At 41.4% G+C, this 144,179-nt stretch overlaps 1 protein-coding gene and 3 long non-coding RNA genes across 11 annotated transcripts; 3 read left to right on the plus strand and 1 right to left on the minus strand.

The window, feature by feature from the left end:
- Positions 1-6,014: 6,014 nt before the first annotated feature.
- Positions 6,015-70,086, plus strand: CYLD (CYLD lysine 63 deubiquitinase). 8 transcript variants are annotated; one of them, XM_032486290.1, is made up of 18 exons: positions 6,020-6,120; positions 6,775-6,855; positions 12,883-13,534; positions 14,732-15,034; positions 17,198-17,303; positions 43,241-43,339; positions 44,908-45,024; positions 49,776-50,155; positions 51,055-51,220; positions 52,191-52,332; positions 53,589-53,711; positions 55,799-55,890; positions 56,703-56,769; positions 60,642-60,774; positions 61,703-61,811; positions 62,644-62,762; positions 63,048-63,264; positions 64,899-70,086. In XM_032486290.1, the coding sequence occupies exons 3-18, from the start codon at positions 13,031-13,033 to the stop codon at positions 65,081-65,083; spliced, it is 2,862 nt and encodes a 953-aa protein (XP_032342181.1). In that variant the 5' UTR covers positions 6,020-6,120; positions 6,775-6,855; positions 12,883-13,030; the 3' UTR covers positions 65,084-70,086. The 8 variants fall into 8 exon arrangements, with proteins under 8 accessions (XP_032342185.1, XP_032342181.1, XP_032342184.1 ...); XM_032486293.1 differs by having other exon boundaries at positions 6,075-6,120; positions 6,775-6,835; XM_032486291.1 differs by having other exon boundaries at positions 6,080-6,212.
- Positions 22,176-35,138, plus strand: LOC116665745. The gene is made up of 3 exons (XR_004322400.1): positions 22,176-22,186; positions 29,450-29,452; positions 34,979-35,138. It is a non-coding gene; the product is annotated as an uncharacterized LOC116665745 (long non-coding RNA).
- LOC116665744 lies at positions 37,461-58,113 on the minus strand. Its single transcript, XR_004322399.1, has 3 exons — positions 58,102-58,113; positions 51,955-51,960; positions 37,461-37,576 (listed from the first exon to the last, which is right to left on the minus strand). It is a non-coding gene; the product is annotated as an uncharacterized LOC116665744 (long non-coding RNA).
- Positions 37,497-40,419, plus strand: LOC116665743. The gene is made up of 3 exons (XR_004322398.1): positions 37,497-37,579; positions 40,227-40,231; positions 40,409-40,419. It is a non-coding gene; the product is annotated as an uncharacterized LOC116665743 (long non-coding RNA).
- Positions 70,087-144,179: the final 74,093 nt, after the last annotated feature.

Below are 144,179 nucleotides of genomic sequence, written 5' to 3' on the forward strand. Positions count from 1 at the left end.
CTTCAGGTAACTTGCGAACTTAAAAATTCTCCACCAGGGAGGTTACCTGAAAGGTGTGCGCTGGTGGCTGGTGGCCTATCCAGGAGCAGACAGAGTCCAGATTTGTAGCTCAGAATATTGAATTCTTACATGCAGGGGGAAAAAAAGTATCAGAGCAGGAGAATTTATTTTAAAGAGCCTCAGACTTTAATTATATTCATCATCATCCTAGAAGAAAAAAAGTGTCAATCTGAGTGTTATTCCCCCCTATATTGCCAAAACCAGATGCTGAAATGAATACACCCCACAGAAATGTGGGAGGTGGAGTCCCATTCCAAGCGGCTGAGTTGAGACTACATGCAGCATCATTTCATTATTGCACCAACACATCTTCACGCCTCCTTCTCCACCCAGGAGATTGGTGCAGCCCAGTGGGTGAAGCACACAGCAGTCGGGATACATACCCTGGTGACACCTGCACAGGAGGCAACGCATATCCAGCCTCTGGCCGCAGGTGCCAGGTTACCAGTGAACAGCAAGGTCATGGACAACATCAGGGACCAGCCTGGACAGTTTTCCTGGAAGGGTTACATGGTGAGAGACAGCAGCTGTGCAGACTGGCAATCCAAGCTCTTTGGATTCCCCGAGATTTCTTTTTTTCCCTCTAAATTTCATCCCACTTAGCATCACTTCCAGAACAATCCCCAAATCCAATCCCCTAAGCATTCCCCTTCTCCCTGCCAATCCCTCTGAAAACCCTTCCTCTCAGGAGGGCTGCATCTCTTCTTTATTTGGAACTTCTTTCTTGACATCTTCAGCTCCACATTCCCCTCCCCTCCCCTGCTCTTCCCCACCCCCAGGAAACCAGAGGCTCCTTTGAGACCCACCCTTGCCTGATTATTCTGCTTCAGTCTCCTGACTGCTCTCTCTGCTTTTGCCCTTGTGCCTTGGAATGAGCCCATTAAAACATAAGTCAGATGAGCCACATCTCTGATCTCAACTTCCCAAGACTTCCATCTGGTGCTGGGTGAATGTCAAGGTCTCCTGCTGGCCTGGACCACCCCTGTGTTTCTCTGGCCTCACTGTTGTCACTTACACCCCCATCCTCTGCAATCCAGCCACACCAGCTTCTTGGCTGTTCCTTGACAACACCAAGCACATTGCTGCTTCCAGATGTTTGCACTTGCCTGTATCCTCTTATGGGAGCAGTCTTCTGCAGATAGCAGCATGGCTGGCTTCCTCATTTCCTTCAGGTCTTTGCACGATGCCTTATCAAAGGAGCTTTTTCCTGAACAATCTACCTAAAATAGCAGACCCCAACCACCTCTTCTCCCCTGCCCTGCTTGGTACTGTCTTCTCAGCATGCACCTCCTGATGCACGCTTGTTTCTTCCTTCCCCTGGAATGCCAGCTCCATGGGAACATGGGCTCTGCTCACTGCAATGTCCTCAGAATTTAGAACGGTGTCTGGCACATAGTAGATGCCCAAATATTTTTTGAATGAATGGAGAATCCACCTGCTTAAAGGGGGCAGAAATAGAAGTTGGTGCAGAGGATGATAATGAGTCACTTTTTTCCCAGACACATCTAGTGTCTCCTTCCTAAGGGAGGAAGGCTTCTGGGGACATGGGATCATTCCTAATGTATCTACTGCTCAAAATGGCTTCTAGAGGTAGCACAAAGATCCCAATGAAGAGTGAATCTTCAACCTTTTTTCTCTCTGTGTGTGTTTTCTAAATCATTTGTCATTGATAACAGCAAATAGCTCAAACCGGAGAGCATGGATTTATTGTTCGGCTGGATTAAAGATGATTGAAGTAATCTTTTTTATCTTATCATAAAGAGCTTTTAGGTGACCGGAGTAAAAGCCCTCAGAGACAGAATGTTCAGTTGTACCTCGAGTTTGTCCCTCACTAAGAGAGAAGCATATCCTTGAGATGGAAGGCCATTGATTGAAACCCTGTGCTGGTCTGTTACGGAGAAAGCACTGTCAGTATCCTTGCCTGTGGGGATGCCTGATCCACTTATCCTTGCGGTTTGGAGAATGCACGTGTTCACAGAAGTGATGGGGAAATGGCTGGACTCAAGGGAGGTTGGATGAAAAACTAGCAGTTGCCGTTTCCTGAGATGGGGAAGGCAGCAGGGTTGCAGTGAGGGGTGCAGAGTATCAGGAGCCTTTTGGTTGAGCGGAGGCAATAGAATAAAAAAAAAAAAAAAAAAAAAACACTGAATCTGATGGGGCTGGGAGTAAGGGGTAGCCTGTGGCAGCCATTTGGGAGGCATGAGGGAGGATGTCCTGAATAACCGTGACGTGTGCTATTGAGAAGGCTTTGCTGAGTCCAGACTAGGTGTTATTCTAAGTCAGAGGCCCCTACCAGGCTGCCAGGAGAGTCCCAGCTCCTGGTGTTAGAGCAGGCAGATGGAGTGATATGAGCAGAGAAAGGGGGATGCAGGCCAAATGGCAGAAATCAGGCAAAAAAAGGAGGGGCATGGGCCAAATGCAGGAAACCACACATCATGTAAGCAATAGGGGTTCTTGGGTAGACAGAGAAAAGCAGGAACCCCTGGCTGATAAGAAATCACACATTTTTGGGCAACAAGTATCATGGAAGCCAACAAAGAAAGATGGGACAAAGGAATCTCCAGTGTCTGAATGTAACCTTTTGCTCATTGTGCTCCTATTACAGTAAAATTACCTTGCAGATTAGAAGTACCCATCATGTACCGACGCCATGACACTTCCAATCCAGGCTAATAAGGACAAAAATCCCTGCTCTCCTCGGAAAGGAGGAATTAGGATGAAAATCAGGGAATACGATCCCAAACCCTTCCCTCCCCAGTGACTATTCCGCCCATTCATTTTTACACCCTGTGTAACCAACTTACCAAAGAAATTCAGAGCAGCTGCTCACCTGAGCCCGCCCGCTCTATCTATCTATCCCTTAATAAATCCTCACTTTACTTTCTTAACCTCCCTGTCTCTGAATTCTTTCTGCAACGAACAAGAACCTAATCACCAGCAACACCTGGGGGAGAGAGCTCCATGTGGTTCAGTGGCTCTGTGTTAGGGTCCTGCTGTGTGTAATAAGAGAAATGTGCGAGAGAATTTAGAATTACAGTCACTACCCAGCTTACCACCCTTCAGAGGGCTCCCACTGCTCCTGGGATAAAGAGCACCCCTTGGTCTCGGTTCGCCGTGCCCCGCCTGACTGGCCCTTCTGCGCCCACAGTTCTGCATTCTGCCTCTCTCAGTTCCTCGGATATGTCATGCAATATGTTCCCTTTGCCTGGAGTGCTCCCCTCACCCCGGCTGCCAGGCATCTTTTGTACCGCATCTAAAGGTGAGTTCCTTAAACAGGCTTTCCCCGAACTCCAAGCCACCCTTGATGTGTGCTCGGAGCAGTTCTCCTGAGGCTTCCTCTCACCTCCCTAATTAAGTGATTGTGTAATTAGTTGTTTAAGGTCTGCCTTCCTTGTCAAAGGGTGAGGTGCCATCTCTCTTGTATGCTGCTGTGTTTCCTGCTGCCTGCTGGGTGCCTGAACCGCTGGTTGCGTAAAGCCAGGGCCAGGCTGAGTGGAACCAGCTCTTGGGTGGTGGGTAGACAGAGGTGATCAGTGGGACCTGGAGCCACCTGCAAAGACCTTGGGAAGTGAGTGGGCTTTGGCTGAGCCTTAAATGAAAGGAAGATTTGGAAGGCAGAGAGGATGGGAATTTTAATTGGAGAACCCATTTAAACAGAGGTAGAACGAGCCCTGGCTTGAGAGGAGAGTAGAGCTCTGTGGTAGTGTCTGTGCTTAGCATGCGCGAGGTCCTGGGTTCAATCCCCAGTACCTCTACTTGTAAAAAAGAATTAAAAAAATAAATGAGTAAACTTAGATCCTCTACCCCACAAAAAAAAAAAAAAAAAAAAAAAAGAGAGAAAAGAGCCCTGGCTTGAAATTAGGAGGGTCCCAGCTCATCTCCTGGGTGACTGGGGACAAGTTGTTTTCCCTCTCTGGACCTTAATCTCCCATCTGTAAAATGAGAGGCTGGCTTACCAAGGACTGCAAATAATAGCACCATGACTCTATTCCCCCACCTTATCCGCTGGCAGGCATCTTTCTTTCCTGGGAGCCTGAATACATCTTTAGGATTGTTTTCAATACAATGTTCTAGGCTATCGTTACCAATAATTGGAGATTGTCGTTGAGATAAGCCCTGTTGATTAGGTTGATCAGGCCTGGCTTGGAAGAATATCTCTTGGGTGAAGTCAAGCCCCAACACAGTCTGATTCAGGGAATCTGTGACAGGAGGGCTGTGCAAAGGATCTGACCACTGCTGGTAGAGATGAAATCCCTCCTGAAGCATACACCATCATCAGAAAGGACAGAAAGATGTTCTAAGCCAGGAGTGGCAGACACAAATGCCTTCAGGAGCCAGCAGATAATGTAACAGAGAGAAGTGTGTCAGCAGGATAAAATAGGGAATGGTGAGGGCTGTGGCAAACTGGAGAAAGGGAGAGTGCTTGCCCTGTCTAAAAGGATTCAAAATTCTTCTCTCGCACCCTGCTTCCTCTTCTCCTTCCTCCTTCTCACTCTATGAGTCTGCAAAAACAGTCTACAGGCTGAATTTTTATTTGCCAGACAGCCAGGCTGTGACTTCTGAGTCCTATTGACTTTTTTTGGAGAATCTAGTTGTAGAAGGGAACAGTGTTGTCTAAGGCCACCTTCGAGCTAGGCCTGTTGATTCTTATTTTATTGCTTTCTCCTGCAGCGTGATTATGAAGCTGGTTAAAGGTGGACTAAGGAGGGACAAGGATAGATTGAGGCTCAGGTTTTCAAAAGATGTCTGTTTCATTTTGGGTGCTTATGGCAAGGAAGATGGGTGGTTTACTAGTACTGTTAATAATCACTCATGTGACTTCTTTTATGTAGTTACTGGTTTAAATTCCCCAAATCTTCAGAAATGTCACTTTCCACTGGGGAAATTTTTCCTCTCATGATTAAACACACACACACACACACACACACACACACACACACACACACACACACCCCTCTTCCTTTCTCAGTATTAATCACCTTTTCCCATAATTGGTACTTAAAATGTCAAAGGAGAAGGAAATAATTAACAGGAGTATCCAGTGCAGCAAGGTATGCTGCAAGGCTCTGGGACTGATTATAAAAAGCACTTCCTTAAATATTTTGAGCACTTTTGGGAATCAGAGACCTCCCTTCTAATTGAAAGATCCTTAACTACACCCCAAGTCCTGGCTGGTAGCCACGGGTACAGAAGAGCTAAGGGAGGCGGCGTGTGGAAATCCCTTCTCCACTCAAGGGAGACCTCCTTCCAAATTGGGATAGCTGGCAACAGAGTGTTCAGAAACAGCACGGGTCCCAGGCAGAACCTGAGAGGCAAAAGCTTAACATTATTGAGATCCTGCTGTGTGTTAGGAACCTTACATACGATATTTCACAACAATCCTGTAAGACAAGGTGATAACGATTATCTCCTTTTTTGCAGATGGGGAAATTGAGGCTGAGTGGTTGTGCGTTCCCCGTGTCACGCGGCTGCTAATCGAAAGTGCAAAGGGTCTAAGCAAACATAGGTCTTTTTCTAAAGCTTTGCCTTTTCATGGAATCCTAGAATCCTATTAGGATTGGGATATATGGGGAAATTGAGGCTGACCCCACTCCAGCCCCAAACTCTCACCTTTACAAGAGTTTTGACAGTTAAGCTAAAAGCCAAGACCTTGGCCTGGGAGGTGGAGCCGGGAGAAGCACAGAGCCCCGCCCCGGATCCGGTGTCAGCCAATGGTGCCTCGGCACCCATAGTCTTTCGTCCAATCAGCCAGAGATTCCCTCCCCCATCCCCCCTCTTCTCCTCCCCTCCCCTCCGCTTTCCCTTTGGCTCCACCGAGCTTGACAGAGCGGAAAGTCCCTTCAGTCGGCTCCGGGCCGGCAGCCATTGGAGGAAGGTCTCTCACTGGGCGGCCCAATCAGAGCGTGCGCAGGAACGCAGCTCGGGCTGCAATTGGTTAGCGTGGCGGTTGCCCCTTCCGCCCCCGCTCCCTCCCTCTTTCCCTGGGCGGTTCAGGAGGCGGGGCAGGTGGGGGCGGGCCCAGGTAGCAGGTTCGGCTGCGCTGGGGCCCGCGCGTCGGAGGTAAATACTAGGGCGGTGGGTGTAGGGTGCCGGGGCCGGCCTGGGACGCGGGCTGGCGAGGCTGGGGAAGGGGCAACGCCCCGCCGCCCGAGGTGAGTGAGCAAGCGGGAGGCCGAGCGGGCGAGCGGCGGGCGGCCCGGCCCCTCGGGCGCCCCGGCCCCTCGGGCGCCCCTCCCCGGCCTTAGGGCGCCTCGAGCTGCCGCTGCGGCTGTCCGGCCCTGGGCGCCGGCCCGTTACTTGCCCTGGCCGGTAGCCGGCCAGGTCCGCGGGGTGCGGAGCCCGCTGACGTCAGCCCGGGCTTCCCCACCCCCGGGGCTTCCCCACCCCCCCGGCCTTCCTGGGAGGGCTCTCCAGTCGAGGGAGCGTGATGGTCGCCGCCGCCGGGACCTCCGGAGAAGAGAGGACTTAGGGTGGGAGCAGCGCAGGAAACCGCCTCTCCTTCGGCCTCCATTTACAGATGGGGAAACTGAGGCACGGGCCGCTGGCTAGCTCCCGACGGACCCAGGTTGGCATCGAGAGCCCAGGGCTGTAGTGTCTCACACTGGTGCCTTGGGGCGTATCAGTCGATCGGTTTTGGGGTGTTTGTGGCTCCCGTCCAGGAAGAGCAGTCGGGGTTCTGGCCTCCTTAATGGCGTGTTGTGCTTTTTCTTTCAGTTTCCCCCTTTCCAGGGTGAAGATGGTTTTACACAACAACCCGGAGTTCTTTAGTTGAAAGGTGCGCTCTATTGAAGCAAGGTATTCATTCTTTTACTTCTTTTTGTTTTTCTTTTTTGTCATATTAAGGATCTGTGGGGAAAACGGAAGATAGTATTCCTGAGTTGGGTTCTCAGCCGGGTCAGCTGCCCAGTTATTAATGTACTTGGCTTCTTTTCTATTCCGCCCTGTGGCATTTGCATGTTTTAGGATGGTTGTCAGCTTCCAGCCACCAAGCCTTTCAGTCTCTCAGCCCCCATCACCCCTACCCCCTTCCTCTCCCCAGGCTCCCTGGAAAGTTGTATCCTTAGCTCAGTTAAGGAGCATTCCCTGCCTTGCCTTTGATTTCTGGCTAATGGGGATCTTAATAAGATTGTTCCTTTTGCAGTCACTGGCTCCGGGAGAAAAATCTAGGCCTTGAGAAAGAGTGTTCATTCAAGTGTTGGGTTTCTGCACACACCACCTCACGCCCCAAGTAAATTGAATGGCCTAAGAATTTAGCTTGCCAGTTCCCTACTGGGTAGTGTGGGTGGATTTGAGCTAGCTGCAGTATTACGAGGAAATGATTTGCTGGAAATTCTTGTTGAAGTTCATGTACTGTGAATGTTGATAACACCCAGAACATTCTCTGATGTTCGGCTACAAAATTTTACAGTACTCTTTCGAAGAAGCCTTCCTTTGGAGGGTAACTTTTGTGGAGAGCTGATAAGACCAGGACACTTGTTATATAAATCAACAGACATGCAGCAGGAATGATTTCTTGTGGTCTGACATGCCTAAACTGTGATTTTGTTTAAGGAAGCCTCTAACACAAGAAGGGAGATAGGAGTAATTATCCTATTCATCAAACTGTTGGTATTTTGTTCCTGATTTTCACACTTTGATCTTAAATTTGTCAAAGTACTTTTCTTGATTATACAGAATTTATAAGCATCAGACATGGCGTGGGGATCTAGGAACCCAGTTTCAAATGAACCTCAAAGCAAGTTGTTTTCACAATTGTGAAAGTTTCCTGGTTTCCTCTTAAGCGTGTAATGATGAAGCGGTGTAAAAATTGACCATTTCTTCATTGAGCCAGAAAATTAGAATGAGTGTTTATCTAAGGGATTAGGTAAAATCATTAAATACTGCCAACTCCTGGGTCTTCTTTTCTTCTTTTAACCTTAAAGAAGCTTTTAACCACTTAAACAATTAGGATGAGGAACTGGAATTTTGACTTTCACTGTTATCGCTTGAGTTAAGCAAGTCATTCATATGTCCTGTACTGAATGTCTAACATATTGTCAGGCTCTTGTTTGGGCCTTGGAAATATAAAGATAAAGGGCTTGGGGAGTTCACAGTTTGGAAAGTGTCGTGGTCAGGTTTAACTCTAGTGAGACACAAGTGTTCCTAGTTCTTCTGACATGAATATGTGGATGTGGGAGGCAGGCTTTCTTTTAAACCTCATATCCTACGCTGGTTCTAGGGACTGAATACTTGTGTACTTGGGCCACAGATTAATTTATGAGAAAAATTAAAACTGACTGTCTCTTTTCTGGTCATGGAATCTCTGCTGTTCAGAAATATGAAAACTTGTTTTCTTACCGAGAGATACTCTTTCTTAAAGTGTTAATTATTCTAGCTGTAGAAGTACTTGGAGAAAGTCCTGTGTATCTTCTTTTCTTTAGTATTTCGCTGACCTTCTTCTTTGCCATATATAATTATGGGCAGTTCTTTAGTATTGTAATTTTTATTCTGATTTACATAGCTCCCTGTGGTTTTTAGAACAAGTCAGGATATCTCAGGAGATGCAAAGTATTACTAAATTGCATCTGTTTTTATTTTCTTTCTTGAAGGTCTTTGAACAATAACCTGACTTGAGAATCAAAATGACATTGTATCTTCTCGATAAGTTAACTATTGTCAATTTTATGTAGCTAAGGCTGTTCGTTTGTGCTAAATATTATCTTTTAGAACTAATTTGGACCTTTAATACTTTCATCTAAAACTTATTTCTTGATCATCTCCTTTTCATTGCATTGACACGAAATTGATACTTGTGCCTTCCCACCTTTATCTTAGTTTAATGACTTTATTTTAATACAATTAAATTCTCCTTTACTCAGAATCCAGACCATCAAGAAGCTTAGGTAACAGGATGTATTTTCAAATCTATGTGACCCTAAACTGTTCCCTCCTCTCAGATGTTGTCAAAAGAAAATCCTGTTCAGTATGATTTTAGGGTTAAAAATATTATTGTATTCCAACTCTTTGACAATCTTCATTCAGTACTTAGAGTATTTTTATCAGGATACTCATAATTATTCAGTTTTCCAGCCTGAAATAAGTATGATGGTATTCAGATGAATTGTTTGTGATATGCTTACACTCAAAAGTGAAGTACAGCATAGTCAGAGGCAATTTTTAAACAATTAGACCTAAAAAGTAGTAAGAGAACACAAATGAGGGCAGCCACCATGTCTTAAACCTCTGTTTTTCAGTGTCTAACACTGTGTTGAGAGCAGAAAAATGATTGATAACTCACTGATAGTGTGATTTAAATCTTTCCCATAAGGTCTCGGGTCAGTTTTTATTGCTTGGGTTTCTTAAGACTTAATCTAAGTGAAAGAAGAATGTTGGCATTATATTCATTTCTACAGTGGGAGGAAAGCCTCTATTAGCATATTCTGCTGTAGTGCCAATATATTGAGATATTAATCATTAAATTTATTGTCTTGATACCTCTAGTAGAGCCATAAAGTTCCCCGTTCAGTTGCAGTAAGAAGAATCAGTTTTTAATATGATAGTTCCAAACCTATTCTTTCTTAATGTATTCTTTCTAAAAGAGGAAAAACCACATCCTTTTTATTTTTGGATAATGCTTTTAAAATATTTCATAACTTTTGCTTTGGCTGTTCCAGTTGTCTAACATGACCCATCCTGTTAATGAGTTTAAATTCACTCATATTTGTGCTAATACAAGTTAGAAAAAAATTAATTGCTCTTTGTGTAGGTCACTTTAAAATACGGTTCTTACTAACTATTATTAAATTGCCCTCAATCTGTTTATAAACCATAGTAGTTGTATCATATTTTACTGTGGACTGTTTCTTAAATGATTTGCAAAAAACCCACTTTTGTAATCAAATTCATTTAAAACAGAGTGTCCTAACGCTTTACATATAGAAATTTAGTTTTGCCTTGGTAGTATCCCCATTAGCACTGGTGGTTTTTATTTTAAATTGTGACATGAATTGTTAAGCTAGAGAACCAATAGAGCAGGATGTGTTGGTGTATAATAATTATTAAGATACAAGGAATTTCTCAATTTTAACATTTGAAGATGTAAGTTTTAAGAATTAAAAAAATTTGTTTTCAAAATATAGTTGCTATACTTTAAAAACAATTTTTGGCCAAAAATATTTAAATACATTTTAAAGAGAACAAAACAGCTTCATTTTTTAAAAAGTTACTTTTTGACCGTCTCATCCTTCTAGGAGCAACCGAAATGATGTCCACACAATAAAGCCTGTGAGCTTTACTCCTAAAAGACCTGTTCAGAGGTTATGTTTCCCTCTTTTTGTTATTTTTTTGTTTGTTTTTTAAACACACAAATAGGTTTCATCACCTGGCTTCTTAGAACTGGTTAGAAGTAGTAAGTTGGAAAGCAGCAGGGCCATAAAAGAAGTCAAATACATGCTGCAGGAAACCACTGAAAATGGCTGATGGCAAGGGAAAACTGTAGACCGTAAATCTACAGAAGGCAGACGCAAGGACTCAGAAAGCATGATGTAAAGCCTCTTAACACAGTAGTAGACACCTTGCCTATTGAGAGTCACACAAAATAATTTGTATTCCTATTGATAATTCCATGATCGAGATACAAATGAGGCTATTTCCTTGTTGAAAAATACTGGCCTCTAAAAGAATTTTGGTCAGCAGTAACAGATACTTCGTTTTGGGACTTTCAAGGAATAGAGCGAAATGAAGGTTTGGGTCGCTGTTTGCGTAGCCCTCATAAGGGGTTTTGTTTACAAGGTGCCAAGACGGGTTTCCACTGGTGTCTTACGTAAGTGGCAAATATAAATTGATCCCATTCCTGCTATAGTAGTGCCCTCAGGTGAAATTAAGACAAACACATTGTAAAAAAGAAAGAAAGAAAATAAAAAAAGACCTGCTTTATGCTGCCTGCCCTCACTAAATGTATGCACATATTTCAACAATGTTGGTGTAAGGAGGTGCCAGACCCTTTATCCTGTCTTGGGTAATCTTCATGTCTCATTCTGGCTTGTAGAGGGACAGACTTATAAAAACCTTACCATTATAGAGTACCTCATTATCTACAATGCGTTCTAAAAGAAATGTTACTCTGTGTGTGAATTTGTCGGATTACATATTTGATCATTGAGTTAAACGGTTAAACTTAAAATTTGGCTCTTTAGTTTTAGGAGTTTTACTCCTCAAATAAATAAATAAGATTCTTTATTCCAAGAATAAAATAGATAAATATGATAGTGCTGTCGTCTGCTGCTGTTACCCAGGGTAATGGAAAATGGATACCTCCGCCTCAAAGAGGGATGGAGTAAGTACCATAGTTAGAAACCAAATAGCCACATTCACATAACAGAGGATACATAAGAACTGCTGTTTTCAGTAAGATAATTGATTGCATAATGAATTAAAGTCTTGAATTGATGAAATTGTATAGTTTAAAAAAAATTTTTCTACTGAAGTGTAGTTAATTTACAGTGTTAGTGTCAGGTGTACAGCAAAGTGGTTCAGTTATACATATACATACATATATATATATATTTTTTTTTCAGATTGTTTTCCATTATAACTTATTACAAGAAATTGAATATAGTTCCCTGTGCTATACTATAGGTCCTTGTTGCTTATCTATTTTATATATAGTAGTGTGTATCTGTTAATCCCAAACTCCTCATTTATCCCTCTCCTACCTTTCCCTTTGGTAACCATAGTTGGTTTTCTATGTCTGTGAGTCTGTTTCTGGATTGTGAATAAAATTTGTATCTTTTTTGAGATTCCACATACAAGTGATATCATATGATATTTGCCTTTCTGGGTCTGACTTACTTCACTTAATATGATAATCTCTAGGTTCATCCATGTTACTGCAAATGGCATGATTTCATTCTTTTTTATGGCTGAGAAATTGTATAGTTTTAAACCAGTGATTCAAGTAGGGTTGAGAAGGCTATTTTAATTGTGAGATTAGTATTCCTGTAAACATTTTGACTGAAAAATTGAAACTGAAAAAAATCATCTTTTGTATGAGTCCTTTCTCGTATACATAATTAAAATTGTGGTGTAAAAACATTTTATATTTGATACTGTACTGCAGTTATATTTCCTTGTTACATCGTCCAAGTTTTGATGGCTACAAAATTGATTTTTAAAGATATCTTTAATATAATCAGATTTACAATATCTGGTATTTATGATTGAGAGAAATTAAATGAGGGCTATGATTAACATTTGCCTATCTGAGGACAAAATGTGCAAGATTAAGGAAATGAAACTGAGTTAGATAAAATGTTCTATTATCAAAATATGGCATACAGATAAATGAATTGTGGTTGAAGTTTCAGAATGTGATTTTATGATATTTTTATTGATAAAAATGTTCAATATAATAATTATGATGGATAACTTTTTACTTAAACTACCTGTACAGAAAATAGCCTTTTTGATTTATGTGTGTTTTCTCCAAATACAGCAGCTTATTCATTTAAGTTAGGCTGGATATATTAAAAAGTCTACTTTTCAAAGTTTAAAAATGTCAGAATGTATGTATAAGATTATCTTTTACTAGAATTTGAGTTCATAAATTTCAATGCCTTGGGAACAAACATTATTGTATTGTCTTTGGAGATATTACATTGAATCTCCTTGCTAAATAAGCAAGATGACGGAGTAATATGGTATGTCTTTTAACCTTTTAAGATATTTTTGAAAGTATGTCATTTGTGTGTTTTTACTAGTCGAGTGAAGAATTTAAAAAGTCTTCAGTCTTAATTTTGACTCATGTAGAGTGAAGTGTTAAGTTTCTTTTTGCTTGTCCTCCAGGCATTTTGATCTGCTGTCTTTTTACAGCATGGACACCAAATTGCTAAAAACATGCTTTGGGACTGCCAGTGAATTTATCTTTTGTGGTTTTATTACACACTTAGTAGTTCCCTTTTTTTTGAGTTAATATTTTGGAGTTAATATCACAATGAGTTCGGGCTTATGGAGCCAAGAAAAAGTTACTTCACCCTACTGGGAAGAGCGGAGTTTTTATTTGCTTCTTCAAGAATGCAGTGTTACAGACAAACAAACACAAAAGCTCCTTAAAGTACCAAAAGGGAGTATAGGACAGTGTATCCAAGACCGTGCTGTGGGGCATTCGAGAATTCCTTCCTCAAAAGGCAAGAAAAATCAGATTGGATTAAAAATTCTAGAGCAACCACATGCAGTTCTGTTTGTTGATGAAAAGGATGTTGTAGAAATAAACGAAAAATTCACAGAGTTACTTTTGGCAATTACCAATTGTGAAGAGAGGTTCAGCCTGTTTAAAAACAGAAACAGACTAAGTAAAGGCCTCCAAATAGATGTGGGCTGCCATGTGAAAGTCCAGCTGAGATCTGGGGAAGAAAAATTTCCTGGAGTTGTACGCTTCAGAGGACCCTTATTAGCAGAGAGGACAGTATCGGGAATATTCTTTGGAGTAGAATTACTGGTAAGTTTAATAAACCATTTTAGTGGCCTGTGTGTGTGTGTGTGTCTATGTCTGTCTGGATGTACATGTGTTTTTTCCCCTTTTAAATACAAAATAAGTGTTCCCAGAAATTTTCTGTAATTTTTAATATTCATAATACTTAGGATTTACTTTCTAGTGGTAAACTGAGATGAAACAAAGATGATGCATTGAAAACTTTAAAACTACCTACTACAGTAGGAAATGCAAATAGATCATGTAATTATTGAAGACTTTGGTATCTTAGAAATTTTAACATTGAGTATTAAAAATGAACTCTACCAAATATAAATGAATGAATCACTTTAACAGAATTGTTAATTACCCTGACATTATCATCTGTAGATTTGTCAGTTTTTCTTAATGTGTACTGTTAAGTAATGAAATTTGGAGATAGGTATATTTTTAATATTTGAGCAATTTCAACTTGCTTATTGTTATCCCTGATAATATATGTGAAAATCATCTTGGAATTTGTTTCTACTGAAAAGAGATTCAAGAGCTCTGTGATACATTTCCAGAATTGATGTTAATTCTCAAGAACTCAAATGTCAGTTACATTTTGACATTCTTACAAATAGGATTTCATGCCTTGTTTGCATTTTGATTTAATTATTTAAAAGAGCAATTGTAAAACAATTGGAAATTTGAATCCCCACTGTGCCATTTACTAGCTGGGTTACCAGGTTGTTTAACCAAGCGGCTTCTCTAAATCTGCTTCCTCATCTGTAAGATAGAGATATTAGTATACAGCTTGCAGTGTTTTGGGGATACATTGATTCAGGATTTAGCGCAATGGCTGGCATACAGTAATCGCTCAATAAATGGAGCTAATATTACTGTTATATTAAAGTAGATAGCTCTTTTTATGACAAAATTTTTATTAAAATCCTAATGTAGACTCCAGCCCAGCTCTCTCACAGTAGAATTATGATTTGAAATGATCAAGTAGCTTTATTGCAGCATCAGATAGTTTCTTCCTAATTTTTTTAAACACCCTAAATCCAACAGCAACTGCTAATAATTATATTTCTTATAGGTGTCATTTAGAATTTTTCCAGTGATTTCTCTGAAGTCCCCAGAGTGGATGTTTTCTCTTAGAGATCATCTTTCTCTATCGATCTAGCTAGCTAGCTATCTGTCCACCTTTATTTTTTTTTTCTCTCATGTGAAAACTAGGAAGAAGGTCGTGGCCAAGGTTTCACTGATGGGATATATCAAGGGAAGCAACTTTTTCAGTGTGATGAAGATTGTGGAGTATTTGTTGCGTTGGACAAAATAGAAATCATAGAAGATGATGAAACTGGATTGGAAAGTGATTATGCAGGTCCAGTGGACACAATGCAGGTTGAACTTCCCCCTCTGGAAATAAACTCCAGAGTTTCTCTGAAGATTGGAGAAACTATAGAATCTGGAACGGTTATATTCTGTGATGTTTTGCCGGGCAAAGAAAGCTTAGGATATTTTGTTGGTGTGGACATGGTAAGAAACTTTTGGATTATATTATCTTTGTGAATATGTCAATTAGTTTTATGACCAAATTAGGTACAAATTAAACACTTTGATTATTTAAAAGAGACTAATTAGTAGTAATTTAAAGAACATGTCCTAATTTATTTTTAGTAAAGGAACATTGATATGGGCCAGGAGTCTAGACATAGAATTACATTTACTTGTTTTTCCAGTTTGAATCAACTGGAATAATGTTTTCAATCTTTAAATCTGCTGTGTAATCGCTGACCAATAAACAGAGAAAAACCCACCCAAATATATTACATACTGTCTTATTTTTCTTTATTTTGAAAAGCTTTTTTTTTTTTGGTAATCTGTGTTTCTCTTTTTGTAATATTTTGCAGAATTTTGTTGGCTGATCTGATTTTAGTGAGTTGTATGTAAAAATCATTTATGGAAAATACCTGAATAGAGGAAAAGCACATTGCTTTAGGGGAAAAGACAAGAGTGTTTTCTTAGAATGTAATTCACTCAAAAGAATTTTTTTTATTGTGGAAAAATATATGTAACATAAAATTTACCATCTTAACCATTTTAAAGGGTACAGTTTATTGGCAGTAAGTACATTCACATTGTTGTGCACTCATTACCCCTGTTTATCTCCAGAACATTTTCATCACCCCAAACTGAAACTGTACCTATAAAGCAATAACTCCCTGTCACTCACTCCTCTCAGCCACTTTTCTACTTTCTGTCTTTATGAATTTGCTTATTCTAGGTGCCTCATATAAGTGAAATCATATAGTATTTATCCTTTTGTTTGTGTTATTCATTTTTAATGTTACCTTACAATCATATTTGCTAATAAAGGATGCATCCCAGGATAGCAAATTGGGTGATACCTGTGGGATTAGAAGAAGGAGAAGGAAAAGGCTTGAGGACGTTTTTACCATAGATTGAAAATATGGACAAGAATTTGTTAGGTATAATGAAGGAAATTCATACAGAATTATTAAACACTAGAATGAGGGAGGAGAGGAGGTAACAGAGCCTTGTACTCATGATGTTTTTAGTGATTATTTTTATCTATTCAGGTATACTTTCTGGGAGGCTATGAATGTTCTAGCATAAGTTTCTCTTACCTTGTGCTTGGAAACTGTAGGAAATTCTGTTTGATGCCCAATAGATAAACATTACTATGTTGTTTAGATAAACATTTACTGAATGTTTACCATGTGAAAAGTTAGAGCCCGAGTAAAACATGTGAGTCCCTAGAAATAGAGCTCGTCTTTAAACCACTACTCTTTAAATATTCAGTATTGGTTTAGAGAGGAGATTGTGGGCTGGGTGGAGGGAAGGTTGGAGAAAGAGGGCCACTGGTCATCGGGGTTAATTTCCTCTTGCTGTAGGTCCTTTGGGCCTCACACTTGGCAGCAGCCATTTAGGCCATCCCTTCCGTAGATGGCAGTCTTGGGGTCACCTTGTTTATTTGGGGCAGGCTGTCTAGAGGTAGCACCACCAGCTTCTCCCTCTGCCTCTGCCTGTCTTCCAGGTGGCTTGTGCAATCATTCATTCCAAACCCCTCTAGTGCACTCCTTGAAAGGGAAGTTCTAGCAAACTGCAATAGTCTTCAGCTCCTCCTGTTTCCAATGACATTTAGCATGTTCTACACATTGGCGCTCAGGGCAGTTGTCTGACTGGCCCATTTCTTACTCTAGCTCCATGAACAGCACTGTACAAGTTGGTGCTACATTGGAATATAAAATAATTAATATAAAAATCTCCATTTTGGAGGGAATTCTTACATACCCATAAGATGACAGAAGAACAATTAAAACATAGACTTTCTATCTACAGAAAGGCTCACAGGAGTTCAAATTGAATATTTAAGTGCTCAGGGAATGTAAAGGAGTGATTAGAGCAGGTCAGGATTAGATGGGGCAGATTTCTGGGTGGAATAGTGTGTGATTAATACATCTGCCTATGCAGATGGATGTTGTTATATAGACTAGTGTTTATTGTCTAGTAAAGTATGACGGATGCACTTGATTCCTGGCTCATCTATGTGTTTACTATGGCTTGATTGTTCATGGGTCTCAATTTTTGGAGGGCCCTTTTATGGAAAATATAGAATTTCATGTTCATGATTTATTGAGGAGGGTTTTAAAATTTATTCTGTTATTTAATTTCTAGGATAACCCTATTGGCAACTGGGATGGAAGATTCGATGGAGTACAGCTTTGTAGTTTTGCAAGTGTTGAAAGTACGATCCTCTTGCATATCAATGATATCATCCCAGGTATGTTTTCTTTGTGTTTTATATATTAATAAGGCCGCGCTTCTAAGACATATTTAGTTACAAGGATGTAAATATAAGCTTCAAGATGCATTTTTAGAACTTGACTTTTATATTATGGAATTGTTGTTAAATAGAATAGTCTTCCTTACCCCCAAGTGAAATATAATGCTTAAAGATTTTCATTTCTAGAAGTATGTGATGCAGGATAATTTATTCATTATCATTCACTTTTTCATTACTTGTCTATTCTAAGTGTGTAAAAAAAAGCCTCTTCTGATAATTAGAAGGGCCAGAAAATGTAATAAACTGCTACCTGTTTAAGTGAGAGCCTGGTTTAAACTAGAAGCCTTTAAGCAGAAGTTGGTCATTTAATATAATCCTGTGGAGAGGGTTCTTGCTGGACGCCCTACAAGATCCCTTCCAGTTCTGAGGTGATGTAATTGATCAGGCTTCATGACTCTAGTCAGAAATAGATCCCTCAACTTTCACATCTTAAAGATGGTCTTAAGCAACCTTTTATTTTACCTCAAACAAGTAGCACCTAATGGCTGCTGTTAACTGATCGATAAGTTTCTATTGATAGCAACATCAACACCACCTTCCCCCAGCTTTTAGTAGAATTCCAGTCATAAGCTAGTCTGTTGGTAGTATGTTATTCATAAAACTAGGCAGTCAGAGGTGGTGATTCTTACTGAGCATTGTGCAACTATGAATAAATTGTCACAAAGCCTGCATTTAATAGCCACAAATTATGAATCCTTAATTAGATGTCTTCTACAGTCTTGACAAACTTACAAGGTAGGTCTTAATTATCCCCATTTTGTTGACAAAAAATTAGGGCTTAGACAGGGATAAGACTGACTAGGATCAAGTAAGATCCTGCTTGATTCCAGTAGAGCTGGAATTCAAATCCAGACTTGTCTGATTATAAAGCTTACCCTTTTCAATACCTCTTCACCCCAAAACCTGTGTGTATACTTAGGGTTTGAAGATCTGCATAGAAAAACATACTTCTCAGCTTCCAGTGTATACTTGGGAATATTGTTTCCATGGAGATGTATTTTGTCTCTAATTCTATAAAGCTGAATTTTACTGTAGCAAGGATCATAACTGAATAAAACTTTCTTTCCTTTTTTTTTTTTTTTTTGCTTCCAATGTTATTCCATTATTGATTTTGACCCAGAACACTTCTAAGTTCCTGATAGGTCATTTCAGGTTGTCAGTTTCTTTTCTTGTAAGAATGAAGGGGCTAATACTAGATGATCCTTGAGGCTCCTTCTAGCCTGCACTCTTTGCCCTTCCTGTTTTGCTGTTGGTTTGGTAGGTAATATATGCTTGTTTTGCTGAGTTAGGAAGTGCTTTTTGCTTTAACTTTTAGCCTTTCAGCAAGAATACATTAATTTCGTTGAAGGTATTCAAATGATAGCTTTATTTCAATTTTGCTTTGTGAAAATCTGACATACTTTGTTTTCCATGATTTCTTTAAAATCAGTTTTTTAATTTCTTACAAATTGGTTTCTTAGCTGTTTCTTTACTTCTGTTTGGAAACAAATGGTTTACATTCAGGGGAAAGCATACATGTGCTTGATATTTTACCTAGTAATATTTAATTTACCTTTTCATGCCTGCTTATGGAAGAACACAATCTATAATCTTATAAATTGAAATACTTTTTAATGTTACAATAAATGCTTATTGTTTAAAAAGCAATTTTGTAAAAGATTGTTCCTTCATGAAATATTATTAAGCCCTTACGTAGGCTTCTTCTAGGTGCTGAGGATATAGTAGGAAGCAAAACAGGTAAAAATCCTTCTTGCATGGAACTTTTATTCTCATAAGTGAAGACAGACAATAAATTACACAGATGGTCAATTAGATGGTGATTGGAGGGAGAATGATAAGCAAAGGAAACGAGAAGGGGAATGCTGGGTTGTGAGGGGTGGGATTTTTCTATTTTATGTAGGGTAGTCCCAGTGAGCCTCTGTAATGTGCTGACCTTTGAACTCTTGGCATGAAGGAGATTTGAGGGCCTGGCCAGCTTGAGGAATAGCAAGGGGTTCATGTGGCCTGAATGAGTGAGAGTGGTAGGAGAGGCAGTGGGAGCTGGACCAAGCAGGGCTGGTGTATGGATTCTTGGCTTTACTCTGAGGGAGATGGGAAGCTAAGATGGGTTTTGAGTGAAGGGCAACTCACTGCAACTTAATTTTAAAATGATCGCTCTGGCTGCATGTTAGAATGCAGAAATAGGGAGATCAGAAGGGGACTGTTGCACTTTTCCATATGAGAGATAGGGGACGGTGGCTTGGATTGGGGTGGTATGTTGGGGTAGTATATCACATATTGTTTAGCCTATTTTTAAACTTAATACAAGTAGAATCATAGTGATTGTATCCTTTAATTGTTTGCATCATTTACTTAAAGTGTATTTTGAGGTTGTTTCCTGTGGATGAAAGTATTAATAATTAATTCACCCTCACTGCTTCATAGTACATTTCATTGTGTGAATACCTCATGATTTAATAACCCACTCTAATGTTAATGGATGTTTGGGTTTGGTATATTTCCATATCTTCTTCAACACTTGGTACTGGTTAAAATTTTTGCTAGTCTGATGCCTGAGAAATGGTATCTCAAGATGATTTTAATTTATAGTTTCCTGATTATAAATAGAGTTGAATAACTTCATATGTTTACAAAAACGTTTGTGTCTTCTATTAAATATCTGTTTATGTCTGCTCAGTTTTCTGTTAATTTGTCTATTTATTGATTTATGAGTTCTCTATCTTAAAATTTTAATAAAATATTTTTTCAACATTTTATTATAAAATTTCAAACATACAGAGCAGTTGAAAGAATTTTATACTGAGCTTCACTATTCCTACCACCTAGATTCTACAATTAATATTTTTGTACTTACTTTATTGTATATTTATCCATCCCTCTATCCAGGCACTAATCCATCTTTTTTTTATGTACTTCAAAGTAAGTTAGACATCAGTACACTTACACTTTGGCATAAATATAATGAGCAAGAGATAAGTAGTTTTCTTTTTTCCTTTTGAGATAAAAGACATCCATTTAATGAAATACACATTGCATCATTTGAGTTTTGACCAATGCAAATACTCTGGAGTTTAGGAACTATCAAGTTACTAAAATGATTTTTCATAAGAAATACATTCACCTATCTCAAATCAACATAATGAAACAGTATAGTAGGGTGTCTTATTTCCATTCTTATCCCCTCTGCGCCACTTGGCCCCTCACTCCAACCCTTGCCTCCCACTAGTAACTATTTTTATTAATTTCTTGTGTATCGTTCCAGAGTTTCTTTATGCAATATAAATACATATTCTTTCTTCCCCTTTTAAGCATGAAGCGTAATGTTTACACTATTCTGCACATGCTGTATTCTCTTCACTTTATATCTTGGAGCTCTTTGTACCTCTGAAAAGAGAGATTCTTCTTCTTATTCACAGTGTATAAATTTCCACTGTACTGTGGTTCCATAATTTATTGTTATTGATGGATATGGATTGCTTCTAACTTTTTTACTATTACAAACAATGCTGCAGTAACCTTGTACATACATATTTTCCACATGTGCTAGCTTACCTGTGGGATAAATACCCTGAAGTGGGATTGTTTGGTGAAAAGCAGTTTACATTTTATTGTCCTAGATACTGCTCAATTGCTTTCAATTGTGGACATAACAATTTATATTCCTACCAGCAGAGACTGAGGGTAATATTTTATAGCCTTACCATAAGAATGTGTTGTTAATTTTTTTCAAATCTGATTAAGTGAAAGATGTATTTCAGTATAATTTTAATTTGTATTTCTCTGATGAATGAGGTTGAGCATCTTTTTGTATGATTAAGAGGAATTTGTATTTCTCTTTCTGTGAACTGTTGATTCATATCTGTCGTCTGTTTTTTTAATTGGATTTTTGTTCTTTTTTCTTACTAGTTCTTTTTTTATGTGTTAGGAATGGTAAGTCTTTTGTGATATGAGATGCAAATGTTTCCCACTCATTTGTCCTCAATCCTAATTTGTCACTAGTCTTTATTATTTGCTTATCTTCTTGACCTCATTTTAAAAAAGTGTGATAAAATATGTGTAATAAGATTGACCATTTTAACCATTTTTAAGTGTACAATCAGTGGCCTTAAGCACATTTACAATGATGTGCAATCATCACTGCTATTTCCAGACCTTTTTCATAATCTCAAACAGAAATTCTATACCTATTTAGAAATAACTCCCCATTTCTCCCTTTCAGCCCCTGATAACTTCTGTTCTTTACTTTCTGTCTTCATATATGTGCCTATTCACGATACCTCATATAAGTGGAATCCATGCAATATTTGTCCTTTGTGTATAGCTCATTTCACTTAGTTTAATATCTTTTGACTTTGCTTTAGGTAATTTCTGTCATGCAGGATTAAAATTTTTACATAGCTGAATTTACCAGATTTGTTAGTGGCATCTGGATTTTGAGTCACTCCAGGGTTATAAAGGAATTTCTCCATGTTTTCTCCTAATTCTCTTGTGGTTTTATTTTTATGTGTATGTATACATATGCATGTATATCTTTGATCCATTTTAATTTTATATGGTGCATGATGTGAAATATGGATCTAATTTAGTTTCCATCCCCCTGCCCAGATAGTTACCCAGTTGTCCCAACATCATTTATTAAAAAGTCCACCTTTTTCTTACTCCTTTGAGATGCCACTTTCATCATACTAAGTTCCCATTTATACTTTGGCGTATGTCTGGACTATCTGTTCTGTCTGTTTGTGCTTCACCACATTGTTTTTTAATGATTCTGTATCATATGTTTTAGTAAGATCCGTAGTCCTGTCTCATTGCTCTTCTGAGTTTTCCTGTTATTCTATACTGTCTTCTAAAAGTTTAATAGTTTTGCCTTTCACATTTAGGTGTATAACATACCTAGATTTGATTTTGTGTAGGATATGAAATATATATGCCCAGTTTTCTCTACCACACTTGCTGTGTATAAATCAAGTTTCAAAATATGTACATATGCATCTCTTTATGCACTCTTTTCTATTTCTACATTAAGGCCTTTAGGCCTTTATTGTCATAGCTTTAGAAGAAACCTTATAGCCGTAAGACTACATTTCCCTTCTTGTTCTTTTTCTTAATGAGTGTCTTGACTGTTGTTGGCCATTGACTCTTCATTGTAAATTTAATAATCAGCTACCCAAATATTACAAGAGAGTTCCACTGGGATTTTGGCTGAAATTGCAGTTAAGCTGTAGAACAATTTGAGGAAAATTGTCATTTCTGTTATATTGAAACTTCCATGAACATTGTATAGCCTTTGATTTATTTAACCTCTTTTAAGTAAAATTTTATAATTTCTCCATTTCTTATATGTATTCTGATACATTATAAAGTAAAACATGTTTTCTAATAGATTTTTGGTGTCTACTTACAAAAACAACTGTATTGAGATCTAATTCACATACCATATAATTCACTAATTTAAACTATACAATTCAGTGTATTTTAGTGTATTTACAGATATGAACAATCATCACTACAGTCAATTGGAGAACATTTTCATCAACTCAAAAGGAAACCCTGTAGCTTTGAGGTTTAACTCCATTATCCCTTCATCCTCCTCGGTTCTGAGCAACCAATTACCTTCTCTCTCTGTATGTTTGCTTATTGTAGACATTTCATATAAATAGAATCATATAATATGTCCTCCTTTATGACTGGCTTCTTAATGTTTTCAAGCATGTATAAGTACTTCATTCTTTTGGCGTATGTCTGGACTATCTGTTCTGTCTGTTTGTGCTTCACCACATTGTTTTTTAATGATTCTGTATCATATGTGCCTAAGTAACATTCCATTGCATTAATATAGCACATTTTGTTTATCTATTCATCTGTTGATGGACACTTGGATTCCCTCCATTTTTTGGCTATAATGTAGAATGCTGCTATAAACATTTGTGTAGAAGTTTCTGTGTGGAGGTGTGCTTTCATTTCTCCTGGGTATGTATCTAGGAATGGAATTGCTGGGTCATATGATAGCTCATGTTTAATCATTTATGCACTGCCAGATTGTTTTCCAAAGTGACCATTTTACATTCCTACTAGTGGTATAAGAGGGGACTCTGATTTCTTCATGTCTGTGTTGTTATTTGACTTTTTAATTCTAGCCATCCTAGTGGGTATGAAGTAGCATCTCAGATGACTTGTGTGTGTTGAGTTTTGTTATAAACAATCTGCTTAAAATCCTTTATTCCCAACATATCTGTAGATTACATTTTTAGTAGCCAGTCATTATCATCTGCAAATACTAACCATCGTACCTCTTCCTTCTAATCCTTAATATCTTCCATTTTTAAAATATGGCTTGCTATCCTAGTGTCCTGGCTAGAACCTGTAAATATAATATTGAATAGAAGTGGTGATAGCAGACATCTTGGTCTTGCTCCTGATCTTAAAGTGAGTGCTTTTACCATTTCACTATGAAGTATATGTTCATCCTAGGATTTTCTTATAGCTGTCTTTTATCAGGTTACAGAAGTTAGCTACTATTCCTCATTTTCTAAGGCTTCTATCATGAATGGATATTGAATTTTGTCAAACTTTTTTCTCTATTGAGATAGTCCTATGTTTCTTTTAATCTGCTAATCTTCTAGTATTAAATTAGCCTTACATTCCTGATACAAAGCCAGTTTTATCATGAGTCAGTATGTTGGTTGGTCTAGTTTGCTAATTTTTGCATGTTTCAAAATTAAAAAAAAAATTTGCATTGCATGTTTAAAAATTTTTTTACTTGGTGCCCTGGAATGAGTTTGCCTTGGGAGGGGGCCTGTACCTTGGAAAGTGTTGGGGTAAATTTTTAAAAAATTAAAAAACATGTGATTAAATTTTTTGTTGTTGTTATTGTAAAATACACATAACATACATTTACCATCTTAACCATTTTCAAGTGTACAGTTCAGTGGTATTAAATGAATTCATAATTTTGTACACCAGTCTTCACCATCTGTCTCCTTAATGCTTTTCATCTTGTAAAACTGTATTCCATGAAACAGTAACTCCCCGTACCACCTCCCACCCTCAGCCCCTGGCAACTGCTAATCTTCTTTCTGTCTCTGTAATTTTGACTTAAGTATCTCATATAAGTGGAATCATACAGTAGTCTTTTTTTTTTTTTTTAATTATTGGCTACCTCACCCCCTACTCCCTGGTAACCACCATTCTACTCTCTGTTTTTCTGAATTTGTCCTTTTTAGATTCTACATTAAATTAAAATTAAATTAAAAATAGAATTACTATACCATCCAACAATCCCACTTCTGGGTATATATCCAAAGGAAATGAAAGCAGGATCTCAAAAAGATATCTGTACTCCCATATTCATTGCAACATTAACTACAGTAGCCAAGATATGGAAACAACCTAAATGTCTATCAGTGGATAAATGGATAAAGAAGATGTGACACATTTGTATATATATATATATATAATGGAATATTATTTGGCCATGAGAAAGAAGGAAATTTTGCCGTTTATGACAATGTGGGTGGACCACGAGGGCATTATGCTAAGTGAAATAAGGCAGACAGAGAGTCAGTCTTACTGGAGGATTCTCACGTTCACTTACTCAAAAAACCATCTTTTGGATTTCTTAACCCTTTCTAGGTATATTGCTATTCTGCTTCAGTAATTTAAAAATTATATTTTCTTTGACTTTTTGTGGATCTACTCTGTTTTTTTCTAAACCTTTAAGTTTGAACGCTTAGCTTATTTTTAGTGTTTTTTCCCTAGTGTAAATCCTTTAAGGCCAGAGTCGATGTACCCAACTACCTACATTTCATAAAATTTGATACACAGTTATCTTGTTATCATTAAATTTGAAGTAGTTTGTAATTTCATTCATGATTTTTTAATGTAATTCATGAGCTATTTTCAAATGTGTTTTAAAATTTTTCAGTTATCTGTTTTTTTTTTGTTTTTGTCATTATTAATTTTCAATTTGATTGTGTGTGGTCAGAGAATATGATACTGATCCTTTGGCATTTGTTGAGGCTGGCTTAATGGCTCAGTACGTGATCAATTTTCAGAAATGTTTTGTGTGTACTTGAAAAGAATGTGTTTTCTTCAACTGTAATTGCATGCATTTCATGCATTTTTTATGTGTCCCTTAGGTCAAGCTAATTTATTATGCTATTCAAGTTTTATGTGTCATTACTGAGTTTTTAATTTTGAGATCTGTTACTGAGCAAGGTATGTTAAAATGTCCCAGTATCATGATAGATTTGTTTATTTCTTCTTAGTTGTATAAGTGTTTGCTTTAATTTTGAAAGTGTTATTTGCTGCCTACAAATTTAGAATTTTAGGTGCCTAGAACTTAGAACTGTTATATCTTCCAGGTGATTTGAGCTATTTCTCGTTATGTGGTGACCATCTCCATCTTTTTGAATCCATTTTTCCATTTATTTTTCATTCTTCTTATAGTTGTTTTTTACCTTTTAGTGGATTATTTGAAAAATTTTAAGAATGGTATGTTACTTAATCTTTTGACTTTTAAGCTACATTTCATTGTAATATTGCTTTAGTGGTTTCTCCTAGGATTATTATATTCTTAATGTTTCCGTCTAGTTAAGGTTAATATTGTCCTATTTCATATAAGATGCAAAAACCTCATAACCATGTAAGTCTGGTTACTTCTTCCCAGTCCTTTCTGCTATTAGTTGTCATATACATTACATCTGTGTACTTCAAAAACCCATAAGAGTGTTATTTTTTTGTTGAAATAATCATTTATAATTTAAAGAATTAAAGGATCTGAGTATTGAGTATCTATTATCATTTTTCTTCATCCTGAAGAACTTCTTGTAGTTTTTGTTGAAGTAAATTCTTCTAGAAATGAATTAAAATTTTTTTTGTTTTATCTGAAAATATCTTTATCTTGCCTTCATGTTTGAAGGATATTTTGGGTATGTATAGAATTCTGCTTTGAGGTTGGTTTTCTGCTATTTGCTGGCCCCAATACTTTCTGATGAAAAGTCAGCAGTGGTTTGAATCATTGTGCCCCTGTATGTAATGTGTTGTTTATCTCTGGATGCTTTGAAGACTTTATATTTGGTTTACAAGCAGTTTAATTATGATGTGCCTAGCATGATTTTCTTCACATTTATGCTGCTTGGCATTTGCTAAACTTCTTGTATTTGTAAATTTATATTTTTTTAAGAAAGTGGGAAACATCTAGTCATTATTCCTTCAAGCGCTTTTTCCGTTTCTTTCAATCTGCTCTCTTTCTGTGTCTTCAATTAGGTAAATGTCATAATTTTTGATATTGTCCCTTAACCTTGAGGTTCTGTTAAATTTTTTTTTCAAACTTTGGTCTCTCTATTCTTTGGATAATTCTATTGTTCTACCTTTAATTACTGACTTCTGCCACCTTTTCCCCCATTGTGTTGTTTAGCTCATCCAATAAATTATTTTTTGAGATGTTTTATTTTTTGAAAGTTTTTAAAAGTGTTAAGACTTTCCATCTGGTTTCTTTAGTTTTTATTTCTCTGTTGAGGTAGTCATGTGTTCTTCGTCACTGTAAGCATATTTTTCTTTACTTCATTAAGTGTAGTTGTAATGGCCTCTTTAAAATTCTTAAGAAGGAAACAAAAATTTTTCTGTAAATTTCAACATCAGAATCATCAATGGATTCGTATCCACTGTGGTGTTTTTTCTTTTGAGAATGTATCACAGTTTCCCTTTTTTCTGTATATTAAATAATTTTGGATTACATTTTTGTATTGTTTCCTTCTCTAAATTTTGAGTCCCCTCTATATTTTTATTTTTATTTTATTTTTTACTCTTCTATGCCTACGAATAGTTTTATTTTTGTACTTTATCGAAGTTTATTATTCCAGGAGAAATGGTCTGGTTCATACATACTCCATCATAACAATTATATTTTTAGGTATATATTTCATAATATGGAGAGCATTTACTCAAGAAAAAAGAGGGATTTCTCTGGGTAGGTATGAAGGTTCTTATGATTAGATTTTGTTTGACACCTGCACCTCAATGTTCATAGCAGCACTGTTTATTTTTATAGTTTTTGATTGTTTGAAATATGATATTATTTCACCCTATAACTATCGAGTTTTAAAGCCTTTTGTTTTGTTTTACTTTTCTTGTAGCATTAGTACAAAACTTTTATAAGAAGATCATTTTAGTTCTAAGCCAGTAATTCTTAACCCTGGGGTGATTTTGCAATGCCTGGAGACATTTTTGATTGTCACAACTGTACTACTTGAATCTAGTGGATAGAGACAATGCAGAGAGCAGCCCTCCACAGAAAACGATCTGGCCCAAAATGCCAGCTTTGCTGAGGTTGAAAAACACTGTCCTGCAAAATCTGTGAGTTATGCTAATTTTATAATGTTAACTTGCTGGATAGCAAAGGGGAGCCCTTGTAAAATCAAATTTTTTTCTTTATTTATTCTTACAGGGATAACCTGTTCTCAGTAATACTGTTTTTCTAGAACCACCTGGATAAATGTAATTTAACTTGTCTTACCAAATCACGTATCCTTGTGGGTTTTTTTTTTTCTTTCTTGCTTGATTTTTTTTTTTTGATGAATTTCCAAAGGGTACTTTTGAAAGCTCAAAACCTTATTTGTGTAACCATCCTTTTTTTTTACCTACCTTAATTGAATTTGTTTGAATTTTGCATCTTACAACTAAATTGTAAGTTGAGAGGCTTAGAAAATCATTAGTTTAGTATTATAATTTAAGAAAGAAAAAGATACCTGAAATATGAAGTTGGCGTATGTATAATTAATTGTGTTTTTCTTAGTTTGCTGTAGAATAAAGATTTGAAATGTACTCATTCCCCCTTTTCCACCCAAACTCCAGAGCTGTATTTTCTTCTGTATCCTTTTTCCATAACTCAATTTGGTTTGAAATGTAAATGATCTTGGTTCCTACAGTAGTACTTAAGAAGAAAAAGCTACCATTTCTATTTTTCATGTGATGGAATTGTCTATAACCTGATGAAGAACTCATCTAGTAGTATTTACCTTCAAAAATGTTTACAATTATATTTGAATAGTGATGTAAAATTAAAATAGTGAAAATTAGTTACATGAATCTCTTGGGAATCACTTGTCAGGCAAACTTTGATCTTATAGATCAATGGCTATCATTGTCATTGTTACTGGCTCTCAGAGCAGTGACAAGCAAGGAGAAAGATTTTTTTTTCCTTTTAGAGCTTGATTTTCATAAACCCTGAATAGAAGATAATTAAGAATGATACCAGCTTTTAGAACATAATACACCAATTACACTTTTTTTGCCAACAAAATACAGCTTGCAAATAGACTGTAAAAAACACAGTTGTCTAAATGAAAATTAATTTCATATATTTAAATGGGTGTTCAACTATATTTCATATCATCATTAACACCCATTTCTTGAGAGAAAAAAAGAGTTATAACGTCTAATTTATAGTTCCTTAGTTTCTTTTTCTTGCCCAATTACCTTCATTTGTAGGATGAAATTATTTCCAGCATTAAAAAAATTTTTTTGAGGCAGTTGAAGAGTTGACGAAATTGGAAAAGAATTCATCCAATTCAAATAGCTTGTTATAGTAGGCATCTGAAAAATACTTTTGACTAAAAATATAGGAGTCTTCAACGTATGATAGTTTTTTCTCTCTTCATTACTGTTTCAAATGTTAAAAACTCTTAACATATCTGATTTGACATTCAGGTTCTTTTTAAAAATTTTTTTCATTGACGTATAGTTGATTTTCAATGTTAGTTTCAGATGTATAGCAAAGTGATTCAGTTATACATATACATGCATATATGTATTTTCTTTTTAGATTCTTTTCCATTACATGTTATTGTGAGAAATTGAATAGAGTTCCCTGTGCTATACAAGTCCTTGTTTATCTATTTTATATGTAGTAATGTGTGTCTGTTAATCCCCAACCCCTAATTTATCCCTCCTCGCCTTTTCCCCTTTGGTGCCAGTCTCACGGACATGGAAAACAAACCATGTTCAGATTCTTAAAGCTGTTGTGATGAAGCATATCATTAGTGCCTTCCCTAAATTATACATTTCTGCTTTTTCTAGTCTAGTCTGTGTCTTCTTTTATAGTTTTGGGAGTTGGGAATGTAATGCTAACTTTATTTTTTAGATTATGTACTACATTCACGTTTACATAGACTTTTAAAAAGGTATATGAGAACTTTTCCTCCTTACATTGCCCCTCAGCTACCCAATTTCTTTTTGTGTTCTTCTTGATTAATTTGTTTCTTTGTTATTCAGTATTTGCATATTTTATATACTTTTTGTACCTTTTTATAATTTTAATAATTTTAGTGAGATTTAATTGACATATAATAAACTGCACATATTTAAAGTATATAATTTGATATGCTTTAAATATTTAGCATAGGTATACACCAATGAGACCTTCACCGCAATCAGTATAGTGAACACGTCTGTCGCCCCAAGGTATGGGTATGCCCTTGTGTTTACTTCCTCCCACCTCTGCCTGCATCCTCCGCCTCCCCAAATCTAGGCAACCATTCATCTTCTTTCAGTCAATATACATTTGTTCACATTTTCTAGAATTTTATATAAATGGAGTAACTCAAGATGTACTTTTTTTTTTAGTCTGACTGACTTCATTCAACATAATTATTTGTTAACTCATTCATGTGACCTTTTATTGCTGAGAATTATTCCGTTCTGTGGTGTGAAACATATACATATATATATGTGTGTGTGTATATATGTGTGTGTGTGTGTGTGTGTATACACTTCTGTCTCTGATTCTTGGTAATGTTTGGTTCTCTGACTCAGGTTCCTGACACAGAGCTTCTGAAACCCTTGTAATTTCCTGAGTGGTAGGAGGAGTGTCTGGCACATAGCTCCTAAATCTCCTTGGAAATTCCTGGGTGGTAGAAGTGCCTTTTGTTCTTATCAGGTGGCTCTTAGTGGGCTCCTGGATCAGGGGCTGGTCTCTACAAAGACCAAGCTGTGATTAAAAGCTTAGAACTTTCAGCCACAGCCCCATTCTCTGGAGAGGGGAGAGGGGCTGGAAATTGAGTTAATAATCAGTGATGCCTGTCTGATGAAGTCTCCGTCAAACCCCTAAAGTATGGGGTTTGGAGAGCTTCATACTGTTTTCCACAGTGGCTGAACCAATTTACATTCTCAGCAACAGTGTACGATGGTTCCCTTTTCTCCGTATCCTCACCAACATTTGTTATTTGTGGTCTTTTTAATGATAGCTGTTCTGACAGGTGTGAGGTGTTATCTCATGCTTTTAATTTGCATTTCGCTGATGATTAATGATGTTGAGCATCTCTTCGTATACCTGTTGGCCAAAGTATGTCTTTTTTGGAAAATGTCTATTCAAATCTTCTGCTCAATTTTTAATGGGGTTACTTATGTTTTTGATGTTGATTTGTATAAGCTGTTAATGTATTTTGGATATTAACCCCTTGTTAGTCACATCAATTGCAAATGTTTTCTTCTGTTCAGTAGGTTGTCTTTTTTTTTAATCAATGGTTTCCTTTGCTTTGCAAAAGCTTTTAAGTTTAATTAGGTTCTGTTTATTAATTTTGCTTTTATTTCCTTTGATTTAGGAGACAAATCCAAAAAAGAATGTTGCTACAAATTATGTCAAAGAGTGTTCTGCCAATGTTTCTTCTAGAAGTTTTATGCATTTTGATCTTACATTTAGATCTTTAATCCATTTTGAGTTTATTTTTGTATATGGTATTAGAGAATGTTGCAGTTTCATTCTTTTGCATGTAGTTGTCCGGTTTTCCCAGCACCACTTACTGAAAAGTTTGTCGTCTTTTCTCCATTGAATATTTTAGACTCCTTTGTCGTAGATGGACCACAGGTTTATTTCTGGGCTTGCTATTCTCTTCCACTGGCCTCTGTGTCTGTTTTTGTGCCAGTATCATACTGTTTTACTGTAGAAATAAAATGGACTTTTATAGTGTATCCTACAGCCTTGCTGAATTTACTAGTTTCAGGAGGTTTTTTTGGTTTTGTTATTTTTTTTTGTTTGTTTTAGATTCTTTGGGGTTTCCTACATACTCAGTCATGTTATCTGCAGATAAGGACAGTTTTATTTCTTCCTTTTTGATCTGTATCCCTTTTCTTTCCTTCTTTTTTTTTTTTTTTTGCATGTATTGCAGTGGATAGAAGCACTACGTTGAATAAGAATGGCAAGGGCAGATATCTTTATCTTGTTCCTGATCTTAAGGGGGCAAGCATTAAGTCTTTTACCATTAATTATAAGGTTAACTGTAGGGTTTGTGTGTGTGTGTGTGTGTGTGTGTGTGTGTGTATGTGAGTTTCAAGAAGTTTCCATCTATTTCTATTTTTCTGAGAGTTTCTAACATGAATGATTATTGAGTTTTTCAAATGCCTTTTCTGCATCCATTGATATGGTTATGTGGTTTTTCTTTAACTTGCTAATGTGTTGTATTACATTTGTTGATTTTCAAACATTGAAACAACTCTGCATCCCTGGAATAACTTCTACTTGGTCATAGTGTATAATTCTTTTTATATATTGCTGAATTCTTTTTGGTAATATTTTGTTAAGAATTTTTCTGTTTATTTTCATGGGAGATATTGATCTATACTTTTTTTTTTTGTACCATCTTTGTCTGGTTTTGATATCAAGGTAATAGGAGATTTGTATGAATGAATTGGAAAATATATTGAATTGAAATGAAGTATTTTCTCCTCTTCTGTTTACAAGAAGAGATTGTGTAGAATTGCTGTTAATTCTTTAAATTCTGATAGAACTTTCCAGTTAAGCCAGTTGGTCTAAAGAATTCTTTTTTGTGAATTTTAATATAAATCAATTTATTTAATAATTATATCACTATTCAAATTACGTATTTCATATTGGGTGAGTTGTGGTAGTTTGTGTTTTTTAGGAATTGGTCTGTTTTATCTAGGTTGTCAACTTTGTCTGTGCTAGTTTTCCATTTTCTTATTATCCTTTTGATGTCTGCATGGTCTGTAGTGATATCTCGTTTCATTGCTGATAGCTAGAGGTCTTTTCAGATAGCCAACTCTTTTTATTTTGTGTGTGTGTGTACTGTAGCTTATTAAACGTTGGGCTTTGAGTTTGTTTCAGATTTGTCACATTACAAACTATACTGTAACAACATTCATTTGAATTATTTGCTTAGAATCAAGCAATTCCCTGGAGTGGGATTTCTGGGTCAAAGGAGGTGAACATTTATATACTTTTACTTTCAAGCACCACATTTTCAGAAGAGAAAGCCAACTCTTTGTTTCATTTATTTTCTCTATTATTTTTCTCTTTTTAATTTTACTGATTTCTGGACTTTACTATTTCCTTCTTTCTACTTGCTTTGGGTTTATTTTGCTCTTCTTTTTCCAGGATCTTCAGTGGGAGCTTAGATTATCAATTTGAGACCGCTCCTCTTTTTTAATGTGTTCACTTAGTACTATAAATTTCTCTGTCAGCACTGCTTTAGCTGTGTCCCACACATTTTGATAGGTTTTATTTTCATTTTCAACTAATGTAGTGTATTTTTAAAATTCCCTTTGATGCTTCCTTTTTAACCCAGGGATTATTAGAAGTGTGCTGTTTAGTTTCCAAGTATTTGAAGATTTTCCTGTTATATCCTGTTACTGATTTCTAGTTTGATTCTATTGTGTTCAGAGAATACACTCTGAATGATTTAAAATATCTTAAATTTGTTTCATGACCCAGCCCAGGATATGATATAATTTGGTATATGTTCCATGGACACTTGAAAAGAAGGTATGTTTTGCTGTTATTTGGTGGAGTTGATTAGATTCTGTTAGTTAATGGTGTTGTTGAGTTCTTCTATATCTTTAACTGTTTGTCTACTTGTTTCATCAGTTATTGAGAGACTGATGTTGGAATCTCCAGCTGTAATTATAGTAGTAATCTTTTTCTTTTTTCATTTCTGTTAGTTTTTGCTTCATGTATTTTGCCCTTTTTTTTTTTTTTTTTGGTGCATTCACATTTAGGATTGTTTTCTTGGTTGATTGACTGTTTTACAATTTTATAGTTTCCTATCTCTAGTAATTTTCTTTGCTTTGATGCCTACTTTATAATGTATTAATATAGCTACTTGTGTTTTTTTGTATTAATATTTACATGTGTATGAACATTTTCTAACCTTTTACTTTGAACCTGCTATAATATATTTGAAGCGAGTTTCTTATAGACAGCATATGGTTGGGTCATGTTTTTTAATATACTCTGCCAATCTCTGTCTTTCAATTGGTTTGTTTAGGTTAATTACATTTAGTGTAGTGTAATGGTGTGTTGCGACTTAAGTCTGACATTTTATTTTGTGTTTTGTTTGTTCTTTCTCTTTTTAAAAAATTTCTGTTTTTTTCCCCTCTGTTCTCGGTTTCTTGAACATTACTAAAAATTCCATTTTGTTTTAATCTGTAGTACTTTTTAGTTGAGATATAATTGACATATGTATTTGTAGTATTTTTCACTGTCTCTTTGTATAGCTTTTTCAATGATTGCTCTAGATAGTACATTATGTATACCTATTTTATCATGGTTTTCTGGTGTCATGATTTTACCAGTTTGAGTGAAATATAGAAACATTATCACCCTTTTTATTCCTCCATGCTTTTCCATTGATAACATAATTGTCTTAAATATTTCTTTGACATATACTTAGAACCATACCAGACAGTTTTATAATTTTTACTTCAGTCATTAAACATAATTTAGAAAACTTGAGAGAAGAGGGAAAGCTTATTGTATTTACCCACACTTTTCTCTTTCTGTTGTTCTTTCTTTTTTCCTAATGTCCCAATATTCCTTTTTGATCACTTTTTTCTTTAGAGAATTCCCTTTAGCCATTATTTTAGGATAGGTTTGTTGATGACAAATTATTACAGCACCTCTTCATGTACCTGTTGGTCATCTGTATGTCTTCCTTGTTTATTCAGATCTTCTGCCCATTTTTCAGTCGGATTGTTCATTTGTTTGTTATTGAGTTGTATGTATTCTTTATAAATTTTGGATATTAGCCCCTTATCAGATACATGTTTGCAAATATTTTCTTCCATTCAGTAGGTTGCCTTTTCATTTTGTTGATTCCCTTTGCTGTGCAGAAGCTTTTTAATTTAACGTAGTCCTACATGTTTATTTTTGCTTTCATTGCATTTGCTTTTTGTTCAGATTCGAAAAATCATCACTAAGATCTATGTCAAGAAGCTTACTACTTATGTTTTCTTCTAGGAGTTTTATGGTTTCAGGTCTTATGTTCAAGTCTTTAATCCATTTTGAATTAATTTTTGTGTATGGTGTAAGATATTGGTCATTCTTTTGCTTGTGGCCATCCAGTTTTTGTAGCACAGTTTATTGGGGGAGAATGTCCTTTCCGCATTTTATATTCTTCTCTCGTTTGTAGTAAATTAAATGACCCTGTGTGCGTGGGTTTATTTCTGGGCTCTCTATTCTGTTCCATTGATCTGTGTGTCTGTTTTTATGCCCATATTGTAGTGTTTTAAGTACTGTTGCTGTGTAATATCGTTTGAAATCAGGAAGTGTGTTGCTTCCCACTTTATTCTTCTTTCTCAGGATTGCTTTGTACTCTTAGGTCTTTTGTAGTTCTATACAAATTTTTGGATTACTTTTTCCATTTCTGTGAAATATGCCATTGGCATTTTGATAGGGATTGCATTGACTCTGTAGATTGTTTTGGGTAGTATGGGCATTTTAACAATATTGATTCTTCCTACTCATGAGCATGGAATATCTTTCCATTTGTTTGTGTCTTCTTCAATTTCTTCCATTAATGTCTTACTGTTTTTAATATATAAAATTTTCACCTCCTTGGTTATATTTGTTCCTGGGCATTTTATTCTCTTTGATGCAGTTGTAAATGGGGTTGTTTTCTTAATTTCTCTCTCTGATAGTTTGTGTATAGAAATGCAACAAATTTTTGTGTATTGATTTTGTATCCTGCAACTTTGCTGAATTTGTTTATCAGTTCTAACAGTTTTTAGATGAAGTCTTTAGGATTTTCTATGATGTCATTTGCAAATAGTGACAGTTTTACTTCTTTCCAGTTTGGGTGCCTTTTACTTCTTTTTCTTGCCTTATTGCCCTGGCTAGGACTTTGAACACTATGTTGAATAAAAATGGTGAGAGTGGTCATCCCCATTTTGTTCTTGATTTTAGAGGCAAAGCTTTCCGTTTTGAGTATAATGTTAGCTGTGAGCTTGTCATACATAGCTTTTATTATGGCAAGGTATGTTCCTTCTGTACTTGCTTTGTTGAGAATTTTTATCATTAATGGATGCTTAATTTAGTCAGATGCATCTACTGAAATAACCATAAGATTTTTATTCTTCATTTTATTAAGACAGTGTATCACATTGACTTATTTGCAGATGTTGAACCATTTTCCATCTCTGGAATTATCTCATGCAATCTTGGTATATGATCCTTTTAATGTATTGTTTAGTTTGGTTTGCTAAATATTTTGTTGAGGATTTTTGCATCTGTGTTCATCAAGGATGTTGGCCTCTAACTTTCTTCTCTTGTGATAATGCTTTTCTGGTTTTGGTTTCAGGGTAATGCTGGCCTCATAAAATAAAGTTAGTAGAATTTCCTCCTGTTTCGTTTTTTGGAAGAGCTTGAGAAAGATTGTTAATCATTCTACTTTGGTTGTTTGGTAGAATTCACTAGTGAAGCCATCTCTCCTGGCAGTGTTTTTTGGAGGTTTTTGATTACTGATGCAGTCTCTAGTAATTGGTCTGTTCACATTTTCTATTTCATCATGATTCAGTCTTGATGAGTTACATGTTTTTCAGAGTTTATCCATTTCTTCTAGGTTGTTCAGTTTGTTAGAATGTGATTGTTCATAGTAGTTTCTTATGATCCTTTATATTTCTGTGTTTTCAGCTGTAATATCTCTTCTTTTGTTTCTGAGTTTATTTATTTGAGCTTTCTCTTTTTTTTTTTTTTTTGGCGAGTCTAGCTAAAGGCTTGTCAGTTTTGTTTATCTTTCCGAAGGACCAGCTCTTAATTTCATTGATCTTCTCTATTGTCTTTTCAGTCTCTGTTTAATTTATTTCTGCTCTAATCTTTGTTATTTCCTTCCTTATCCTAGCTTTGGACTTTGTTCTTTTTCTGGTTCCTTGAGATGTTAAGTTAGGTTGTTTGAGACTTTTCTTGTTTCTTGAGGTTGGTATTTGAGCTTCACTCTCAGAGCTCCTTTTGCCACATCCCACAAATTTTTATATATTTTCATTTTTGTTTGTTCCTAGGTACTTTTTGATTTTTCTTTTTATTTCTTCTGTAACCCATTGATTGTTCAGTAACATGTTGTTTAACTGTCACATATTTGTGAATTTTCCAGTTTTCTTTATGTAATTAATTTCTAGTTTCATACAGTTGGTTGGAAAATATGCTTTATATGACTTCAGTTCTGTTAAGTTTATTAAGACCTGTTTTGTGGCCTAATGTGTGATCTATCCTGGAAAATATTTCATGTGCAATTGAGAATAATTGTAGTCTGTTGCTTTTGAATGGAATGTTCTGTATATGTCTGTTAAGTCTGTCTGGTTTAGTGTATCATTTAAAGCATATGATTCCTTACTGATTTTCGGTTTGGATAATCTACCCATTAGTGAAAGTGAGGTATTAAAGTCCCCTACTATTATTATACTGCTGTCTATTTCGACTTTTAGGTCTGTTTATGTATTTAGGTGCTCATATGTTGGGTGCATAAATATTTACAAACGTATCCTCTTGGTGGATTGACCCTTCTGTCATTATGTAATGCTCAACTTTGTCTTTTACTACAGTTTTTGTTTCAAAGTCTTTTTTTTTTTTTCGATATAAATATAACCACACCAGCCTCTTTTGGTTTCTATTTGCATGGAATATGTTTTTCCATCCCTAGATCTTCAATGTTTGTGTGTTTTTACATCTGAAGTGGGTCTCTTGTAGACAGCATACAGATGGGTCTTGTTTTTTCTAAATCCATTTAGCCCCTTTATGTCTTTTGTTGAGATAATTTAGCCCATTCACATTTAAATAATTACTGATAAGTATGTACTTTTCATTTTGTTAATTGGTTTCTGGATGCTTTTGTATTTCCTCTCTATTCCTTTTTTCTTATCTTGCTCTATTCCTTTGTGGTTTGATGGCTTTCTTTAGTGGTATACTTATATTCCTTTCTCTTTATCTTGTGTGTGTTTTTTTCCCAAGTGTGTTTGTAATTGCTTATTGAAGCATTTTAATCACGATTGGTTTAAAAAATCTTTGTCAGATAACTGCAACATCTTTGTCATCTCAGTGTTGTTGTTTATTGATTATCTTTTAAAATTCTTCTTGGGATCTTCCTGGTTCTTGGTATAATGAATGATTTTTATTTGAAACATTTGACAGTTGGATATTATGTTTTGAGATTCTAGGTCATATTTCAACTTTCTGTTTTTGTGGCTTAAGGGAATATGTATCACCTTGTTATTGCCAGGTGGAGGTAAAAGTCCAGCTTCCCAACTTGGCCTTCGTTGGAGTGGGTGGGGCCACTGTGTTTGACAGCAGTAGAGTGATTATTGCCTAAAAGTTTTCTGTCCTGCTGGGATTAGACATTTCTCATTCTTTAACTAATGAGAGCACACCTTTTTGTTGGGGATTTCTTTTGTCTGTGCCCATTTGCGTTTTCTAGGTTGCTGGCTTCTTCAGCTCTAAGTTTGGGATATAGGAGGCAATACAAAACCCAGGCAAAAATTACTTAGGTCCTGTAGTTCCTAGCCTATCTGCCTTCTCTTCACCTTTTAGGGTCTTCTCATTTTTGTTTTATATGTTACATCTAGAGTTTTTAGTTGTACTTATCAGGAGGAATAGGAAAAATTACATCTACTTATCTTCCCAGAAGAGTAAGTTGTACATTTTTTTAAAAAAAAGTTAACAGTAGATCTTAGGGATCATTTCATATTTGTTCATAAATTCCATACTTAATCTTTTCCTTAAATTATTGCATTGTATTTCATTTTATGAATGTATCATAATTTAACTAGTCCCTACTGATGAGCATTAAGGCTGTTTTCAATCTTTTGCTATTATAAACAGTGCTTTAGCAAGTAATGTCATATATATATATATCAATTTGCGTGTATCCAGTGCAGCTAAAAGATAACTTCCTATGTTGTCATCCCTTTCTTCTTAGGGAGCTATATGTTCCTTTGATAGAAGAGTTACTTTGTCCTGAAAGAAATTAGAATATTTCATTTTAGACAGTTCTAATTGTGAAAAAGTCACTCCTCATGTGATACGTGCTTTACATCTACCTTCGCACAATTTCCCTCACTGATTCTAGTTCTAACTGGGGTTGAAGTTAGGACAAATCCAACCCCTCTTCCTTACAGAAACCCTCGGATATTCAAAGACGAGAGTCTTTTACACTTCACGTCTTCTGTTCTCTCTAAACAGTTTGAGTCATTTTAGTCATTTCTCATGGCTTCTAGATATTGTGAATAAGATCTGGTTTGTTGAAGACACCTTTACACTTGGACAGCTTGAGGGGAACAGAACATCGTAGTCCATATGTGGACTGATTGTTGCAATAGAACAGGGCATCGGCAGAAAAGATTTTGGAACAGCCCTATCAAAATTTGAGTTATGTTCTCAGAGCCACTTCCATGCCTTCCTTGCATGGAGTTGATAGTATTTCTTGTCTGAATGAATGCACTTATAAACTAATGAATTAATGATTACTAAGCTTATACTTGACTTAAATCCCCAAATTTGTTTGCATGTGCTTCTGCTTATGATTCTATACTTTTATGGTTGATTGGGGGGACATGTGGCAGAACTTTACATTTGTCCCTGTTTAACTTCATGTCATTAGAGTTCTCCAGTCTTCCAGCATTTTCACATCATTCTGGATACTAATTCTGTTCTTTCACGTTTTGTCTCTCCCTCTCAACGTCATGTCATCTGTAGATTTTTCCTGTGTGCCAGGAATATATTTATCTGAGTATTTAAACGGCGTATATTATATTCACATTAAAATATTCATAAGATCTTAAAAAAAAAAGATAACTTCCTGGAAGTAGATTTGCTGGGTCAAAGGGTATGTGTACTTTACATTTTGATAGATAATTCTAAGAGGCCTTCTACAGAGATCTGAATCACCCTGAATATTGTCTGTATGGGCAAGAATCCTGCTCATATGAGACAACTGGAGCTCAAAAGTTTATTTTGAAACATTAGATCATAGTATGCAACTCTGATGTTATTTGTATGGAACCTTCCAGGATTTCTTGAATAATTGTTCAAATAAAATTTTCTAAAATATAATGAAAATATTTATTTTGACCAGTAATCTCACCTGAAAGAGGTTTTTAGATAGTTACTATGTATATTATATTTGGTATTAAGTTTTATAATTCTTCATTCTACCCAAATAAACTTATATTTTCTTCAGTAGATTTCTCTGCAGATATTAAATTGTCATTTGGGTCTGAATTACGTTCTTGTGGCTGATGATGTTAAGCAATGTATCAATTAAGCAATTATTCTCAATTTAATTTAAATTTTTCTTCATTTAAATGCATTTTCTCCATTTAAAAGACATTTCTGGTGGGTTTGATTGTTATTGTTCACTAGTTTATTGTTATGATTTCCAACTCAGATTTCTCCAAGGAATTTTTCTTTTTCTGTTTAAATCAGTGAGAATGATGGACAGGCTGCTAATTTTATCATTTTTAATGCACTCCTGCTGTATATATATAATGGGTAATTTTGTCTTCATTTCTTTTCTCGACACAATGTCCATATTGTTGTGTACGTTAGTAATTTATTCTTTTTTTTAAACATTTTTTATTGAGTTATAGTCATTTTACAGTGTTGTGTCAAATTCCAGTGTAGAGCACAGTTCTTCAGTTATACATGAACATACATATATTCATTGTCACATTCTTTTTTGCTGTGAGCTACCACAAGATCTTGTATATATTTCCCTGTGCTATACAGTATAATCTTGTTTATCTATTCTACATATGCCTGTCAGTATCTACAGATTTTGAACTCCCAGTCTATCCCTTCACACCCCCCTCCTCTTTGGCAACCACAACTTTGTATTCTATGTCTATGAGTCTGTTTCTGTTTTGTATTTATGTTAATTTGTCTTTGTCTTTTCTTTCTTTCTTTCTTTTTTTTTTTTTTTTTTTAGATTCCACATATGAGCGATCTCATATGGTATTTTTCTTTCTCTTTCTGGCTTACTTCACTTAGAACGACATTCTCCAGGAACATCCCTGTTGCTGCAAATGGTGTTATGTTGTCGGTTTTTATGGCTGAGTAGTATTCCATTGTATAAATATACCACATCTTCTTTATCCAGTCATCTGTTGATGGACATTTAGGCTGTTTCCATGTCTTGGCTATTGCAAATAGTGCTGCTATGAACATTGGGGTGCAGGTGTCTTTTTGAAGTAGGGTTCCTTCTGGATATATGCCCAGGAGCGGGATTCCTGGGTCATATGGTAAATCTGTTCCTAGTCCTTTGAGGAATCTCCGTACTGTTTTCCACAGTGGCTGCACCAACCTGCATTCCCACCAGCAGTGTAGGAGGGTTCCCTTTTCTCCACAGCCTCTCCAGCATTTGTCATTTGTGGACTTTTGAATGATGGCCATTCTGACTGGTGTGTAGTTTATTCTTTTTTATTGCTATGTAGTATTCTATTATATGAGCAGACCACAGTTTGTCCATTCTTCTGTAGAATGCATTGTTCTAGCTTTTGGTTATTATGAATAAGGCAGCTATAACATTTTATATGTGCTGTTTGGTGGACGTTATCATGCTATATCTTTAATATCTTTTAATCAGGATTGTTTTAATCTCACAAAATTGTCAGATTTATTTCTTACTTTGTTTACTTTCCCCTACTTTCCCTGAGATGGTAATCTCTTAAAACTCATTTAAGATAGAGGCTTTGATTTTGGATCATGAATATAATTGTGACAAAGAAATAAGAGTGAGTTGGAAAAAAAAAAAGAAAAAAAAAGAAAAAAAAAAGAATGGGTTGGTATATAATTGCTGGAGGGCAAATTAAATATGGCATGTTACCCTTTTAACTGCATAGAATTCTGTAGGACTGTCCTATTCCTCAAAATTGGTATCTGACATCCCCACCCCCCACTGCCCCCTCTCCCCCGCAACAGAGTCTTTGGCAGAGATAACCACCGTTTCCAACTCTAGTGCCCTCCGCATTCCTAATCTTTGGTGCCTCCTGTAGCATCACTAGCTGAGTTGTCACAACAAACTCATCTGTTCTGCTCTTTGGTACTGCCAGGCCACCTTAGTTAAGACCATTTTAGCCTTTATTATAATTACCACTAACCATATAATGTGTATACATTGAAGGTATACATGTGACTATCTTTTTAAAATGGACTTATATGCAGTTAATTATAGTTAATAGTGGGAATTAGTTTTCTTTAGTCAATTTATATGCTGTAATTTGGAAACTTTTGCCAGTGACTGAGAAGTTTTACCCCACAGTGCTCTCATATGTGGTGCTTAGATATATTTGGTAATATCATAAAAATATTAGTGAATAGTTTTTCTTTTACTTGGTTAAATGCATGATTACTCACTGTAATTTTTGAATTAAAATAATATTCCGTTTTATCATATTATGAGACAGTTGAGATATGGTTTAATAATGCATTTTCCTTCCCCTCCAACCATGGACAAAAGTTACCAAGCATCATTTATATATAATTAATTCAGTATCATTTCCTTTTTCTTAAAAAAGATGGCATTTTCCTTGTGCTTAAAATGTAAAACTTTCCCTATTTTTTTTGCTTTCTTTTCTTAAAAATCCACTGGGGGTGACACTGTTTTTGCTGATACACAGCTTTAACAGGTATGACTTCTAAGTGTCATGTTGGACTCTACAGGTGTGCTGAACTTTCCAGGGGAAAAAATTTCCAGACTGATTTTCCTACACTTGCTTGATCCAGTTTTGTGAATATCTTATGAAAATTAGTGACCTTTAAGGTTTAAAGTAGTCTTTGTATCAAAAACAAGTTTGCCAAAATTATTGCACCTATATTTCAAAAAGAAGTTTTGAGTGTTTTCTTCAGAAATATTACTGCTGTCTATCTCTGGCTTTCTGCATCATTTCTTTGTGTATAGTTTTCTGTGTTATTTATATTTGTATGCATGTGCCTGTATATACATTTCTGTTATTTTTAACATACGTTTTAAAAAACTGATATATGTTCCTTACCAGGCTTTTTCCAAACTGTGTTCCATGAAATATATTAATCTGAGATGCTGAGCAGAGTGGCATAAAAAAGGTTTCCAAATAAGTTTACTGTATCCCCCTTTGAGAGATTCACAATGCTTATTAGCATATTAAATGTTCTAGTGTTATGCAGTAAAGAAGTCTGTTTATGTCAGCATCTCCTAGAGGTATTTGAGTGTGGGACCCTTCATATCACACAGGAGTGTTCTGGGGATACTGATTTGGAAAATCCTGTAAAAAAACCAAGTAAAGTTTTCTTGGTGGTATTTTAACACATCAAATAAAATTGATTAAAAGTGATAACATTTTCAAGAAGTTAAAGCATTTAGCTATACTGTACTTGGGCTGTATTGTCTTATAGAAGTTACATTTTGAAATAGAGCAATGTTGTTGTTTTTTTGTTTTGTTTTTTTTTTTGTATTATCTCTTTCAGTACTTTTGATGGTTTTGACGAATTTGTGAAACTACCGTGAAAATGCTACTTTTTGTTGGAAAGAGCCTTTTGTTGTTATTGTCAATCTTTGCTCGATTGTTTCTCTTCTATAAGAATTTGCTTGTGTCTTTAAAAAACACATTTACTGTTTCAGATAGCGTGACACAGGAAAGGAGGCCTCCCAAACTTGCCTTTATGTCAAGAGGTGTTGTGGACAAAGGTTCATCCAGTCATAATAAACCAAAGGTTACGGGTATGGATTAATAGAATACAGTTCTTAGTTATTTACATGATAATTTGATTTGCAATGTCATTGAAAAAAGATTAATGGTATTACTCCTTAATGTATATGTAGACATTATTCTTTCAAACAATTTTAGTAGTTTACTGAAAAATGTTTATACATGGTGTTGTTTAAGCCACGATTTCTCAACGTTTTTTAATTGATGAAAAGTTTCCTGGGAGGACTTTGTCTTTTTCTGGTCCATATTAGCTGGTTTTCGGAATTCCCTATTTGTAACATTCGTACATAGAGTTTAGAGCTGCAACGGTACAAAATAGTCATGTATGGGTAATGTAATGTAGGATAAAGTATACTAGAGATTATGTGGATTTCTCTAGCTAGAGGTGGCACAAATTAAAATCCCAGACTGGTAGGCAAAAATTTTTATCTCTCTTCCAGAAACTCCCTCACAGTACATGTGGAGTTCTTAGTTCTTCTTTTTTGGTTAGCTTCCACATATTCCATAGATTTATAGGGTAGAATTTATCCAAGCTAAACAACTCATTTAAAAAGCTGTAAGAATTGTTCTTAACTCTGATGTAGGTTAGGAAAAGAATATTTTTTTCCTCAGTTATCTAGTGAACAAAACCTTTTCAGCTCATTTAAAAGGAAATTGTACTTTAAGAAATGTTTTATGTGACATTGGACCCTGGGAGACTTAGAATTAAATAGAATATATAAATAATAGTATTTTTTATGTTAACCTATAGATCTAGATAGGATAGGTCAAACTTGCTCCTTTCACTTAAATGTAAATAGCCTACAGAGCTTCTTAAGACATGTGTAACACTTAGGTGGTAGCAGATCTTAGTTACAGGTATAAAGTGTAGAGTTATCTGCTTTAAATTGAGAAGGAAATCAGATTTTATATGAGTTCTGGATGCCCGAGTGTTCTCAGCTGTGGCATGTCCTCTTAGTACTGAGGCAAGGGAGTGTCTTGCACTGTCTGTGACATAGCTACACTAGCATTTTCTTATAGTTAATAAATTTAATATGTGAAAAATAATACTTCACTTTTTCTGAGACATGAAGAAATTCAGCAAGGAATTTGATGACTACCAATCCCGAAGTGTTTAAACCTTAAATCTTTTAAACTTGAATTGTGTATCAGTTTATATACACTTGAAGATTACCTTCTTTTGAGGGCAGCTGTTTTAAAATAATATGTTAAATTTGTGAACCAATAAGTTCAGCAAATGAAACTGGGGAATGGTTATTTTGACACTTGGAAATAAGCCATAGAACATGAAATGATTTCTTAATGCAGTTTGTTTTTAAAAAAAAAAAAAAGAGCAGGCTTCTCTTGACTTCCTGTTTTACTGTCATATTGTATCTTGGGCTGAAGAATCCTTTTGACATTGCAAAAGTGATTACCAGATTTTTAAAAGCTTAAGACACTAATAAAATATATTGTGCTTGTATACATCTGTTGGTTGTGTAAATAATTGTTAACACCATATGGATATTAATTTCTCTTACAGAAAAACTTTCACACCAGGTTGACTTTATTTTTAAAATAAACTTTTCTTGTTCCATAGGATCTACCTCAGACCCTGGAAATAGAAGCAGATCTGAATTATTTTATACCTTAAATGGGTCTTCTGTTGACTCACAACCACAATCCAAATCAAAAAATTCATGGTACATTGATGAAGGTAATCTAAAATTTTAGTATTCTTTATAATGATGTTTTGCTTTTAACCCACGAGAGAAAAAATAGCTTTTTCACCAACATATGTAGTTTTTGGAAACAGAATGAGTAGATAATTTTTTAGTTAATATTGCTAAATTAAAATATTATACACAGTTTGAACTGTACTGCTGTTAAGATTAATGTAACATTTAGAAAATGTATTAGCAGCTTGTTCTCTGCACCTCACTAACCTGTTTAGGGTAGACGATACCTAGAATCAGTTGAGTTATTTAAAGACTACTATCTTGATATCTTTAAACACTCCTTTTTAAAAACAGTACCTTCCCTTTGTTCTGGGATACCATTTCCTTCTGGTTTGTTTGTTTGTTTGTTTATTTATTTATTTATTTATTTAGGTTTATCTATTCAACAGTTATTTACTGAGTGGTTGCTGTGTGCCAGAAACAGATGTAGAATTGCAATCTTGATGAGTGCAATGAAGGTATATGATGCTGTGAGAGTACATTAAGGGATGCTTTTACTTATGGAACTCAGGGATATTTCTAAGAGGAAGTGACCTGAACTTAGATTTACCAGAGGAGGGATGGATAACAAATTGAAATGGGAGAGAAGAACCTTGTAGGCAGGAAAAATAGCATATGTAAAGGCCTTGTGGTAAAATGGAGCCTGGTGTTTGTCAAGGGCTAAAAAGAGCTGGAGTAGCCAGAACAGAGAGATAGAACGTTTTATGAGATGAGAACAGAATGGCAAACAGGGCCAAGGCATGTGGAGCCCGGCATGCCCTATTAAAGGAAAGGGGAAGCCCCTGAAGGATTTTCAGCAAGGCGTTGCCTTTTGAAAAGATCGTTCTGGCTGCAGGATGGACAGTGGATGGAAGCAGGGCCTGTGTTAACACATGGACCCTGTTGAAGGCTGTTGATGGGCTCAGCTGTAGATTGTAGTAGCTGGGGTTAGACTTGTTGGGGAAGAGAAGGGGAGACGTAGTTGGCTGTGAGACATTTAGGAAGTGAACTGACGGGATTCACAGATTCAAAGTGAGAAGTAAGGAAGAAAGAGAAGTGAGTGATGACTCCTGGTTTTCGGGCTTGCGTATTTAGGTGATTGTGGAGGAAGGTGATGGATTTGCTTTGAATATGTTGAGTTTGAGGGGCCTTTTAAACTTCCTAGAGGTGATGTGTCAAGTAAGCACTGGCATATATAGATCTAGTGCTTAGAAGAGATGATAAGAGAGAAATAAATTCGTAGGTTGCCTTCACATATGTGGTGGTGAATAATATCACCCATGGAGAAAGTGGGAATGGAGGATGTGGGTTTAGGCTGAGCCTTGAGGAGCATAATGGCCGGGAGGAGGATAATCCTTCAGAGGAGATAGAGAAAAGGTAACCAGAGGGATGTGGGGAAACCCAGGAGGATGTTGGGTCAAGAAGCCCAAGGAGCTAATGGACACCAGTATTGCTTCCGAGAGGGCAAACAAGATAAAGACCAAACAAATAGTCATTGGATTTAGCCAATGGAAGTCTCTGATGGCCTTAGTGAGTTATGTTTTTGTGGAGCGAGGAAATGGAGGCACAGTCCTGTTGCCTAAAATATAAGTTTGGGCTTCATCCTGGACTTCCTCTCTCTCTCACTCTCTCATTAGTCACATCCAGATGTCACCAAGTCCCCTGGGTTTCTTCCTCTTTAATAAGTAACACTAGAATCTTTCCTCTCTTCTTCATTTCTGAAACCACTCCCTTAGTTCAGATCCTTTTTCTTTTTTTGCTGTCTGGATTAATATAGTGACCTTCTAACTGGTTCTAAAAGACCTAAATGGACATATAAAATAATGAAATTTGTACGGAGTAGGCCTTCATCCGTAAACTAGAAAATAGAAGTAATTTAGTTGTAAAAGAACATTGTTTCTGTAATTGATTTTACTTACACATTCCACAAGCTATTCTCTACAACATTTACTTCATGTATTCAATTTTTTTTCAAATATTGAGTTATTTTCTTGGGTTAATGGCTATACCAAATATTAGGGATCCAACCATGGAAAAGACTAACAGAATTTCTGGTCATAAGGAGCTTATACTCTAGTTGATATGGTAGACAGTGAATGTGTAGACAGACAAGGTAATAATTGTGACATGTTCAGTGAAGGCAATGAACAAGGTGATAGCAGCTGGTGGGAAGCCAGCCACCATAGAGTGGTTTGGAAGAGACTCTTTGAGGAAATGATATTTACACTGAGATCTGGGTAATGTGGATGAACCTGCCAGAGAGAGAGCTTGAGAGGAGCATTTTAGGCAGAGGAAATAGTAAAGGCAAAGGCCCTGAGGTGAGAAAATATATTTGGGGAACGGGAAGTAGGTTCGAGTGGCCACAGTGGGGTAAGCAAGGGAAAGAGGTATATGGAACAAGTTCGGAGAGGTAGGTAGGAGCTAGGTTACCTAAGACCTTGTAAGTCTTGGTAACAAGTTGAACACTTATTGTGAGAATACTGGAAAGCCATTGAAGGTTTTAAACAGAGGAATGATACAGGATCACATGGGATCTTTAAATTTTAAAAAGATCTCACTAGTTGTTCTGTGGTAATTAGATTGGAGAGGGGCAAGAAGAGGGACAGAGAGACCAGCTAAGAGACTGGCTGCAGGTGACAGTTGATGGTGGCTTCGACTAGGAAGGTGATGGTCGAGGTTAAGAGAAGTGGACAAATTTGAGATATATTTTGGAGATAGAAACAACAGAACTTGCTTTATGGAATTGAGGGTTGGGCTTGGGGGGTTGAGGATTTGAGAAAGAAGAGTAACTTTAAAAAAAATCTTAGATTAAGTATTATTACCAAATCTTAAATGGATAACGTATAAACTATAGTGAACACCCATGTAGTTACCGCTCACTTTAAGAAAAAGAATTTTATCATTCCCTTTGAAACCCCCGTGGTGCCTCTTCCTAGTGTCATCCTTTTCACTCTCTCCTCTGAGCTACTGTCAGCTTTAATTTAGTGTTTGTCCTTCTCTTGGTTTTCATTTTAGCCTTATGAGTTTGTATATCTAAACAGCATATTGTTAGTTCTGCATAGTTTTGAGCTTTATATACAGGAATGACACTGTATGTGTATTGTGTAATTTCCTCCCTCAACATTATGTTCCTAAGATTCATCCAAGTTAGTAGTATGTGATTATAATTTATTTGTTTTCATTGCTGTATGTTATTCCATTCCATTTCATTTCATTGCTGTGCAGTATTTAAATATACCACAATGTAATTATCCATTTGAACATCGATGTACATTTGAATTGGTTTTATCTTCCTGCTATTATTAACAGCTCTGCTATTCACATTCTTACCCATGTCTAGGAAATGTACCAAGAAGTGGAATTACTAGATGTGCACAAAATATGCATTTTTCCTTTAGTAAATAACGCCAAACTGTTTCCCAGAGTAGTCATACCAGTTTACACTCCCATCAGCTGTGTAAGGGGTATTGTTACTTCTCATCATTATCAACAGTATGTTCTAAGACCTTCAGCTTTTGAAATGATATCTCACGTTGGTTTTAACTTTATCTTTTGTGTTTATGTGAGGACACAAATATTTTCATTAATTTGTTGGTGATTTAGATTTCTTTTTCTGTGAGTTGCCATTTCAGGTCTCTTGTCCATTTTTTCTTAGGTTTTTTTTTTCTTGATTTTTAAAAAAAAGTCTTAAGGGCCTTTTTCAAATTATAATTTTTTGTCAGAAATAAGAATTGCATATATTTTCTCCTTGTTTGTGACTTGCATTTTCATTCTTTCTTTTTATGAACAAGCAGCTCTTAATTTTAATGTGGTCATACTTGTCATCTTTTCTTTAATGGTGTATATACACACATGTTTAAGATAGTTCTCTCTACCCTAAAATCATACAGAACATTCTTCTGTATCGTCTTCTAAAATTTATCGTTTTGCCTTTGCCATTTGTCTTTAAGCCACCTGGAAATGGTTTTTGTAGGGGTCCAACTTAATTTAAAAAAAATGTATATGGGTAAGTGATTATCGGCACTGTTTAAGAAGTTTGTTCTTTCCCCACTGATCTGCAGTGTCTGCCTGGCAACTCTGTTAGTTATTTTAATGGAAGAGCTTTTGACTTTGGTTCTTTTTATTTTATGTTTGTTTTCTCTTTCATTAATTTCTGTTTTTTGTATTTATTCTTTCCTCTTGACTGCTTTTTGGCAGGTTATTCTGTTGTTTTTCTAACTTCCTAAGTTCTATGCTGAGTACAATAATATTACCTTTCTTTTTTTTTTTTTCTAAATTAAACCATTAAATCTGTGTATTACTTTTGTAAGTATTACTTTAGTTGTGCCCACAAGTGTTCATTTTTTTCTCTTTCTTTTTTCTTTATTTTTAAAAATTTGCATTATCATTTCTTCTTTGATTCTTTAGTTATCTAGAAGCATCTTAAATTTTTTGGTATCTTTCTGTATTGGTTTTTGTAACATAATTGTATTTTGGAGAAAGAATATAACCTATACAGTTCCAATTAATAACAGATTTTTTTTTGTTTGAATAATTGGGTGCTATTTACTGAGACAGAAAAATTGAGAGGTGGGGAGGAGAATCTAGAACACTGTTTTGGAGATAGTAAGTTTGCAAGGCTTTTGAGAATTGTACTAGAAGTGGGCAAGTGGGCAGTTGGATGGAGATGTGTATATTAATTTTTAGAGATATAGGGCATATTTAATATTCTTGAATACATTTCTCTAATTAAGAAAAAAATTTTTTATAGTTGCTGAAGACCCTGCAAAATCGCTTACTGAGATACCTTCCGACTTTGGACATGCTTCACCACCACTGCAGCCTCCTTCCATGAACTCACTCTCCAGCGAGAACAGATTTCACTCTTTACCGTTTAGTCTGACAAAGATGTCCAATACCAATGGAAGTATTGGCCACAGTCCGCTTTCTCTGTCAGTGCAGTCTGTGATGGGAGAGCTGAACAATGCTCCCGTGCAGGAGAGTCCACCCTTGGCCGTGTCTTCTGGTAACTCACATGGCCTGGAAGTAGGCTCACTGGCAGAGGTTAAAGAGAATCCTCCTTTCTATGGGGTGATCCGTTGGATTGGGCAGCCACCAGGACTCAACGAAGTACTGGCTGGACTCGAACTGGTAATGTAATTTGACCTAGAAGTTGCATTTCTTTTCTATCTGGGGTTTTGTACAGGTTTTCCCTATTATATGCTCTTTGGTGAAATAGCTTATTTATCAAAAAGCCACCACTGGAGAAAAATTTCATTATCACGTTGCCTGACTTCCTTTGCCATCCATTAAGCATCTGATCCACTTGTTCCTAATTTTAGTTGATCTATGTTCAAGGAATGAGAATAGATTTTTAGGCAAATATGTTTAAGCTCATTATTTTAAATAGAATACCGTAAGGAGAGCAAACTGTTACCAGGTTTGTTTCTTTTTTCCTCACAGTCTCCCTCCCACAGCCAGTTCTAATATTTATATCATTGGTTTTAAGATTAATTACCATTTTTTAGTGGCCTTTTGAGATCTTTGGGAGAGGGAAAGATTTTCCCTTTGGAGATTAGAAAAGCATATTGTTTGACATTTCTTACTCAGGAAGGAGAATTTGAGTACCTTTAGCTTTTATTTAAATATATTTTTTTATTTGTTGGTTTGCGGGCTAGTGAATGCTATTTTTTTGAGGGGATTGTTAAAATAAATAGCCTCTTCTGCCCACCGTCATCTCCCCTACTGTTTTAATGGTTTTGGAAATGGTGCGGGAAAGTCAGTTAACCAGGGAAGGTTTAAGCGTGTATTTTGAAGGGAAATACATTGAGAATTTTATGCTGGAATATGAAATTAATTTATCAAATCAGTAGCTGTGGGCTGAAACTCTGGTTAGTCAACCTCTTTTCCTTGGCGGAGTTCTCTGTACATATATGGCGAGGGAATTCTGAGGAAGAGTAAACTGGAAGCTTTTTAGAAACTTTAGTTTTTGTATACTGTTTTTGCAGGATGCAGAATAATGCATGTCTAAGAATTTTGTTTCTCCCCAGGAAGATGAATGTGCAGGCTGTACAGACGGAACCTTTAGGGGCACTCGGTACTTCACTTGTGCCACGAAGAAGGCGCTGTTTGTTAAACTGAAATGCTGCAGGCCCGACTCGAGGTTTGCTTCCCTGCAGCCAGTTTCCAACCAGATCGAACGCTGTAACTCTTTAGGTATTTCTGTGCCTTTCATTTGTTTACCAGTTGGGGTGATTCTAGTTGTAATCTCATGCCATTTTGCAGTAGGTGGCAGTGAGTGTTTCTTTCTTGCTTGTTAATGTTCATCAAACTTTTAAATCAGAAAAAAATGATTACCTGGTATATAAGAAAGTTACAGTTATCCTAAGAGGGGACATTTAAAAAAAAGTATTAGCCAGGAAACCGTGTTTGAGACTTAAAAAGTGAAAAATAGTGGGATTTATTTTTTCTCCCCTGTTGATTATAGACGTTTAATTTTCAACAACCCAGGGGGTAGAAATTGAGATATGGGCTTCTTTTTGGCACTGACTTTCCTTTCATTGTATTGTTCGGCTACGTTAGTAAGCATATCTTATCAAGAATGACTTCCTCTTCAGTGTATTTTCAAGTAACATCAATAAACATATCAAGAAGTCAGCATTATTATAAGAAATAGTTTTAATTGCTTGTTGAAGGGCAGATCTCATCGTCACTTATAAAAGGTGGCAGTTTCCCGATGCTCTCCCTTTCCAGTTTTGGGTAATCGTCGTGAATCATCTGGAGAGTTAAGCAGGTGTAAGCAGGGAAGCCATCTTAATGAAAAACCTTTTTCTTACAGTTGAATAGTGGTTTGGAATTTTTTGTTGTCTTTTCCAACTTGAAACATCTTCAGACAAATAAAATATTTGAGGAACAAAATATTTTACTTGGCAGATGCTATTTTACATGACCTCGTACTCTACAGTGTTTTTTAAATTGTGGAGGAAGTAAGGTTGAAAATGAACAGTAACATTTTTTATAAGCCAAACTGAATAACAATTAACCAAAACCTACATTTATCTTAATTTTTAAGTTAGGTGATACATTTTGCATCAAAATACAAAGAGATATTTTTAAGTGAAGAACTTTATATGAGAATGCAGGCTATAATAGTTTAGAAGAATTATTTTTATTTTTATCTTTGCAGCATTTGGAGGCTACTTAAGTGAAGTAGTAGAAGAAAATACTCCACCGAAAATGGAAAAAGAAGGTTTAGAGATAATGATTGGAAAGAAGAAAGGTATCCAGGGTCATTACAATTCTTGTTACTTAGACTCAACCTTATTCTGGTAAGTTTAAAATCAATGCAGTAGAAATACAGTGCTGTAGGGGAAGGTGTGCATGTGTGTGGGGGTGTGTGTGTGTGTGAGAGAGAGAGAGAAAGAGAAAAGACTACTAACTTCCTCTGAGTGGAGAAACTAGGTGGCTAGGGTTCAGGAAAGAAAGGGAGATTTGCATTTCACTATATACTCCTTGGAAGCTACATGTTGTTTCATGTGTCTGTATCCAAAAACTTAATGTAAGAAGTAATGCAGTGAATGATGAATAAGAGCTGAGTGAAAGTGTTACAGGTGGAACAGACATCTAAAGGTCTGTGGGAAATCAGACGACTGAAGAGAGTAGGTACAGGATCTTTGTGCACATACCAAGTAATAGGACTTGCGGTAAGCCATTCACTGGTTTGTGTGTTTGTTTTACTAGGTAGAGGCAATCATAAAGCTATTTTAAAGAATTATTTTCAGAAGCCTGGTTGCCCTCGTACATGTAGTTTATTCCAAAGTGAAACAACTTAACATGGCGAAACTGTTTACACTCTGAAGATTGAACCAAGTGCACTGCCAGTTAGATGGAGCATAACCTGCCGGCTCTGTACAGCCGTCTCACAAGGATCAGGAAGTTAATGGGATGTTAAAATTTTAAAGGCAAGGAGAAGAATAAAAGTGGTGGGCCATTTTTTTGGGCAGAATACTTTTAGTCTCTCAGATATGTTGACAAAATTGGCATAGTATTCTTCAGATTTTCTGATAAAAATCTGTATTAGCCAAATTTTTTTTTTGATGTCAGCAAGTTACCACTGTTAGTCACTCACAAGTGATTTTGACATTAAAAAAAACTTAGATCTGTGCAAAGGGGCGTGGGAGTCAAGTATGCTATCTAGGGTGGGTTACGTGTTGGCTGTGTGTTTGCCTTGGGAAGTTAGTTTCCGAACTTCCTCCTCTGTTGTCTACTTGTAGTTTGACTCAGATTTGTACGTCCTCTTTCACTTTTTGCAAAGATGTTTTCCTAATATACTGAAGGCATGTTTTTATCCTTTAACACTGCCAATCTGTATAGTTTGCCTTCTTGATATTCGTATTCTCCTTAACCTGGAAGGATCTCTCGCTCTGATGATTAAACCATGGGAATCTTGACCTATATTAATGCAGAACACTAGTTTGTATATTACTTGTTCTCCAGAGTTTGTGGTTTTTCTTTTCACATTCTCTTTAGCATGTGTTTCTGGTACATGTATAGCAACTGAGGAAAAATATTTTTTATTTTGCAGCTTGTTTGCTTTTAGTTCTGTTCTGGACACTGTGTTACTTAGACCCAAAGAAAAGAATGACGTAGAATATTATAGTGAAACTCAAGAGCTACTGAGGACAGAAATCGTTAATCCTCTGAGAATGTAAGTAGGAGATACATATTTTTTCCTTTAGATGGTGTCCTGTTTGCTGTTTTTTGGTATAGTAGGATGTATGCCCTGCTTTCATTTAAGAAGTGGGAGAGAATTAGTTCTCTTGATGAACTGTTAACATTGTTTTTAACCTTTGGTCCTTATAGCATCTTTTTTTATATCTTAAATCTGGTGAAGGTATAGCACATAGTGTACGCCATGAAATGATGAAACCGTTTTGGTATAGTGTACTATAATTTAGCAATTGTAGTAGGTTTAGAAAAGCTGATAGAAGGTGCTTGGGATTCTGATCTTCTCCATCATTACCCCTAACAGAAATCATGCTTATTAGTTTAGTCAGTATGATCCGGCTTCTTAAACTTAATTTCATCTGAGTGGATAGGAGCAAGGGAAAATTGTTATTTATAGAGTAGCTAGTATTTAATAGTTCTATATTAGAAACAGATGAGATGTATTTTACTAACACATTTCTTGGTTAATGGAATGTATCTAGGCCTCCGTCTACCTCTCTTAAAAAAGAGATGATGTTTTTGGTCATTTCCTAGTTTAACAACTATAAATATGTCTTTCTTTGGCCATAGGAAGCAATTTATAATGGTACATGCACAAGACATCTAGTAAAGACTTTTAATAAGCCGTAGGAGGCATGTGTGATAATGTCACATTATAAAATTTAAGGTAGGAAGAATCAGGGCCATAGATCACAAAACAAATCTGTTCATTCAGGAATATAGAGAGAAAACTATGTAACTTAAAGTCCATATTAAGATAAATTTAAATTTTGTGACATACTTATTTAACAATTTAAAAACAGTTCGATAATAAGATTTTGACACCAAAATGCAGAGCACTGAAATATAACGAGCATTCAGAATGACCTACTGTATAGCATGAGTAGGAAGGTACATTACAGATGAATAAATTTCCCACTTGTATCTGTTGTTTTCCTTAAATTCTGTAATGATGAAAAAAACTGTAGTTTTTACCCCTTAAGGTAATTATGAGTCTTGATTTTAACATTAATTATTTTGTATTATATTTGTATAAATGCAAATTTTTAAACATACTGTTTTCCCCCCAAGTGATTAATAAGACAGATCAAATCCAAAACTTTAAAGCATATTACCACTTCCTTCCTTCCAAAACACCATAAGTCCGTTATAAACCTTTGACTACTATTGTCCAACCAGTTAGGAATCATAGTTAATCAGACTTTATCACCCTGTCCACAGCAAGAAACTTGTCTGATGCCCAGCCGTGATCAGGATTCCCTGTGTCTGCATCAGTCATATCTAGACTGTAGCTGACTGCTTTCACTTGGTACTGAAACCTCGGCTTTCTCCATCTTAAGCTTCTCACAGCGGAGACCCTGTTTTTTCACCTCATTCGTTTTTGTATTCCTAGTGACTAGGTTACTGTGGAAATGGTAGATGCTCAGTGTATGTTGGCTGCAAAGAGCTAATGAGTGAGTGAATAGTCAATATAAAAAATGCAGTAATCTTAGCTGGTTCTGACTTGCCCAGAGTGGCCTCTAAGGTGTCTTCTGAAGCCATTTTTAGAATTAAAATTTTGTCAAGGATTGACATTAGGCATATTGAATGTATCCTGTATTCAGACAAAGGTGAGAGAAAATGTTGTAATTATGATGATTGATTTGCCTGCAGATTTCAGAATTTCAATTTCTTATCACTGCCCTTTTCCGTCCTCCTTGGTGGCTATTTCATCCATTAGTATTAAGAGGATTCTCCCTCAATATTGTATATTCAGTTTTGTAAAATAAATGTTTTAATTCCTTAAGCAAATAGTATTAAAAAACCAGTCATCAGAAATTAAAAATATTTTTTTCTTGTATTAGTAAATGATAGTTATTTTTAGGATGTAATAGTGTCTGGGATAATTCTGATTCTAGGCTTTAAAATTTTCAAACCTCAAGAAGAAGCTTATAATTGTATTTTTTGGAACAATTGTCAAGCTTATTAATTTATGATACACTGGATTTATATAAGAAATGTGTGATTCTCAAAATATGTTCTATTTTTAATGTGTATGCCAGTATTAATAGTTTTTTGCTAACATAGATATGGATATGTATGTGCAACAAAGATTATGAAACTGAGGAAAATACTTGAAAAAGTTGAGGCTGCATCAGGATTTACCTCTGAAGAAAAAGGTGACTATCTTAATTTATAAGATATTAAAAATAACTTGAAAGCATAAATGTTACATTATTGGCTGAAGTGTATGTCTGTGTAGTTTTGGAGTTTTATTTTAAAATATAATTTTTTTCCGTGTGATGTACAGTTTTCTTCCCTCTTCTGAAAGTGAGTGATAACTGGAATAATGAGCCCCTTGAAGAAGCTGGCTGGTTCTGGTACTTTATGAGTCAGTATGGAGAGCTTTCCACCCTGCAACGATACGGGGACTTGTTTCCTTTTCAGTGGTGAAGAGTTGCACTGAGTCATCCACAGTTCTCACTTAGCTTTCCTTGTTATAAAGGAAGTTGTAAATGACTGATGAGGATTAAGTTTATGGTCAGAGACACTGCGTTAATCTATTCATAGCTAGTGGATTTACTCAGGGATTCAACTCCTGACTTGGAATGTGTTAACAGCGTATTGTAATTAGCTGTAATATTTAGAGACTTGATAATTATGTAAATAGCAGGAGAAACAAGGTCATGCTTCAGGTTTTATTCTACTTATCTTAAGCCCCCACCCAAAGAAATGAAAATTATTTCACTGCATGTGAATTATTATATCCTTTCAAAGTTGTGACAAAATTGGAACATAATACGTAATCATAACCTTTAAATATCCTTTGTTTCTTTTGCTAGGAAAACTTGAGAACTAGGCTTTAAATTGAAATAATATTGATTATGAAATTGAATTCCATATAGGAATATGACTGTTATAAACAAAACATGGAATGATTTAAAAATTTTGTCTGTGATGTATTTGATTTTTTTTATCCTTTTTCTCCTAGATCCTGAAGAATTCTTGAATATCCTATTTCATCATATTTTAAGGGTAGAACCATTGTTAAAAATAAGGTAACTTTTAAATTGTTATAGAAGCATTGGAAAAGTAGACAATCCTTGTTTTCATTGCCATCACTCAATAGAAATGACTTTCTTAGTGACTGCTTAACATTGTATTTGTTTAGGGATCTTTAATATGTTCAGTTCCTACAACGCAAATTGATTTAAGTCATTGTCTTCTCCATAGTATCACACTTAACTTGAGGAACAAATCCAATATAAATCTGTGCTTTTAATTTTAACCCTAGTAATAAATATTATTGCAAATCATTCTCTTATAAAACTATATGTAAGTATTTTTGTAATTTAAATTAATGAACCCTTTTAAGGGTATTTAAGAGAATATTTGAACTTAAACACTGTGGGAGCACTGTTTTTGACTACCCATCACTCAAGGAATTAATTTAGCCTTAAATTAGCTCCCTTGTTTCGAGTTTTATAACTTGGTCTCTCCTCCAGCCCCCATCTTGAATGAAAGCCTTGAATCTAATGCAGTGATGTTCTTAGTGAGATGTTCTAAATAGATGAACTTTCCAGATTGAATATTGGGCCTTTTTACATTTTAGTCTGGGTTTCTTTGTTGAAAAGTCTTGCTCATATACTATTTACTTACCTAAAAGCTAATCACAGACAAGTATTCTTGCTCAACTCGGTGTCTTAAGTGATGTCCTTTGATGCCAGTGTTGAATTGATGAATTCAAGTAAGAAGAAAGGAAGGGAGGAAGGGTGGACAGAACCACAATTAGAGTTTGATGTTGTTGTGAAAGTTCTAGCTAATGAAATTAGATAGAATGTATTTATTACCTATTTCAATATGGTGATAGCTTTAGATATACCAAGAATGTCCTAGAGAATGGTTTAGAGACTGTTAGTATTAACACAAGAATTTGTAATTTGGCCATGTAGGAAAAAACCATGGAGAAATCAATCATATTTCTGTATACCTACTAGCAAATATGAAAAAGGGATAATTTCATACTTTATGAATGTGTAAAATGCCAAGAAATCAATTTTATTGAGATAGGTTTTTTAAAAAGACTTGCACAGATTTGATGAGTTAGAAAGATTATGTTCCAGATAGGAAGATTAAATAATTTAAAGATGTTAATTTTCATAAAATAATTTGTACATAATCAAGATCTTAATTTTTTCCCCCCTTTTGGAACTTAGTTAAAATAGTTTTAGAATTCTCTATAAGATGAAATGAGTGAAAACATTATAGGTTTTAAAAATCTATTATAAGCTATAAAGACAAAACAATAGACATTAAAACAGTGTGATACTGGCATACAGTTAGAAATTGGATAGATAGAGCTGAATGGAAAGCTCAGATATAGAATTAACTATATTTAGTATTTCAGTATTTTATAAGTCAGCCTTTAGACACAAATGAGGAAGGAAATATATGGTTAATTCATGATGTAGGAAATCTAGCAGGCAATTTGGGAGGAAAAAAAATCACTTCTGTTTTCATCTTGAAAAGGTAAATTTCAGATGATTAAAACAGTTGTCTGTTTTTTCTTCATAGCCCCACTCACCATGGGGATGTGATACATTCCGAGTAATAACACAGGGTGAACACTATGGTGATACTCAGAGAGGGTAAGGAGGGCTCAGACATGCAGGAATACATTTCCGTGTCTGAAGGCCTTGTGGAGTTTGCAGAGGATCCTGGGAAGCTCTGCCTCCCCTCCTCCTTCAGCAGCCTCTTTGTATTGAGAATCACTAGTTTAAAGATTTTAAAAAGATGCTTAAAAGTTAGCCATTTTTTCCCCAAGTGTCATTTTTTTCCTTTCATGAACCTATCTTTCTAACTGAGGGAGAGTGAACTGATATAACAAACAGGAGGATGAATACCTTAAAAATTTGAAATAGTAAAGCAATCTAAAGGAGACTGTTCTTAAAATGAATATTTTAAAATGATTGAAGAGAAAAAAGGACTTAGATACCTATGGAGGATGCTGATTTGATAAACAAAAATTCCCAGAAATAGAATAAAAAATTGTGTGTATATATGTGTGTGTGTGTGTGTGTGTTAATGTGTATGCGTGTGTGTGTGTATATATATATATCCATATATATTATATATGGCTGGGAGGGGTTACTTCACTGAATGCAGTGTGCGCAGCATAGCTTAAGAAAGAACTGCTCATTTGGAAGATAGATATGAAGAAATTACCTAGAATGTAGCCCAAAGGGATAAAGAGATAGAAAACAAGAAAGAGGAGATAAGAGACATGGAAGACAGATTCTAACTATAGTTCTAAAAGGAGACACTAGAGAGAACAGGGAGGAAGCAATATTTTGAGAGATGATAGCTGAAGAACTTTTGGAATTTTTGACAGACTTAAATTCTAAGAATAAAGATGCATAAAATTCCTGTTTTCTTTTAAAGTTAACACAATATTTGTATCCTTCTGCTCTTAGATTTTTTGGGGGGGAAGACAGCAGTGTAAATTGTACAGTTTTGTACAACAGCACCAGCTTTGTTGTGATTCTTATATATGTGTGTCGTAATGACCAGCTAATTACTCTAGGATATTAGCCTTCTAAAACTTGAGTCATGAGGTTTGAGTGGTTGTCTGTCCCTGCAGGTTTTCTATCCCAATATCACAAAGCTGTTGGTATTGCATCTTCATTTCTGGGTCTCTTCTCTTTTGCTTGCCACCCTGAGATCCCTTCAGCCATCATCTCCCTCCTCCATCACCATTATTATTTCTGATTTCTGTAATTACTGACCTCTATTACTTTCTGCTTTCTTAATTTCCTGGCTTATTTTTCTATTGCCTATTAATTTTTTTTAATGCTTTTCAGCTCACACAGATAAATGCTGGCCTTTTATTGTCATTAACAACTGGTTAAAATACTGATACAGCATAACCTTCAGGGTTTTTGGTTATTGTTTTTTTTTGTTGTTGTTGTTGTAGGTTCCCCCAGAATCTTTGCTGTTACCAAATGAGTGGTGTTTATTTCAGGGTATAAGTTGCTTTGGGAAACTGAGCGTTTCTGAGGTTGGTCTCGAGGTTGGTCTCTGAATAGCTGAGATTTTATTAGGAAGATCATGTTAATATTTTTCCCTAAAAATACTGAAATCCTCTAACAAGTCTAATTATAAACAATCTGATTCTATACCCAGAAATGCTAAAAAGGGTAAGTAGTAAATTTAAAGATTATTGAATCTTTTGGTAGAGTTAGTCTTTAATTTTAATGCATTCTATAGTAAAATAGTTAGAAAGGAAAATGTTCAGTATAAGGATAACACTGTGATTGGCATATAGTGGGCCCTCACCTGATGTTTGTTGAATAAGTAAGTGGCCATCTAAAGAGACAGCCTGCTTTAGTGCAAAGAACAGTAAGGGGTTGTTAGGACGCCTGAGTTCTGCACCCAGCTGTGCTTTTGACTTGCTAGGAAGGATTATCCTTCCCTAGATCTCAGGGAATTGAAAAGTTGCATCTGGAAGGTCTCTCAGGGTCTGTCTCATTCAGGTGTGTGCGAATTTACCTTCCTGTTTTTCAGGCATTAAGTGCAGTTTGCTGCTTTCTAGCTTTGGACAGTTAAGTTGGACCAAGGGATTTTAGCTTCTGGTTATTATTGTTCACACAGTGCTTCTTGCTTGCGGGTGTTATTATTATTTTTCTCCTAATCACTAAGGGGACTTTTCAATATGAGAGCTAGAACCGATCATTAATAAGGTCTTATGCATAAGTACATCTAATTATTTTATCTAAATGATTGTCTTTGCCCCTGTTCTGACTGTCTGAGTTACACCATCGATTTCTGTTCTCAACAGTTTTTCTGTTCTCAGATGCTTCTGGAACCACTTCACATTTTGATTTATGCCCTTCATCAATAAATTATCTAGTTTTTTCCTGCATGTTTTTAGATCAGCAGGTCAAAAAGTACAAGATTGTTACTTCTATCAAATTTTTATGGAAAAAAATGAGAAAGTTGGAGTTCCGACAATTCAGCAATTGTTAGAATGGTCTTTTATCAACAGTAACCTGAAATTTGCAGAGGTTAGTGGTAATTACTTACTGTATTTTATATGCAAGTCCTTAGGGCTTTTAAAATGACTAGTAGATTCAAAAACTATTACTTTTAATCCACGAGAACAGTTAGAAACACAAATTGTTAACAAAACACAAATTTTAAAAAGTATGCCGTGCTTCAACTTTGTCCTTGTAGGAAGAAAATAACCTTAGAATTAAGATTGAACTTTCTGGATTTTTGGTGCCAAAGAAAATATCAACCTAATCTGTAACTTGAAAACTTTTAAGTAGCTTAAAGCAAATAAGATTTGTGGATTTTTTTGGTCATTTCACCCAGTTTAACATTTTACCCAAGTATGTTATCCATATATATCAAAAAGAGAATGTTTACTTTTCCTCCTTCAATAAGAGACAAAATAAATTAAACTCACTTACTGTAAATGAACAAGTGATATAAATTTCTTTTAGTGTTTACTGAGTATCTTCATGATGTTAGTAGTACATGCTTGCAGTTTATTTTCATTGTATACACTTCTGAAGGAATGTTCTGGTAACCTTTAACAGCTACAGTTATTTGTTGAAATACAAGGAATAGTTTCTTTTGGTTGATGACAGTTTCTTTATTATACTTGTAAAAACAGCTTTTCCAAAATCTTTTAAAAATATAAACCCAAGATAGAATGTCACTCTGTACTCTATTTGAGACCCAAGGTTGTAGACCTTCCTGACCTCTGGGTGTCTGTGTGACCAAGGATCTCGGACCACTAGAGACTGTGGCTCATTGGTGCTCTTCTGTACACTCTGTGTTCATGCGCAGATCCTGTTACAGGACATCCATGTGACGGCAGAACCACTGCTTGGTTTAACAACCATGACTATTTCATGAACATTTCAGGGAAATTTTTTTTCGATACTTTGATTCTAAAAAATATATATCCTTTTTTTCCCCCTTTAGGCACCATCATGTCTGATTATTCAGATGCCTCGATTTGGAAAAGACTTTAAACTATTTAAAAAAATTTTTCCTTCTCTGGAATTAAATATAACAGATTTACTTGAAGACAGTAAGTATAAGACTTTTTAGTTTGTTTTTCAGAAATAGTCTGTCAACTCATTCACATTAATTGTGAGTTGGAGCTTAATAGGATATGAGTTTTCTAAACAGCATTTCAGTATCTGAAGAGTCTGGGAATACCAAGCTAGAAATTTATTCTGAGAAAATAATCAGACTTATAAATAATATTTCGTATGTAAATATGTTTATGATTAAGAAACTAGAAGTACTCTGTATGTTAACCAGAGGAGAGTAGTTAAATGAATTATGGTGTATCTGTACAACAAAACTACTGCCATTAGAATTCCTGTTTTTGAAAACCATGGTTATATGAAAGTGGTCATAATGTACTGTGACGTGAAAGGTTAGTATGTTTGGTGATATTTTCTGCAAGAGGAGACATACACACACACACACACACACACACACAACACACACACACACACACACGACAGAGTTATGTCAGTATGCAGGTATAAAATTATTGGAGAAAATTCATAGTAGCATTGACAGTGGTTACCTCTTGCTAACTGAAGTTGTAGATGCTTTTCAGTCTTCTTATTTATACTTTCTTGTATCTTTGAATTGTCATCAGTAGACATTTTATAATGGGGAAACAGTCTAGAATTTAAAAAAAATTGTCATTTGGTCAGAGAAAATGCCTTTAAAGATATCCTGAATCCAAGGGAATCCAATTTAAAGTTTATAGGGATTGGGAGGGATAGACTTTATTGCATCCATGAACATATCCTTTTTAAAGCTTAACTTTTCTTTTTAATCTTTTTAATGAAAGAATGCACTTTAAAACCGCCTAAAGTCCCCTCCGTCTCCCCCCGTTTCAGCCCCGAGGCAGTGCCGGATCTGCGGAGGGCTCGCCGTGTACGAGTGTAGAGAATGCTATGACGACCCTGACATCTCCGCTGGAAAAATCAAGCAGTTCTGTAAAACCTGCAACACTCAAGTCAGTTTCACTTCATTTAACGCATATTCCCTTAATAAATAGTAGATCATTTGCATATACAGCAGATTTCAGGTTTTGAAAAGTCTTCAAAGTCATAATGAACATTTAAAAATTCATAGTTAGGTGGCAGTGTTTATGCCTCGTCTGCGTATTTGATAGGCTGCTTTCACTTGAAGTCCTCGGTTGCTGTGTATGGGGATGTAGTCAGTTAGAGTAAGTGGAGCCCGCTCGCTTCAGACGCTGAGTTTGGCTCCTTCACGACGTTCTCTTCATGTTCCCTTCTAGGTCCACCTGCATCCCAAGAGGTTGAATCATAAATACAACCCAGTGTCACTTCCCAAAGACTTACCGGACTGGGACTGGAGACACGGCTGCATCCCCTGCCAGAAGATGGAGTTATTTGCTGTTCTGTGCATAGAAACAAGCCACTATGTCGCTTTTGTGAAGTATGGGAAAGACGACTCGGCCTGGCTCTTCTTTGACAGCATGGCTGATCGGGATGGTACTTTACAGACCTTTCATCTACCTGTGGCCACACCCGAGTTTGTAGTGGGGGCGTTCCTAGTGGGAGAGCCTGTTCTGAGTAATACAGTAGTGTTGTGAAAAGCCTTTCAGGAATATCTTGGTGACACAGTCTGAAATCTTGAAATGCATTAATAGCTCTGCTCCTAAACTAAGGAATAATATTGTTATGATATTTTGACATGCATATAGTCTTTAAAAAAAAAAGAATCTGAAAATTCTTACTTGAGGCTGAGAAGTTTTATGTTCAGCTTTGTCTTTGACTTTCAGGCTCCTCTCATTTTCTGCACAAGCCATAGTCACCATTCCTTAAGGACCTATGTGCCTAGGTCCCTGGGAGGTACTTTAAGTCATTACACCTGAACCCTTGCAAGATGGGAATGATTCCTGTTTTTCTCTTATTAAAACTGAGATTTAAGGTGCCTGAGGCCTCAGAGCTCGTATTTAACTCGCTCTTTCTGACCTCAGTATTTATGTTTTTTATCCTTAACCATGTTGTCTTCTAAATGACAAACCTAAGAATAGAAGTAAATACCTTCTTTGGAAAAGTAGGCTTATTCTGTGTGTAATGTGTTTCTTCCTGAAGTTGGGGATATACTGCACCTTCCAGGCCATCTTCCAGGATGCTCTGTCATTATTTCACAAATACTTACTGAGTGCATGTGAAGTGCTTGGGGCTCCAGTAGGTTTCAGAAAAATTAAACTGTTGTCAAAGCAGCCATACACCTGCTTGTAGGGCGTTTACAGATTAGGACGGGTCCCAGGCAAGGTTGTGAAGTGTGACTTATGTGTTCCTCCATTCTTCTTAGACCCCACTCTTTCTTTAGCCACGCTCTCCATCCAGGCCCCACATCTTCTGGTGCAGCCCCCCAGTAACCCAGGGCACCACTCATGGCAGCCTCTTGATCGGATGCCCAAGCTCTAGACCAAGGGTTCCCAACATTTTCTCAGCTCTCCGACGCTTGAGGGATATAGCACAGCCCCATCTGTACATGTGTCCCTACCCCAGTTACAATTGACATTTAACAGTGTAGCTCAAAACCATAGGGATTCCAGACATATTTGGAAAAGCTACTGGAGGCCAAACCAGAAGAGCCTTTCCTGGAATCCCTAAGATCACGCCCCATAGCATCTTCATTCAGTCTAATGAAACGTAAAACGAAACTCTGCTAGAGTCAGACAAATGCATGTTGAAATTTAGGGGAATAAAATAGTGTTCACTTTACTAGCTCTTTCCAAGCTGGACAGGCTCCCGTGACGTGCGCGGGGAGCGTGAAGAGGAGGCTGTGCATGGGTGCGTGTGTGGTGTCGTTCCCTGACTGAGCGCACAGACAAGCCTGGGAAGCAGGTTTTGGGCTTTGCTCAGCATGTGTGCCCTTTTACTAGTTATATTCACTTTTGGTCCCAGAATCCTTTCAGAAACCAAGAAATGAGACTGTCAGGAGTTAAAAAGAGGATTTAACTTCTAGAAATCAGAAGTAAAACAGGGTCTTTCAGATCCTGAAAATTAGCCTTCACTGAATTTGTAGAATTGTAATGTTGCTTTGGTGGGCAGGGCAGCAAAAGGGTTTAGAGCTTTCCTGCCCTCAATTCAGCTCTTGCTCTTTTCCATAGGTGGTCAGAATGGCTTCAACATTCCTCAAGTTACCCCGTGCCCTGAAGTAGTAGAGTACTTGAAAATGTCTCTGGAAGATCTGCATTCCTTGGACCCCAGAAGCATCCAGGGCTGTGCACGAAGACTTCTTTGTGATGCATACATGTGCATGTACCAGAGTCCAACGATGAGTCTGTACAAATAAACGGGGCCATCTGGACAGGTGCAGAAACTGAATGCAAAGTTTTCATGTTGCATTTCACTCGAGCTGGCAGTTTTGTTCAACGTCCATTGCCGGCAATGGATGTCTTTTTGGTGATGATCCTTCAGAAAAGGATTCTTGAGTTTAAAAACAAATTGCTTTTATGTTACCGAAGTATTTAATAAGACGCATTTTGCACTCTAGAAAGTATGTTTGTGTTGGTTTTCTAAGAAGTCTAAATGAAGTTATTAATACCTGAAGCTTTAAGTTAAGTGCATTGATCATATGATATTTTTGGAAGCATAAAGTTTTAATTGTGACAGTTTAAAACCTCTTTTAGTCCATTGAGAATGTAAATAAATATGTCTTCTTTATGGACCAAGAAATCATTTTTCCTTTGTAGCTAACGGTTGCCTTGAGGAGGAGACATTTTGGTTTTATTAAGAGTCTACTTTCAATCCAGTTATTAAAATTGTACTGAGTTTGATTTGTTAATTCTTTCCTATATAGTGCTGATTCCTGCATGTCTGCAATCTGCTGAAGTTCTGTGTTTCTGCAGTAGTGGTCAGAAAAGTACTCAGATTCCCTTACTGGTGTTTTCTACTTGTTCTGGTTTTGAGATAAATGAGTGATTTTGTCATAAAAGTCCATTTTGATGTAATTTTCCTGGGGGACTAGAGCATACAGCTCTTCATTCATAGTAGTAACTGTCAGCTAACAGTTTTTTTTTTTTAAAGACTCTATTTTATGCAATGAGGTACAGTAAATTTTACTAAAATATTGGCGTGATAAATATATTATCAAACATATCAAACATAAATAATATATTTTGCAAACGTGAACATTAATTTGGCATATAGGATTACTCACTGAAATTTCCCTGAAGAGATGTATTGGATATCTAAACTTCTACTATTTTATGTAGGATTGTTCAGAACTTACATTTGATCAATCAGTCCCCTCACTAAATTCATTTTGATTTCCCTTGAGGTAATGACAGTTACGAGTCAGATATTTTATTGAACGTTAGCAGCAGCTTCGCCCTCCTTCTGATTAAATAAGTAGAAAATGAGTGTTTTCTTAGCTCCTGTCCGTAGTGTGTGTCCAGCTCACCAGTGGCCGCTGTAGACTAGAAGCGTAGGTTATAAATGTCAGTGCTGTGGAATGTGTTGTGTGTGGCGTTGTTGTCTCTCTGGAATGACTTCCTAACCATGCAGAAAGACAGAAGTTGTCATATGTGTATAGCATATGACTTCATAAAACATTGAATGTCAAAAAAAAAAAAAGGAAAGAATCTTCATAAACCCTGCAGTTATTTTTTTAAAGTCATGTTTACCCTTTGATTGTCATTCCATTTTGCTAATATTTATTAGCTTTATAAATCATAGTAAGATACAAAAATTCTTTCATCTTGTAATTGTTTTCATTTTTGAAATGAAAAGGTACACAACTTTTGTATGAGGTTTTGCTCAGTGCCTGGGTAGGGTGGTGAGACGGATACTAGACCCCGGGGTCAAGGGTGAGAACCTGGGCTGTGGGGCTGGCCCTGCCCCTTCTCCGGGGCAAGTGAGGGGCGTGGGATGCATGATCCTGGGTCATTTCTAGCCCTGACCTTCTACCAGTCCAGTCACTCCTTCATAAATATGTGTAAACGGGTGAAGGAGCATATCCATGTGGTGGTAAAAGACCATCTGGACGAATGATTAGGAATCTTCATGTAGGTAAGACTCGATTTAAAAAGTCTTTAAAAAGAAAGAGAAGACAGTTCCTTTTCTGTAAAAATTAAAACAAAAAAGTTGAGGAAGGTCTGTCCTGTCTGGCCCCTCGTGACAGAAGACTTGAAGAAGACGTGTGTGGCTGCATGCTCCTCTCACGTGGGCGTGGAGGCTCTTTCGAGCAGAGGGGCCTCAGCCACACATGGTTTCGAAGGACAATTTTTACAAGTAGAGCTTCCCATCCTTTTAGTATCACCTGGGGAGTGAGCACCCAGTAGAGGATGCAGGGCCTGCTATGGTGGTTCCTTTGGAGGCAGGGTCCTTCCCGGCCCTAGGTGCTCCCCCACCCCCACCCCCAGGCAGTCCTTCCTTGTTCCTGCTCCCGCAGAGCCCTGGGTGTCAGGTGGGCACAGGCAGGGCCGGGCTGTGTGACACCAGTGGCCCATGTGCCTGTTGATTTATTTAATTTTTAGCCTTAACTTAAAAAAAAATATTTTCCTGTTGGCTTTTTAAATGTTTTGGTTATCCTTTCTTCATGTATCCTATCATGTCTACAATCAAGATGGCAATATAGTAGAATGATCATAAGACAAGTCATGTTCTCCCACTGCCATTAAATAGACACATGTGAGTGTGTCTGTCTGTGTGTGAGAGTATATATTTATGGGGCGTGGGGAGAGAAGAGCAACCATGTCATAATGTGTTCAGTCCCTCACTATCAGCTTTATAAAGGAGTTGGACTCCATCCACAAAAGAATGTTTTATGACTGGGAATACCCGGGGGGAGGGTATAACTCAGTGGCAGTGGCAGAGTGCATGCCTTGCATGCATGAGGTTCTAGGTTCAACCCCCAGTACCTTGATTAAGAAAATACATAAATAATAACCCCCCCCCCAAAAAAAGACTGGGAATATCCATTGCAATCCAAGAGAAACAGTAATAAAACTCAAAAAAATATAGTGGTTACAATTGCTAGAGATTCTCTCCTTAGGCTAGATTAGGATTTTTATAATTCATATTTGCCAAATGTTATAGGTAAATAGCTTCTTTCCATCCTATGGATTCGTTTATTTTTTCACATGATTCACATAATTCAGGCACAAGGGGAAGATACGGTAGTTAATCTCATGGCACTTGCATTGTTGCTCAGATTCCTATTGGGCGAACATGGCGTCTTCACCAGTTCAGAGGCGTTACTGCCCTCCTCTGGTGGATTTTGATAGCCAGCTAGATGATTTCGCATCTGCTTGGGTGATCGTAGACAGATGTGAGTGGGGAATTCAGAATTGGGCCTTAGCTGAGTGACTGCCTACCAGCAAGTATTTCTCAGACACTTGTTACCTAGGACTGTGACCAAAGGAACATGAGGCATGGTCCCTGCCCTCAAGCAGCTTACCACCTGCTTCTGCCAACAGAGTATCTCCTCATGGTTGCTTAGCCTATGTGTCAGGTGCCAGGTCCGGGGATACTCTGGGAGGCAGCGAGGTGTGACAGAGTGGTGGGCCAGGGGACAAGGGCCCGGGGTCTAGCCCTTTCTCCATCGCTTGCTCTGTTAGTTTTGGGCAACATCTTGACTTCTTTGGACCTTAGTGTCCTCCACTATATAGCAAAGGGTGGGAATATCGAATTTCATAGGACAAAATACAAATTTCTGGGTTCCCAGCCATGCATGCCTGCTGGATCAGATTCTTCAGGAATGGGGTCTAGGAAGTGCCAGAAGCTCCGCCAGGTGAACCTGGCCCTCAGCCAGACTTGAAAAGCCCTGAACTAAAAGATCTGGAAAACTTTCTCTTCATGTGACTGTGTGATTGCACAAGGTTATTGTGTTAATGACTCTGCATACATGTGGGTAATTGTATGTTTCTCATATTGTGTCTCTGTGTTTGCACGTGAATTTCTGTCAGAAATGAGTTTTAGTATCGATGCCTCACGCCGCTGTTTCCTGTCTTGGGAACACACTTAAGAGGATATTGGATGTTATTTACTTGGACATTTGCCTTTCGTTTAATTTCTTTAGGGGAAATTGAGGCTCTGGGAACCAAAGAAATGGAAAAACAAAATTGTCACGCGAAAGAAAAAATGTAAACTATCTGCTACTTTATGATGAAAATGTTAACCTTCTATGAGAAGATTCTTCTCTGGGGTAATAGGTCCTCTTGTCATAAAGTAAAATGTCCTTGTTAAAGTAGGGGGGCTGTAAGGCTTATAATGAAAAATGAGACCACCTTCTCGAGGAGATGTTAACAACACGCTCACCATTCTCCCTCAAAGAAAATAATACTTGAATTCCCCAAGGCAAGTGGGGGTGGTGGGGGAGAGTGTGGCACAGCAGAAGCGTGCAGGAGAGCGGGTGGGGGGAGGGAGGGCCGGCCTGAGAGCTGGTTCTCTGTGCCTCCTGGGGTGGCATGGCTGCTCAGGGGCTGGGGCTTCAGAGAGTGGGGCTGCCTGCGGGGGGTCAGCTTTGTGTTGTCTGGTTTCCTTTCTGAACTTCTGTTGGAAAGGAGAGGAAAAAAAGACTCTTCATCTTACTCTAAAATCCTGGAATAGCTGAAGGGTCTCTCTTGAGTCAGAAAGCAGTGGTAAAGAGCTAACCAGCAAACATGGCCAAAGAAAAGGGGAAAAAATGGTAAAGAAAGACTTTCCTTCCTCTGGGCGCAGTAAACGTCAGTATTTGGAGCAGGTCACTCAAGAACCCCATTTGCTTTCCTGACCCTCTGGCTTGTCAGTGATGCTGTTTTTGTTTCGCTGTATTTTAACGTCATCCTGTAACACAGGTCAGGGGCAGGCCAGGTCCGGAGGGATTGTTCTTTGGAGCACACAGCTTCACATGTGATTCTCTTGCACTTTTAAACCCCGTCCACTTGTATTTTTTTGAGAGAGACTGTATTGGGGACTCAACTGTCCTTGGTTTCATTTTCTAAAATGGCCTATAGTACTCCTGAAAGTCTTAGCATCCTGTCATAAACATTCATTAAAAAAAAAAAATCCCGTTTGGAAATTCCCATGGAACAAGTAGGTCTGGGCAAACTGGTATAAAGGAGCACATTTTGTATCACATTTCCCATATTTGGTATCTTGTTCAACATTTTTTTTTTTTTGGCCTGACAAACATTCTATATTTATGAAGACATTCTTTAAAAATAAAACCACATAAAATATCCCTTTACTGTCAGATTGCTCTGATTTAGCCTTAATTTTGTTAAATTTTTTAGAGATGATTGAAGTGCTGCTGTGGAAAGAAATGTACTATATATACTATTTCTGTATCATTAAAATTAAATTTTTATGGTTCTTTTTCATTGATTTCTTTGGGGAAGGGTTCTGGGTTCTGGGAAAACTGGAGTTGAGCACAACTTCCTAAGTGTTTGCAGTGGTGCCAGGAAAGATCACTTGAGGAAAAGTCTGTCCCGGGCACACCTGTGTCTTCGCCAAGTCTCTGCCATCATCACGGTAGTTTTAGAAAACCTCACAGCCTTTTTCTTTTCTGGGAGATGTGCCAGTAGTCTCTGGGTCGCCTCCTGGCATCACGGTTCCGTGTAATTTCTCGAAGTAACTTGGCATCTCTGAGCTCCAAACCTAATTAAAGCTCGATTCTGCTCAATTCAGTCTCTCATCCACTCCAGCCAGCACTGTTCACCTCTAAACATGGCCCAAAGCTGTGTGCTATAGACGAGTGTGTCCCGGTCCCTCACAGCTGCGAAGGGGTCACCTAAAGGCTCCACTTCTCTGTATCACCCAGAGGAATGATTACATGATGCTACATTGGCTGAAACTTGTATCTTCTTTTAGGTAACTGATACAGCAAGCCTTCCTCAGGAATCACTGTTTGGAGTTTGTCACTTATTATAGCTAGAACGGTCCGAGTTGACAATATTTGTATTAATATAGTACATTCAAGAACTCTCTCCTGTTTGAAAATCCCATGGCCAAATGGCACATTGGTGATAATGAAACTTTGCCATTTTAACATCATTCTGATTTTCCTTTGTTCGGACTCAAGGATTTGCCTGCTTTTCCGTAGATCCCATTTTTTTTCCTGACTCTTCGTGGGCGTGTGAGTGCACAGGGATAGTTCACACACTTTTGCATCCCTGTGGACGGTGGACATAAAGTGAAAGCGAGAACTTGTCCGAGGAGGGCTGCCCGGCTGGCTGAGGACCATGGCCACGCTAGGCCTCTTGTCCTGGGGCCGGGCTCGCAGAGGCATGTTCCCCTCATTCAAACCTGAGGAATGCGCACGCTGCCTACAGCAGCCGCTCTCCGGCCCAGCTGCGCATTGAATTCACATAGGGAGGCTTTAGAGCTAATGCGTGCCTGTGCCCGCCCGAACCCACTCGATCTGCAGACAGGGCCAGGCACGTGGTGTTTTTCACAACTCGTTCCGTTGGCCCCAACATGCAGCTGGGACTGGGAGCCAATTGTCAGGAGGAATGGAGTTTTCTGCAGGAAACACAATCCACTTGTCACCCCTTGGTGGAACCTGATAAAAGAGGATTATGGACTTGGAGATGCTCCAAAGGGGAAGTAGAAAGTCTGTTGTAAAGCTCCTGGCCTAGACTCTTGAGAAAGAGCCTTGGAAATAAACATGGGATGTGTGCTGGAGGCAAGAGAAAGGATTTGAAAATAGAGTGAACTACACTACTTCTGCAGAGGGCTTGAACGAAGATCTCCTTCAAGTGGCATAATGAAGGTGCTATTCTGTTCAGGAAGTATTCCAAGGTGTGTACACACTCAGAGGTTATAAAGAAAACCTGCCAGGTCAATGAGGTAGGAAGGCAGAAGAGTTCTTGGGAAGAGACTTGGTTTTGGGAGGCAGCCTTCACACTGAATTGTGGACAGTCAGGTCTATGTGAGTTGCCAGCTTTGGAGGACTGTTTTGCAGTGTGAATTTTAAAGGAAGGGGGAGTAGTTTGAGGTCTAACTGAAGTAATTAGGTGAGTGAAGACTGAACTGGACATCACAGAAATAGAGTAATTCACCCAGCCTTCGTGACCTCCATCACAAAAGACCACAGAAATTTGCAAGTTGTGTCCACTGCTTTGACCTCACCGTTTTTCTAGGAGTTTATGAAAACTCTTAAATTTTATGCATCAAACCGTCCCCTTACAAATAACACCCAAGTCTGTTTCACATACTGCCTTTTCCAAAGCAGTGAGAGGCTGAACTCGAGTCTGAAGGGTTGGGTTGAAGTTGACTTCCCCGGGGAGGCCTCCTGAGTCCCTCCCCTCCATCCCGCCCCACTTTGCGAGACGTTGAATGTGACCTCTGAGGTTGAACCTTGTGGGTTTCACTTGATGGCGAGCAGGGTCTCACCAGCCTGAGGAATAAAGGTCAGACCTCGGGCGGTGATGCGTGGCTTCTTGGCTGTGCATCCTAAATGGCCAAAGACAGGCAAGCCTGCTCCGTGGAGTGTGTGGGGGTGATGAGATTGGAATCTACATAATTTAAACAAGTGTGTGTTTCACTCTCTCTGGCCATCTCTGGGAACTTTGGACTGTTTTGTTCAGATCAATTTCCAAGCTATGCCCTGTATTTTACCCCTAGGGGGTGGGAGAGGCAGCTGCAGGATGGAAGGATTAAGTGCAGTTTCAGGTTCCCGTGCAGAGGTCACCTCCCTGGACTCCCCACACCACATTAGCCAGTGGCGTGCTGGTAAATGTTTAACAGCCAGCTCTCCAGGGAGGAAAAAAAAGCCTTGATCTGCAGCGTTTGCCAGTTTTGAGGTGGAAATATTCTCACCATGGCCGACAGCAAGCTGCCAGTGTGACATCCTTGAAGGTGGCACCGGGAGGAGATGCAGGTTGGATTAGCACACATATGACAGACATAAAACCTGAGCACAGACTGAGGGCTCTGCCGACTACAGCTGGGGGACCAAACCCAGACCAGAGCTGTTTCTGTAGATAACGTTTTATTGGAGGACAGTCACATCCATTCATATTACATATCTACAGCCGCTCTCCTGCTCCAATGGCAGAGTTGAGCAGTTACCACAGCAACTGTAATACGATATTTACTGTCTGGTCCTTTACGGAAGAAGTGTGCTCACCAATAGACAGTTACAAAATGTAAAATAATTAGGAAGTGATGAGTTTTCAATATGACTTAATTATAACTTGTAAATATAACTTACTGTAAGTTTATATAATTTAACTTTAATGGATGTGTTTAGGAACTGGCTTATGAATTCCTGAAAACTGAACAAGTGTCTCTGCAGGCTGGTGGGAGCCTCCTCTAAAATGCCCCTGCAGGCACTTTTTGGCCCCTGGGCTCTTTACTTTCTCTGTGGCATCTCTCCTGGGACCTAGTGGTTTATTGTGGTCTCTTTGCACTAGAAACTGGGATTTGTCTCTGGTTCCTTCAGTTCTCTTTCCTTAGCACCTTGAACAGAGCCTGTCACAAGTAGTTACTCAAATATTTGCTTGGTGAAAGAAGGAATTCTCAGCCTTCCATGCATAGAAGCCACCCTATTCACTATTGTTGATGTGGCCAGAACTAGACCACTGTCCCCAGTTCTTTTGAGAAAATACAGAAAATACTCCTCTCAGAAGTGGAGACGTCGTGGAACTCCCCTCATAAGGCTTTATGAGTTCAAAATGAAACCATGTATGTATGTATGTAAAGTGCTTATCTCAGCCTGGTACGCAGTAACGCCTCCCCGCTGGCAGCGGCGGCTGTAGTGGTACTAGTATAATTATGCACTCGATAGACAGGTTGTATATCTAACCAACATTGTCTCTTTCTCCCTCTCCTTTCTTTCTCCTCCACGATCTTGTTTTCAGGACATCCTCTCAAGTCGTTAGATTGCTTTTTAAGATTTAGATTTTCTTGCGCTTGTCCTCCTGGGGCAGCACCGCCACCTTGTGGTCATACTAAGTTATGGCAATATCCTAGATCTTAACTCCCAGCTACCAGATCCCAGGTTCGGGAAGCAGCAGGTGATTTCTGAAAACAAATGTGGCAATTAGTCAAGGCTGCACACCAGATTACAAATTACATCCAGGAGGGTTTAAGTTTCGCCTGTGTCATTTCAGGACAGCTGGTTAGTGTGGGACGTTCCTGCTGGTGGCTGTCCCCTCACTGTCTCTGTCCTGCCCTTTCTCTGTCTCTCCATCCATCTTGAGCTTTCAGTCGCCTTTGACAAACAGTATTTGAAATGAGTTAGTGCCATCTGCTGGGCAAATGCCGTAAGGTCGGGTGTGAGGGCTTCTCTCCGGGATCTGAGGAGGAATGAAATGCAGATCCCTAGCTTTATGGGAAGAGAGTATGTAGCTAGTGGGATCCTGAGGCCAAACCCCTAACTTGGTGTGCATTTCTCCCTTCACTAGAAACACTCCTCTCTGGCAGAAAAGCGGTCAGTGTGAGCCTAATATCTGCTGTACTGACTTTCCTACAGCTAAAGCTGTTAGAGTCTCAGTATGAAAATCAGCCACACTCTCATCAGTGTTTCCTAAAGAGAGGTCTGAGGACCGCCTGCATCTGAGCCATCCTGGGGCCTTAAGGATGCAGGCTCAGAGGTCCCACACAAAAGGTACAGAATCAAACTCTCAGTGCGGGGCTCTGGAATCTGCACTTTGAACATGTCCTCTGCACCACCAAGTGAACCTTGTACACACTAAAGTTTGAGAACCACTGCCCGAGACCCTGCCATCATGGAAAAGACTTTTTTCCCCCCAGCAAATAAAGAAAGGGCTTGTGTGTGGATTAAGGCTGTCATGAACTGCTTTTTGTGTGAGCCAGAGCAGGCATCTCTCACAAAGCCATAGCAGCTCCCACCTTCACTCACTTTGTCGTGTGGATTAAGTGATCACAGACCCAAAGACCTGGACCAGTGCCTGGCGCATCCTGGGTGCTCATACTGATTACTGCTGCTGTAAGTCACGTCACCCTGGCTCTCAGCCACCATCTCTCACTCCTGCTCTGCTTGGCAGGTGGGGTAAGACCAGCCCACGCTCCCACACCCAGGCACAGCCTGCCACCTTGGTCTGTTCCTCCCGAGCAGGGCTTGATTTACAGAAATCCCAGGGCTGTGTTGGAAAGAGTCCAGAACCTTCCTGGGTGGCCTCTCTCTGAGCCTGTTCCTCCATCCGTTAATATAGGGCAATCGAACGATCATTTCTGCTGTCCTCTGACACTCAGGGTCTCCACCGCTCCCTCTCCGTGTTCACTTCTGAGAGTGTTTGGGTCTGGTGCGTTCACAGACCCCTCCTCAGACCGCTGATGTCCCTTGCTTTGGTTCTTCCTCAGCCCCTAAACAATTACGTACAGGTTGTGAACCACGTGGGTGCTCAGAATGTGTACTTATTTTTCAAAAGCCTTAATGTTTTTCTTCAACCTGGCAATTCTATTGCAAGGACGTTTTTCTAAGGACGTGATCACAGGGATGCCCAAGATGAGCGATAAGACCACAGGCAGCATTGTTTACGATGTGGATAAACTTGAGAGACTGAAGTGTGCAGGACCTTGATCAATTTCTGGCATAGCTAGACTGTGGAGTACTCAGCAGCCATTGAAGAGGCTTCTAGAACATCATCTTGTAATGACATGAGCCAAGTTCTGCAATTATATTAGGTGAAAAAAAGTAGATTATAAAAACACGTATCATAATACATCTCATTCTGTTTATACAAAGAATTGTATGGGTGTCCTGAAAAGTTTGCCAGCAGTGAACACACACTGCGTAGGTTACAGGGACCGCAAGTGATTTTTAGGTTCTCGTTTTTTTTCCCTGGTTGGTGTTATCCAAGTGGAAACCCACGTTTGACTGAAGGACAGGATATGCAGGGACAGTGCTGGGCAGGGGCCATTTATCAGAAGGAGCTAATGGATGGGAGCTGTAAGTCAAACACTGCTGGGATGTTGGGGAGTTTGAGTGGTATTCTGGGAAGTCATTTAGCGTGAGGAAGATGTCCACCAGTTTTGAAGTTCTCTCCTGGCAGTCCTGGCGGGGAAGGACTATTTCTGGGGCAGGGGAGGGAGGCTGGAGGGGCCGTGGAGATCAGAGGGTGTCTAGGACCCCAGGGAGGGAGGGGGTTTCAGCTGGCCCAGAGAGGGAGGCTGGTGAGACCTCACCACTTCAAAGGTGCGAGCGGGCCAGTGAGGAGCCCCAGGGACACTGCCAATGGCTGGATCAAATCAGAAGTTACTGCCAGAGCAGGAGGACCATTCTGTGATATTGGGGGGGGGGGTGGTCTTGAAAGGATGGCACAAACCACCAGGATCATGCCTGGGAGACGACGCAGCCGAGCAGTCGGCAGGCGCCAGGTGACCAAGGAAGAGAACCGTGCTCCTGGAGGTTTGGTGTAAACAGACTCGGCTGGGACTATGCTGGCCTTTCCCCCTCCATTCTCTGTTAGGTGTTCAGTCCTCCGTGTAGCTGCCAGGACCCTCACAGCCTTCATCCTTGCCCTCTGAATGCACAGAATGGAGAGGTTCACTTTACGGGTGGAGAAATTGAGGCCAAAGGAGCTAAGGGATTTGGCAGGAGTTACAGGTCAACCAGAATTCTACTGTGGGGCTCCCGGAAGTATAAACCGTCTGTCCTCGGGCCTGGCAGGACTGGGATGTCCTGGCTAGTTCCCTCCCTGGAGGCCACGGGCACAGAGCCTGCTGCCTGCTCACTGTGGAGAAGAGAGAACAAGGAGGTTCTGCCCTCCCAGATGTCACTGTCCTTTCTGGCCTTGTATGCTGGGGGTCTGGACAAGGAGGGCTGGGGAGGTGTGCTTGGACACCTGGGGATGGAGGAGGCTGAGAGATGGGCCAACACCACGGGCAGCAGTGGGCAGTGCTGTGACCTGATACCCAGGGCAAGGGACGAGGAAGGAATCGCAGGATTGAACGTGTTCCTGCTGGTGGCTGAACAGCCTTGAGGGTGTTGGGGCTGGAGGAGGAACCAGCATGGAGTCCCGCAATCACAGGGTCCTGACACCCTGAGTGAAGCGAGTCTGTCTGCTCCCTGGGTCGCCAGGGTCCCCATCTGGTGAACATCAGGCCCTGGGGCAGGTGCTTCCTTTATGTACTCTCATTCCCACAAGAACCTCGCCCCCAATTGCCAGATGAGGAAACTGAGGCCCAGGCAGAGCCAGTGAAACTTAAACTCAGGACTGTCTGGCTCCAGATACCTGGCATTAACTGTAATTGGGGTTGGGGGAGTTCTGCCCAAGATGGTTCTCTTGGGTCCCACTGGCTTCTGCTGTCTTACTGGACACGTCTGTAGAACCCTGACTCGTCCAGGTTCCCCTCCGACAGAGCCGTTGGCAGGGTTACCCCTGTCCACCCGATAAGGGCCGGATCTGACGCTCTGCGGTGCGGCCCTGCGTTTGGAGTCGTACTCTGGCCGGCGCGCAGAGAGCATGCCATCCTCCCTGCCAGCGAGGGGCGCCAGCACTCGGGCGGAGAGCTGAGCAGAATCTCGGGGAGCCCAGGCCCCACCGGTGGGCGGAGCCTGGAGACGCCCCGCCCACCACGGGCGTGTCTGCGTGGGGCTGCGGCCATTACTGAGATGCGCCTTGTCTTAGAGCACCTGTCTTTTGGGCAGATCTCCACAAATTTCATTCACACGTCCATACAACCTTCTGGGCAACCTCGGGGGCTTTTTCCAGCACCTGGTCACGTTCCTGTTGCTCCTCCCAGTCAGGTCAGTTCCTCTCCCTCCCCCAGCAATAACCACTATTTTGACTTATGTCACCATGGCTCCTTTTGCCAGCTTTGGGACTCCTTGTAAAGGGAGACAGGATCCTGTACGCTCAGTGGTGTGTGTGTGATTTTCGCTCACTTGTGTATATCAGTGGTTCTAGTTCATGGCTCTGTCATGCCCTTTACGTAAATACACTGTGATTTGTTTATTGGTTCTGCTGATGGACGTTCGGGCTGTTTCCAATTTGGGGCTGTTATGCATAATGCTGGTGTGCGCCTTCTGGAGTGTGTTTTTAGTGTGTGCTTGTAAGCCTTCCTCCTGGGAACACCTAGGAACGAACCTGCTGGGTCGAAGGAGAGGTGTGAGTTTAACTTCAGCAGACACTGCCACCCTGTTTCCAAAGCGGTTTCTCCGATTTCCACTCCCTCCTTAAAACAAAACAAAACAGTGTAAAAGTAACTAAGCAAGGAGGACATTGGACTGGGGCAGCTTTCTTGCCTTGGTACCCAACCAAAATCTAAGCCAGGGTCATGCGTTCCAATCCAAGGAGTGAAGGCCAGCCGACCGCAAACAGCCAATGAGACTTTCCCAAACCAGGCGCCAGCTGCAGCTGTCGCCAATCAAACCATTTCCTTGCTTTGCTTCCGCGGCTTCTCTGTAGAAACCTCTCCCGTTTCTAATCCAACTTTTGGTTTGGTGCTGATTCCAATGCTCAAATAAACTTATGAAAAAAAAAAATTCATGTGCCTCAGTTTACCCCTCAGCCCCAACTTCACTGGGGTATAATTTACATAGAGTATTTTAAGTACCCACTTTGATGAGTTTGGACAAAGTTTCCTTTTTAGTTAAAGTTCAGTGACTGATGAGTCACCCCCAGCTCAAGGTGGGGGTGTGTGTGTGTGTGTGTCCCCTCTGTTTCTTTAAAACCCAGGCCCAGCCCAGGATGAGAAAACTCTCCAGAAGTTCAAGTCTGTAAGCAGGTCTTGTCTGCAGTACCGTTAACGTCAGGGACCTGGGTCATTGGAGCTGCTGAGTCCGACCTTTCATTTTTATAGTCGGAGCCCCTGCAGGCTGTGAAGGAAGGGCGGTGCCCAGGGGCAGGCCGCCTCGTAGAGCAGAGCTGGCCTGGACCCCAGACTGGGCCAGGCCTTCCCCCGACATGGGGCACTGTTTGCTAAGCTGAGTAGTGGGAAACAGCTGGGTGGGGAGCAGCCGGCTGGGGCTGTGCTGGGTCCCCAGTCCTGTAGGCTTTCCTGGGTGGAGGCGGACCCGCCCTTAGGGATGCATGTGGCCTTTCCCTAAGTTGCAGGGTGTGGGGTGTCCCAGAGGCTGACTTTCCTTGGACTTCTGGGGCTGTCAGAATTCCTGAGTGGCCTCAGACATTGGTCTCTAGCTCCTGACCAGTCACCTGAAGCTTCCCACCAACAAGGCCTTTGGGGCCTCAGACCTGCTGCATCCCTACCGCTCATCCTCACCAAACTGCCACTGCCTGCCTCAGGCTGACACAGGAGGGAGAAATGCTATGCTCACCTGCCTGAGTGCAGAGGAAGGCCCAGCTCACCTCTAGGGCTCCAGTCTGCCCTTCTCCCCAAGGGGACTGCCCCCAAGACTCCTGAGATTTCCCCAATCTCCCCAGTGCTTTATGTTTTTTGGGGGGGTGGGGGGGTAACTAGGTTTATTAATAATTAGGTTTATTTATTTATTTAATGGAGGGACTGGGGATTGAACCCTAGACCTCGTGCATGCTAAGCATGCACCCTACCACTGAGCTATATCCCCCCTTCCCCAATGCTTTACACTCAGTTCTATCAGCTCCAGTAGGAGGCCGACCAGAGGGCAAAAGCTGTATCATCCCTGCTTGCTCAGCATCCATCCCCACCAGCCGGAGGCATGCCAGTCCCCTAGAGGACTGAACGGTTCACATGACGGATATTTTCACAGGCATTCCAAGCTGAACTTTCTTTTGTGCCCATGCCATTTTAGTTGTAAGGACTTTTCTGGTCCGGTCCCCTCCTTCAGCTGCACGCCTCAGAGAGCCCATGTCGGGGTTGGGAAGAATGTCCACCACCCTTTGCCAGCCCATCCCAAAGAATCTGGGATTAGTGGGGCTCAGTCTGTGGTTTCCACCTGCAAACATCCAACCTCCTCTCAGGCCCCCAGCTCCACCTGGATGCTCATGAGACCAGGCACACCCGGACTGCTTGGAGCTCCTTGATGAGACTGTCTCTCTGGGACTCAGTTTCTCCGTCTATAAAATGGGGAGGTTTCCTAGACCTTAGCTCTCAAGCTCACTGCCTACAGGGACCAGTCAGGTAACGAAAGTGAAGGAAAGGCGTTGATGTGATAAAAAGAGTGGCAGAAGCAGTCCCGGAGGACTGTGATTTTTCAAAGTCAGGAATTTCCAAGAGAAGTGAGATTTCCAAGAGTTGTAAAATTCTGGCAAGAAACTGAGTTTTGGGTTCTTTTTTAAACACCCTGTGGGCCACCAGTTCGTGAGGTCTGGCCTCGATGTTCTGTCTCAGCCCCTCCACCCAGCCACGCTGAGTCTCGGGTCCTTCTGCGCAGGGCGTTGGCTGGTGGTGGCAGGGTGGGAAGCCCAGACGCTCTCGGGGCTGGCATTCTGACCGAGGCTCCTCGCTCCCCACCCGGCACACCAGCTGTCACAGCACAGGCCCCCTTTGTAGTACGGTCGCCTGCCTTTCGGGGCGCCCGAGCTAGCATATGAATTTTTGATCAGATTGCCTTTTGAATGAGTTGACTGTCATGAATAATAGGGCAAAGGGCGCCAGCATTGTGTCTTAACTATAACTGTTCCAATTAATTATGGGTTTAATTAGCATACATCGCGAGCAGCCCTGGAAAATAATACTTCATGGGTTACAGATGCCCTGGCAGCTGTTACATGAAGTGTGATACCGGGTTGGGGTAGAGATAGTTATTAATAAATTACTCCCATTGTCAGAGACCCTTATTTATACAAATTAGCAGGGGATACATAATCAACTTTCACTGTATAATTTATAATAATTGATTTCATTTTGACTGACCACTAGTCGCTTACCAAATACCCTCGGAAGAAAAATTGCCCTATTAGGGTAAGTTTAATCCTAAACATAGCTAATGAATCCTATTACTTTAAGGTCATATTTGAAGCTTTTGTTAATTGTCAGAACCATTTTAAATTGATTAGAGTTAAATTAAATCAATGTAATGTTTAGAAAAACAATATTTCTAATGGATGAGGCCGGGCTGACCTCGAATAAACATATTTATCAACCGATTCTTGGTGTGGAGAAGGGGAACAGCTGGGCCCATAATTCACATTTGTCTATAATATGGGAAATGTCACCAGGCAATTAGGTATGTCAGGTAATGAATAGAGAGCATGGGGACTCCCCTCTGGCAGCTGGGGTGGACAGGGGTACAATGTTCTGGACGCAAGAGGCTGCTCACCTCTGGATGGTTTCTCTCGTTCCAACCTGAGCACAGAGCTTCCCGGCTCCCTCAGTCACCCATGTCCCTGAGCTCACCTGGCCCACCGGCCCTTCTGCCCTCCACCTCCCTTGCAGGGATGCTGGGCTTCCACCGGGAGCTGCGATGTGGCCGTTGGGCTGGTCCCCACCTGCTCATTCCTGGTGACCCCTCCAGGTTCACTTAAGCACCACTGGCTTGGGGGAAGCCTCACTAGACCCCCAAGGCTCCATCAAGTTCCCCAAGTAGGGGCTCTCAGGGCAACATGGTGCCCATCCCAGCTGTCATTGTACATCCATGTGACACTCTGATGGCTCCTTGCAAGCTCCGTGGGAGCTGCCCTGTTGCTTTTCACTTAGCACTGGGTTCCCGGATTCTGACTCATAACAGGAACTCCACAAGGACTTGCTGAATGCCTGGGGGTTGGATGATGCAGGACGAGACTGTGCTATTCTGCAAGTTCTGCTGGGGGGAGACCAGAGAGGACTGTCTACCACTTCATAAACGTTTCCCAAGGCAAGTGCTTTACAGACATTCACCTGGTTTTTGTGACTTTCCTGTGAGGTGGGCATTGGTACCTCCATGTCACGAAATCGGTAATTCACCCAAGATGTCTCCACTGAGCGATGCGGAGTCAGAGTTCAAACTCAGGTTCCCTCTCTGGGGTTTTCATCTGGTCCACAGGGCTTCCTGTGGGAGGTGGTGTGGGGAACCTGGAAGAAAGGTTTGGATTTCTGGAGGGGGCTGTGTGGATGTTCCAAGCTAACTCCCAAGGGAACAAGATCAGGGTAGGAAGAGCAGATGTGGAGGGGAGAAAAGAGGTGGTTCATTCCAGCCACCTCCTGCTACTCCCCTAGCCCAGAGAGATGATGGCTGCCGTGGGATGGTGGTCAGGGTGGACTTCCTGGGGGAGGTCTAGACCCGGGGTGTGTCCTTAATTGGAAACTTATTTCCCGTGTTGACTCGGGCTGTTCACTTTGGCCTCAGTTTCCAGGGCTGTGAAATGGGCTCCCAGCTACTTAATACTCAGGAGAAGGGCATGAGGCACAGTCCTGCTTCTGTCACTCTGGCCTGACAGATGCCAGCCATAGGCCAGTTTACAATGTTGTGTCAATTCCTGGTGTACAGCATAATGTTTCTGTCATACACGTACATACATATATTCCTTTTCATATTCTTTTTCAACTTAGGTTCCTCTGAGATACTGAATATAGTTCCCTGTGCTGTACAGAAGAAAGTTGTCATTTATTTTATATAGAGAGGTTAACATCTACAAATCTCAAACTCCCAATTTATCCCTTCCTGCCCCCTTTCCCCCATAGTAACCATAGGTTTGTTTTCTATGTCTGTGTCTCTCAGTTTGGCTTCTGCTTGGGACATTGGGGGCAGAGCAGAGGAGGCAGGCAGGTGGGGGTCTTTAGAACTGGCTGAAGCCTGAAAGGGGACCCCTTGAACAGACCAGGGTGTCCAGGATAGGAAGAGCATCTGGACCCCCTGCCTGGGGAGACAGCTTTGAGAATCAACCACTCGCAGCTTTGTCAGGCCCCCCTAGTTCGGCGGTTTCCAGAGCTCTTACGTGTCCATCACCGAGAAAGGCAGCACAGCTTCCTGAGCCCGTCCCTACGGATGAGAAGACTCGGACCCAGAGGGTGACACAGGTGGCTCCCGTGGTGGGGCCACAGGTGGGCTGCTCCAGAAGTCAGGCCTCCTGCCTCTTCTCTCTCTGCCAGGCTCTTCCTTTCCTCCTGGGTGTGGGGGGCCCTCTGCCTGCTCATGAAGAGAACCAGAACTGACGGGGGGAGATGAGTGTGCAGGAACCCCAGCCCTGCCCAGCCACCGCCGCCTGTCCCGTGCCAGTGACAACCTTGGCTGACGGTTACTGGATGCTCTCTGGATGCGAAGCTACGTTCTGAATGTTTCCAGATAACGTTGTCATTGATTCTGACAAAAATTGGGGGTAGGAAGTATTATTCTTTATCATAACCGTCCCATTTTGGGGATGTTTCACCTGAGGCACAGAGAGGTTGACCCCTCCCCCAGAGCTGCACCGCTCATAAGTGGCAGAGCTGGGATTTGAACCCTGGTCTCTCTCTAGGGGTCATCACTCCCCAGTCCTTTCTCCTCTGGTGTCTGGTCTGGAAGCTTGAGGCCTGGGAATAATTTCTGATGATCTCAAGCAAACTTAGCCTTGATCACAGCCTCCTTAAATGGCTGTAGGTTTTTATCATATGAAATGTTAAAAATTCTAACCAAAGTTGGGATAATTTTGGTGACAAAATACATAGCTACAGTATCGGATTATAACACAAAGAATAAAATAAATACCCATGAATCTGTAATGATATAAATAAATGATGGAATAAATTTAAAATGGGGGAAAGGGGACATATCTCTCTTTCAGAAAATGACAATGTATATGGCTGCTGTCACCTCTAGAGATGGAGTGTCCCCTCTCCTTTGTGTGGGCTGGACTCCAGGACTCGCATTGTAGAGAGTGCACAATCTGTTTTGTCTGTGAAGAAGGCCTGTGACCTGTTCCCGGGGTGGCTTGTGGGGAGGGTAGACTTTCCCCAAGGTTGAAGGGAAGTGTCTTCCTTCTACTTCAGGGACTGGAGATCCAGCAGCTGGATTTTTTAAGACCGGGCCCTTTCTGCTCTCAAGAAATGAGAATCTTAGTTTTTGGTTTGTTTTTGATTTCCTAATGACTTGGACTCTGGGTATTAGTATCAAGTAGAGATTCTTCCTGAATGGCTGTGGAGGGAGGACTGGAAACAAGACGGAGGCACTGATCCCTCCAAGTTCATTGACTAAGAGTAGAGCCTGGATGTAGCGGTTGAATAATGCCCCCCAAAAGATATACCCACGCTGAGCCTCAGAATGTGACCCTATCTGGAAAGAGTCTTTGTAGATGTAAACAGAGGTAGGGCTCTCCAGGTGAGGTTATCCTGCACTGGAGCAGGCCCTGAATACAGTGGGTGTCCTTGTAAAAAAAAAAAAAAGGGAGAAGACACACAGAGTCACACAGGGGAGAAGGGAGATGGAGAAGGAGACAGATCAGAGTGATGAGCCCACAGCCCAGGAATGCTGGCTGCCACCACAAGCCGGAAAAGACAGGGAATGATTCTCCCTCAGAGCCTCAGAAGGAGTGTGGCCCGGCCGACACCTTGACTTCAGACTCCTGGCCTCCAGAACTGTGCGAGAATACACTTCTGACGTTTTAAGCTCCGAAGTTTGTGGCAATGCGTTAGGGCAGCCCTAGGAAGCTGACACTGGCAACGGCCTCGTTGACCTGACTGTTGTTGAGACCACGATGCAAAAGCTGCAGGGCAGACAGGCTTTGAGGCTCACAGCAGAAAAGGATGGTATGGTTTTTGGTCCCTTCATAGCTCCCTGAGTCCTGGGCCCCACCTTCTGCCAAGCCTCCCTGAGTTTCCTGTCCACTACGTCAGAGCCAGAGGGTCCTTGTGGGAGAACCCGCAAGAACCCGAAAGAACCCAAAAGAACGTACCTTTGGCAGGAGGCTAAGGGGTGTGGGGCAGTTTAGGAAGTTGGTGGGAAGGAGAGGAAGCAAGCAGGGGTTGAGAAGAAAAGGAGGAGGCTGAGACCCTGAAGCCTGGGGTCCCCCAAAGTGAGGCTGCTGTCCTGGGTGAGGGGTGCTGCTGGAACGCGCCAGGGCTGGGTGGATTGGAGCCCTTGGCGCCTGGCCCCAAAGAGTTCCCTGAAATCAGCCACAGAGCCTGAAATTCCACCGCTGAATCCTCTTGGAAGGGCTGGAACGGGTGAATCTTACAGTGGTTACAACTGTCTTCCTTGTGTTTTTTTAATTTTCATAATTGTGTTATTATTATTCTTTAAACTGAAGTATAGTTGATTTACAATGTTGTGTTAGTTTCAAGTGTACAGCATAGTGATTCAGTTATACATTTATATATGAGTGAAAAGAATATGGACTTTTCCTTTTTTTTTTTTCATTATAGGCCATTACAAGGTATTGAATGTAGTTCCCTGTGCTGTACAGCAGGTCCTTGTTGTTTATCTGTTATATATATAGTATTATATATATATCTATTATATATATGTGTGTATAGTATCTGTATCTGCTAATCCCAAGCCCCTAACTTATCCTTCCCCTCCCCTTTAAGTCACGGCTGTGATGTATGGTTGGCTACATCGATTTCAGTTTCTAAAGGTGCGGTGAGACTTAAAGACACTTGTGGAGCAATCTGAATACATACACCTAGATTTCTATAATGTTTTCTCTTAATTTTTTAACTGCTGACTTGCCCACACCTATGGCCACAACAATGTTTAAAGCAAGTTACCATCTTAGAGTCTTCAAATTAGATTACATTCAAATTACTTGAAAAAAAAGTGTTCCCGCTCGAATTTCACAGGTTGAGCAATATTTAATTCATATTACAGGAACGCTGGCAGAAAAAAAGGGCTTGAGGACATCCATAGTGGATCCTCAGTCACCATCCAGCTCAACCTGTGACCAGACCAGAAGCTTCTCAAGTGTCACTGTGTGTAGGAGTGGTCTGGGGTCTGGTGAAAATGTAGGTTCTGGCTTTCTGTTCTTACAGTTTTGCCTTTTCTTGGATATCATGTAAACGAAGTCACACACAGTGGGTCTGGCTCCTTTCACACACCACGGTGATTCTGAGATTCATTTGTGTCCTTGTACTTACCGGTGATTCATTCTTTTTATTGCTAATCAGTATTTCATCACATCCATTCCTTGGTTAATAGATATTTGGGTTGTTTCTAGTTTCGTCTGACATTAATGCTGCCGCAAACACTGCAATATAGGACCTTGTGCAGACTTACGTTTTCCGTTTCCACCCAGGGGTGGAATTGCTGAATCAGAAGGTGAAGTTACGTCTTGACTTTATCAAAGACTGGCGGAATGTCTCCCCGGAGAGTTCCAGGCCTTCCCCGCTTTCACCATCACTTGGATGTTCAGTCTTCTTAACATCTGTGCTTGTAAGGGTGTAGTATCTTGCTGTGGTTTGAATTTGCATTTCTTTAACGGCTAATAATGTTGAGCATCTTTTCATGTACTTAATTGTCGTCCGTGTATCTTTCTTAATATAGTATACATTCTGATTCTTGCCCAATTTCTTTTTATTGGATTCTTTGTCTTATTATTGAGTTGTAAGAGAGGTTTTATGTAGTCTAGATCCAAAATTTTATCCAGTGTTGTGCAATATATTTAAAAAATATTATCCTCCACCCCCTTCCCCCACAGGCCTTTTGGGACATTTTCCCCTAATGCCTACACTGCTCCCCACCACCAAATGAAACTTAATGCCATGGATATATTGTTTATCTGTTTATGTACTATTGCTCTTTGGGGGGACATACACACCTTTATAATATTTAAAACATATTTTAGTCCCCCCAGAACCAATTTTTGCCCCCTTGAGGGTGATGTCACCTTCATTGAGAACGTCTATCTCAATCAGACAAATGTTTTGCAAATATTTCTCAGTTTGTGGCATATCTTTTCATTTTTCTTAACACTATCCTTTGTAAAGCAGAGTTTTTTTTTTTTTTTTTTTTTTATGAAATCTAATTGTTCCTTTTATGGTTCGAGCTTTTTCTATTCTATTAAAAAGTATTTGTCTAAACCCAGATCACAAATATTTCTCCTGTGTTTCTTCTGGCTTCAGAAAATGGGGAGTATTATCTATTCTCTTTTCTGGAGGAGTATTATTTTTTCCTTAAATATTTAGCAGAATTCACCAGTGAAGCCACCTGAGCCTGGAGTTTTGTTTATGGGAAGATTTAAAGCTATGAATCAAATTTTTTATGGAACATTATCTATTTCTTTTCAAATAAGCTTTAGTAGTTTGTGTCTTTTAAGGCATTTGTCCTTTTCATCTAAGTTATCAACTTTATTGACATAAATTCCCTCTTAATATTAGTTTATCAGTTTAATTTCCATAGACTCTATAGTTAGGTACCTGCTTTCATTCTTAATATTAGTAATTAGTAGTTGCTTTTTTCCTGATCATTCTGCCTAGAGGTTTATTGGTTTTATGGATCTTTTTAAAGAACCAGATTTGTGTTTCTTTGATTTTTAAAAATTGTTTTCTTTCTATTTTCTGTTGTATTGGTTTCTGCCTTAGTCTTTATTATTTCCTTTCCTCTACTTTGATTTAATTGACTCTCCTTTTCTAGTATCTTTTAAAGGTAGAAGTTGAGGTCATTAATTTGAGGTCCTTCTTTTTTTTCTCATGTCAGCACCAGGGGGCCCATCAAGTCACATGCCAGGCTGCCGGATGTGTAGTACAGCGTGGACTTGCTGGAGAGTCCTTCTTGCCTTCGACCTCACTTAAGACCAGCATCCTTCCACATGAGCCAGTGGGTGGGTGGGAGCATCTCCCCGAGTGTGGGAGTCTGCTGCCTCCAAAATCCAAACAGGTCCACCGAGCACTGGGCTTCTTCCTCAGTGGTAGGAGGTGCACAGTGCCATCCTTCTTCCTTTACTTTGGAGAGAATGTTTCACTGCTCCAGATGACCTGGCTCTTAAAAACCTTGCTGATGCATACGTCTGAATCCTTTCCTTCTCATCCTTTGGAGAGCATGTATCTTATGAAGCATCCAGAAGACTTGCCTCCTCTTTCTCATCTGATCCAATTGATACAATGTCATTGAGACAGGGAACTAATGTTGGGTTCTGGGAAGTGTCCAGATGGTTTAGGTCACTTCAGACTATATTATGACAGAAATCAGAATTACCATATTCCAGGGCCAGGTTGTAAATGTGTGCTGTTTCCCATTGCATAGAAATGCAAACGGCTCTGATCCTTTTTTGTGATGGGTTGGTGTCATGGGTTCAACGGTGCCCCCCCCCGCCCCAGAAGATATGTCCATTTGGAACCTATAAACATGACTTCATTTGAAATAAGGGCCTTAGCTGATGTAATTAAGGTTTCAAGATAAGATCCTCTTGGACTAGGATGGACCCTAAATCCAGTGGTAAGTGTCCTGAGAAGAGAAGGGAAGACACACAGGGAGAAAGTGATGTAAAGATGGAGGTGGAGATTGGAGTGATGTGTCTCCAAGCCAAAGATTGCTGGCGGCCACCGGAAGCCGGAAGAGGCAGGGAAGCCTTCTCCCTTGGAGCTTTTTGAGTGAGCACGGTCCTGTTGATACCTTGGTTTCAGACTTCTGTCCTCCAGAACTGGGAGAGAGTACATTTGTGTCATTTGAGAATGCCATATTTGTGGTCATCTGTGAGGGCAGCCCCAGGAAACTAGCACGTTTGCTAGATCAGAAACTACAAACCATCTCCCCGAGGCTGTGGTAAGCTGCCCTAGTTACTATACCCTATTTGGTACAGAAACTGCAATTCAGCTATGACTTGGTTGAGCCTTTCCCCCACCATCTACAAGGATAGTTCTGGCATCTCTACATCACTTAATGTGAACCATCACTTTTTCCAGGCTTTTGAGAGCCATCTCAGCTGTGTCTTTGGACCCATTTCCTGAGAGTTAAATCCTGTATCAAAGGAGGAGGCTCCCTTATCCAGCAGTATATTCTGTGTGTTCTCCCCAGCATCCACAGTCTGCCGGTCCTGCTGGTACACGGTACAAGTTCACGGGGTCCTGTACCGCCTTTGGCTTTTCAACCCTCCGGTCCCTTTGCAAGCCTAGCACAGTTGACTCACACCGAGATTTGCCCCTGGAAATTTTCTGGTGGCCATGAGGGGATGGGGCAGCAGATCCTGGAAGGACCAGCACTGCCTTATTTATAAGCCTCATTTAAGGCTTCCTGGGTAGTCTCACCAGGGGGACTGGGCCACTTCTGCAGACCCAGAGGATGCAAAGTTCTCCAGTGCATGTACTCAGATGACCCTCTTCCAAGTTTCAGAGTCCTACCCCATCCTGATCAGGGTCCCGATGTTGGTATAGAAAACTTGCCTAGGCTGAGAATTTGGGTTTGTCCATAGTTCTTTTTCCTGGTGGTCAGCTCCAGTTGTAGGACATGACTCTATAATGAGAGTGAATTTTTTCCAGAAAAGTTTATTTTTTTAAAATTGGAATGTTGTTTATTTGCAATGCTTTATTAATTTCAAGCGTACAGCATAGTGATTCAGTTATACGTATATATTCTTTTTCATTATAGGTTATTGCAAAATATTGAATATAATTCCCTGTGCTATGAGTAGGACCTTGTAGTTTATCTGTTTTATATATAGTAGTTAGTATCTGCAAATCCCAAACTCCCAATTTATCCCTCCCCACTCCTTTTCCCCCTGGTAACCGTAAGTTTGTTTTCTATGTCTATGAATCTATCTTTGTTTTGTAAATAAGTTCATTTAGTCCTTTTTTTTTTTTGGTAGATTCCACATATAAGTGGTATCACATGGCATTTTTTTTCTCTTTCTGACTTACTTCACTTGGTATGATGATTTCCAGGTCTGTTCATGTTGCTGCAAATAGCATTATTTCATGTTTTTTGTCTGAGTAGTATTCCATTCTGTGTGTCTACACACACACACACACACACACACACACACACACACACACCCCAGGTCTTCTTTATCCATTCATATGTTGATGGATATTTAAGTTGTTTCCATGTCTTGGCTGTTGAAAATAGTGCTGCTATGAACATTGGGGTGCAGGTGCCTTTTTGAATTAGAGTTTCCTGCAGATATATGCCCAAGGGGTGGGATCCAGCAACATTTCTGGTATTTTACACTCCTAAATTAAACACACATCATGGTGAGTATTTGGTCTTCAAAATAATTTTATCCCCACCATTCTCTAGCCCAGAGTTATTGATGTTTAGGGGTGTGTGTGTGTGTGTGTGTGTGTGTGTGTCAGGGTGTGTTTTAGCACAAACCTAGCATTATCACTCAAACAAATGCTTGGAGAGTGTTGTCAAAGGATTCAGATATATTTTGAATCACAAGATCAGTTCATGTTAATGATAATGCACGTTAGTCATCATACACCGTTGAACGTTGTGATGAGAGAACCATTGCTCAGGTGACACAGTAATGACAAAGGACAGCAGGTCCTCCTTTCCATCTGCTAAAGGGACATCACCATACCGCATTAATATAAATGTAGTGTCAGCTCTCTTTGCCCTAGTTGGAAATTCCACAATTCTTTTTTTTTTTTAAAGATTTTTCTGAAATACTTAGTGTTTGTAATACATTTACATTTTTACAAACTTAATTTATTGATGTAGTCGTCAACTTATCGGTTATCTCTAACTTTAAAAAATCTTTTTCTTTAACTGATATGTAATATATTCTAGACATGTGTAATTAACCGAATTCATCTTTCACTGAAATTCCACAAGTCTTGATTCGTTGAGGATGTTGACCTGCAAGCCTTGTGGCTGCCCAGCCTGGGGACCAAAGAGAGAGCCCAGTAACAGTGACAGGGACATTAATAGTTTACTGGACAGGGGATATGAAGCAAGGCCCTGGAGCGACTCCCTGCTGTGGACGGCAGAAGGCAGGCAAGACGTGGCAGTAATCTTTACTACTCCCGGGAGAAGGCAGCTACCATTTATATGAGGAACTGACGTCAGGTTGGCTCATCAGTTACCATGGAAACCAGAGGCTGGGGCAGGGGGCAGGCTCATAGGCAGTTCCTGTAACTAAGAGGATTGGATAGTCCTGTGGGTAAAGCAGGGCCTGGCCGAGCTGGGGATGTACATAGAGCAGGGGAACACCCTACTGACTGGCCTGGCTGTACCGTTGTTTTACTTGAGGGGAATTTCCAATTTTGTATATAACATGGGGACGTTATTATTTTCATATTACATGAGTTCAAAATCACCTTGTTCCAGGTCACATCAAATACAACACGGGGTATTGTCTAATCCTTTTCTAGCTTAGTCTTTCCTGTTTAGCTTCTTAATCTGGTAATTTTTATCCATGATGTGAGGTAGGGATCTGAATTTTTTTTTTTAGTTTTTTTGGTCCAGCTGAAGAGCCAGATGTCCTGAGCTCATGTATTAAAAACGCCATCATTTTCGTGATTTTCTCTATGTACGTGTGTCTGTTTCTGGACTTTCTACTCTGCCTTTTTGGTTTCTTTGTCTCGTCCACCTGCTTCACATTGTTTGAAACACTTTATGGTCTGTTTTCCTATCTGGCAGAACAAATGCCGAAATAATTCTGTTTCTTTTTCAGAATTTTCTCTGTTATCCCCTTGCATTTTTCTCTTTCAAATGAAATTTAGCTTTGGCTTGTCCAGTTCTGTAAACACTCCTGTAGGGATAGTGATTGGGATGGCGGTGAATTTATAGTTTAATTTGAGGAGATCTGACACCTTTACAATATTGACTGTTTCCATCCAGATCTATGGTTGTGCCTTTCCATTCATTCAGGTCATTTTTTATGTCCCACAGTAAATTTTTATAGTTTTCTCCACATAGGTCTTGAATATTTCTTGGTAGGTTTATTTCCAGGTATTTTATATCTTTTGTCTTCCTTGTGAATGGACCTGGGGCATTTCTGGGATTGTACTTACATCACAACAGGATTCTTTATGTTTGGAGAAGTGTTTCTAGCTCCCAAGTGAAGGTGATTGTATGTCCACTTGGCAAATCAGAGGGTAAGATTGCCAGTAGAAGTGGGTTCCCTTTCTTTAGCATGCAGTCCCCGGGTGTTGACCTGAAATGCCACCGCAGCCTCGTGTCTGATGTACGGGGACAGGTGGGCTCCATCGGCTCCAGTGAAGACTGATTCTGAACACGGTTATTTTACGAATGTTTCTCCCGATCACTCCACGCCTTGCTCGCTGTATTTGTCTCCTCTAAATACAAGGTTACTTTGGGTTTTTTTTTTCTCTGTGGCTCTGGCTCTGGTGGTTTTTTCTGTGGTTTCCTCCGCTCCTGTCAACTCCACCCCATCTGCTTCCCATCTTCCAGGAATTGTGGACAAGTTCTTGTTTCTCCAACCTGGTGATGGATGGACCCACTCTTTCTTTTTTAAATATGGCTTTTCTTTTTGGGGATGCAGGGCAGGAGGACAGGGAGGTAGGCATGCCCCACTTGTCTTCTGGATCCTATTGTTTTGTGTGTTTGTTTTTCTTAAATCAGGAGAATCTTAGCCATGCTTTCATGATGGTGCAGAGGCTAATAGAGCAAGGAAAGTTGAAGATGCAGGGAAGAGGCGATAACTGACGTGGTGTGGTACCCTGGGGAGCTGAGGGGCCAGGCTCAAAGGTGGGTGGTGGGGCTGGTTTCAGACAGGCAGCGCAGGTCAAGGGCAGGTGCCGGAGTAGATGTGTCCCTGGGTTTGGTGGTAGAACGTGGACTGTGTTCTCCTTTGATCCTTCTGTGTTCTCTGAGAGCTGGGACATTTGGTTATCATGGGGAGTGGGTGGAGGTGGAAGAGAGAAGCCGAGGGGTTCTGGAGAGAAGCGAATGTTTGAAAGCATCACTGGAGAGCATGAGAGGGAGCCGACGGGGGAAACCTGCTTCCTGGGTCCTGCTGGGGGCCATCCCTTGGATCGGATGTTCAGCCTGCAGGGGCTGCCCCTGGCCAGCCCTCTGCCACTCTGAGGAGGACGCTGGTTTGGAAGCTGGAGAACTTGGGCAGGCTCGGGCTCACCCTTTCACCTGTGATCCTCTTTACAAACCCAGGTGGACCGGGACTCGGGAGGTCTGAATTCAAGTCCTCACGCCATCACCTGGAGGCTGTGAGACACTAGGAGCATGGTTCCCCCTTCTGAGCCTCTCGTTCTCTCTCGTTTGGAGGTGATGGTGACATTGACCTAATGGGGTGGCTGTGAATGACATGGGGCATGGCATGTTCAAAAGTTCAGGGGACATTGTAATGAATTGGGCTGTAATGATACTTAGGGCTGTAGCATGCCTTTCTAGTAGACAAAAAACATCACTGAGGTCAAATCTGGGAAGAGAGAGGGATCAAGATGGATAATAATGGGACCCTCTGGTTCAATTGTGACACTGACTCTTATTTCCATCTCACTTTGAGGCCCTTTCCCCCCAGTTCCTTCGTGTCCCCTCAACTCCATCACATCCAGTTTCCTCTTCCTTCCTCTGCTCAGAGGTGAGATCAGTCACCTACAGTTTAGGGGCAGTTTCTTAGACACTTGGGTCTGCAAGGGACACGGAGGGTCTGCCCACTGATTCTGATGCTGATCACTCTCCCGTCCCCGGCATCCATCTCCAACGGAGAAACCGCTCAGGACTGGGTTCCTTTAGCAGAGAAGCTGATCACCTTCAACCCAAGCAGAAGACCCTGCCGCCTATTCACGATGGGGTGGGTTCTCCCTACAGGCTAAGGAGGCAACCTCCGATTTTGTCTGCCCCTAGGTGGGTGCCTGTGGGGGGCACCCAGGCCTGCCCCTGAGTGTCCACAGGACGGGCTCTGGCTGAGCGGCAGTGACAGAGCCTCGTCTGCTTTGGGCATCCCTAACCTTATCCACAGAAACTTGTTCTCACTGTAGTTTTAAATCTGAAGAGGGCTCCAGAATAAACTTTCCAGATAAGTCTGGAGCATTGCTGGCTGGGCCTGTCCCTCACTCCTAGAAAGCGGAAGCTTTTCAAACAGAAGTTGGTGTCCTAGGCGGGGAAAGCAGAGTTTTGGACGGCGCAATCCGCAGCTTCTACTGCGGCTCTGAGCGGGTGCTATTTGTCTGCACCAAGTGTGACCACGGGGTGGGACTCCCCGGAGCATCCCCACGGAGAGCTGAGACTTCAGTAGGGGAGGGAGAAAACCCTGCCCGGTGCAGGCAAGTTGGAAGACTTCAGCGCGTGACTCGTTCTTTCCCCAAATTCCTCTTTCCCCTTTATTTAATTTTTTTCCCCCAAAACGTGTGATTTTATATGCTTTTCTCTGCATGTATTAAACAAATTGCACAGCTGAATAGCTTTTCTTAAAACCTGGACATTCACCAAAAAGAAGTTTGCCAGCATAGACAATTAAGCTTTCTTCTTTGAACAATGGAGTGACTGACTGGCACATTTGAAATGCAAGCCTGTTTTTTTTATTCCACTGTTCATCCTTCAAGCTGATAAACAGCAACAATGGGAAACAGCTGGGACAGGAAAACATTTGAGTTTGTATTTTCAAAGCAAGCAAGAAAGAAACCCGTCAGTGTGGGCCAGATCCCGTCTTCCGCCTGAGGGCGAGCCGGCATTTGGGGAGGGAAAAATACTATACATATTTCTAATCAAACATTACATATTTATTAATGTGCAGCTGGTGCATTGTATTCCGAGGGTTGGTGGTGGGGGGTGTCTCTCCCCACCCCCACACCACCCGCCTTGTTCCTCTAATGTGTCTTGTCTGGCAGGCTGGTATTGTTCTGTAACTGACATTACTTTAGAAGAATCCAGAGCTGAGTACATTTAATAGGACTCATGGAGACAATTGCTCTCTGAGCAGTTTGGATCCCTGTGACGTAGGTGCCATCCAAGCCTCAGTTTCTGTTCTGGGAGAAGGACAGGTGGGCAATGGAGGTATTTTCAGGCAGGCACATCAGGGATATTGAATATGGGGAAGCCCTCAGACCCTTTGCCACCACCTAACCATACACAGGGTCCCCTTGGCGAAGGCCTCTCCTTCTGCCCATGTGTCTGTCCTTTCTAAACATGGGAGCAGATTTATTTTGATGCTCATGGAGATTAAACTTGCTGTGCATTTCCTTGGGAGCAAGGGTTGCATCTGTTCATTAGGTGAGGAGGCTCACCTTGTCAATTTCCATCGAGCGCTGGCACGAGCGATCACTTTATCATCATTTGTCAGCAGCCTCGACAGGTTTTACTCAGCTTTGATTCCTCCTGGGCCCTGCTGTCATAACTTCATTGGCTTTATGGTAGCAGCTGGGCTCTCTTGTGTAATCGTCTAATAGATCGACTTTGCCTTAATATTGGTAATACGTTCAATGCAGAAGAACACAGAAGAGAGGCCGAAACATTAAACCCCAGACAAGCTGTCCACTCCTGCAATGATCCCAGCTCTGCCCTCAACTAGTGGCCCCATCCATCGCTGGAAATCCCATTACACTGAGTAAGGGAGGGAGTCTGCCTCTTAGAGCTTGGAGAAATTGGAGCTGCCTCCCTCTGGTCTTGTGGCCCAAAAGAATTCAGGCAGGGAGGGTGGAAAGGGTTCTGGGCCAGGAGTTGGGTGCCCTGGGCTGCTGGGACCCAGCTGTGGCCTCGGTCTTCCCATCTGTTTACTGAGGGGAGCGAAGAGGATGCCAGATTCACACTGGGGCCAGGCAGCAATAGGGATGATCAGTTGGGCCGAGTGGGGACTATGGCAAAGGGGAGGGTGCGACCACTGTTCCTCTGCAGCTGAATATTGCCAAGGGTGAATTCAAGCCCACAGACCCAGAGGTTTGAATTTTTAAAGAGAAACTAGAATTCTGAATTTTAATGGCAAGTGTTTTAATTGTTAGTGTTGGCGCTGAATTTAAAAAATTCGATAAACCCCTAGTCTATTGATAAGATGTCTGCTAGCTTTGATTAATGATAATGATGATGATGGTGAAATGACAGCTAACATTGCTGAGTGCTCGTCACGTACCAAGGACTGCTTTAGACAGGTTTTATCCTCACAATGATGCTGTGAGACAGGTACTGATGTTACCCCTGTTCTGTAGGTGAGGCGGTGGAAGCACAGTAAGTAACTTGTCCAAGGTCACTAGCCCTGCCCTGCAGCTTACCAGGTAATTTACTTCCAGGAACTTGGAGATCTGCTGACCAGGGACTCTGGGCCTGTGTGGGAAATATGGCTTGTGTCTGAAGATAGATTTCCTGGCAGAGAACTTATTTCAGTGTTTCATTTAGAAAAAAAAAACACTTGCTGTCCATTTTTGAAAAAAAAAAACCTCTTTTCTGAAATTTTCCACCTGTATGTTATCACTGTCCTTCAAAATCCTGGGATTTACTCAAGCAGCAGGGAATAACCATGTTGATTTCGAAGCTGCAAGGCACAGGTTAAAGGATGTGCTTGTGATTTCCTGACTTTATCAGAACATACTTTTGTTCACAGCCTAGAGCTCCTTCTCGGTTTGGTGAAAACTCCAGCTCCACTCCCCATCACACAGCCCTGGGATCTCCTGACTGGACATTTACCTGAAATGTATTAGACCCTTAATAAACATTTGTGAGATGGATGTTTGGTGAATTAACATTGGAATGTAGGGTGTTTTGAACAAGGATTTTTTTTTTTTTTTTGCCACTGACTGTGCTGTGCTTAACTTTTCCCTGTCATTATCTCTGGTTGTCATTCTGGGCTGTTACTCTCACAGACCAACACACATGTGTGCATTCACTTACCTGGGGTTCAACACACACCCGAGCAAGTGCAGTGCTTAAATGTGGATGGATGTATCCATGTGCACACACTTACATGTAGTCTAACACCAGTGTGTGCATACTTACACGTGGACCACTGCACAGATGTGTGAACGTCCATACTTACATGCAGACTGACACACGCACAGATGTACACACTTTCGTGTGGTTCAGTATACACATGTGTAGGCACTTACATTGGTTCAACAGGAGAATTGCACATGCTTACATGTGATTTGACATACATGTGTGTTACATGCTTGGAGTGGTTCAGATACACCTGTGAGGTGGGAGTTTCATTGTATCCCTGAGTGATCCCTTATCCTGCCCAGGCTTAGAAGGGATGAGATAGCTCTCCCTTGCACGGAGGAGAGGATAGGGAGCACTTCCTGATCCTCACCTGAGCCAGCATCTGCAGCTGCCCTGGCGCAAGTTTGACATGGGCTGATAGCCAACACTCCCAGAAGATTGTGGACAATGTTCACCAGCCAGTGTAAAAGTCCCAGGAGGATCTTTCGGCTGTGCACAGTTCCACCCAGTGAGTCTATCAGGGAACGCCTGTCCCAACCTTGCAGGTGGGCAGATGAAGGGAGGCAGTGTAGTGGGTGCCCACACAGGTGTGCAAGCAAGCCATTGTGGGATGCCTCGGGAAGAAAGGAGGGTGCCCTCTCACCTACCTGTCCAGGTGTGATGTGCCCTCTGCTGGCTTGATCAGGGAACAGCGGCAGCAGGGTGCTGATCACATGTCTGCAAGCCTGGCTTCAGGAGGCTGGCTTGAGCAATGGGGGTATCTCCCTGGGGAAGCTGAGATTGGTCAGATCCTTGAGGACTAGGGGCCATTAACCTTTCACCTGGACTCACATATCACCCCAGGGACTTTGTGGGGGCCCTGTTCTCTTGTAAAGAAGTGGCTGATATTCAGGCAGGCAGCAGAAGATTCTGTAGATGTGGACTGTGAAAACTGACAGCGTTGCTGGTGGGGGGAGGGGTCCTGTCTCTCTAAACTCACTTCCAATGCAAGGATGGAGAAATGGAAGGAGGGAAGAATGGTCAGGACGGAGAATAATTGAGGATAATATTACTTGTTGATAACGCAATTTAGCACTGACTATATACCCATTTCTGTGCTAGGTGCTTTTCATGGATAATTTCTAATCCCAAGAACCACTCTATGAGTTGATATCTTAACTAGGCCCATTTCTCGGATGATGTAACTGAGTCTTGGAAACGCCAAATCAACCCATTCAAACTTACACAGGGTGAACATGTAGAGTCAGTTCCTAAACCCAGGGCTGTGGGAACCCAGAGCCCCTTTCTGTCCCCAGAAGAACACCACCTCCGGTGCTCCCAGCCCTGAAAGCTGGCGCCATCCTCCCGGGGCCTGCCACGCCTCCTGTTCCCTGGTTCCTAAGGCTGGCGGTAAAGAAAACTTAGCTCAGTCACCAGCCTGTCCTGCTCGGAATCCCACAAGCCAGACTTGTTCCTCCGCTGTTTGGGGAGGGCGGGCGAAGCCACCCTTTTCCAATACTTTGCATTTCTGGGAGGAGAGAAGTTGGGAGCCGGCCCCCGCCTGCTGTCCGGCGCTCAAGGTTATCCAGATAGCGCGGGGCCTCATTTGCATGGCTGCGCGGTGCGGTGGCAGCGCCGGCCGGCGGGGCACGCAGATAAGGTCTGGAGACCCAAGTTTCGGGGTTGTTCTTGTATTATCACGGGCTTCCTTAAGCTCGGATGAATATGTAAATCTCCCGCCGCCGCCTCCTTGTTCCGCGACAATGGGGGCCGCCTCCGCCGCAGCAATTCCGAGGGTAAAATTGATTAATATTTGTTTTCAAAATGACACGCGGTGATGTATGGGCCCTTTTACAACTTAAATTAATACTTTAAAGAGATGAATGGTCTCTACAGAGGGTGTTAAAGTTCAAGCCCAGGGAATTTGCATATTTATATTACAGCCAACTGATAGTAATTGTGGGAACGGGCTGTAATGCTGTTCGTTTGTCATTTTCAGCGGGGTGTGCTTCAGCCAGGGACCTCATTAACTCCCGAAGCCTCAGCCCCTCCGCCCCGCAGGACACGGGCTGGCGGCTGGGCACTGAGGGCCCGTGTCCGGGCCACAGTCCAGCCTCTTGGTCCCCAGGAGGCTGAACTCCCCTCAGGACTGGGCAGCTGTTTTGGGGGGGGGGCAAAGACACACGGGCAGGGGTGACAGGTGCCTTGAGGCTATAGACCCACATCCTGTTGGTCTTGAATCTGTCCCCAGTGTAGCCAGAATCTGATCCCTTCTAACCATCTGTGATGCCCTCCCTTCCCCGGCTGCCTTCTGCTCCCACCAGGGTCCTGCCGTCCTTCTGTCTTAGTGAAGGTTCTCCCAGAGGCACATCTCAGACGAGGGTTTGAGGGGCAAAGGGTTTCTCTGGGAGGTGGTTCCAGGAAGCAATGGTAGAGATGAGAAGGAAACCCTAGAGGTACATTATCAAGCAGGTGACATCCATCTGGAGCTCAGTCTTGCTGGGGCACCTGGGGGGCAGTGCTGTACGTTGTATTTTGGGAGTGTCCCACTTGGAGGTGATGAAGCTGGTGTATTTGTCTACAACTTCATTGGTCACTGGCTGAGGGCTGCTTTTTAAGTATTAATTCCCGGCACCTCTGGCCGCCTAAGTGCTGGCTGCAGAAGCCACAGAGAGTTCCCAGGGGTTGCCCCTGGGCCAACATTCATGGTAGGGGAAGGCCAGCCTCTCCTAACTGGCCCCTCTGCTTCTGCCGTGGCCTCCCCAACCCCTGCGAGTCCCCACTCAGCAGCCTGTTTGATCCTTTTGAAACATTAGTCAGGCCAGGTCATTCCTCTGCTCAGAACTTTCCCATCTTCCCTTTTCTCTTTGGGAAACTCCTCGCCATGACCAACGAGGCCCTGCATGTCTGCCCCAGGACCCCCGCCCCCTTCCTCTCTGCCCTTGCCTCTCACTTTATGCCCCTGGCTCCTTCCTCTGCAGTCACACCAGCCTCTTGCTGCTCTGTAAATACTTCAGCTATGTTCCTGCCTCGGGGCCTTTGCACTGGCTGCTCTCCCTACCTAGGATATGATGCCTCCTACTCTCAATTCTTTGGGCAGAGATCAGTCTCTCACTTCCTTCAGGCCCTTAATCAGAAGTCACCTTCTCTGTGAAGCTTTCCTTGCCGACTCTAGTTAGTATTCCACCTCCTTACCAGCATACTTTATGTGTCTCTTCCTGTTTTATTTCTTCTTCATAGCTCTTCTCACTGTCCAACATAGGACATACTTATTTATGTTACTTGTTTGTCTCCTGATCTGGAGTGTAAGCTCTGTGAGGGCAGGGACTAGTCTGTTCACTGCTGCATCCCCAGTACTTAGAACAGTCCCTGGGTTGTAGCGGGCACTCAGTACACCTGTACTGAATGAATGGATGAATGAATGAATGAAGGGGGGCCAGCAGCGGCTGTGTGGTGGGGTGGACACGGTCAGGCCAGGCGAGGAGGACTGGCAGGCAGGTCTGGAGTCACGAGTGGGTGACCTGTGTAGGGTGCAGGCTTAGCAGAGCTCTGTGCTTGTTTGAAAGCTCTGCTGTCTCAGTCTTGAAATTTTTAATAATCTTGGAATCAGAGACTGCATTTGCATTTTGCACAGAGTTCCACAAATTGTGGAGCCAGCCCTGAGGTTACTGGAGGTTAATTCATTCTACAGCTGGGCTGAGCACTGACTTTGGAAAGAGTTTCCAGGTAGTACTGCCACCAGGGACAGGACTCTGCCCCTCAGGAGTCAGGGAGGACAGAAGAGGCTGGCATTAGCAATCCTTGAGTGTGAGAAGCCTGCCATGTGGTAGAAACAGTTTGTTTATTTCTCATGTCCACGCATCTCACATAAGCGCACGCCTTCAAACATGCACCTAAAGGACAGACCCAGGGGCACACACACTTTTTGATAAATTACTTGCAAAATTGGCCCCCTTTCTCCATCATCCTGGGCAGTGTGATTCTGCAGCACCTCCTCTGACCAAATGGAGTCCATCTCTCCAGCCCTTGACCTTGTGAACTGCTTTAGCCATTAGGATCCAGTGGAAGTGACCTACCTATGCTAGTTCCACGCTCTCTCTTTCTTAGAGTTTGTCTCTGCCAGGAGAATAAGCCAGGGTTAGCCTGCTGGAGGGTGAGAAGCCACACGGAGCAGAGGAGGTCAGCTGAGCTGTCCCAGCCGAGGTCTTGGGAGGGAGCTCGGGTGGGATGAGCGGAGTCAGTCGTGCGGCAGAGGACAGCGGACTCATCAGGGGTCCTGGCTTAGAGCAGAAGAACCCCAAGACTCATGAACAATAATAAAGGGTTGTTAGCTGAGCCATTGAATTTTAGGGGTAGTTCCTTACGAACCAAGATTGTAGGAAGAGAAAATGGATGCGTGACTCACGCTGGCTCAGGAACAAATGGCCACATGTTTACACATCTGTGCCGAACCATCCCAGACCCCCGTCGGGTAGTGTGGGCAGGGAAAGGGGCCGGAGGGGTGGAGAGAGGCTGAATCTCACCCCGAGGCTGAATCTCACCCCGATGGGCAGAGGGGGCCGGCTGCTTCCTGCCTGAGGGGCTGGGGATTAGTTCACCAATGAGAGGGTGTGTGTGTCACTCTGGCGGGTGATGAGGCAGGGGCTCCAAATCACTCCTTTCTTGATTCAAGGAGGGGAAGACAGGCTTGAAAAAAACTGGAGGGAGGGGGTAGGAGAAGACGGGAGAGCGGGGCTGTGGCAAGTAACAAGGTCAGAGCTGGGTGGCCGCAGCTCTGAGCACCCACTCAGACCCACTGGGACAGTGTAAGTCAATTCTCCAAGGGGTGGCTGGTGGGTGAGGACTAGCCCATGTCACCAACCAGATGGTGGGTGCAACACACGCACACGCACACGCACTCACAAACACACACCATGATCAGGACAGACAACAGATTGCACTTTAAAAAAAAAAGATACTTTTTTTGGAGGGAAACTTTTCCTGCCTGTATACGGTTGCAAGAATGCCTTGAATGTCTATTCACTATCACCTGTGTTCACCAGTCGCTAGCATTTTGGCTACATTTGCTTTGTTTCTCCTTCTGTATGTATGTAGTATTCTAATGATTATTGCTGGCTCCTTTGAGGGAAAGTACAGGTGTTAGACCCTTCACACATTTCAGGGAATATCTGAAAACAGGTGTATCCAAGTATAATAATCAAAGTTAGGAAAGTTACTGCCGACACAGTACTGTTACCTAATATACTGTCCATATTCAAAGTTCTCCAGTTGTCTTAGTAAAGGCCTTTAAAGCATTTCCCCCCAATGCAGTATCCAGCTGGGAAGCAAGGCTTGCATTTACCTGTATGTCTCCTTTAATCGGGGATGGTGTCCCAGCCCCGACCTGCCTGCTCTTTTTGTCTTTCACAACATTGATGTCGAGGTGTCAGAGCAGCTGCTTTGTAGAACGTCCCTCCAGTTGGGTCTGTCTGATTGTTTCCTCCTGGTTGTTTTCAGGTTTATGCACTTCTGGCAAGAATACTCGATACATGATATGGTGCGAGAGCATCCTTCAAGGCTGTGGACTTGGTTCTGGCAATGGCAAGATTTTAGATCATCAGCTCTGACATCACTCCCCCAGACCACCTTCCTGTCCCTGGGTCCCCGAGAGCTTTTCTTCCTTTGAGTTCATTCAGTGGAATAATGTGGTGAAGAGACCCAATTCGGAGCCAGAGTCCTGGGCTCAAATTCCAGTTCCAGCACTTACACTGTGACCTTTGGTACATGACTTCGCCTTTCTGGGCCTCACATTCCTCAGTTTTATAATGGGGATGGATAATCGTCCCTCCCTCTGTGGTTGTAATCTGAATTAAATATGCTAATGTCTGTAACGCATTTGGACAGTCCCTGAAAGAGTGTGATAGTTACTAATGCAGTTTAGTAAAGATTTCCAGCCCCCTGCCTTGTAGAAGCATGGTGGAATTGTACTTCCTGCCCCCCTTGAAGATGGAAGTAGCCCTGGCCAATGAATTATTTGCAGAAATGATGGGTGTCACTTCCTGGGCCAGAGTATTTAACTGCAGATGTAAGACTCCCCTGAGCTCTCCTTCTTTTTGGGATAGTGACCAGCAGCTTTTGAGACAGAGGCTGCTTCACTTGCTCAGGTCTATTAGTAACTATAATGAGCAGTGTCTCCACCTCCTCGTCTCCCCACCTCCTCATCTCCCCATGCCCCCCTTGCCAGCTTGCAATGAACAAGCATGAGCAAGCAATAGATCTGTGGCCACTGAGATTGTGGGTCTGTTTGTTACTGCAGCATATCCTGACTAGTACAATACTACATGAATGTTGGACATCATTATTCTTGTTAATATTATCATTTTTATTTCTTATGGCCATCTTGCTCAAATCCTTTTCACTATGTTATGATGATCTGTTTAGGTTCTAGCTGCCCCTTCCTGTCCCTGATTGTGAGTTTCTCAAGCATATACTCCATGTCTTTCTGACTCCAGCATCCTAAAATCCTAGCTCAGGGCCAGTCAGAGACTTGGTGTTCAGTGTTCAATGCATAGTTGTTTAAATGTCACTGGGGATATCTGAGTTATAAGCAGCCTTAACTGGCTTTGATTTTAGTGTTTTGAATTATACAAACAATATTGTAGAAACAACCATGAAAATAACAAAAAAACTCCTCATTTAAAATCTCTTAAATTTTAAGGGTCTTTTCATGCTTTCTCTCGTCTGTTCTCATGAATGTCTGTTTTTTGAAGTTGCTCTTCAGCCAAACAGCATTCTGTATCCTGCTTTTTTCTCCACTTGGAGTACTATCAGGAGGACACATTTCCGCAGAGTTTATACGATGCTTTTTTCCATAAAGTTTTTTGTATTATTATTATTTTCACAGTAAGAAATTCATACAATACAGGAATAGTGTAGAGGCCATCAAAAGAAATCACCATCTTTCTCCAATCCACTCCCTGCCCCAGAGATTAGGTGTCTACCCTTCCAGACCTTTCTCTGTGCATTTATATCAATATCCATATACAGAGTCATATATTGAAGTTACATATATATATATACATACACATATTTTTTTTTTTAATGGAAGTACTGAGGATTGAACCCAGGACCTCCTGCATGCTAAGCATGTGCTCTACCACTGAGCTATATCCACCCCCCAAGTTTTTCTCCCAACACAAATGCGATTATGCTAAATGTATTGCTCTTGCTTTTTTCACTCAATATTTTGAGGATCTCCTTTTCATGTCAGAATGTGCACACCCATTCTTTCTGAGGGAATGCTGCGGAGGATTTCAGAGCAGGGATGACTGTGATTGATTTAACTACTTCCCCACAGGGGGACCTTCAGTCTGTTTCCAGCCTGTTGAGATCATAGGTGATGATGATGCAGCAGTGAGCATCCTTGGATATGTCTTTGTGGGCAGGTGAGAGCATTTTGGTAGAATGGAGACCTAGAAGGGGAATTGCTGGGTTCAAGTGTAAGAGGGTCTTGCATTTTGATACATGCTGCAAACTTGTACTCCAAACAAACTGCCCTAAATTCCACCTCCACCCAGAGGGCCTGTTTGCCCAGACCCCTACCCAGCAATCCCACTCCTGGGCATGTATCCAGAGGAGACTCTAATTCTTGCTCCTGTAGAGGAAACATTAGGCATTCAACATTGACTCTCTTGGTACTTACCCCATGTTATGCACTGTCCTAAGGCACAGCCATGAGAGATGAGAGAGTAAGAAAGGTAAGGAATTGCCAAATCCAAGGTCATGAGTATTTACTCCTTGTTTTCGTCTAAGAGTTTTATAGTTATAGCTCTTACATTAAGGCTTTGATCCATTTTGAATTGCTTTTTTAACATAGTGTGAGGTGAGAGTCTAACTTCATTCTTTTACATTTGGCTGTCCAGTTCTTCCAGCAACATTTGTTGAAAAGGACGGCCTTGACACTCTTGTTAAATATCAGTTGACCATAGATGTGCTGGTTTATTTCTGGTCTCTGAATTCTGTTCCATTAACTTACATGTCTCTCCTGTGCTAGTTCCACACTGTGTTGATTACTGTAGCTTTGTAGGAAGTTTTGAACTCAGGAAGTGTGAGTCTTTCTACTTGGTTCTTTTTTTATTGAAGTATAGTTGATTTATAATGTTGTGCTAGTTTCAGATGTACAGCAAAGTGATTCGGTTATACATATATATATTCTTTTTCATATTCTTTTCCATTATAGGTTATTATAAGCTATTAAATAGAGTTCCCTATGCTATACAGTAGATCCTTGTTGTTTATCTATTTTACATATAGTAGTTTGCATCTGCTAATCCCAAACTTGTAATTTATCCCTCCCCTACCCCCTTTCCCCTTTGGTAACCATAAGTTTGTTTTCTATGTCTGTGAGTCTGTTTCTGTTTTGTAAATAAGTTGGTTTGTACCATATTTTAGATTCCATATATAAGTGATATGATATTTTTCTTTCTCCGTCTGACTTACTTCACTTAATATGGTAATTTCTAGGTCCATCCATGTTGCTGTAAATGGCATTATTTCATTCTTTTCTATGGCTGACTAATATTCCATTATGTCTGTCTGTCTGTCTGTCTATCTATCTATCTATCTATCTATCTATCTATCTATCTATCTATTTCACATCTTTATCCATTCATCTCTCAATGGACATTTAGGTTGCTTCCATGTTTTGGCTATTATAAATAGTGCTGTTATGAACAGTGTATATCTTTTTGAATTAGTTTTCTCTGGATATATATCCAGGAGTGAGATTGCTGGATCATAGGGTAAGTTTATTTTCAGTTTTTTAAGAATCTCCATACTGTTTTCCATAATGGCTGCACCAAATTACATTCTCACCGAAAGTGTAGGCAGGTTCCCTTTTCTCTACACTCTCTTCAGCATTTATCATTTGTGGCCTTTTTTAATGATGGCCATTCTGACCAATGTGAGGTGATAACTCATAGTAGTTTTAAATTGCATTTCTCTGATAATTAGCAATGTTGAGCATCTTTTTGGGTGCCTATTGGCCATCTGTATGCCTTCTTTGAAGAAATTTCTGTTTAGATCTTCTGCCCATTTTTTGATTGTGTTGTTTGTTTTTTTGTTATTGAGTTGTATGAACCATTTGTATATTCTGGAAATTAAGCCCTTATTGGTTGCATTGTTTTCAAATATTTTCTCCCAGTCCATTTTTGTTGTTTGTTTATGATTTCCTTTCTGTGCAAGAGCTTTAAAGTTTGATTAGGACCCATTTATTTATTTTTGCTTTTATTGCTACTACCTTAGGAGACTGACCTAAGAAAACACTATTATGATTTGTTTTCTTTTTCAAAATTGTTTTTTCTGTCCACCATGGTCCATTCCTTGCTATCCTATATAAATTTTAGACTCAGTTTGTTAATTTCTATGAAGAAGTCATCTGGGATCTTGATGGGAATTGTACTGTATATCAGATTGGGAGATTACCATCTTAAAAGTGTTAAGTCTTCCAAATCATGAACATAGGTTTTTTTTTTTCCCAATTATTTAAATCTTTTAAAATTTCTTACAACGTTTTATAGTTTACAGTGTGCAAGTTTTGCACTTCTTTTGTTAACTTATTCCTATTTTATTCTTTTAATGCTATTGCTAATATAACTGTTTTAAACATTTCATTTTGGATCATTTTTTGCAAGTATATACTGATACAATTGATATTTATATATTGATCTTGTGTCCCAGCCTTGATGAACTCTTTTATTAGTTCTAACTGTTTTTAGTGGATTCTTTAGGATTTTCTGTATATAAGATCGTGTCTGTGAATGGAGATAGTTTTTACTTTTTCTTTTCCAATCTGAATGCCTTTCATTTCCTTTACTTGCCTGATTGCCTTGACTAGAGCCTCTAGCACAACATTGGATAGAAGTAGTGAGAACAGACAACCTTGCCTTGTTCTTGATCTAAGGGGGATTTCATCCAATCGTTTACCATTGAGTATGATGTTAGCAGTGGGATTTTTGTAGATGCCCTTTAATAGGTTGAGGAAGTTCCCTTCTATTCCTAGCCTGTTGAGTCTTTTTACCATCAAAAGATATAGGGTTTTGTCAGATGCTTATTTGATGTCAATCGAGATGATCACAAGATTTTTCTTTTTTATTCAGTTGATATGATGTATTATGCTCATTGATTTTTCAGATGCTGAAGCCAACCTTGCATTCCTATGATAAATCCCATTTGGCACAGCATATAGTTCTTTTTATATGTTGCTGTAGTCAGCTTGCTAATATTTCTGTGGAGGATTTTTAGATTTGTATTCATAAGGGATATTATCTGTAGTTTTCCTTTCTTGTGATGTTCATTCTATCTCTAGCCTTCTGAGAATGCCCGAGTTCAGATTGGCCACCCAGGCCCCCATGCATGGGCCAAATTATCAGCTGCCCCATGGGAAGGGCACCAAAGTATCTTTGCAAACATCTACTCAAGTGCCTGGGGAGATAGGGCCCACTGACACTGGATGAGTGCTGGACCCTCTTACATGCATTTTTTCATTTGACCCTCTCAACAACCCATTGTGCATATTATCATTTATGCCCATTGTACAAATGGGGAGACTGTACGTGGTAGATCTATGGACTGCCCCGAGAACAAACACTTTTAATGACATCTGATTATATAATGAATGTGGAATGGACTGAATGTTTATGTTACCTCCCCCCTCCCCCCAGATCTATGTGTTGAAATCCTAACTCCCAAGGTAATGATATTAGGAGGTGAGGCCTTTGGAAAGTGATTAGGTCATGAGAGTTGAGACTTTATGAATGGAAATGGTGCCCTTATAAAAGAGGCCCCAGAGAACTCCATGTCCTTTCTACGATGTGAGAGTGCAGTGAGAGGACAGTGGTCAATGAACCAGGAAGTGGAATTTTACCAGACATTGAATCTGCTGGTGTCTTTATCTTGGACTTCCAGCCTCCAGAACTGTGAGAAATAAACTTTTCTTGTTTATAAGCCACCCAGTTTATGGTATTATAGCAGCCTGAGTGGACTAAGACAGGATATATAGTCGGATTTATTTAACTTTCTTGTTTTTATTTCAAAGAATAATGTAACAAACATCCCTCCCCCACCACTCAACTATTTCTCATATTTGCTTATAGTTTGCTTTTTATCAGAGAAATAAGGTATTAAAAATAAAGCTAAAGACCATTTAATCCCTCCCCAACTCCCCAGAGACCATGATTCTCACTATTTTGGTGGTTAACCTTCTAGACAGACTATTTTTATACCTTTCTATGTGTAAATATGTATCTAAAACTAGCATATACTTTTTTTGCATTTATGTTTTTAATAATTTTAATTTTGTAAACACAAATATTTACATAGCTGCATGAATTTGGACTTTTTATTTATTTTACCAAAAATGGGATCATTTTATACATGTTTTCCTACTTTTTGCTTTTCATACTCTTCAATACCTTGAAGAAATCCCCCTAATTTTGGCATAGCTCTAATCCATTCTTTTTAATGGCTGCATCAGATGGATATTAGCCATCCATTGATGACTTGGTAGGCACCTAGTGTCTCGTCATGGTGAACAGTTGTTTGATGAGCAAATATATGTTCTTAGAGATCAGTGTTTTTATTATATAAGATTTATTTCTTGAATAGAGAGTGTCAGGTCAAAGAATATATGTATTTTACATTATAATGACTGTGGCTAGAATACACTAAAATAGGGGGAGGGTATAGCTCAGTGGTAGAGTGCATGCCTAGCATGCAAGAGGTCCTGGGTTTAATCCCTGGTACCTCCACCAAAAATAATAAATAAATAGATAAACCTAATTACCTCCACCCCTAAAAAAAATAAAAACACAAAAATTCTAAAATAACTCCCATTTCCTAGATTTGAACTCATTTCCCCACATCATCTTGGCAGTTGATGTTACTGCACTTAAAATACATAATCCAGTCTGATGGTTGAAAAATTATATCCTCTTGTTATTTTAATTTGCATAGCCCAAAGTTTGAACAACTTTCCATATGTTTATCGACCTTTTGGCTTTGCTCTTCTACGATTTGCTTATTCACATGCTTATCCCAATTTAAAATTAAAAAATAATTCCTTGTAGTTTAAATAGCTCATTGGTATATTATAAATATTAACCTTCTTTTTTCCATATTGCAGATATTTCCTCAAATCTGTGACTGATTTTGTTTATTACCAGATACCAAAAATAAGTTTTAATTTTTATATCCTCAAAAAGTTTTGGAGGATTAAAAAAATAGTTTTCTTTTATAGCTTGGGGTTTTTAGACTTCAGAAATTAACCTCTATTTATTTTTGGAGTGGTAAAAAAGACCAATGGAACAATGTACTGATGGGTTTCTTATGTAAAACTGTCAGTAGTCACCAATTGATTTTGGCGTGCTCAGGCCAGTTCAAAAATTATAATTCTTGACTCTCTAAATAATTATTCAGGCCTTCCTATTTACCATTTTCCATAGGACCTATGCATATATTATTCAGTGCCCCTTCAAGATGTTCTGTGAGGTAGATATCATTATTATTTCCAATTTATAGATAAGGAAACTGAGGCAGAGAGAGGTGAAGTACTTTCTCAAGGTTACAGAGTGGGAAAGTAGCAAGGCTGGCTTCCGAAGCCTCGCTCTCTCCCTCCACTGCTGTGGAGGTCCAGAGGGAGTCAGAAACAGACTCTGACTGCGACAGGAAGCAGGTGCCCAGAGGCTGGTCAGAGTGTGCTTGTCAGAAAGGACCGTGCTTACTGGGGACACCAGCGCGCTACCTCGGATGGGTGCCAGCGAGGGGGGTCTCGGCTAATCCCAGATTGGCACTTACCCCACGACGTGGCACAGTGCCTGGCTTTGTGGGTCCAGAGGCAGAGGTGGGGGTGGAGGCACTCCACCTGAGACCCAGGCCTGGTCATATTTCCATCCAGACCCACACCACTGCCAGCGGGGGCTGCTTGCGATGGTTAATTTTGTGTATCAACTTGACTGGGCCATGGGGTGCCCAGATATTTGGTCAGACATTGTTCTGAGTGTTTCTACGAGGTTGTTTTTAGATGCGATTGACATTTTGATTAGTATGGTAAAGCAGATTGCCCTCTGTAATTTGGGGATATAGGTACTATCATTATTCACATTTGCAGGTGGACACTGAAGTGATACTTTAGTGGAAACTGAGGCACAGATGGGGAACTGGAGTGAGCTCAGTGAATCAAAGGCTCGGAAGCCAGACATCCGCAATGAGTAGGGAGGTGTGGGTATTTTGTCCAAGGGTAGAGGGTATGGTGGGGAGAAGTGGTGAAGGGCCATGAGGTCAGCTGGAATGTGTCTGTTTCTGCTGGGGACTGGGGAGCTATGGCAGGTATGAGAGCAGGCAGGATGGCAAGAAGGGCTTTTCTGTTCTGGAGGGGCATTCTTAGGGGAAGGGACTGAGGTTGGACCCCTGGCTAGCCTGAAGTCTTGTCTTTATCTCCAAGCATCTCCCCAACCCACCGACTCTGTCCCTTCTCCTCAGTCCTAGAGAGAGGTCTGCACAGTGACTTGCTGTAGGCCTGCTGGGCCAGCAGGAAAGGCACAGCCATCTGGGCTGTGGAGGCCCAGCCTGGGGGTTCCTCCCTCTCTTGCTCATCTGGGAGACCCCTGCCCCACTGTGCTTTGGGCGTGGTAGCAGGGCTGTGTGTGCCCACTCAGGTTCTGTGTGATTCTGTCTCCTCTTTGTGTGTCTCTCTTTGGTGTCGTGTCTCTATTTTCTTTTACGGCTCTCATCCCCTATTCCCCTGCCCTCATGCATTAACATGTCTGAGCCCCTTTTACAGATGAAGAAACTGAAGCACTGAGAGGGGCCTCTTCATTCCTGATGTCAGGGGTTTGGGGCAATCAGTGTGCTGAATTCTTTGCAGGGCTTCCTGCCGCCAGAATGGATGCCATTCAACAAAAGCTCACAGTATCTTCCTGGCCTGCAGGGCAATCAGATGCATTCCCTAAGGAGCTTGGCCAGGCACTGGCATGAATTGCTTAATTTCTCTGTACCTGTTTCCTTATCTGTAAAATGGGAATAACAAAAGTATCTGCCTCATGGGATTTTGTGAGGATGAAGTGGGGTGGTGCATGTAGAATGAGTACTCTGGACAGTTGCTGGCCCCTAGCACAAACCACAGAGGTATTTGTAAAATAAATATGAACTCTTTATACACAGCAGAGCCTGGTGGTTAGAGCATAGGATTTAGAGTTTGATGTACACTTGCCGCTTCTGAATGGTGTGGTCCCGGGTGGGTTACTTAACCTCTCTGAGCCTTGATTTCCTTGTCTGCAAAATAGGGATAAATCAGATTTGGAATAAGGATCAAATGAGATGGTGCAGCTAAAGTGCCTAGCAGATAGTGAGTGCTCAATAAACAAGCCCATGGGGACCTTCTTCCACCCCGGGTCAAGGGCAGGAAGAGATGCAGCCCTTGGGCAGCAGAAAATGGGGTGGTGGTGGGAACAGTCTCATTGGAGCATCAGGGATGACCTTGCTCTCCTTCCCCAAAACCTCCCTCCCAGGTTAAGAACCTTGGCATGGGAAGTAGCCTTTGGATAATTTTTCCCTCCCTTCCCTCTCCCCTTTTCTTTCTTTTGGGGACTGCCTTTTCCCCTCTTCCAATCAAGGATCCTGCCTCTCCAGCCCCAGGGCAGGTCATGTGATTCCAGCCAGCTAATTAGGAGGCCTCACCTGCCTGGAAACAGTGGTTGGTCTAGAACTGGCCATGTGATTCAAGGAGGGCCAATCAGAGTTCCTTTGGGGAAAACCACCAGTGGTGCTGGGAGAGAGGAGCTTCTGAAATCAGAAGCTGTGAGACCAGGGAAGACCATCCTCCCTGCCACTTGGAACATGCCTGTTTGATATTTTAACTGATAGAGAAGAGTAGAACTAGAGACCTGGAGAGAGACACAGAGTGACATGGAACCCCTGGATCCTGCCATGCTTGAACATGGTGTTGGGCTCCCAGTTAAATATGCCAATCAATGCTGTTTTTCACCTGAACCAGTTTGAATTGGGTTCTGTGACTCAGCCCAAAGAGTCCTCATTAACTCAGAGTCAGTTTTGGTGCCCCTCCGTCCTCCATCCATCTACCCATTGTCTCCTGGTCGTCTCCCTTCCTCATCTTGCTCCTCTCTGTCTCCTGGTCCTTCCCTGTAGATCAAGCTTTTAATCTACTTCTTTCCAGTGGTCACCAAAAGTAGGGGAGGAGATGAGGGAAAAGAAGACTCAGTGGAAGAAGGCAATGGATGGATTTACACAACCCCACAGATTTGTGAAGCTGGCAAGCCACTCTCATACCCATTGTCCTCCACTGGATCCCTGTGGTGACTCTGAAGTTAGCCTGCTTATTTTAGAGATGAGAAAAACTGACGCAGAGAGGGTGAGTGACTTGTTCAAGGTCACACAACTAGGAAGTGGCAGAACCGGGATTAGAATCTGGGTCTTCTGGCTTTAAACTTCTCACAAAACCTCAGACTGTTAGAAGGGAAAGGCCCTCACTCAAGCTTCCAGATACACAGATAAGAAAGCCTGAGACCCAGATAGGAAAGAGGGTGGGTGGTTGTCTGCCCAGTAGAGTGGGTGATTTACAAGATGCATGGAACGCTGTGAATGTGTACGCACACACTCACACACCAGGCACAGGCAACACCCCCTCTCATGTGCTCAGGGAGTGACTAAAACCGTTCAGGGTGATGGGGATGGGTGAAGCAGAGCCACTGTCAGGAGTATACATAACAAATTTTTAAGAATATATTTCAAACAATAAAAAAGTGCTGTGTGGCTTCCCACGCAAAGCCCAGCCTCCTTCCTTTCCACACTCGCTCCCAGCGCTGCCCATATCTCTAAATAATGCACGTCTGCCACTATTTCCTGATTCATCAGTTTTGGACATTGTCTATTGACTTTCTGCTATGATAGCTGAGGACTGCGCTCACGCTCACGCCGCCTCCACTCACCGCGGCCTCCTGTTGTTAATTTCCAGCACTTCCGGCGCTTACCTTCTGAACTTCAAACTTCGGGGACATCACCTCCTCCTTTGTTTCTTGGCACCTGCAGGGCCAGCTGCCCCTCCTGCGACTCCCAAAGCCCTTCTTGGTCAGAGGAGGCGCTCCAGGCTTCCCTGCAGCTCCACATGCCCCTTCTCCTGATGTCCAAGCACATGCCTGCGGGGACTGGTGGCCATGGCTGTCCTAGGTTCCTGGGCCTCCAGTTCCTTTCCTCTTGTGTTCTGCCCCCCACCTCAGGCTCTGGCATGGTCCCCTGCAAGGGACAGGGGGTCAGTGTGGCCAGAAGTCCTTCCTGTGGACATTCAGCTTCTTGGGGTCCTACGGCCAGACGGTCTCTGATGTCGCCTCTCCATCTTCCCCGTCGGCACTTTGAAACAGAAGTGAAGGCTTCGAGGGGGGCTTTCTCTTCAAATTTATCTGGCTTCCTTGTATCATTAGAAAAAAGAGATAACCCAAACAGACCACAGACCAATGGGCATTTGATAAGTGTCAGCAGCCCGAGCCAGAGTTTGTAATTGGGTAGCCCCCCTCTTTTACCTTTAAAATCTGAACAATGGGGCCTTTTGTGGGGGTTGTCGCTTCTGCTGGGCCCTTCTGAGTCACCGCATATTTTTATGTGTTCAGTAATACACAGTGTGAGTCATTCTCCAGCTTGGGGGTATTTTGGGACTTGTGCTGTTTTACTTACAATTGCAGCAAAAAAATCAAATATTACAGAGGTGATAAAAAAATACAGCAAATTCATATGACCCAACTCAGTGTGTGCACAGTGCCAGGGCTGGGAAGGGAGCTGAGACATGAGGTCATTGTCAAGGGTTCTTGAGGGCGGGGGTGGGTAAGGTTGAATGCCAAGCATGACCCCTTTTTGCTGAAGTCGGAAAAGGGGGTGAGTATGACATCCCTAAGAAGTCTTCAGCAGAATGTGCTGGCCTCTTGATCCAATTCCTGGGGATCCAGGGAGAAAGTGAAGTTTCTTCCCTCTGTGAGAGCTGTGCCTTCTAGATTCTCCAGTCTTCAGACTGGATGCCTGGGGCGGGAGGGGTTGGATGGAAGTGGGGATGGAGGGAACAGTGCTGAAGTTCTGCTCCCTCCAATGGTCCATGGCTTCACTTTGCGATGCTCCGACAGAGCCCTCTTCTTGAGGAGCTGGGGGCAAAGTGGCTGGCTCCAGCTGGGGAAGGGCTGAAGCAAGTGCATCTGCTTTGCTAAGATGTATGAGGACTTGAGGGGACACCAAGGGGACGCACGGGCCTTCACAATAGTGGAGAAACTGAGTCACAGTGGCAGAGGCTCCTGGGAGGTTGTCAGGGGGCCAGTCCCTAAAACAGCCATCAGCATCACCTCCCTCCGCCTGGATGCCCCCTCCCCCACCCCCCACTACTGCCTCTGTTGTCACTGACTTTTGAAAAGTTACTTGCCTCTGTGGGCCTCAGTCTTCCCATCTGTAGCCTCAGGCTAGATTAGGAGAGGCTGACCCAGCCTTCATGCTTTGCTTCTCTGATGGGCATCTACTTATCAAGCTCAGGGCCATAGAGGTCAGGGCCCCTGTTCCTATGGGAGCCCAAGTCTGCAGGGCACTGGGAGCTGGTGGAAGGGAGCCAGGCGTGGCCCGGGCGCTAGGGGTTCCAGCATTAATTGCATTCCGAGCACATGTCTACCTCTCGGAGCTGCGGGGCCTGTCTCTTTCTATTAGTTTAACAAGCCCTGGTATTAATGAGATTGCTCTATAATTGAACCTTTTCACGGGTCCCTCGGTAATGAAATTATGCTAATTTGCATTCAGCACCACCAGGCATCCATCACGCGGGATCAGCCGGGAGTGGCCGGTGAGGCGGCGTGAATGCACCGCTAATTATCACCGAAATGAACAAACCCAGCAGTATTATTATTTCATCTTCTGCCCCTTCCCTTTCTCACTACCCGCCTCCCCCGCCCCATCCATATTTTTGTCTTTTCATCCATGTGGCTGCCTCGGCCGAGGTGGGGGGTGGGGGGTGGGGGTGCGGGCAGGGGCGCGAGGAGGATGCTGCATCTCCACTGTGTGGCAGCATGGGCCTGGGAACTGCCGGCTGGGGCCGCTGCCGGTGTGCTGGGCGCGCCTGTGTCTGCGTGCGTGCACGTGCGTGGGGGAGCGCGCTGGTTCTCAGCACATGTGCAGTGTGTGCTGGTGTCTGAGTGTGCAAACCTGTCTGTGTTTGTGCGGGAGGCTGGGTGTGAATCCCTGCGTGTGTGTTTGTGCTGTCTCTGCGGGTCTGGCTGCTCGTGCAGGATCGTTTGTGCCTGTTTAATTGTGGTGCCTGGGTCAGTCTCGTGGCCGAGCTGGACAGTGTGTGTCTCTGATGTCTGGCTGAGAACGTGTGTGCATGTCTTTGTTTGTGAGTGTGCACCTCTGTTTGAGTGGAAACCTCAGCAATGGTCGGTGCCTGGGTCGTTGTGTGTGAGCATATGGTGTAGTCATAAGTACACTTGTGCCTGGGCCTGGGTGTATCAGTATGTGTCCGCAGGTGTGTGTCTGGGATGCCTGCTGTGGTGCGTGTCCAGTGTGGCTTGTGTCAGTGTGAATGGGACTGCCAGTGTGTGTCTCTCTGTGACTGTGTTGTGTATGAATTTCTGGGACTGTGTAGATGTGAGTGAACATGTATGTATATGTGCATCTGTCTGGCCATGTGTCTGAGAGCATCCAGCCTTCCTGGGAAACCAGCGCCCTGGGACTGGTGTCTGGCTGAAAGATACCACGCTCAGAGTGACTCACAATGACAAGGTTTCCCCCTTTGCTAGGCCCCAAGGAATCCTCCTGGGCTCTTGGGTGAACCAAGAATAGTTGGGACTGATTTTCTGGCCGGGCCTGCTGAATGGGGACTTGGAGGAAAAGCTTGATTTGATTTATGTTGCTCGCTAACCTGACTCTGCGGTAAGACTCACTCTGGCTTCACTGGAAAATGTCTTTGGATGTTTGCTTGGACACTAGTGAGCTGGGAGGGAAGGAGGCCATCGAACCCCTTCCTCCCTGTCCGCCAGGGCAGAATATGTTCCAGCCGTGTCCCCAGTCATCCACTTTGGGGGAGACTCTCCCTTCTCTGAGACTCAGTTTTCCCAGCTGTTAAGTGGGAGCAGGAGAGACCTGGGCTATGTGATTCCCGAGATCCTTTCTAGCAACGGAAGGTCATGGCTCTAAGAATTGTGATTTTGGTCAAGCTGTTCTTTTCACGTGATGAGTAAAAATTTGGGTTTTGGAGCCAGTCAGCTCTGACCTTGAGCAAGTTACTTAACCTTTCTGAGATTCCTTTTCCTTTCCATGAAAAATACATAATATTTCTACCTTGCATGTTTGTGTTGAGACTAAATGAGATTGTGCTGGTATTTGTTTACCAACTAGCTTGATGAAAAAAATTGTGTGTGTGTGTGTGTGTGTGTGTATATATATTTATTATATATGTGTATAATAAAATTTACTTATGTGAAGGGATGTAGCACACAATTTACAGATAGTAATAAGCCATATGGTACTTTTATTGTAAATTTTGTATAGTTGTATATTGTAAGTTTTGTATACTTGATGCTCCCAGAATGCTTTTGTTGGTTTTTGCCAAACTCTCCAATTCATAAACAACCTGTGGTTGCAACTGATGGATGAGCGTAGTTCTGCAAAGTGAAGCAACTAATACGTATACCAGCACGTCACTCATTTGTGAGTGACATGAGTGACTTCTTGCTGAATTGAGTAATAATTTTTTAATATTAGACTATTTCCTCATTTTTTGTGCTACTAGCAATATAGTGGCTACAGACACGACTTACTTTTAAGTTTAATATACATTATAATCATTTTCTTCGTCAGTTCCGCAAGTCTAGACAATCAACAAAACAGTAGGTCAACCCCTGCTGTCTAGTGTTTGCTGATTCTCATGGGGTAAATACTCCTGCTATGGCCAATTTCAGGCTATCAGCGTAATGTCACTGAACTTGGAGCCCAGAAGAGAGGGCAGTAGCACACAGATATATCTTGTTTTCACCACAATCAATATAAATAACCTTAAGCGCACAGATAATAGTAAAATAATTAGAGAGTGACAAGGTTTGAGTATTACAATTTTTATTTTTAATATAATTCATTTAATTGTACATTATATAATTTCATCGTTAAGAATGGCTCTGTTTAACAGTCTACTCATGATTTTGGGGGGAAAATGTAACAGTTGACTCTTGCAAGCTAATATGGGCCAGCTCCGGCGTGGGTAATGAATGAAATAAAATACTACATGGCTGGCTGTATTTTAATTACTAAATAGAAACTAAGTGTGAGTATTAGCATTGCTGCTACTACTGCTGCTTCTTACCCACCTTTAGATACCTGCATTTTGGTTTATTCACAAGTTCTTCATTTGTGAAACAGAGTGCACACAGCGGAGATATTGTGGCTTCAGTTCCAGAATACAACACAATAAAACAAATATCACAATAAAGAAAGTCACACAAATAGTCTGGTTTCCTAGTGCATGTAAATGCTGTATTACGCTCTGCTGTAATCTAGTAAGTATGCAATCACATTATGGCTTAAATAAGATGCATACCTTAATTAAAAATACATTATTGCTAAAAAATGCCAAAACCATTACAACAGTAATATCAAAGATCGCTGATCACAGATCACCGTAACAAATATGATAATAATGAAAAAGTCTGAAATATTGTGAAATTACCAAAATGGACACAGAGACACAAAGTGAGCAAATATTGTTGGAAAAATGGCGTGAGTAGAGTTGTCGCCAATAGAGTTGGCACCAGTAGCTCGAGACAGGGTTACTGCAAACCTTTAGTTTGTAAAAAAAATGAACTATCTGTGAAGTTCAATAAACCAAAGCACAATAAAACAAAGTGAGCTTGTAATCTCTTCTCTATTTCCTAGAGATCTGAGTGAAATCTGTGAAACCACTTTGTAGATGTGATAGGTTCTGGAAACTGGGTAGGGCCAGGTAGGGCCATAGAGAGGACAAGGAGCATAGGCAGATTACACTCTGTGTGTGTGTGTGTGTGTGTGTGTATGTATGTATGTGTAATACATGCTTGTAAAACACTGAGATAAAATTTCTGACACTGAAATGCATAGATCTTGAGGCTGAATGCATAGAATTTTGACAAGTATGTAACTAATGCTTCAATCAAGACATAGAACCACCTCAGAGAATTTCCTGAGCCCCCTGCCGGTTCAATTCCTTCTCCTACCACCATAGTCAATCAGGAGTTCTCATTTAAATCAACAAAAATTTGCTTTCCCTGTTTTTGAACTTCATAAAATTATATATATGTAGTCTTTTGTATTTGGCTTTCTTTGACCAACATTATGTTTTGGAGATCCACCCATGTTTAATAACAGTGGTTTATCAGTTTAATTTGCTGAACATTCCATAATATGTTTATAATTCTCCTATTAATAGACATTTGGATGATTTCCAGTTTGGGGCTAGTGTGATTAAAACTTCTATGAACATTTTTATACAAGCATTCTGGAGCACGTATCTTTCCATTTACCTTGAGTAAGTACTTCCTTGGAGTGGAATTACTTGGTCATTGGGTGGATATGTATTTACTTCAGACATTTATCTAGAGTGGTTGTATCAATGTATGCTCCCACCACCAACGTGTGAAGACTTCTAGCTGCGCCACATTTTTGCCAATATTTGGTGTTGTCAGTCTTTAATTTTAGCCATTATGGTGGATGTGTAGCTGTGCCTTATTGTGGTCTTAATTTGTATTTTCCTGAAGATCAGAGATGTTGAGCATTTCATTTATGCATATTGGCTATTCATACATGTTCTTTGGTGAAGTATCTATTCAAATCTTGTGCCTGTTACTTATTGGATTGTTTGCATTCTTGTCATTGAGTTATAGGAGTTCTTTATACATCATGCCCTTCATCAGGTATGTTTTCCAAATAGTGTCTCAGAGTTCATGGTTTGCCTATTAATATTCTTAATGATGCCTTTTGATGAATAGTTTTTTTATTGATGGAGTCTAAGTGATTATTCCTTTTCTTTGTAGTTATTACTTTCTGGGTCCTGTCTCTTAAACCTTTGCCTACCTGAGGGATAATGAGGATATTCTTCTATGCTTTCATCTTTTTTTATAGTTTTAGCCTTCACATTTAGGTCTATGCTCTGTCTCAATTTTTGTGTACAGTGTGAGGTAGGGGTTGAGATTCCTTCTATCCTCTGTGTTTATCCAGTTGTCTCAGCACTATTTGTTGTAAACACTTTCCTTTCTTCATTGAATTACTTTAATGACTTTATTGAGAATCAAATGATTGTATATGTGTGAGTCAACTCCTGGGCTCTCTAGTCTATTCTAGTGATATATTTGGCTATACTTTTCATTACCACACTGTCTTGATTACTATAGGTTTATAGTAAATCTTGAAATGAAGTAGTATGAGTTCTTCAATCTTGGTCTTTTTTCCTCTAGATTGTTTTGCTATTCAAGGTCCTTTGGCTTTCCATATAAATTTCAGAATCAACTTGTATATTTAAACAAAAATAAACTTCCTATTATTTTGATTAATATTGTGTTGAATATTTATATAACTTGTTGAGAATGGACATCTTAACAATATTGATTTTCCAACTCATGAACATGTTTTATCTGTCTATTTATTTACAGCCTCTTCCATTTCTCTCAGAAGTTTTATACTTTTCTGTGTAGAGTTTTGGTCCATATTTTGTTACATTCATTTTTATTTATGTTTTCATATTATTGCAAGCAGTATTATTTTAGAATTTTATTTTACAATTGCAGCATTATATTTACTACTCTATAAAAATATAGTTGGTTTTTGTATATTGATCTTATAGCCTGCAGCCTTACCAAATTAACTTATTAGTTCTAACGTTGTTTTTGGTAGATTCTTTAGGATTTTCCCATGTAAATAATCATGTAATCTGTAGATAAATGCAATTTTTTCTTTCCAATATACATGCCTTCCAATTCTTTTTCTTACTCTATTGCTATCAGGATCTCCAAAACAATGTTGAATAGAGATGCTGAGAACAGACATACTTGCCTTATTCTTGATCTCAGGGAGGAAGGACTCAGTACTTCCCCATTATAGTATGATATTTAGTATGACGCTTGTTGCAGAATTTCTTTTGTTGTTGTTTGTTTTTGTTTTGTTTTCCTTTATTAGATAGAGGACATTACCTTCTAATTGTGGTTTGCCAGTTTGCTACAAGTTTTTGAATGGGTATTAAAGTTCGTCAAATGCTTTTTGATAAATCTGTTAAGATGATCCTATGGGTTTTCTCCTTTATTTTGTTAATGTAGTAACTTACATTGCATGCCTTTGAAATATTAAATCAATCTTACATACAGCGATAAATCCCACTTTGTTGCCATGATGTGTTACCCTTTTTTACGTGTTGCTAGATTCTATTTGCTAATATTTTGTTAATTATTTCACTGTATAAGAGGGAGAGTGTACCTACTGCACAATTTCCTTTTATTGTAATATCTGTGTCTGTGTTTTGTGGTATGTTACCATTTTTATTGTATTAAAATACACATAGTATAAAATTCACCACTGTAACCGTTATAAAGTGTACATTTCCATGGTATTTAGTACATACACAATGTTGTGTGACCATTACTGCTATCTGGCTCCAGAACATTTTCATCACCCCAGATGCAAATCTCATACACATTAAGCAGCCACTCCCCATCTCCCTCCTGCTCCTGGCCCCTGACAACCAGTTATCTGTTTTATGTCTCTATGGATTTGTTTATTCTGAATATTTCATATGAATGAATTATACAATATATGACCTTTTGTGCTGGGCTTCTCTCACTTAGCATAATGTTTTCAAAGTTCATCTATGTTGTAGTCTATGTGACTACTTCATTTTTTTTTTTTTTGGCTAAATTATATCCCATTGCATGGAGATGCTGTATTTCATTTATTCGTTCATTAGTTTATGGACATTTGGCTATTTCCACCTTTTGGTTATCATGAATAGTGCTTCTGTGAACATTTGTGGACAATTTTTATTTGAACACTTGCTTTAACTCTCTTAGGCACACACTTAGGGATGGAATTTCTATGTCATATGGTTTAACAATAAGTTAGCTGTGTTTAACTTACTTGAGGAACGGCCAAACTGATTTCCAAGTTGCTGTATCAGGTTACATTTCCACTGGCAATGTACAAAGACTCCAAATTATCTACATCATCACCATCACTTGTTATTTTCTAGTTTTCTTTGTTGTTGTTGTCAAGTATAGCCAAGCTCGTGGGTGTGAAGTGCTATCTTACTGTGATTTTGACTTGCCCTTCCGTGACTGGTAATGACACTGAGCTTCATTTCATTGCTTATTGTTAATTTACATATCTTCTTTAGAAAAGTATCTGTTCAAGTCTTTTGCCCACATTTTAACTGAGTTGCTTACCTTTTGATTGTTGAGTTGCAAGATAATACTTTCTGGATACCATACCCTTATCAGATATATGATTTATAAATATTTTTTTCCATTTTGTAGGTTGTTTTTTTCACTCTCTTGATGGTGTTGTTTGATGCATAAAAATTTCCCATATTTTTGTGGATTCTTTAGAATATTCTTTCTTTTTTGTGTATGTATATATATATATATAGAAGTATAGTCAACTTACAATGTTGTGTCAATTTCTGGTGTACAGCACAATGTTTCAGTCCTACATGAACATACATATATTTGTTTTCATATTCTTTTTCACCATAAGTTACTACAACATATTGAATATAGTCCCCTGTGCTATACAGTCTGAACTTCTTGTTTATCTATTTTATATATATATACTAATTATTATCTGCAAATGTCAAACTCCCAATTTATCCCTTCCTACCCCCTACCCCTCTCATAGCCATAAGTTTGTTTTCTACGTCTGTGAGTCTGTTTCTGCTTTGTAAATAAGTTCATCTTTTTTTTTTTTAAAGATTCCACATATAAGTGATATTACATGGTATTTTTCTTTCTCTTTCTGGCTTACTTCACTTAGAATGACAATCTCAAGGTCAATCCATGTTGCTGCAAATGGCATTATTCCATTCTTCTTTATGGCTGAGTAGTATTCCATTGTATGTGTGTGTGTGTGTGTATATATATATATATACACACATACACATACCACAACTTCTTTATCCAGTCATCTGTTGATGGACATTTAGATTGCTTCCATGTCTTGGCTATTGTAAATAGTGCTGTTATGAATATTGGGGTGCATGTATCTTTTTGAATTAAGATTTCCTCTGGATATATGCCCTGGAGTGGGATTGCTGGATCACATGGTAAGTCTAATTTTAGTCTTTTGAGGAGTCTCCGATACTATTTTTCATAAACAACCCAATCCAAAAATGGGCCGAAGTCCTACACAAGCAACTCTCCAATGAAAACATTCAAATGGCCAATAGGCACATGAAAAACTGCTCAATATCACTAATTATCAGAGAAATGCAAATCAAAACTACAATGAGGTATCACCTCACACCAGTCAGAATGGCCATCATTAAGAAAAGTCCCAAGCAATAAGTGCTGGAGAGGGTGTGGAGAAAAGGAAACCCTCTTACACTTTTCTCTCTTTTTAATTGGTCTTAATATTTTAACTGTTTCTTTTGTTGGAGTAAAGTTGGCCTTGCTTGTCTGGATCAGAATAACAATATCTGCTTGTAAATTGGAGTGGAGAACATTGACATCTGATGTTCTTAATACAGTTGCGTTTAAATCTGTCATCTTACTATTTATTTTCTACTTGACCTATTTCTTTTTCTTCCTGTCTCCCTTTCTGCTTTAATTTGGGCATATAGAATAATATAAAATTCCATTTTATTTCCTCTATCCTTTTTTTAAACTCTATCTCTTTTTATTTTTAACTTTACTTAGAGTTAATATTCTGTCACTTTACCTGAAATGTAAGAACCTTAAATGCTACAGTTTTATTTATTATTCCCTGTTCTTTGTGTTATTATTTTTGTATATCTTTATCTATCTATCTATCTATCTATCTATCTATCTATCTATCATCATCATCATCATCACTGTTATCATCATCTGTCTTCTACATATGTTATAAACTTCACAAAACAATGTTATTATTTCTGCTTTGACTAGTCGGTTGTCTATTACCAAGCCAAAGAGAAGAAAAAGACAGTCTTTTACACTTAATCACATGTTTACCACTTCCAGTTCTCTTCACTCCTTCCTCAAAATCTGACTTGCCATCTGATTTATTTAGCTCCCAGCCTAAAGACATTTTTAAAAGTATTTCTTTTCTATAGTGCAGACCTGCTGACAATGGATTCTCTAAGCTTTTATTTATCTGAAAATGTCTTTCTTTCACCATCATTTTGAAGCATATTTTTGCTAGATATACAATTCTGGATTGATAGTTCTTTTTTTTCCTTTCAGCATCTTAAAGACATCATTCCTTTTTTTTTTTTCCTATCTGCATGCTTTCTGATGAGATTACTTATCAATTATGTCATTATTACTTGCATGTACTGCATTTTTTCTCTGCTTTTTAGATACATCTTTTACTTTTCCTTTTTAGCACTTTGACTACGAAATGCCTATGTGTAACTTTCTTATATTTACATCTATGTGGGGGGAGGGTCTCTGGAGCTTCTTGGATCTCTCAGATGATGCTTTTCATCAAATTTGAAAAATATTCCTTCAAATATTTTTTTCTGCCTCTCTGTCTCTTTTATCCTGCTAGAACTTCAATAGCATCTATTTTAGACCACTGAATATTGTTTCACAGTAGCTGAGGATCAGTTAATCTTTTTTAACTTTTTTTTTCCTGCTTCTGTTCTTCAAATTGGGTAATTTCTGCTGATCTGTCTTCAAGTTTCCTAGCTTTCTTCTGCCACCTCCAATCTGATTTTTTAGACCATCTAGAGACTATTTCATTTCAGTCATGAAACTTCTCAGTTCCAGAATTTCCATTTGGTTCTCTTTTATGGTTTGTATTTGAGAGTCCCCATTTTTAAAATTCTTCATGTTTATATTTTTCTTTAAGCTCTTTAACACATTTATAATATCTGTTTTAAGATTGTTGTTTGTTAATTCCAACTTCTAACTTATCAAGATCTGTTTCTATTATCTGCTTTTCTCCTTAATTTTGGGTCACTTTAACTGTGTGTGTTTTTGTTGTTGTTTACTTTGTTTTGTTTTGTTTTTTGCACATGTAGCAACTTTTTATTGCATTTTGGATAATCTGGATTTTGCTGTCTTCTTTTAGGTGGTGTTGAGTTCTGTTCTGGTGGTCAGTTAAATTATTGGTGGATACTCTTGATTCTATTTGGCTTTATTTTATTTTTTGTTATGACGGGTCTATGTAGGTTTCGTCTTCAGTCTTAGGACATGGTCTTTACTCTAGGATGTGGTTCTTCTAATGCTTAGACTTCCCAATTTCTCAGCTGTGTGCCTGAGGTCTTCAGTGAGGATCTCGTCACTCTAGCTGGGCCAGAGCTCCCTACATGGTGTAACCTCTGATGTTCATGAATCAGCCTCAGCACTAGCCCTCAGCTGGCCTCACAGTGTCTTGCTCTGCACATGCACAGCACCTCTGTTGGTTAAGGATTGTCAGGGGATCTCAACAGAAGTTTCTGGTTCCCAGCATTTAAGTAGCTCCTCTATTCCAGTGCCCTGACTTGAAAACCTGGAGTTCAGGCTCAAGGGAAAAACTTGAGAAAAGAAGACTCCTACACTGTGTTTCTTACCATGTTCCAGCTATGGAAAGGAGCTTAGGGCAGCTTGCCTAATTTCTCCTTGCCTCAGTTTCATCATCTGCAAAATGGACATAATAGTAGTACCTAACTGATAGGGTTATGATAAGAATTAAATGAGATAATACCTGTGAAGTACTTAGAACAGTACTTAGCATGCAGTGAGTGCTATGTAAGAATTATATGCAGTTTTTCCTCCTGGCCCCACAGAGCTGGTTTGTGGCTCATGCACCCCATGACAGCCCTTGGAAGATAGCTTCATGGTGAGAGCGGCTCATTCTGAGCCCCTTTCCTGAGCTGTGTGAGATTTTGGGGGTGTCTGTAGATCAGGAGGGCAATCACACTCTAGAGAAATCCTGCTGCATGAATGAATTTCTCCAAGGAGCCAGCTAGGTGACTGCCTTTTGGAGTCACCATTTGCAAAGGCTCTACTTACTGCCACTGCCTCTGTGAAGCCCTCTTTGATTTCATAAACTCAGGAATGACTTGGGAGGGGGGCTGGCTACCCAGGGTGGAGAGGTGAAGCATTAGGGACTTTGGGGATACTTGGCAGCCACTGCTATCTCAAGGTTTTCCTCCTCATGAGATGCTACTGATGTCCAAGCCATTTCTTGTTTCCCTGAAGATATTTTTTATAAACCTGGAATTTTATAAAGGTGGTAGAAGGTTGCACTGCAAATAATTGACCTATCCAAGTGAGGGCTGTTGACTACCCATCCCTTCTCACGGGGGTAGCACAGGGGCTTCTGTCTGAATCCCCTCTGGATGGATAGCCTCCTCTTCTTGCTGACTCCCCACTCTGCATCCGTGTAGACAGGCTTTGGCTGGTATGCGCTGCACCCCACCCCCCTGTTCCCTGAAATGTACCCATGGCTTGTCTTCATTTCCTGCAGGACCACATGAGAACGTTGTCTTTCCTGAAGCCAAAGTCAGACAGATTTGTGGCAATTTTACCAATGTTCTGCCCAAAGCTGCTCAAAATTAGTCCTCCATTCCCTAGACCACATTCACAGGGTGTCCATGCCTGTGCCTCTGTCTGTTCCAATCTGTGCTCAGTGGACCACTAGTTCTGAAGACTCTGAGTGGAGTTCTCTAGTCAAGGAATTTTGGGAACTTGAGGTTAAACAGAGTGAAACAGGATTATTTATTGCAGTATTATTCTTACTCTGTTCACTTGCATTGTGACTCCCCAACATGCAGGAATCAATGAATGTCCTGCTGTGTGTCCAGATCTTCCCTGAGCATCTCCTTGTAGGATTAGTGCTCTGCCCAACCCACCTGCAGAAATGCTGGATTTGAGTTACAAGAACTGTAGCTTATCTTTGGGGCAGTCAAATGCTGGGGGCTTGTGTGTGTGTGTGTGTGTGTGTGTGTGTGTGTGTGTGTGTGTGTGTTTCTGTTTAATCCTTTAATTTCCAATAAATGGTTCTCTGTTGGTCCCTAAAGTGCTTGGAGCGTAAGGAGTATTTAGTTGTCTTCTTCTTAGGTTTTTATTCCATAGCACATGAACCAGGCCAGGCACATGTAGGAATGGATACAAACATTTGGCAGGAAAAAAGGGACACTAACAGCCTTGGTTCAGCTCATGCTCCAGGCCCTCTCAGCATGCCAGGCTGTGGCATGATCCCAATCTGAAGGAAACAGAACTGGGAGGCCCTTTGAGATCATTACATTCAACACTTTAACTTGGAAAATGGGGAAACTGAGGTCCAGAGAGGGGACTCTTGTACCAGGCAGGGCAGGACCAGAGTCCCTTTGAAAGTCCAGATACAAGACTATAGAGTAGTGCTTCTCAAATGTGGTCACATTTTAGCATCACCTGGGGCAATTAAAAAAATCCTGGTGTCCAGGCTACATCCCAGACCAACAAAATCAGAACCCTGGAGTTCAGCAGTCTTTAAATCTCCCCAGGGATTCCAGTGTGGGGCAAGCTTGAGAACTGGTGCTTTGGAGAGCATTGACATGCCCGGAAATCTGGGGGTTCGCAGAGATATTTCAGAGGTGCTGTGGAGGTGGCATAGGGCAGGGCGTCTCTAGACCCTCTTGTGTGTCCTTTATCAAAGCAGCTCTGTTGCATCTCTTTATTTATTGCTCTGCTATAAAATATCTCTAGGACAAAAGCCTCCATTGGTGCTTCTCCAAATCAACTCCTCCCAACTTCGCTGACATGGAACTTTGCTCCATATCGCGGAAGACTTTAACACCACTAGGACTTGAACCCCATCTCCTGACTCCCAGCCCAGCCTCTTCAGCCACCTCTCACCCTCAAATTCCTTTCAACGATTCAACCCCTGCAAGTCATCCTCAAGCATCCTCGTGTTTCCTTGTAATCCCACTGGCACAGCCATGCTCTCTGGTGGACCAAATTCTTTGTTTTGGTTTCTGCAGATTCATCAAGGATGGCTCGTAGCCATGGGGCACCTTGGGTATAGAGATTATATCGAGGGCTGTGAGTTGGGGTGGCGGGAGAAACTGACATTGAATTAGCCTTCATTTTAAGTTTTGATGCAGCAATTATGACTTCTGAATAGCAGTGGTCGTTACTGAGGATGGTCCCCTAAGCAGTGCACATAATTATTATAATTACTGTGTACCTAATGATGCAAACAAGGAGCGACATCACACAGGGGCTGCTCAGCCTGGTGGTCTGGGATCTGGAGGGGGTGCAGCTGGGGTACTGATGCCAGCGTGGGACTTTTACAGGGACACCAGGCTGCCTGTCTGCTGGAGACCAGGGGCTGCACAGTCTGCAGGAGGAGAAAACTCCCAGAAAGAATGTGCTGGCATCAGCTCAGAGGCAACCAGTGTGGATACAAATTGGAGACGTCCTTCTTCAACCATTGACTTTGAAGTCTTCTGTTCATGCCAATTCCCGGCCCTCAGGGAATCTGCCTATGGAAGGCAGAAATGCATAGCACTTTAAGAGGGGCAGTGTGTGTGTGTGTGTGTGTGTGTGTGTGTGTGTGTGTGTGTGTATTTATAAAAAATAATCACTAATTTTTATAGAGGGCTATGTGCCAAGCAATTTCCATTCATTCCCTCATTTAATTCTTGCAACAGTCCCATTTTACAGATTGGGAAATTGAGGTCCCATGGCCACCCTAATGATAAACGTGGCTGCCCTTTATTAAGCACTTTAATACCTGCCAGGCACTGTATGTCAATTACCTCACCTGATTCCCACAAGAATCTCATCAGATAGGTTTTATTATTATTGCTTCTTATTTATTTATTTTTTATTCCTATGATGTAGTTGAGAGACTGAGGCATGGGGAGGGAAAATGACTTGTCCAAGGTCAAACAGCTGTTACACGGAACAGCCAAGATTTGAACCCAGGCAGCCTAAGACCTTTTTACCTTCCCTAATTAGTGTGTATTAAATAACTAATACGTGCTAGGCACAGGCCAGAGCAGACGACATTCTACTTGGGAAAGCCCAAACAAAAGCAAATAAGCAAGTAAATGTATAATATTTAGGCTACATACAGGATAGTAGGGCAAAGGAATGGGCTGCAAGAGGATCTATTTTAAGGAGGATAGACAGTGAAGACCTCACTAATCATGCAGATTTGAGTAGAGACTTGAATGTAGTGAGAGGAGGAGCCATGTAGATATTTCAGGGGACAGTGGTCTATACAAGTGCAGCAGCCAGTGCAAAGGCCCTGAGGCAGGAACACGTGAGGGATGTATAAAGAATAGTGAAGAGGCCAGAGTAATGGAGCAGAGTGAGTGAGAGGGAGAGAGATGCATGGAAAGATCAGGGAGGTGGCCAGGAGTCAGATTTTTTGTAAGGCCTTATAGACTAGGTTAAGTACTTGGCATTTTATTCTGAATGTGTTGGGAAGCCCTTGGAGGGTTTTGAGCCGAGGTGGGACTTGGTTTAACTTTTCTTTGTTTGGTTGCTGTGTGTGTGGAGAAAGGACTGTGAGGGTCCCAACGATGACCGTGGCTTGGACCAATGGGAAAGCAGCAGCAGTGGAAAGCTGCTGGATCTCTACATATTTTGAAGGGAGGGCTGATTTGCTAACAGTCTGGGTGTGGGGTAAGAGAGAATGAGGGGAGCCATCGATGATTCCTGGGTGCCTTCTTCTGGGTTAGGAGATCCTGAGAACAGGATCCCAGGGGAAGGGGGTTATTTGAGAGGTGCTTCCAGGAAGCATTCACAGGGGAGAGAAATGAGCTCGGAAATAGCTGATAAAGACGCAGAACCAAGAAGTTACCATTGTGGGCATCTGCAGCTTATTTCTGCTAGGGACGTGTGGGTGTTGGGCGGAGCACACATCTCAGACCCTAGGGGTGAGGGATTGGGTCCCCATCTGTCAGCACTGTACTGTCCCACGGGGTCATAGGGCTTTGTAGTCAGCAGCTTCAGGTTCAGAGGTCAGTGCCCAGAGGATGGGGTCGCGCATTGACCGCTCAGCTACACCAGGTTTTTAGCCATCTCCTGAGACACAGGAGCTGTGCTTTAGACAAATGCTGTGCACTGGACCTCAGGCTTTATTTGGATCAGGGGTCAGCAAACTACAGCCTGTGGGCCAAATTCTGCCCTCTGTGCATGATGGTATTTAAAGCTTTATTGGAACCCAGCCATGCTCCTACATTTCCTTGTTGTCTGCTTTCCTGCTGCAACGGCAGAGTTGTGCGGTTAGGATGCAGACTGTGTAGCCCTCAAAGCCAAAAATACTTACTACCTGGCCCTTTACAGGAAGTTTGCCAACTTCGGATTTAGAGGCAAAGAGCAAAAACACAGTCTAACTTCAAGGATTCCTTTGCAATCAAGATGCAGGAAGTAAGGCACTTGGAGGACCAGTGGTTGCAGAGACCTTCTCTGCCTCCAGGGCTGCGTGGTAGGTCAGCTGCTCTGCGCATGGAAGTTCCTGGCTGCTTCATAGACGGAGTGCCTCCGATACACATAGAAGTTGGCAGGGTTTGTCCTTCTCTCACTTCCACTTGCCCTTAGCTCTTGAGCACCCAGATCAGATAAGGATGCTGTTCCCTCAGGACCTTCATCTTCCCGGCCCACCTCTATCTGATTCGGACAAGTTCTGTCCAAATTTCCAGTTTCTTGGAGGGAGATCCTGATAGGCTCATCTTGGGTCACGCCCTCTCCTGGCCCAATCAACGGTGGTGGGGCGGAGCCTCATCGTAGGTAAGCTGCAGAATCTGGAAGGAGGGCTGTGGCCGGGTTTCACCAGGTTTTTAGGGGGTTCTCTGATCCCCTGAGGTTACCGACTCGCCACCTGGCACTTTCACTGTGCTTGACACAGAATGGGTGCTTTATAAAAACCGTATTTCAGATAAACCGAGTTCCGGTCTCTGTTTCACCTACAGTGGGTGACCTTGGCAAATCACCTGATTTCTTCCAGCCTCAGTTTCCTCACCTAGTTGGTTGTGAGAACAACCAGCGATACCCCTGAAGGTGGCAGGAGGAGGCATCTCATCAGGGTTGAGAGTAAAGCATAAACCCTCACGTACTGGGCATCTAGAAGGAGATACTGACATTTGTGGTGTCTTAATTATGATTCACGCCAGGGACTCTCGGCACTCCCCTCCCAGGACTGCTCTCGCCCTGCCCTGTCTCTCTCTCTCCCTCTCTCTTTCTCTCTCTCTCTCTCTCCCTCCCTCTCCCCCCCCCCCCCTCCGCGTCTCCAGCCCCTGCTCCGTGCTGTGGGCTGGGACCTGGCCTCCTGGTAATGGCGCATTGTCCCTGCCCCGCGGGAACAAGGAGAGCTCAGCTGGCCTTAGTCACAGGTCAGTTGCTTCATACAAATCCGCAGGGACTCGCGGATGCTCTGACAAGGGGCGGGGTGCAAGAGGGCTCCATTTCAGGCGCAGACACAACTCCAGGTGCTGGGAGCTGTAAAACGGGGATGGCAGCCCAGCTGTGATTTGTGCTGTCCTGAGAACCGAATTACCTGGAGGCCCAGAGCTCACGCTCTTAGAAGAACAGGTGTCTCCTGGAAGCAAGGTTTCTCTCGCTCAGCACTACGGACATTTTGAGTCTGATATGCCTTCACTGTGGGCGGTATCCTGGGGACGGTGGTGTATTTGGCATCCTTCCTGGCCGCACCTACTAGGTGACAGTAGCAACCCTACCCGCCCCACCCCACGGTTGTGACGAACAATGTCTCCAGACATTGCCAAATGCTTGGGGGTGAGTGTCACCCCCAATTGAGAACCACTGCCTCAGAGGATGACGCTTGGAGCTGTTTTCTGGAACAAATCCGATCAGATAGCCGGGAAGTACACCTGGACAAGGCTGCAGGAGGGTATGAAAAAAGGGGAGGGCTTAGACCTGGCCAAAGAGGGTCCCACCACTGAGGAGATGGAGACGAGATCCTGAGAAGTGATAAGGGGCAACTGCTGTGAATGCCGAAGCAGGGCCGCAAGGGAGGTGGTGAGGGCTTCCTGGAGGAGGTGGGAAGTGCTCTGGCCTCATCAACAGGCTGGATTAGGAATGGAGTAGGGGAGGACATTCTAGGTAATGGAGGAAGCCTGAGCAAAGGCTCTGGAGCAGGAAATGACTATGGACCGTGTGAAAAAAACCCTGGGCACTGGCCGGTGATCTGCTAGGGAAGGGAGTGGAAATAATAATAAAAGCAACAAACAACTGTCTTGTTTTTGAGTACTGACCATGCGCCAGATGTTTTGTAAGCAGTTTATTTGCCGTCTCATTTAGTCCTTAATAAATCTCTGTGAGATTTGATTACTATTCTCAGGTAAGGAAACCAAGGCTCCAGACGTTGTAGGGGTTGCCACGGTCACACAGTCCATAAAGGCAGGTTCAAACTTCAAGCCCAGGCTGTTGACCCACTGGCCTCACTCGACCCTGCTCTTCTCTGCCCTCAGAGCCACCACCGTGTTGCGTGTGATTGGGGCGGGAGTGACTCTGAAGGCTTCCCCCCTAACTCCTCAAACATGGGACCAGGGCTAATCCACCAAAGAGAGTGAATGAACAGAAATCACCTTCCTACCTGACTCCTGGCTGCACCCACCACCCCAGGCCTCTCCCTGGATACCCTTTAACTCTGGGGACATCAGGTGGTACCCCTGCTTCACGTGGTCCTTGCTTGGAGGATGCTCCAGCATGAGTGCCCCATAAGAAGTGGTCACCTTTTCCTCTCTGGCCAGGGTTTGTTTGAAGAAGAGAGAAACAGCTAGACACCAGGAAGCACTTCTGAGTGATATTAAACACTGGGGGCCCTGAAGGAGCAACTGGAGGCCTGTGAGGCTGGGAGCCTGGGGTCTGGAGCCACAGAGAGCTTTGTCACTTCCCCTTGCCACTCCTGTCCCTTGCTGGTTCTCGGTATCTGGCCCCAGGATGGCCCCACTGGAGGTGCAGCCACAACAGTGCAAGGCCTGAGGGTCTCCCATTCCCCTCTCCCACGAGCATGTCTATTTTCTCATTTATTCAGTGTTGCCCTGTGCGCTCAGCCTCTCTTGTGCAGTTTTTTCAGTTTCCATGCACCACTCTCTCACCTGCCTCTCCTGGAGATTTCAACCCAGAGCCTCATTTGGGTCTCCATGGAACTTTCTGATTCCAATTCTATTTGATTCAGATTCTGAGAATGTGGCCTGCCGTCTTCATTTATGCTCAGAAGTCAGGAATGGGGGTCACCCAGGGAGCCCCAGGGGTCTCACATGGGGACAGATGCTGCCATGGGCCTCTGCAGTGTGCCAGGCTTCTTATGACAAGCCACATGGGACCTTTCACCCAGGGTCTTTCCAAGCAAAGTCATACATCTGGCAGCGTCTTGGATCTCAGCCTCCGTGGGCCCGATCTGTCCTCAGGTTCTCTGTCTTCAACATGGAAATGACAATGCTTAGATCTCAGGGATGGAGAGATGATTTAATGTGTATCACAAGTTCCAGTGCATGATCTGCATCCTCATGCGTTCTGCTGTGAGCACATACTACCTGCACCATATTTATTTCTTGTGATTTCTTATGATTTATAAACATTATTTTGCTTTAATTAAACATTATTTATTTTTCCTTCAATTGACTTACTTTAAAAAGACTTAGATTGATTCTATTTCAAAAGGAAATTTTTATATTATTTGCATGAGAGGAAGATTGATATCACTTACTGCAAATGGAAAGCAATAAGAGAAAACAAAGGGGACCACAAATAACTCTTCAAGCCTGTACCAACAATCACGCTCACAAGTAAGAGCCACACTGTGCCTTCTGCATTGTTTGAAGCACATGGATGCCGAGTGCTTTAGCAGATCTGGCACAGGTAAGTACATACTCAATAAAAGATCGTTGCTGTGGAGAACATGAAGCCAATATGGTGTCTGCCCCTTGGGATCCTTTCTCTGAGTTGGTCAAGGGGAACAAGTTTGCCCCAAGGAACTGCCATATTTCTTCTCTGATAGTTAGAGTAATGCCATCTGCCGTTGTGGTAAACTGCAAAAATGGTGACACTCCTTTATTCCTCCCAATAAGAGGTGGGGTCCATTTCTTGAATCTGGACCGACCTCGTGGCTTGTTTCAGCTAATTGAGTTGTGGCAGGAATGGAGTTGAGCCAGTTCCAAGCTTAGAGGAAGAGGCTTTCCAAGACATCTTGTACCTTCCACCCTCTCAGGTCCCAGACTGTATGCGAGGCCTTACACAGGTCTCCACGTGTTTAAAAGAATTGGAATCATGCCACTGCCATGTGAACAAGACCATACCAGCCTACTGGAGCATGGGAGACCCCGTGGGACAAGGTAGAGTTGTCCCAGTTGAGACCATCTCAGAACCGCCAGCAATGTGTCATCCACCTCTGATGCGAGAGTGAGCCCAGACAAGATCAGACTAGCCTGGTCCAGTGCAGCAGGCTGACCCGCTGACCCGCCGATTCAGTGAGGAGTAACAAGTGATGTTTGAAGGGCCTTAGCTTTGGGTTAGTTTGTTATGTAGCAATAACCGACTCTCTGTTTTTGTCTTATCTGTTGGGAAATTCATGCCCGGTTTATGCCCAGTCATGCCAACTCTCTTAATCTCTTAATTCTTTGATTCAATTTATTTTGTTTTCTCTTTAATTCTCTTTCCTTCCCTTTTCATACCTTCATTTGTGTGTGTGTGTGTGTGTGTGTGTGTGTGTATGACTATGCATTTTTTTAAAAGAATTGACCAGCAGTTTATTTATTTGTTTGTTTGTCTTGGGGGGAGGTAATTAGATTTATTTATGTATTTTTAAATTAATTAATTATTATTATTACTATTTTATTTTTAGAGGAGGTACTGAGGATTGAACACCAGGACCTTGTGCATGCTAAGGATGAGGTCTACCACTTGAGTTATACCCTCCCCTCTGAACGTGCATTTGTAAAAGACATATTTGGGAGAGAAGCAAGATGGAGATAACAAATTAAAAATCTAGCAGAGAGTTGGCCTGAGTGTCTCTTAAATTTTTGAGGACAGCCTAAGGGGACACAAGAGAGCCTAGAAGCTTGGAGCCATTAGTGGCTCCCTGCAGGGCCCCAGTTTGCGGGCATGTAGTTTTGTCTTCACAACCACGTTCTAAAGTATTATTATCAACCTTATTCTTCCGGGTGGAGAAACCAAGCCTTGGAGTCGAGTGACTCGCTCAGGATCACACAGCTGGTCAGTGTTGGAGCCAGGGCTTGGGCTCAGCCACTCTGACTCCAGATCTTGTGCTCGCTCCATAATGTGACCCCGCCAGGGCCAGCAATGGGCAGGGGTGGGGTGGGGTGGCGGGAAGGGGGTGGCCTCCCAGCCTTGGCCAGGGGGCTTTTTCTAGTCCCTTGGGCACAGAGTGACACCGACATCAAGATGCAGATTGCCCTAGCTCAGAAACTGACCTCTTTTCTTTCTCCCAGTAACTCAGAATCAAACTATGGGGTCACCTCTCACATCCCACATTCAATCCATCAGCAAGTCTCTCTGCTCCCCACCCCTACCTGCTCCACGGCTGTTCCTGGTATTTCTCCTGGACGGCTGAGCATCCCCGCTTCTGCCCTTGTCCCCCTCGAGGGCCCTCCCAGGGCTCCCAGGCGACCAAGAAAGGGCCCGAGTCCCGTTCTGTGTCCCGCAAGTTTCCACATCTGGGGACTCAAACATATCAGTCATTTCTTTTCTTTTCTTTCTCTTCTCTTCTCTTCTCTTCTCTTCTCTTCTCTTCTCTTCTCTTCTCTTCTCTTCTCTTCTCTTCTCTTCTCTTTTTTCTTTTCTTTTCTTTTCTTTTCTTTTCTCTTTTCTTTTCTTATTAAATAACAAATGCATTGAAATGGTGCTTACACTGTGCTGAAATGAAGTTCATAGACACCATAACCTATCTGTACATATCATTTAAATAAATCCATGGAAGCCATATAATGTCCTGAGTACACTCTAGAGGAGAATTAAAAGGCAACTAATTTATAATAAAATAACAGTTATCTCAGAATGTAGATATTCCAGGCCAGCTCTCCTGCAAGACACAGCGAAGGCATAAAGAGCTTGCAGCCGACGTAGCTACCTACATCTCCATGACCTGCAGACGCAGATGGAGGCTCTGCTGGTGATTCCAGGCTCACAAGTGGCCTAGCTTTCAATGATGGAGTCCCCATCAAGGTGACCAACTCCTGATAAAGCTCCAGACAGAATAAAGCATAACTCCCTTGATTTACGCACAAGCGGCAGCTCTAGAAAGTTTGGTGTTGAATTAAATTGTACAAACAAAACAAAACAAAACAAAAAAAATCCTTTATATCCAATGTGAAATAAAGTGAGATTCTAGGCTCCAAACATTAAACCTAGGTTTTTTACCTGCTTCGATATTTGGTGGATATTTCTTTGTGCTGGGCCCTTACCTGCGTGATGCTGTTGCCACCCCCTGACCTTTGTGACAATCAAAACATCCCTGTATGATTTTAATCTTCCTGTTCCTACCCATAATCTGGCTGTCCTGGGTTCTCCTCTGACTCCCTTCCCTGCCATGTCCCTCCTTACCTACTGTACTCCAGCCACACTGGCCTCCCAAACTGGGAGTTTATCTAGGAGAAGAAAGCTCTAGGCAGCGGGCATAGCCAGTGCAAATGTCCTGTGGTAGGAGTGTGTCTGGCCTGGTCCCCAAATAGGAAAAAGGCCAGATGACCAGAGCAGAATGAGTGAAGCATAGAGAAGTAAGAGATGACATCAGAGGCAACAGGGGCCAGAATGTAGGACTTTGGGATCATTAAAGTGTTCAACATTTTAGTACAAATTGATGGCATCTTTTGAAACCTCAGGAGATTTAGCAAAACTGGACCTTCATTCCTCTATATCTGCATAACAACCATTGGCCAGGTTTGTCCCCAGTGGGAGGGACCTTTGCTTTTCAATTTACCACAAGCCCCACCCATCCCTATCGCCTCCTCCACCCACCTGCATTGCTCATATACATTGCCTGCCTGCCCTATAGGCATTTGAGTTTGTAACCCCTGGGGGGAGAGGGTACCAGGGAAGAGAGCAGGGGAGGGTGTGGAGGGAGAAAGCAGTTTCCTCTTCCCAGCCCTGCAGAAAACGACCCCAGTCTCCAGAGAGGCTGGGGATGAGGTCTGCTCCCTGCCACTTCTCGTGCTGCTCGACTCCCAGGCCGCCTGCTGAGAAAGCATCTCAGCAGGGGAGGCCAAGGCAGGGGCACCCGTGAGGACGTCTCGAGGAAGTAGTGAAAATATTTTCCCAGGGAAAGCCAACACTGCTATTTGTTTTAGTTGCTTAAATTATACGTGTTATTTATTTTTTAAGTGGTCTGTCATTATTGGTGAATGGGGAAGGCACCCAGCCTCACAATGCAACCAAAATTTTAGATATTGCTATGTAGTTATTAACAAATGAGCTTTTCATCTTTGGAGAATGCGCCACATGTGAAGCCCTCGGGGACTGGGGTGCTCATTATTGGGTAATTACAGCCCACGAGGAGGGGGTAGCCTGGGTCTTGGGAAGCAGACAGGGCGGGACTTTTTAGGCCCTCTGCATCTTGGCTCATCCATCCACGTGTGCATTCATTCAAAAATATGTATTGGGTGCCTACTATGTCCAACGTGCAATTCTGGATCCTGAGAACAGAGTAATGAATAATAACATAAGTAATAAAACCATCACTTCGATGGTGATTGCCATGGTCCTGTGCACTGTTGGAGTGTTCTACATATGTTAACTCCTTTGGTTATCCCAACAGTCCTGAGAGGTCAGGTTATTCCCATTTTACAGATGTGGAAACTGAGGCACAGAGGGGAATAAGAGACACAGGCTTCCTCTGTAAGGGAGACAGACAATGAACAAACAAACAAGAAGTTTCAGTGCTGTGAAAAAAAAAAAAAAGATGGAGCAGAGTAACATGATGGAGGGGGCCTGAGAGGACTCAGCTGCAGAGAGGATGGTCGGGGAAGGCCTCAGTGAGGAGGAGGCATTGAGAAGAAGCCAACCTCAAAAAGATCTTGGGAAGAGAATAGCAAATTCCAAGGCTCTGAGATGGGAATAAGCTTGATGCGAGTGAAGAAACAGAAAGAAGCGGGGTGGGAGAGAGGAAGTATGGTTTCACTGAGGAAGCCCAACGCCTTCGGACCCTGGGCTTTCCAACGGCTGATGGAAGGTCCTGGGCTGGGGGCCTCAGCTGCCTAGCAGGAGGTGGGAGGGTGGCTGGGGGCGTGTCACAAGAATTATTTCAATTGAATGGGAGTGGCTGACCGAGGAGGGGCTGGGACTTCAGGTTGGGACATCTCCCCTCGCCCCCACCCTCTGCCTTCCCACTCAGAAACCCTTGCAGCTCTCTCTCCATATTCTTGGGTTCACCATATCATCCCTAATGACACATGTCTGGACATGGAGCCCCAGAATCCGCACGTTTGACCTAGAAGATTCTGGAGCATGTGGAAGTCGGAAAACTGTGTAGCCAAGAGTTCCTGATCAGAGACCAAGCATCCAGGGAGGATGGAGATGAGTTCTCCCTCTGCTGCCTGCTGAGCTTTTCTGGGGCTCCTGCCACCAGTGCCCCAGTTGAAGGCACGATGGAGGAGCTCCTTACCTCACGGCTCCTTACCTCAATGGCTGACGGTGTTTTCAGTCTGGAGCCGAGGAGCTGAAAGCCCCCACCCGCAGAGGTCTCTCACTGGAGGGGAGCTGACTTCAGCACAGAGACCCCCAAAATGCAGAACAGGATCGAAGGACACGAGTTCCAGGAGGTCTTAGGTCAAGACAGTGGAGAACTTTGCAATGGCCGGAGCTGTCCAACAGCTAGAGACGTGGACCCGAGGACCAACCGACCAGAGCGGCTTCTTAGCTCTGTCGCTTCTTGGTTGTCAGGCCTGGAACCAGAGATTGACTTCAGCTGCCTAAGTTTTCTCAGCCAGAAACTGGGGACAATGACCTGCAGAGACTCATGAGGATGAAACGAGCTAATACATGGACAGCGCTCTGAACACTGCACACAGCAAGCACTTAATAAATGCCCAGCTTAGTTGTCATTCTGTTCTTATGACTAAGAATGGAAGGCCTTGCCATTACAGGCGGCTCAACCTCCTGTGATGATGGAAATGGACTGTCTTGCTCCTTGAAGACCCTTCCACCCAAAAGCAAGCTTTCCATCCGCCTGCTATAGTCATGGGTCCAACTGGTGGTGGCTTTTGCCTCGCAGCCCTGACATCTCTCTGGGGTATCTCCTAGGGAAATGGAGGGATAGACAGCGAGACCTGGTGTTTAGGCTCATCCTGGCCATCGCAGGCTCTCTCCCCATTGGTTGCCGCCAGTCAGTGGAGTGCTTTTCCCCATCACTCTGGCATCACGGAGTCACCCAGAGTTCTTAGGCCTTTGAGAGAGTGAGCCATGCAGATCAGCAGCGTGGCTTGTACTGGGTGAGAATCTCCCCAGAGGGCTCTGATCTGTGGACTGTTTGGTCCTCACCCCATAAACACCCTTGACAAGCCCTTCAAGTTTACCCTGGGACTGGGTTCTGTTTGGTGAGAGCCTGCAGAGGCCAAGATGGCAGAACAGGGCCTGAGAATAATGGAGGAGGAGGAGGAAGAGGAGGAAAGAAAAAATGATGAGGATGACAACCATTCCCGCTGTTGCTTCTCGCATTTCCTGAGCACCCACGATGTGTCAGAGACTGCATGCAATGCCCCGCAGCCACGCTTCTCCGCCAATCCCTGCAGCAACCCTGCGAGGTAGATAACTATCATTTCCACTTTATGTAGGAAGGAACCAAGACGTACAGAGTGGAAGCTCCTTCTTTGAGCGTTACTGCCTGGACCCCTAACCCTGGTCCCCTGGGCAGGTGAGACTGACTCCTGGAGAAAGAAGGATGAGTATGAGGCCCATGCTTGGTGTCAACGGAGTGAGCCCAAGATGGGGCCCTGGAAGGCAGAAAGGCACGAAGGGAGGGGCTGCGCAGTGCGGGCTGCCTGCAACGAGCGTCCTCCTTCATCACCAAGATGGGGCCGGACTGCCCCCTCGGTGTTTTACACTCCCTTGCTGTTGCCCGACGAGGCGGAGATACCCACTCGATTTCAATGGAAATCATTTGTTTTTTCCTCTTTCCCAACTGGGCTCTCCCCCGAGACCCAGGTGTTAATGAAATCAAACAAAATGAAAATGGCTAAATTATTGCAAAGCTATGAACACCTCCGCCAAGCCACGCCTCACTAGTTTCCAATACCACCTCATTTGGGAGGCGGCCGGAGAAACCGAAGCAATTTTGTCCCCTGGGTGAGGTGCTGGAAGGGAGGGACAAAAGAGACAAGATATTGCCATCAGGAGGTCGCTGACCCGGGCTTTTGTATAATTATAGAATTTCATTTCGGGCCAACTGGACTGATGGCTGAGCTTGTTGGCAAATTAGCAGTGAAAAATAAAGCAATTTTTAGCATCCTCGAAAGAGTCGCCATTCCAATGGGGTGTCGGGTGCACAGGGTAGGGGAGGAAGGGAGAGGAGAGGAGATGGAGAGGAGAGACCCAGATTGAAGCCGCCAGTCAGGTCAGACTCACAAGGTAGATACATTTTAATTCAGGACCAGGAGAACGTGCCCCGTGACATCCGGAGGGAATGAGCCGTGCTACCTTTGGGGTTTGTCTTGAGCGCAGAAGATGCTAAAACAAGATACGGGCCCACGCTGCCCTCTTCTCCCTGAATCAGGGCTGGGAGTTCCTCAGTTTCCAAATAGTCTGACTCATATTCCTGGCTTTGCCTCACTTTTTTCTTTCCTTGTCACATGAGAAGCAAGAACATTCACCTCGTAAAGTTGTAACAGCCCAGTCTATCATGGGCGGGAAAGTACTCTGCCCATTAAAATGAAATCTGGTATTGCCTGCTCTCATGCATTCCAAGCTTTTATTCTGAAACTTGCTTTTAATTTCTCACAAATATATTTGGCATTGAGTATTAGCCCTCACCCTTCTCACACGTTACCTTTATTATGCTTTGCTGTTTCTGCTCTTGGACCAACTGTACAAGTATCTTGTTGATATTCTTCTTTAGATTGTCTGATTTTAAATTTTTTTTTACTGAAATACCCCTGCTAGTTTTACACTAAGCCGAAATATCCATGTACTCAGGGGTTTCATGGGCTAGTTATATATTTTTTAGAACAGGTCAAAATAAATATCTATTATCATTAAAAATATTGCTCATTAAATCTCAAATCCAAATGACTGTGCTTGTCAAAGTGTCAGTGCAGAAGGACCAGTTTTTCTTCTTCCCAGCCCACTTTGGGGTGATATGTGGTCCACGTCATGAGTCCATCATTCAGCTCCCACCACATGTATCTTGCCACCTGAAAGGATTTTATTTTGTTTGTAGAAATGAGTCCACCGACCAGGCTCTTGGATATTGTGGCAGTTCCAAAGTTATTGGCAATCCCAGTAACATTTTCTGAATATTTATCCTCAATTTCTGTACTTGGTACGAATCAGTGAGAAATAGTTCACGGCCCAGCACCGTCTGCTGGCTACACTTGGGGCAGCCTGGGGGTGGGAGTGGGGGTGGGGGTAACACTTTGAACACGCTGACCTTGCAGAAAGAGGACCCAAACAAGAATCAGCAAATTCTGTCTGTGGGGACTTAGAATTTCTTGGCCTCTGTTTATCCATCTATAAAATGGGTCAGGGTGATGCCCTCCTGATGCTCCCGGACTGCTGACCTGCATCAAAGACTTCACCCATCCCAGCAGCATCCCTGCTCCAGGCCCATTACAGGGGAGGAAATGAAACTTTACAGGAAGACCAGGATATTAAACAGATGAATGTGAAACTCAAGAGATAACTTCAGAGTTTCTGTGGCTGCTCTGAGAAGCAGTGAGAAGGTCAGGGCTTTCCTTGAAGCCCACTGGCAAGTGCAGAGGTGCCTCTGATAAACTCCTGGAGTCTTTGGAACAGCTAGGCAGGTGGAGATAAATTCCAAAATCTTTCCCCCTCTAACATGTCAAAAAAATAATTAAGGGTGGGGCATGCAGAAGAATTCCCCATTCTACTCAGTTATTTTGGGGAAAATGGGTCATTGCCCTCAAAATCATCCTCTCTGGTCTTTGAAGGTCTCCTGTGATGGGATGACGGACAGCTCCTTCCTTTCCCTGGGCGCCAGGTGAGAGGTCCATGATGCTCTGACTCCAGCTCCTGAAGTGGGGTACAATGGAAGCAGAGCTGAAATGTTTCCTTTTTGAGAGTGCTTAGCGTGTAGTTGGAAGGGCATGGAAGGATGAAGGAAGCTTGATTTTGCTAAATCTCCATGGAGGTTGGGTGCTCCTGAAAGAGGGTTTATTAAAGGGAAGGCACTGACGGCAACATGTGCACAGATGTCACAGTCTACGGAACCCATCCCATAGGGCAGCTTCTTTGAGCTTCAAATTTCTACTCACCTTGCAGAGTTATTAAGATCTCCATTTTAGAAGGAAAATTCCTAAGGATTGGAGAGAGGATGAGACTTTTCTGAAGACATCCAGCCAGCCAGCTGGTGGTGGAGTCAGGACTCGAACCCAGGGCCACATGACTCCAGAATGCTGTGGCCATGAATGAGTCAGTCCACTCGGGAAGTGAGGTCATTATGCTCCCCTCTCCCTCCTCAACCAGCTGGAAGGGGAGGTAGACAGCAAAGCCGAACGAGGCACCAGCAAGGTTTGCCTTTGCTTCAGCCCATCCAGGGTTTCCCACTAATGTCTGCTGGTGAGCCAGATGGGGGGAGGCTTGACTAGTGATGTGGTTCTTGATGGTCCTAGGAAAGTCTAGAGTGGGGCTTCTGATGTGTCTGAATTTTAGAAAAGCCTGGAGAGAAGGTTGCAGCTGGGTTTGGAGGCTACCTAGTGGGGCTATGCACGGACATCTCGGGGCAAGAAGGTCGCCTGTTGTTAGGTCATTGATGATTTGGTCACCAATGGCAACTCTGAAAGTGTTCCAGAATGACTAGGGGCGAAAGAGCACACCCAGGGACAGTCATCAGAGAGTGTCCCTGCCATCCAGAAACTAGGAATAGGGGGAATCTGAGTGGTTAGGGAATATTATGAAATCATTTGTGAGGGAGTAATAGAAAATGTACTAAGATCTTAGGTGAAGTTGACATTGTAAGGAGAGAGAGACTGGAAATTTCAAGTAACCTGGGAGGGCTCCCTGGAGGAGGTGTTTGATCAGGGCCCTGGAGGAGAGTGCATTAGCCAAGACTGTCAGCTGCAAAGGTCAGAAAGCCTAGTCTCGACTTGGTTAAAGCAAGGTAAAAAACAAAACATGATAAAACTGGTGGTGGAAGTGGCTCATATAACCCAAAAGCCCAGAGTAAATTGTATGGAGCCAGGTACTCCAACGATGTGGTCCGAGCCCTGTTTCTGTCTGCCCATTTCTTGGCTCTGCATCCCTCTGGGTTGATGTCATTGTTTAGCAGCTCTCCACAAGGGGCAGGAAAGGTGCCTCTGGCAGCTCCAGGTTGCAAGGTCCTTGTACCCTGTGCCTGGAAACGTCCCCACGGGATTTTAATTTATGGAGGTGACTGAGTGATGACATGAAGAGGTCAATGTCATTGAAAGAAGATGTTTATGACTTACAATTCCCAAGAGGAGGAGCTGCCTCAGTGTGCAGGGCCACATCGGGAGGCAGCCCGAGTGAGGGGCAAGTCTAGGACAGAGCCTTTACTGGGGTTTCCAAGGGAAAGGCAGGGAAACAGTTTGGGATTGGCTAGTTTGAATAATCCTGGTGATGCTGGAGTGTCGCCTAGTATTTTGACATTTGGCCCTGGGTTCTTTTAGGGCAGGGGAGATGTTGGCTGATGGGTGGGGGTTAGATGGAGTTGGTGGCTGGGGGTGTGGGACTGGGATTGGTTATGTGTATATGCCAGATGTGTCCGCAGGTGAGTTGTTTATCATCTCGAAGAATTAGGTAGCCCTGGGAGCGACAGCTTCTCCCCAGTCAGCGAGGCCAGATGTATTCAGGGCCAGAGTACCAAGAATACAGAAGATAAACAAATATGGTTAATACATGGTTGGCCTTGTGAGGAATGGATGCCAAGTAGACAAACACAGAATCTAAGGAAACACAGCTGGAACACCCTGGGAGCGGCTCTTTCTTGATAGCTCAGTCAGGTGGAGTCCTCCTATTGGTCAGGCTTGGGAGATGTGCCCATCTGGGAGACCAGGTGAACCCCATCTGGGAGACAGGAGCAAGCTACTGTGATGGTCTGAGGGCTGTCTCCCCAGAGAGATGCCACTTGGCTGAAAAACCCGCTATCCAATGGAGAGAAAGGATTCAGTCTTGGGAGGGCCAAGGGGCGAGGGCATTTCAGAAACAGGGATGGAGGACCAGGACCAGAGTGTTACGAATTTACCAAGTCTTCAATCACATCCACCTTCAAACTCTGTTGTCTCTTCATTTCCTTGTCAATATCGCAAGTGATGGTTTAGTTTTCCTGATAGCTTTTATAATTAAGACTCATTTTCAGGTATGAAAATGTCCAGCCCTGTTTCTATAAAATTCAATCTCAGAGCAATTTCCAATCTTCCTCCCTCTCCTCCCCACATCTGCTTCCTTGGGTGTCCCACCACCTGCCCCGTGTAGGGCCCTGGGGTGGGAGGAAAGTTGTCCTCATCCATGGGCCGTTATAAAGAAGCTATCAATGCCAACTGTGAGTGGCAGCTCGTGCTGGCTCTCGTGGGCATCTCTGCAGGACAAAGTTCTGGACGTGCGCTGCCTGCTCCCTGTCTGCCCTCACAGGACCTTCCTTTTGCTGCTCTTCCTCACAGGATACCCCGCAGGTGGCAGACTTGGTACCATCACGACACCTCGAGCCTGGCTGCCTGCTGTGGCATCTGTGTGGCTCCTAGGAAACTCATACAGTCTTGTGACACTGAATTGAAGGGATGCAGGCTCTCACCCACCCTCTGCCTCCAGAGTTTCTCCGGGTAAGGAGTGGGCCTGAGGCTCTGTGTACACACATGCTGGAGCAGATGACCGTGGCATCTACTGGTTGTATCACATAGCATACCATCCAGAAACAGCTGCCTTATAGGGTGTTAGAATGCACAACTGCAGTGCCAGCTTGGGCAAGGATGACCTGCCGTGCTGTTCCTTCCGAATGCAACATATGTATTATAGCAGAGACGTCTATATGGCATTGGGTCCCGGATGGGAAAAATGCACGGACCCAAGAACCAAGAGGTGGAAGTGAGAGTGACTTCACCTACCATTGCTCCTAATGGCCCACTGGGGAAATTTGTGCTTTCCATTCTCCCAACTCTGGACTTAGCTGAAATTAAAAGTTCGGGTTCCCGAAGGGATACACTCTTGCCAAGAGCCACAGCAAGAGTTCCATCGAGTTACAAGCTATAGCTGCCAGAAGAGGGCTTTGGCGACCTTGTGTCCAGGGACCGGCAGGGGTGATTGACCCTGCTGTTACATGGTGGACAGAGAGGAATACGTGTGGAGCCAGGCGACCCACTCAAGCAGCCTCTCCCTCCTCCCTCGCCCCACTGTAACTGTGAGTGACACGAGCAGCAACCCCAGCACAAGAAACTCATGATTCCTGAGGACCCAGACTCCTCTGCAGTGAAGGGTGGAGTCACACTGCCAAGTAAGTCTCAGATCTGCAAAGGACGGAGGGACTTTGGAAAGGACAGTGGAGGAGAGAGAGGATGCATGGCTTTGTGGAGCTGAGACCAACACCAGTGATGGGAGCTGTCGTTCATCCCACTGCCTTCCCCCTTCTAGATGTCCCCCAGGAAGAGAGGCCCATGGGACTTTCAGAG

The sequence above is a fragment of the Camelus ferus genome, chromosome 9 (assembly GCF_009834535.1).
Source record: "Camelus ferus isolate YT-003-E chromosome 9, BCGSAC_Cfer_1.0, whole genome shotgun sequence".
NCBI classification, from domain to species: Eukaryota; Metazoa; Chordata; class Mammalia; order Artiodactyla; family Camelidae; genus Camelus; species Camelus ferus.

What these genes read in the sequence shown, in the direction of transcription:
- CYLD (XM_032486290.1), top strand. Translation starts at nt 13,031, where the DNA reads ATGAGTTCGGGCTTATGGAGCCAAGAAAAAGTTACTTCACCCTACTGG. An exon ending in TTCATGGTACATTGATGAAG is followed by an intron (nt 45,025 to 49,775) that starts GTAATCTAAAAT and finishes AATTTTTTATAG; the next exon opens with TTGCTGAAGACCCTGCAAAA. An exon ending in TACTGGCTGGACTCGAACTG is followed by an intron (nt 50,156 to 51,054) that starts GTAATGTAATTT and finishes GTTTCTCCCCAG; the next exon opens with GAAGATGAATGTGCAGGCTG.